Source organism: Nomascus leucogenys, chromosome 15 (genome assembly GCF_006542625.1).
Source record: "Nomascus leucogenys isolate Asia chromosome 15, Asia_NLE_v1, whole genome shotgun sequence".
NCBI lineage: Eukaryota > Metazoa > Chordata > Mammalia > Primates > Hylobatidae > Nomascus > Nomascus leucogenys.
This window is the reverse complement of record NC_044395.1, coordinates 20048474-20165860: the sequence shown is the minus strand read 5'-3', so window position 1 is coordinate 20165860 and position 117387 is coordinate 20048474. Positions and strand designations below refer to the sequence as shown.

At 40.7% G+C, this 117387-nt stretch overlaps 1 long non-coding RNA gene across 1 annotated transcript; it reads left to right on the top strand.

Annotated features, from left to right (window-relative positions):
* Positions 1 to 14112: 14112 nt before the first annotated feature.
* On the top strand, positions 14113 to 108386 carry LOC115838631. Its single transcript, XR_004033691.1, has 4 exons — positions 14113 to 14236; positions 16831 to 16944; positions 30224 to 30307; positions 108250 to 108386. It is a non-coding gene; the product is annotated as an uncharacterized LOC115838631 (long non-coding RNA).
* The last annotated feature ends 9001 nt before the right edge of the window (positions 108387 to 117387 follow it).

The following is a 117387-nucleotide window of genomic DNA, read 5'->3' as shown; positions in this document are numbered from 1 at the left end:
ATCTGCCCACCTTGGCCTCCCAAAGTGCGGGGATTACAGGTGTGAGCCACCATGCCTGGCATTATTTTATTTTATTTTTTGAGACAGTCTCACTCTGTCACCAAGACTGGAGTGCAGTGGCATGATCTCAGCTCATTGCAACCTCTGCCTCCTGGGTTCAAGTGATTCTCCTGACTCAGCCTCCTACGTAGCTGGGATCACCAGCGTGCAGCACCACACCCAGCTATAAACCATTTTTAAGCGTACAATTCCGTGATATTAAGTAATTTACAATGTTGTGAAACCCTCATCATGATCCATCTCTGGCACATTTTTAACATTCCAAAAAGAAACTTGGTACCTATTAAACAATAACTCCCCATTCGCTTCTGTCCTTGGCCCATGGCAACCACCGTTGTATTTTCTGTCCTTCTGAATTTGACTATTTTAGGTAGCTCATGTAAGTGGGAACATGCAGCATTTGTCCTTTTCTGTCTGGCTTATTTCACTTAGCATATATCTTTAATGTTCATCCATACTGTAGCATTTGTCAGAATTTTCCTTCATTTTTAAGACTGAATAATATTCCGTTGTACGTATGTACTACATTTTGTTTATCCATTCATTTGTTGATCGACATTTGGTTGTTTCCCCTTTTGGCTACTGTAAATAGTGCTACTAGGAAGAGAAAACCAAATTTAAAGGCATGTCTCCAGTGCTGAGCATGATGATTGAATAGCAAATGATCATCACCCATAATTTGAAGACATGTGCAGCACAGAAATGCATAGATTAGATGATTCAAGTTTAATGAAAATGTGATGTAAACAGGAAAACTTAGTGGGATCATAATAGCGGTCTTCTTGCTTAGGAAAATTATTTGGAACTTAGTAACCAGTAGTTCTCTAGATTCCAGTAAGAATCATGGATCACACTTCAAAACCCCCAGGCTCACTGAGAGAAAACAACTCAGTATTATGTTAACGTACAGACCCCAAAACCCTGATTCTTGGATATCCTAAAATATGATTTGGGATCCCCTCCAGAGGGCCTCAAATGACAAATTTTGTCTCTAAATCTTCCTCTCATTAGAAAGACATACACCCTTTCTACTAATATACTCTAGGTCTCAAGAGTGGGAATATTGTTATTAAGGATACTTCCCCTCTTAGGACTGTGTTTCTTAGTTAGAGGAAGTGAAGTTATAATGCTGTAACATCAGTACAAAGTTTGGGTCTTCGGGAGGTGGAGGTTGCAGTGAGCCAAGATTGCGCCACCACACTCCAGCCTGGGTGACAGAGCGAGACTCCATCTCAAAAAAAAAGGAAAGAAAGAAAAGAAAAGTCTAGGTCATAAGTCTAGGTCATACACCTTAGCACTAGACTTCTCTAAATACGGAACTCACGTTAGAAATTTCTTCCTTGTATCAAGCTACTTATTGGTTCTAATTCCTCCTTTAGGAAACTTTGAAAGTAAATTTATTCTTCCAACCATTGAAATGTTAATTGCTTAAGTGAGTTATCATTTTCCCACCAAGACCACCTCAAATTCCTTCAACCTAGTTCTAATATTATATAGTTTCTAGTTTTCTTACCTTCTCTTCACATGCACTGAAGTTTGTCTATATCACTCTACAACTCACTCTACAATGTGCCTTCTCCCTCATCTCTCACCTCAACAAATTGAATGTTTTAATTTAAATATGATCCATTAGCCCCTATAAAAGAGGGTCTATTATTTCTCTTGTTCTAGAATTGCACTGTACAACACAATAGCCATTAGTTGCATAGGGCTATTTAAATTTAAATTAAACTAAGTAAAAAATTATTTCCTCAGTTGCACTATTCACATTTCAAGTGTTCAATAGCCACATGGAGCTAGTGGTACTGTACAGATAGCACAACATGTGCTTGCATTCTTCTCTAGAAAGTATTTTTTAATGTTTTGTCATTGTAATTCGTTGTATTTTTAAAAGCAAATTCTATAATGCCTTATCATTTTTCGTGGTGAGTAAAAAACAAAAAAAATCACCAAATGTTGGTAAGTGTCAAGTCTCTGACTTTTAAGCCATTTACTTCTTGTTTATTTTTTAAAGAAATTCTGGTATCTAAATATTTCATAATGTTTTGGCTTAAAGTGATAGCTTCAGGTTATTGCAGGTAATGACTATATTGCTAATATACAAGACTTGAGCAAGCCATTTAAAATCATAGAAATGTTCTCTATGGCTATTATCAAACCTCTTTCAAAAACCCATTTATGGACAATGGAATGAAACAAAACTAGAAATCAATATCAGAGGCCGGGCGTGGTGGCTCGCGCCTGTAATTCCAGCACTTTGGGAGCCAAGGCAGGCAGATCATGAGGTCAGGAGTTTGAGACCAGCTTGGCCAACATGGTGAAACCCTGTCTCTACTAATAATACAAAATAGCTGGGCATGGTGGCACATGCCTGTAGTCCCAGCTACTCGGGAGGTTGAGGCAGGAGAATTGCTTGAACCCGGGAGGCGGAGGTTGCAGTGAGCCGAGATCACGCCACTTCACTCCAGCCTGGGTGACAGAGCAAGACTCCATCTCAAAAAAAGAAAACGAAAGAAAAAAAAGAAATCAATAGCAGAAAGAAAATAGGAAAATCCATAAATATTTAGAAATTAAACATTGCACTATTAAACAGCCTATGGGTCAAAGAAGAACACAGGAGGGGATTTAGGAAATATCTGGAGACGAGTGAAAACAAAAATACAACACATTAAAACTTATGGGATGCAGTAAAAGTGGCACTAACAGGGAAGTTCATAGCAATAAATGCTTACATGAAAAAAGAAAAATGTTTGCAAATCAACAGCCTAACTCTGCCCTTCAAGGAACTAGAAAAAGAAGAACAAACCAAGCCCAAAGTCAGCAGAAGGAAGGGAATAATAAAGATTAGAACAGAGATAAAGGAAATAAAGCATAAACCATAGAGAAGATCAACAAAACTAAGAGTTGGTTTTTCAAAAAGATAAAAAATTTAACAAATTCATAGCTAGACTAAGAAAAATAGAGAAGACTCAAATAGTTAAAATTATAAATGGTCGGGGGCGGTGGCTACGTGAATCCAGCATTGGAGGAGGGGGGATACAAGTCAGGAGATGAGACACGTGAAACCGTCTACTAAAATACAAAAATAGCGGGGTGGTGGGGCTGTAGAGTACTCGAGAGCTAGCAGAAATGGTAACCGGAGCAATTGAGTGACGAGATGCCATGATCAGCTGGCGACAGAGCGAGATCCGTTCAAAAAAAAAAAAAATAAATGGTCAATGAGACATTAAAATGGATGTCACAGAAATAAAAAAGATTTCGAGAGACTACTATGAACAATTGTACACTAACAAATTGTATAACCTAGAAGAAATTGATAAATTCATAGCAACTTACAACCTACGAAGACTGAATCATAAAGAAATAAGAAATTTGAACAGACCTATAACTGAGAGGACATTGAAACAGTAATCAAAAACCTTTCAGTAATAACAACAACAATAAAAAGCCTAGGCCCAGATGGCTTCAGTGGAGAATTCTACTAAACATTTAAAGAAGAATTAACACCAATCCTCAAACTCTCCCAAAGAATAAGAGGAAGGAATTCCCCAAACTCATTCTGTGAGACAAGTATTACCCTGACACCAAGACAAAGACAAGAAAAGAAAACTATAGACCAATATCCCTGATAAGCATAGATCCAAAAATCCTAAAAAGAACGAATACTAGCAAACCAAATTCAATAGCACATTAAAAGCATCATACACCATGACCAAATGGCAATTATACCTGGAATACATGGATGGCTCAACATATGAAAATCAGTAAGTATAATGTGCCACATTAACAAAATAAGGAACAAAAACTACATGATCATCTCAATTGATGCAGAAAAAGCATTTGACAAAATTTCACATCCTTTCATGATAAAAACATTCAATAAACTATGAATAGAGGGAAACTATCTCAACATAATAAAAGCCATATATGAAAAGCCCACAGTTAATACCATAAGCAACTAGGAACAACTGTTTTTCCTCTATGATCGGGAACAAAGCAAAGATGCCCATCCTTACCACTACTATTCAACATAATACTGAAATTTCCAGCCAGAGCAATTAAGACAAAACAAAACAAAAAAGAAATAAAAGACATACAATTGGAAAAGCAGAAGTAAATTCTCTCAGTTCACAGATAACATGATCTTATATTTAGAAAATCTTAATGATTCTGCACAGAACCTGTTAGAACTAGGAAATGGATTCAGCAAAGTTTCAGCACACAAAATCAACACTCAAAAATCAGTTGCATTTCTATACCAATGACCAATTCAAAAAGGAAATTAGGAAAACAATCCCATTTCTTATAGCACCAAAAAGGATAAAATAGCTAGCAATATACTTAATCAAGGGGATGAAAGACCAAAAAGTATAAAACATTGCTAAAAGAAATAGAATACAAATAAATGGAAAGATATACCATGCTTGTGGATTGAAAGACCTAATATTTTTTAAATGTCATACTATCCAAAGCTATCTACAGCTTCAGTGCAATCTCTGTCAAAACCCAATGGCATTTTTTGTAGAATTAGAAAATCATAAAATTCATGTGGAATCTCAAGGGATGTTGAGTAGCCTAAATAATATTGAAAGAGAAGAACAAAGTTGTAGGCCTCACACTCCTTGATTTTAAAACATACTTCAAAGCAACAATCGTTAAGATGGTGTGGTACTGATGATAGCTATGTAGACCAATGGAAGAGAACAAAAAGCCCAGAAATAAACCCTGGCATATCTGGCTACATGATTTTCAGGAAGTGTGCCAAAACTACACAGTAGGGAAAAAAAGAACAGTCTCTTTAACAAATGGTATTGGGAAAACTGAATATTCACATGCAAAAGAATGAAGCTGGACTCCTACTTTATAGCATATACAAAAATTAACTCAAAATGGATTAAAGACCTAAATGTATCACTTCTCGGCCTTTTGGCTAAGATCAAGTGAAGTCCTAAATGTAAGATCCAAAACTATTAAACTTCTAGAAGAAAATAGAAGGGAAAAGATTTAGGACAGTAATTTCTTGGCTATGACACCAAATGCAAGGCAACAAAATAAAAAAGAAACAAATGGGAGTACATCAAACTTAAAAACTTCTGCATAGCCATAGAAAACAATCAACAGAATGAAAAGGCAACCTAGAGTATGGGAAGAAATAATGGCAAATATTATATCTGATAAGGTGTTAATATCCAGAATATGTAAAAAAACAAATAGATTTAAAAATGGGCAAAGAAGTTGAATAGATATTTCTTCACAAAAGATATACAAGTGGCCAATAAACACATAAAAAGATGCTCAATATCACTAATCATTAGGGAACTGCAAATCAAAATCACAATGAGGTATCACCTCACATCCATCAGGATGGCCACTATCAAAAGAACACAAAACAACAAGTGTTTGTGAGGATGTGAAGAAGTTGGAACCTTTGTGCACTGTTAGTGGGAATGTAAAATAGTGCAACCATACATACTGGAAAACAGTATGGAGGTTCCTCACAAATTAAAAGTAGAATTGCCATACAATCCAACAATCCCACTGTGGATAGATATTCACAAAGCAAATTGAATTATTTCCACATAATTCAAGGAGATACTTGCACACCCATGTTCATCACAAGATTATTTCCAATAGCCAAGAGGTGAAGCAACTCAAATGTCCATCAACAGGTGAATAGATAATGAAAACGTGGCATATACATACAGTGAAAAACCATGCAACCTTAGTAAAGGAAGGAAATCATGTCACATGCACACATAGATGAACCTTGAGGATATTATGCTAAGTGGAAAAAGCCAGTGACAAAAGGATAAATAATGTAGGATTCCACTCCTATGATGTATTCATAGCAGTCAAAATCATAGAAACAGAAAGTAGAAAGGCAGTTATCAAGGGCTGGTAGGAAAGGGAGTTAGTGTTTAGTGGTACAGAGTTTTAGTGTTGCCAGGTAAAAATATTCTAGAGATCTGTTGCAACCATGTGAATATACTTAACACTACTGTACTGTACACTGAAAAAATGGTTAAGAGGATAAATTTAATGTTGTTTTGTTACCACAATAGTAATTTTTAAAAACCCTCATGTATGTTCTTTCCCTTTCATGGCAAATAAACTTAAATGCGGAAATCAAGAGTATGTCATTTCTTTGTCCAACTTGCTGAAATGAAATACAATTGTCCCTCTATGTATGTGGGGAATTGGTTTCAGGACACCTATGTAGATGAAAATTCACTCATGCTCAAGCCCCGAACCTGAGTATATGAAAAGTTGGCCCTCTGTGTACATGGGTTTAACATCCTGCAAATACTTATTTCAATATTTTGATCCACATTTGGTTGAAAAAAAGTCAGATATAGGTGGACCAGTGCAGTTCAAACCCCTGTTGTTCAAGGGTCGACTGTTGTCTCTGTTGTTCAGTATCCATTAATGACTTGAATTCTCTGTTTTCTTCGATACTCAATCAACGTTAGGAGGCATATGATTAAAAACAGTTCTCTGTTAATAAAGGAGCAGGTGAGTTGGCATTCAGGTACAAGTCTTGCTGCACACATAGCTGCTGCTCTCATAGGAGTAATCCCAATGTTCTTTTCCAGTCTACACCATGGATCGCAAAATAATTTATATAAAAATTCTTCCTGTACAGCATGAGTTTTCAATGACAACCAGATGCAAAAAGCCATCAAGTGCTTCAGGCTCTTATACATGCTGCACAGATGCCAGGAACGTATTCTTGCTCCGCATATAAATCATTTCCCTCTACTATAAAGCAAAATGTGTTCTAGTACATACTTTTTCGTTCACGTTATGTGCTATTGACAGTATGTTTGTATAACAGTATCATTTGATATAGGAATTTTGCTGACTTACTTCTGATTTAGCATCAACTATATGTATCATTAGCTTGTGGCTGGCTTTATAAGCTTCTTGCCAGTGCTTTGTGTTGTACATTTTTTCACTATCGGGGGTACAATGACAAATGATACCTTGGTAATTCTAGTCTTTTTTCTTTATTGACAAAACTCATCAAGTTGGTACTGGAAACCAATATCTTGTTCTTGTTCATTGTTGCTCTAGAGAAAAGTAGATTGCCTTAGCAGAGAGGTGAGTGTGCTTTGCTTGACAATTATATAAAAGTCTTTGATGGCTTTAGTCCTCTATAGGCTAGGACATTTATATAGGTGATAAAAATCTACCTCAAAGTAGCCTAAGGAGGAGTGGGAAGCACTGAATTAACTCATAACTGAGAAGGCAGAAAAAGTGCAAAATAATTGAGGGATGTTGTATCCAGATGTTTAAAGGACATGGCCAGGCCTCTGTTATCTCCCATGCCACCTCTCAGCCCTGCAGTTTTCTGTTGGCTTCGTTTTCAGGCAGGTTCTTTACATGTGGCAGCTGAAAAGTTGTATGATCCTTGTGATTTGTGACCCCACAGTAATAGAACACTTTCCTCGCACCTGTATATAGATAAAAATAATAGGGAAGCCTGGACGTAGTGACTCACGCCTATAATCCCAGCACTTTGGGAGGCCGAGGCAGGCGGATCATGAGGTCAGGAATTTGAGACCAGCCTGGCCAATATGGTGAAACCCCATGCCTACTAAAAATACAAAAATTAGCCAGGTATGGTGGCATGCACCTGTAATCCCATCTACTCAGGAGGCTGAGGCAGAATAATTGCTTAACCCGGGAGGCAGAGGTTGCAGTGAGCCGAGATCGTGCCACTGCACTCCAGCCTGGGTGACAGAGAGGGACTCTGTGTCAATAAATAAATAAACAAACAAACAAATAAATAAATAAGGAAGACTCTGGTTGTCCCAGTTTGGATCACAATTCCATGCTGAAATCAATAACACTGGTTGAGGATACATTATTTTGATTATCAAGCCTGTACAATATGCCCACTCCTGTGGACAGATTTTATTGCTAGAAGTGAAGGAAAGAATATACACATAAAATATTTTTCTTCTATTGCAGACACTACTTAAAGTTTCATCAAAAATAATACCCAAGAGGCAAATAGACTAATGATCCAATAAAATTCAATTTTCAGAGATTCATGCTTATATTTCTTTTTAGCACATTTCGTTCTATGTAATTGTGCAAAATCAACACATTCACAGATAATTTGAAAAGAAGCTCTTCTCTTTATGTTTAAAAAGTTATTTTGAGTTGAAGTATTTCTGTTACTAATGTTTTCAACCTCTTTTACACTCAATAATTCACTCTTAAGCCTTTGATTTATTTATTTTATGGTGAAGATATAAAATTACATAATACAAACCAATAAATTGTAAACAAAAACCCATAGTAATGTAAAATAAATACATGTTTATGAAGACCAAAGTGCTCCAGGTTAACTGAATATTAGTCAAGATTAACTGATCAGATAAACTTTATGATTCATGCACCATTTTTAAGAAAGCAATTTTTATGAAAAATATAGAGAAACTGTGGAAAAATCATAATTAAACTACAATTTAAATTTATGAAGTATAAATAAACAAAATGTTTAAATACTTTTCTTTGAGAACTACCAGAATACCTTCTGAGCCCTTCATAGATGCCTCAGACCGTACTCTGAGAACTGGCTCTTTTGCTTCTCAGAGCATTTTCAGAATCAGCTTTTCCACATGCCTGTGTACCACAACCACCTAAGTAGCTTTTTAAAAACATGTATTTCCACATCTAGCTTCTAACCGATCAAACCAGATTTTCTTGGGTGATGCCCAGGAATCTGTATGTTTTAGTCTTTTAATGTAATTATAATGCATCTATGTTGGCACCTGGCAATATGACCAATTTAGGAACCACAACCTAAAGTATCCTCTTTCCAGTCTATTTCCCCACTGTCAAACAACTTACACATGCCCATTCATCCTGTCCATGTACCCCCTCGGTTTTCATTTAAACCTATCACCTGGCTGGGTTTTTACCGAGGGGTGCTGTTGGAAGAACAGGGAAGCAGCTACAAAGATAGGCAACTCATAATCCTTATGGAAGTTTCATCAGCAGCCTGATTACCTGGCAGCTTGTTTCTCCCTTCACCTACTCTGGATCCAAAGAAACTAGGTCTTTCTGCCTCTTCTACATTTCATGAAAAAAGGGATTCTGGTGCTCAATGGAGATCACTCCATTTCCTGCACATTAATTACCCCAGGAAGAGGGGAGGAGGGATGAGGCATGAAATAAAAATGCTCGGGAATATAGGTGGGTATGTTTCCTGTATCCTCTTTTACTCATCTCTGTCTTAATTATCTGGATCTTAGAGATATTTATATGTCCTTCTTGCATGGTGGAACCTGGGCAGAGAAATTATTCTGTGCCAGTTTTCAAATATTTGGTCAGGGTATATGGAGAGGGCAAGATGAAGACTGTATGGTGGTACAGCAGAGAAAGCTCAGTGATACCCCTACTGTCTTGAGCAATCTAGCTGTGACCTCAATGTTGCACATTCCACTAAGCCAAATAAAAGCTCTGTGATTAGGCGACCTGCTTTCCTCAGAAGGCAGTTTGGTATCAGTCCATTGCCACTTGATTATGTTTCTTAAGGGGCAGGCAGGTGCTGTTTTAATGTTCCATACTGTAAGCAGTTTATCAATTTTTTTCCAATGACAAAGGACACTGTCTCTGAGAACAATTGTAATGAGTAGTTTCTGTCTTTCTATATATTTGGTGCTAGTTTATAGCAGGGGTCAGCAAACTAACAGCTGCCAGCAAAATCCAGCCTGCAGCCTGTGGGCTAAGAACAATTTTTTAAAAATCTTTTTAAAGATTTGTAAAAATAAAACAAAGATTAAAATGTGGCCTGTAATGCCTAAATTATTTACTATCTGACCCTTTACAGGAAAATTTGCTGATCCCTGAGTTAGAGGCCTTTTAGACTGACGTACCTGGTTACTACCTGGCTGACCCTCTTAATCTAACTCTTCTTGGCTCCACCATGAAGACCAGCTAAGAGTCATTTCTGACCTAGTTCTAATATCTGCGTTCCAGTTTACCAGATCCCAGTGGTGTTCGGATAAACAGTGGTGTGCAGAACCAGCTCTCTGGACATAAAAGTCCTAATTTGTAGCATCTGCCAATTTCTGTTGTGTAAATACTCCCTTCCATGGCTGATTTTAAGCTACCAAAATGATGTCCCTGAACATGGAATTGGGAATAGATGCATACAGTCAGATCTTGCTAGATGATACAAGTCATCTCCAGCACACCATAGCCCGATCCCAAATGTTTCGAAGTATCTGACATGGTAGAAAGAACATCATCTGCAACTGGTTAAATATTCCTAAATTCAAACCCAATCTTCACCACTTAATGAAATGCATAATCTTCGATAAGTCATTTAACTTCCGTGAGTGTGCTTTTACATTTGCAAACCTAAGATAATGCCACATACCTTTCAGGTAGAAGAGTTTGAGAATAGTAAGAGCAGGTACTGCTGAATACACTACACAGTTCCTGGTACACTTCCCACTTCCCCACACTGAGAGGAGGTATCTCATTCCCTCCTTCCTCATCTTCTCGACAGCTCTCTGTGTAAGCCACAACTGGATGTGAGCCCAGTAAATCTTCCTTCTAGGTCTGTTGGGGGAGAGTGAGGGTTATCAGAAGTGTTTGGGCCCTAGGAAAAGTTTGAGGTTTGAGAGAGTTGGCTGGGGCCTGCTACTAACCAGGACAAACTTGGAAGAATAAATTAGATAGCATGTCCTGAGGATGTCTATCGAGGGAGAATGTCCATTTGATTCCATTTTAAGGGCTGAGTTCTGCTGTTATTTTTCTCTGTGTCTACAATGCCGGGCTCAATTGTGTAGTCTATAGAGCAACTCAATATATAATTGCTGAATGAATGAATGAATGAATAATAAATATCAGCAATAAATTAATGCAATCATGATCATCCCAGCAATTAGGAAACTGAGCTCTGAACAGCCTGGATTCAAATCCCAACTTGGTTCCTTACTATCAGATCTGTATCTTTGGACAAGTTATTTAACTTCTCTGTATTTTGGTTGCATCAATTGTAAAATGAATACTATTAGCAACTATCTCATAGAGTGGAGTTAAAGTACTTAGTAAAATAAGCCTGGCACATTGCAGGTACCCAGTAATATAAGCTGTTATTATCATTACCATCAAAGGCAACATTAACAACAAACACTCATTGATATCCACTGTACATCATGTTCTTAGTTTAATCTATTAATCCAATCATCATTTCAAGGAGAGAAAACATGCAACAATATGAGTACCACTCTAATGTGTCACAATGCCTAATTTTAATAAACCAAATTCATTGCAACTAAATATTTACGTTCTTTTGATCTCTCATGCTCATCAAACTAAGGGCGCAAAGGCTACAATAATTGTGGGATAAAAGCTGAGATTCCCTTACGCTTGAGGGGTCTGAAAAGAAACTCCAGGGGGCTCCCAGTGGCCAAATATGGGACAATTTGAGCACCGAAAAGGAAAGAATGACTGTAAATGTTTAAAAACACATTGAATTATACTTGATGTGTGTATGTTTGAGGCAGAGAGAGGGAGGATACCTTATTTATCATCATTGGAGGTAGCTAGTGTAGACATACTGCTATGGTCTGAATGTTGGTGTCTCCCTAAAATTCAAATGGTGAAACTGAACCCCCAAAGTAATGGTATTAAGAAGTGGGGCTCGCTCTACTCTCCTTGCAAAGAGTTAATCATTTCTGTTCTAGTCCATCACAAACTTAAGTTTGTACTCCTACTTAATGATTATACTAACATTAGAAGAAATCCACTGAGTCATGGTTGGGAAGGATGAGGAATTTAGATCACTTCCAGCTTCTCTCCTCCACTGTAAGATCTGTTCCTTGTATTATTGGTTTCAGTTCTTCTGTTATTTTTTATTAGTTTCAATCATATCCTCAAACCTCTATTTCATGTTAGATGTCCTGTAGTCAGTATATCTTTACTGCCAACATGTGAGATAAACAATAATGCCCCTCCACTACTTCCTTCTTCCTTTTACCTCCCTCCTAATCCAAACCTAGGAAATGACAGAAATAATATGTTTAAAGAACAAATTAATAGCCATTCTAGGAAACAAGAGAAAGTAACAACACCAGATGAGAAATATAAGCAATCTGAAAGTCAGAAAACAGTGTTTGTCCTGGGGGATATGAGGAGGCAGCAGCCTAATGTGGCAGAGGACTGGGTGCTGCAGGCTCAGGAGGGCAAGGGAGCTGCTTGGTTGTGCCTTGGCTTCTCTTCACATTGTCCTTGGTGGACGTTTGCCCGGTCTGTTGTCATTGTGCGCACCTGATATGAATCAGAGGTGACCATTAGAGCCATTGAATGCATATGGGCAGAGAAAGTTTATAACAGTCACAGACTTTGCTTCTCCAGGCCTAATGGACAATCTGCAGAAGCAGCTGTTGCCAGCCTCGTGCACTCACCTGGACCAGGCACTCAGCCTGCTTCTAGAGGCTGTGGTGATGAGGGTCAGGCAACAGGGTGAGTGTTGTGCGGCTCCTCTGAAGCAGTTTCCTGGTCATGTTCAGAGGCTGGGAGCCTTGAGAGGTGAGTGGGCCCTGGGCGGGTATGGTACTTTGGCTAGTGTACAGGGCCCCTGAAGACCCTGTCCTGATTCTCCTCCATCAGCCTTTCTTAGGCCTACAGCCTCCTAACACTTGCTTGGTTCCCATTATCATGCTGTTATGCTTCTTTCAAACCCAGCTCAAGTGCCTGGACATTTATCCTTCAGTCTGCAGCTGAACATGGGCAGTGTTTGCTGCACTGGCTGGGGCACAGTTGGGGTTGTCTCTGACCTCTGCAATGATCAAGTCTTGGTTCTTTTCTTACCTATCGGCAGCATTTAATGATTTAATACTATCTCCCCCTTGAAACTGTTTCACTTGTTTCTAGGGAGGCTGCTTCTGTAGTGTTCTGTTTTTAAGAACCCCTTCAGGAAAATAAAGTCAGAGCAGTGCAAGTAGAATGAATGGTTTCTTATGAATATATTCACCAGTTGGCATGGAAGGCCCTGAGCTGTTGGATCTGAGCAGCACACTGCATATTAACAGAGGGGCAACTCAGCTAGGGGAAGACCCATTACAGGGGAGAGAGTCTCACCTGAGTCCAGCCCGAGCCTTCTGAATCCCTCGATGTATCTGAAGGCCTGCTTCTCTATAAAGCAAATGTTTCCTCTGAAGTTAACAACAAACATTTTGCTGTTTCTGCTCTTCATATGGGTCGGGGTAGCACAGGCCACATGTTCGGGTTCATACCTTAGAAAGCTTCTAGGTCAAAAGCTGCAGTGTCCAATTCAGTAGCCACTTGCCTTGTGTGGCTGCTAAACACTTGAAATGTAGCTGGTGCAAATGCAGATGCACTCTAAGTGTAAAGTGATCACCAGATTTCAAAGCAAAAACCACCAGAATATAAAATATCTCAATAATCTTTATGTTGATGTTGTGTTGAAATGATTATAGGTTGAATGTATTAAGTTAAATAAAATATGTTATCAAAATTAATTTAACTTATTTCCTTATACTTTTAAAATAGATTTACTAGGAAATTTCAAATTACTTGTCTGGGTTACATTTCTATTTTTAATGCATTCAGGTCCAGGCACAGTTGAGGTCATGATTTTGTACTGAGGCCACTCTCAGAGATGGTTTAGGAGGATCTGATAAAGGGCTTGTTATTCTCTAGAGAGCAGTTACCCCTTTTTTCCCTTGGGTGATGAGCAGAAGTGACACCTTGACCCAGATGAACTTGATGAGCTAGATCCCATTGTTAAGTTGGTTACCCTTACTCAATCAGCTGCCTGCAGTCCTAGCCTATAGGAAATCCCCTGCTCCTGCCCCCACATACACCTTTTCCTTTCCCCCAGGAGTTCTCTCACCTTCAGCAGGATGTTGAGATGACCCCTCTGAGGACCATCCTGGGGGTGGCGGGTTGTGAATGTACTGAGGTCTGATTGATGGCGATTAGTGTTCATGTGGGATCGTCTGGTTTGGCTTATTCAGGTTTTCTTTCTTCTGTTTTTTTTTTAATATTCAAATCAGCCTCTGCTGCTCTGTGTGCCTCAGGGAGCAATACATGATCCTTCAGAGCAGGACCATAATGGAATGACAAGGAGCATACTTTAGTGATGGAGCAAATCACAAAACCTGTCTCTGCCTGATCATCCATGTTGGTGAGTTTGTAACTATATGGATACAACCTGCTGCTGTTTCTTGTCAGGACTATGCCCCATTTCTGGATCCTCTCTGTTAGAGAAAGGGAGCCTGAACACACCTGCATTGAAATTAAAGGAGTCAGAGGAGGTGAGGTGAATAAAGGCATGTGGAGGATTAGCTGAGGAGAATTCAGAGAGAATGGAAAATACAGAGGAAAGAGACGGTGATGATTTTAACAGCTTTGGGGAATTGACTCTGGGTCAGGCACTGTGCCCAGTGTTTTAGTATTGATATTATTTTATTTACTTCTTATACTAATCCCTGAGGCAGGTAGTAAAATTATCCCATTTTATAGATGAAAAAACTGGAACAGAGAGAGGATAAATAATCTGTCAAAATCATAACAATGGCCAGTGGCAGGAGGAGGATTTGAGCATGGGTCTCAGTCTGGAGCATGTGTCTTTAGTTACTGTATTCTACTGCCCATAGATAGAAATAGAACAGGGGAATGTAAGTGGGAAGGAGAAAGGCACATCAAAAGGAAAAGCAAATAGAAAAAGAGTAAAACAAGGGTGCACTAGAAATGTGAGTTGTGATGTTTGACTTGAAAGAGATGAGTTTAAAAAGAGGAGGAAGTAAAAAGGAAATTGGAAAGAAAATGGAGTCTCAACCTTTTCTTCATACATCTAGAAGACTCTTATTCTCACATTTACCAGAAAATTCCTATTTGATATGGTTTGACTCTGTGTCCCCACCCAAATCTCATCTTGAATTGTAATCCCCACATATCGAGGGAGGGACCTGATGGGAGGTGATTGGATCATGGGAGCAGTTTCCCCCATGCTGTTCTCATGATAGTGAGGGAGCTCTCATGAGATCTAATGGTTTCATAAGCATCTGGCATTTCCCCTGCTCACTGTCTCTTAGCTGCCGCCATGTAATACATGCCTGCTTCCCCTTCCACCATGACGGTAAGTATCCTGAGGTCTTCCCAGCCATGTGGAACTGTGAGTCAATTAAACCAGTTTAAAAAAAAAAATTACCCGGTCTCAGGGAAGTTATAGCAACGTGAAAATGAACTAATACACTATTTAAATTTAACTTCCTCATAGAGTTGAGGGAGCTCTGTTTTTGGTACATGTGTACATGGTGACAAAATGTGGGCAGAGACAAAACGTACCTTTGATGTTAACTCCAAGCCAAGACCCTAAGATGTCCTGGTTTTCTTGCTAAGGATTCCTCACAGATCCCTGAAAGAATGCACAGACTCAGAGATGTCACTAAAGAGGTCAGCAGTGCTGCGTATGAGCATTGCTATCCTGTACACTGTTTTTGGCTTGGAATGGCATTTTCACCAAGTTTAGATAGAATAACAAAACCAAGGCAGTACCTCCTATAAACATACATGTGTACAGTTTAACAAACAAAGGATTGTTCTTTGTTGTGAGATTATTTCTAAGTTGGGGTATTGAAGTGCCACTTCTTATAAATGATAGAAGCACGTGCTAGCTTTTAAAATGTCATTTAGCAACAAAAAAAAAGAAAGCTCTTTCTCAAAAACAAAATGTTGAGAAAAAAGGAACTTGCAGGATTTAAATGGTACGAAACTATGCATATAAAGTTTGAAAAGCTTCAAAACATTACCATATTGTGCTGCTTACATACATATGTGGTAAAATTTTAATTTCATTCATAATAATGATTAACATCAAAATTCATGGTAGTGGATGCGTCTGGTAGGGAGGAGGAGAGGAACTGGATTGGAGACGGTAACCAGGGAGCTTATTTTTGTTTGTAAAATTGTATTTCTTAAACTGAGCAGTCAGCACATGGAAATTCAATTCATCTTTTCACAAACTATACTGAAAGTTTGCAATACACTGAAAAATTTACAAGGAAGGAGTGAAGGAAGTTAGAAGGGAAGGGGAAAGTAAAGAAGGAGAGAGGAAGGAAAGGATGAAGAGAAGGGAGGAATGATCACATTTTATTAATCCAAGGTGTGGAAAGTAGAGTTAGAAGCAATGTCAAAAACACCAAGATCCATTTTGGGCAGGAAGAGGGAGAAAAACTGAAGGTTAATATATGGCAAAATTTGAGAAAGAAAAAAGAATGAGATTTATATTTGTGTACAGCTACAAATTCCCTGAGCATGCTCTAGCTGTATCCCCAAATCTAAGTTACCTTCATACGGAGATAGATTTACCTTGGCCAGGTGGATTTTCAAATGAGACCACTCTTTTGACTAGTGCAGTGCATGAGAAAACACTTCTTAGCTTTACAAAGTCTCTGGTGGGGTGGGTGTCAAAAATGATCCTGGCAACTAGTACAAGCACTGATTCTGAAAATGATGTATGTTTTTCCTTCAAACACAAAAACCGTAATGTGAATTCTGTGATAGGTATGCATGCAAGAAGGAAGGACATATGGAATCACAAGCAATGTGGTAGTTTTGGTGCTCTTCACTAATCTTTTGTGTGCACAGAACTGAACCTTCTCCTATTTTGCTTCAAGTTCTTCTCAGCTGTCATCTCTGTGTACCTCAGAATTTATCAATAATGCCTTCTAGAGAAGAGGAAAATCATAAACTAAGAAACTTTCTATTTCCTTTTAGAAAATAAAATGTCAAACCGGTTGGAGAGAATAGCAGCAACAATCATGTCCTATCAGTTGAGACCATTATGGTCTCCATTAGACAGATGAGGAAACTGAAGGCCAAAGAGGACAAGTAAATTTCTCAGGGTCACCGGAAGGGTGAGCCAGTAATCTGAGACTTAATTCCAGGTCTGTACAATTCTTCCACTGGATCCTAACTGCCACCTGCTGCCATCAGAGTGACTCACGTTCCAGTGAGGTTCTCATCCCTCACCCCTGAGTGGACTGCAGAATGGAAATTTCTTTCCTTGTACTCCACAAGAATGAATAAAGCCATGGGGCTGCAACATATTGATGTTGAAACCATGATATTCACTTCTGTCCTATAATGAGCAATGTAATAGCCAGTAACCAGTGTGTCCACATCTGCTTTTTAAAGTAACATTGTCAGCCTTTATATATATTTTTTGCCATCTATTTTTCCCACCACTAGACCAGTCCTTTGCAGAGTTTTTAAGCCTCAATGGCAATAGGCTATGCTAAGTGAAGATACTCTTTGCCCTTATTGCCATATTTTAAGTCACTCCAAAGTCGTCTACTAGCTCAAGCAGAAACTTAATCCTCCTCCATTGCACACCCCCACCACCACCAAAAGGTCCTGTTGGTAATCATCCCCAAATGGATGCCTCAAGTATGCCTCTGAACCAGTCTGTTGACCTCACTGTGTCTACCTCTTCCACCCCTCTCTGCTTTGGTTGACAAGCAATTCTTGCAAAGCTACTTGAGGGAGTATTGCTGTGGCTTTCACGGCTTTTTTTTTTAACCCTCCACGTAATATTGCCTTCAGAAATGGTTACTGTTTTATGATAACAAACCTAATGATCCTTAGGGTGCCATAATAGTGCTAGGCTTTAGGTAGAGTCCGGGAATTTTTTGAGACTCTGTACTGTGTTTTTTCACTTGAACCCAGGAGCAGCAGCGTTTGTGTCCATGGTTCATAAAAATACATTGCCCACACTAACAACAGCTGAAGTCTAGCTCAGCCAGCCAAACTTCCTTACTGCATCTCATTAAATCATGCGGTTATAGAACTTTAAGTTAAAAAGGACAGCGAAGATATTCTATATTAACCTTATATATGGTACTGAATTTCCATTTATAGCAGTTGTTTCCTAACATTAGCACGTATCAGAATCACAAGAAAGGCTTGTTAACAAGTATGTTGTAAGTTTGTTTATATAGTTGCTGCCTTGACATCCATTTTTAGACCTGATATAAGTTGGAAGCAGTCATATTCCATTGCCTTTGACCTAGTTAAAGCTTCCTTTCCCTATGTGGTTGTTTATTATATAGCCTCCTTCTTCCTCAACTCACTGACCCCAAGCCCAACACACTCAATAGCTGCTGACCATGATAAAATCTATGGTCAACACCAGAGTCATATAAATAAGTTTCCCCCTTTGCTGAATGTTTTTCTTTAACTAGATGATCCATAGCCCCTTCAGGAAAGCATAAATGATAATGTCTATGGGTCTTAATAATGGCATAGCCCCACAGGTTCTCCCTCACCCTTTCTCTCTCACTCCCCACCCTCTGGTTGAGATCCTTGATATCTATAGCCTTCTTGTCAGTCTCTCATCAGCACCCCTAATCTCTCTGGGACCTCTGAATAATAAAGTTTACTTGATTGAGCTCAAACTGCAAACCCTGTTTCATGGGAAGTAGCTCAAATCTCAGTTCAGTTCTCTTCAGTTTCATGCATTTTTGTTTCACATCCTCATTGTGTCTCCCCTGACGCAGACAACTGAACCTAACTTTATTCTCCAATTAGGTTCTCCTAGAGAGTGGCTATCTTGGCTTATGGTCCCTCTGGACAGAGAGATCTCAAGACCAATGTACCCTAGAACTTAAAGTATAATATTATATATATATTATATACATATTAATAATATATAATATATAAATAAATAAATATATAAATAAATAAATATATAAATATAAAATATATAAATATATATTATATAATTTATATTATATTATTATATATATAATAATTTATATTATATTATTATATATATATATTATATATATTATATATAATATATAATATATATTTATATATAATATAATATATATTATATATTTATATATAATATAAATATATTCTTACTGTTGTGGTTTTATATATATATAATATATATATTATATATAATATTATACTTTAAGTATATATAATATATTATATAATATATACTTTAAGTATAATATTATATTATTTTATATATAATATACTTTATATATAATATATAATATATAAATATATGTATATTATATATTATATTATATATAAATATATATTATATATATTTATATATATAAATATATGAGAAAACACTTCTTAGCTTTACAAAGTCTCTGGTCGGGGTGGGTGTCACAAAAATGATCCTGGCAACTAGTACAAGCACTGATTCTGAAAATGATGTATGTTTTTCCTTCAAACACAAAAACCGTAATGTGAATTCTGTGATAGGTATGCATGCAAGAAGGAAGGACATATGGAATCACAAGCAATGTGATTTTGTGTGCACAGAACTGAACCTTCTCCTATTTTGCTTCAAGTTCTTCTCAGCTGTCATCTCTGTGTACCTCAGAATTTATCTGGCCCAGAATTGGCTCTGGCCCCGTCCTCCATGTTCAAAATCAGTAATGTAACGTCCGCAAATCTCTCTTTGGTTATTTGGCTTCTGTTTTAATTGCACATCTCTCACTATATGCCTTCTGTCTCTCTCTCTTAGAAGAGCCCTTGAAATTACATTAGCCTCAACTGGATAATCAAGAATAGTTTCTCATTTCAAGATTCTTAGTTATATCTGCAAATCCCCTTTGCTACAAAGGGTAGCATATTTACAGATTCTGGGGATTAGGGCATAGACATCTTTGGAGGAAGAGGAGCATCATTCTGCCTTCCACACTAGGATCATATAAATGTTTCTCACAGATGAATCACATGGTATATTATGATTTATTTTTCATTCCTAATAACATTTTTGTTGGTGTTAATAATTAACTTTTGTGGTTGCTTAATTTTTTATGTACTTGCACAAATTCTTCTAACCATGAAACTCTTCTTAATGTGACAAAACACATCAGTTAAACTGTTAGTCCATTTTCTTTCTGGAGATTTCCTTCCTAAAACCCTATGTCTTCTTGTTTCTATTTGGAGCAATTGTTCTTTAAACCAGAGGCCAATGGATATTCTGTAAAGGACATATTAAATACTTTAGGATTTATGGGACATACAATCTCTGTCTCAACTACTCAACTCTGCCTTTGTATATAAAAACAGACATGGACAATATGTAAATAAATAGGCTGGTTATATTCCAATAAAACTTTACTTACAAAAGCCAGTAAATTGAGAAAGACAGTTGGAAAGAGACACATGTAGATCAATGAGATACAATAAAGAACCTAGAAATAGGTTTACACAAATATGCCCAACTAATTTATTTTTAAATTTTTTGTAATTTTTAAATATTTTCAATTTTTATTTTAGATTCAGGGGGTACATGCACAGATTTGTTACATGGGTATACTGAGTGATGCTCAGGTTTGGGGTATGATTTATCCCATCACCCAGAGTGAGCATAGTACCCAATAGTTTTTCAACCCTTACTCCCTCCGTTCCTCCCTATTCTAGTAGTCCCCACTATTGTTGCCATTTTTATGTCCATGAGTACCCAAGGTTTAGCTCCCACTTATAAGTGAGAACATGTGGTATTTGGTTTTCTGTTCCTGTGTTCAGTTGCTTAGTGTAATAGCCTCCAGCTGCATTCATGTTGCTACAAAGGACATGATTTCATTCTTTTTTTATGGTTGCATAGTATTCCATAGTGTATATGTACCACATTTTCTTTGTCCAATCTATCATTGATGGGTTGATTCCATGTCTTTGCTATTGTGAATAGTACTGTGATGAACATACAAGTGCATGTGTCTTTTTGGTAGAATAATTTATTTTCTTTCAGATATATACCTAGTAATGGCATTGCTGGGTCAAATGGTTATTCTGTTTTAAGTTGTTTGAGAAATCTCCAAATTGCTTTCCACAGTGGCTAAACTAATTTACAATCCCACCAAAAGTGTATAAACATTCCCTTTTCTCCACAGCCTTGCCAGCATCGTTCGCTTTTTGACTTTTTAATAATAGTCACTCTGACTGGTGTGAGGTAATATCTCACTGTGGTTTTGATTTGCATTTCTTTGATTATTAGTGATGTTGAGCATTTTTTCATGTTTGTTGGCCACGTGTATGTCTTCTTTACAGAAGTGCATGTTCATGTTTTTTGCTGACTTTTAATGAGTTTATATATATATTTGCTTGTTAAATTGTTTAAGTTTCCTACAGATTCTTGATATTGGGCCTTTGCTAGATTATAGTGCAAAATATTTTCTACCATTCTGTAGGTTATCTGTATACTCTGTTGACAGTTTCTTTTGCTGTGCAGAAGCTATTTAGTTTAATTACATCCCACTTGTTGATTTTTATTTTTGTTGTAATTGCTTTTGAGACAGTCAAAAATTCTTTCCCAAGGCCAATATCCAGAATGGTGCTTCTTACACCATTTCTTCTAGGATTCTTACAGTTTGGAGTCTTACATTTAAATCCTTAATCCATGTTGATTTGATTCTTGTATATGGTGAAAGGTGTGGGTCAAGCTTCATTCTTCTGCATATGGCTAGCCAGTTATCCCAGCACCATTTATTAAATAGGGAGTCTTTTTCCTGTTCCTTTTTTTGTTGACTTTGTCAAAGATCAGATGACTGTAGGAGTAGGCCTTTATTTCTGGGTTCTCTATTTTATTCTATTGGCCTATGTGTTCATTTTTGTACCAGTACCATGTTGTTTTGGTTACTGTACCTTTTATGATAGTTGGAAGTTGGGTAATGTGATGCTCTGGCTGTGTTCTTTTTCTTTAGAATTGCTTTGGCTACTTCAGCTCTTTCTTGGTTACATGCAAAATTTAGAATAGTATTTTTCTAATTCTGTGAAAAATGATGTTGGTACTTTGATAAGAATAGCATTGAATCTGTAGATTGCTTTGGGCAGTATGGCCATTTTAACAATATTGATTCTTCCAATCCATGAGCATGGACTGTTTTTGTATTTGTTTGTGTCGTCTATGATTTCTTTCATCAGTGTTTTGTAGTTCTTCTTGTAGAGGTCTTTCACTTCCTTTGTTAGATGTATTCCTAGGTATTTCATTTTTTTGTGGCTATTATAAATAGAATTGCATTCTTTATTTGGCTCTCAGCTTGAATGTTATTGGTGTATAGAAATGTTACTGATTTTTTTTTTTTTTTTTTTTTGAGACAGGGTCTCGCTCTGTCGCCCAGGCTGGAGCGCAGTGGCGCAATCTCGGCTGGCTGCAAGCTCCGCCTCCCGGGTTCACGCCATTCTCCTGCCTCAGCCTCCTGAGTAGCTGGGACTACAGGCGCCAGCCACCACGCCTCGCTAATTTTTTGTATTTTTAGTAGAGACGGGGTTTCACCATGGTCTCGATCTCCTGACCTCGTGATCCACCTGCCTCAGCCTCCCAAAGTGCTGGGATTACAGGCGTGAGCTACCGCGCCCGGCCCCAGAAATGTTACTGATTCTTGTACATTGATTTTGTATCCTGAAACTTTACTGAAGTGGTTTATTAGTTCCAAGAGCCTTCTGGCAGAGTCTCTAGGGATTTCTACATATAGAATTATGTCATCAGCAAAGAGAGGTTGACTTCCTATTTTCCTATTTGGATAATTTTATATATTTCTCTTGCCTGGTTGCTCTGGCTAGGACTTCCAGTATCATGTTGATAGGAGTGGTAAGATTGGGCATCCTTGTCTTGTTCCAGTTCTTAAGAAGAATGCTTCCCTCAGCTTTTGCCTATTTAGTATGTTGTTGGCTGTGGGTTTGTCATAGATGGCTCTTATTACTTTGAGGTATGTTTCTTCAATTCCTAGTTTGATGAGTGCTTTTATCATGAAGCCATGTTGGATTTTATCAAAAGCTTTTTCTGCATCTATTGAGATGAACATAAGGTTTTTGTTTTAAATTCTGTCCAACATACCTATCAGAATATTTAAAAATTAAAAAATAGAAATAATACAATAGAAATAATACCAAATGCTGGTGAGGATGTAAAGAAACTGGGTTACTTATATATTGCTAATGGAAATATAAAAAGGTACCCTGTGGAAAACAGTTTGGCAGTTTCTTAGAAGACAAAACATGCAGTTAACCATATGAACCAGCAACTGTATTCTTGGGCAATTATCTCAGAAAAATGAAAACTTGTGTTTATACAAACACCTGTACATGAAAGTTTTCATGCAGCTTTATTGATAATAACCCAAGCAGGAAATAATGTAGATATTCTTAAGTGGGTGAAGGGTTAAACACTTCATGGTACATCCATACTATGGAATAGTACTCAACAATAAAAAGGAACAGGCTGCTGATACACAGGACTTGAATAAATCTCAAGATGATGATGCTGATTTTTAAAAAGCCTATCTTAAAAGTTTACATATTATATTGTTTAATTGATGTAACATTCATGAGATGACAAAATTATTAAAATGGAAAACAGATAAGTGATTGTGGTGGTAGATACATAAATCAGTGCATATAATACAATTTTATAGAACTAAATACACATGCACACACACATACACATAAGTAAGTACAAATAAAACTAAGATTGGTGGATTATGTCAATGTTAACATTCTAGTTGTAAAAGTGTACTATACTTTTGTATTATGTTATCATTGAGGGAAACTGGGTAAAGAATACACAGGATCTTTGTATATTTATCCACAACTGCATGTGAATCTTGGTGTAATCTGGTAACCCACTCTAAACCAAGTGCATAACTCTCATCTTGGGATTTCTGTGTCCTTCTGAAATGCCTGTTAATTGGATAATGAGTCTCCTAGATTGATCCTCCAATGTTCTTACATTTCTATTTTTCATAACTCATTTTTTTAGAATAAACTTTAGGTGCAATTTACATACAATAAAAGTTATTAAATTAATGTATATTATTAAATGCATTTTGACAAATGTATATAATTCTAATATAGGACAATTCCCATAATCCCTAAAATGTTCCCTTATCTCCCTTGTAGTCAGTTCCCTCCCTTGCAACAAATAATCTGCTTTCTGACATTACAGTTTTTGTCTTTCCAATAATTTTGTTAAAATGTAATTGTATTTCTGAAGGACCTTCTATTACCTTCAGAGCTCCCTGTGAGATCTGCTGAGGCCACTTCTGCAACTGCATTTCTGTTCAACTTCTCCCTCTGCTTAGTCCTGCTTCCTTTGCTTTCTCACAAGTGTCCCTGAGAGCAGTCTCCAGAAAACATCCTACTTGCACATCTCAGATTCTGAATTTGCTGCCTTGGAAACCCAACCTATGACACTGGTTTTTGACAATTTTATTTTTAGGTACCTAGGCATGGTATCTTTATTTATCTTGATCAGTGTTCACTATGCCTATTCAATCTGAAAAGACTTGTCATTTTTCAGTCCTTGGACTATTTAAATTTTTTTTAATTATCTATTTCCTTTAAATTTTTCTTAAAAAATTCTCTCTGTTTTCTCCTATTGGATTTCAAAATATCTGCATTAATTTTCCCTTTCTATTAATTCTCCTTTCATATTCTCTAATTATACCTTTGCACTGCATTCTGAGAGAAGTCCTCAGCTAGGTCTTCAGATTAATTTAGTCACTCTTCCAGTGATTCAAATTGATGGACTATCTGGCCTATCAATTGGGTCTTTATAGTAATTGCATAACCTACTTTCTTAGTTCTTCATTTTTAACCTGTTCTTATTTAATTCACATGATATTCCATTATAATACTCTGAGGCTATTTCTTTGATTTATTTTAATTAATTGTTCAGTTTGCTCTTTTAACTAGTTTTTTAGTATTCTGTTTGTTGAATTCAGTGTCTTTTTTTGTAATGAATTTCCAAAATATTTTTTTTTTTTTTTTGATGGAGTCTCACTCTGTCTGTTGCCCAGGCTGGAGTGCAGTGGCGCAATCTCGGCTTACTGCAAGCTCCACCTCCCGGATTCATGCCATTCTGTCTCAGCCTCCTGAGTAACTGGGACTACAGGCGCCCACCACCACGCCCGGCTAATTTTTTGTATTTTTAGTACAGACGGGGTTTCACCATGTTAGCCAGGATGGTCTCGATCTCCTGACCTCGTGATCTGCCCACCTCAGCCTCCCAAAGTGCTGGGATTACGGGCGTGAGCCACCGTGCCCGGCCTAATATTGGGTGTTTATTGCTTGTGCATTCATTTTTATATAAGACCCTCCCTATTCTGTTTTTGGTGGATGTGGTTTTCTTTGGGGAAACAATCCTGCTTCAGGTGATTTGGGGTATGGAAACCATAAATATACTTCAAGGAGGTATACCTATTTTGGAGGGTATGGGTTTCCTGTTTCTTCTTGGGTGCCGTAAGTTATCTAATACATTGCCCGTCCTTTCTTGCCCCAATACTTGTATTCATAATTTTAGCCTGAAGATTGATGTTCTGCTGGCTACTTCTTGACACAAATGAACATGGGATGTGATCATCTTGTGGGGTCAACCCATGCGGACAATTAAAATATATTTCTTTAACCACTCACCTAGATGTTTTGCCAGGGGTCTTTCTAACCCCCTACATCCTTACCTTTAACTTGAACTACCTCCAGAGCCATGGTACCTTTCCTCACAGTCCTCTCATGTGCTTTAGACAATGGTTTCTTCTGTTAACCCAATCCTATATGTATATTTTTTTCATGGACTCCTTCATGATCACTGGTGTACCTTTTGGTTTTACAGGCCTTTTGTGAATTTATTCCTTTAAACATTGTCTTTTCTAAGGAGTTGAATCAGTAAATGGCAGCAGGAATTTGTATTCAGTTCATTCTCCAACTCTTAAAAACGTGTTTGGAATAGTTTAGCACCAGAATTATTATTTTAAGTTTCAATAGAACTTATCTTTTAAAAAATCCTCTGGGCTTCAGTTAGGTGTAAATTTTGACTACTGATAGCATTTCTTCCATAAATATAGTCTTTCTAGGTGTTCTATGTCTTGGTAATTTTGATCAGTTGTATTTTGCTAAAAAAATGCATTGCTTTTATTTAGATACTTTAATCTGATATAAATTTGGCATAGTAAATTCTTATAACCTAAAAGCTCTGCTTTTTGCTATATGTCTTAGAAAATATATTTTACAAATACTTTTTTTGTGTGTAATGAGCAACTTTTAGGGTAAAGATTATTATTCTTATTTTCTCTACAGTGTGTGAGCACAGTGCTTTTTATAATACTGCTTTACTTTTCTTTGTAATCCATTTGAAAGTATTCATTGTACTGCTGTTGGTCATGGTTCAGAGAACCAAGACTTTTTGCCAACACCAGGTGTATGGCTAATAATTTACTTTATTATACACCGTTTATCTTGAAAGCTATGGCTATCAACAGAAAGTAATGAAAATTAGCATGACTTCTAATTTACTTAGTTTCACAATTATATATCTCCTGGATATGTTATTTGTACCATTGTGAATTAGCAGGTTTGGTAATTTTGGTAGACTCTCCAGCTTCTCTTAGATACATGCTCAAGGAAAAGTAAGTACATGTCCCCAGGCGACTCCATGGCCATTTCTGTGAATATAGTAGGGAGATATTAATAACTATTGCACGGCCAGGCGCGGTGGCTCACCCATGTAATCCCAGCACTTTGGGAGGCCGAGGTGGGCGGATCATGAGGTCAGGAGATCAAAACCATCCTGGCTCACACGGTGAAACCCCGTCTCCACTAAAAAATAAAAAAAAATTAGCCGGGCATGGTGGCAGGTACCTGTAGTCCAGGCTACTCGGGAGGCCGAGGCAGGAGAATGGCATGAACCTGGGAGGCGGAACTTGCAGTGAGCTGAGATCTCACCATGGCACTCCAGCCTGGGCAACAGAGCGAGACTCTGTCTCAAAAAAAAAATATTATAATAACCATTGCACATCTCTTATTCCTGTGGTGTTTGGAATTTTTCTTAGCATTTCTGAAAGCAGGGAATAGTTTTCTTTTCTCAGCCTTTTCAAAATAATCTACAAAAGAGCTTTAAATCAATCTATAATTCTGAGTATAAAGCTTTCTCTCTTTTTCTCTGTTGTTGGGACCTTTCAAAATCCACTTCTTATTAGTGGTTTCCTTCTGCCACTGTATTTTTACAGAATAATTTCTTATATCTTATCTAAGAATTTTTCTCCCTCTCAAATAAGCCAGGTTTAGATCTCAAATCTAGAAATCACTAGCTATGAGAATGTGGGCAAATCACTTAACTTCTCCGAGTATAGTTGTCTCATTTGCAAAATGGGGGAGTTAAAATTATATCCATGTCATAAGATTGTTATGAAGATAAAACAAGATATGGTATGTATATTGTTTAGCTTAGTACATAGGAATCAATAAATATTAGGTGGTATTGTCAGATATTATAATCATCGTCATCATTCATATGCACTAACTGCTTTTCCTCAACATCATATAAAAAACTTCCAGCTTAACCTTGCAGGAAATATTTGGGGTGATCATATATAGTAGGGAAGTAGCCATAGCACCCTATCCAACAGGTCTTTGTTACAAATATCTGTCTCTATCTACTAGATCTGTAGCCTAGCGTCCCTACATGGGCACCATCTGTACCTGTTTGTGGTGTTCCTGGAAAGCATACTTCTAAAGCCTGCTTATTCTCTCCTCTCTCTCTGGAAGTGATAACCTGCCAACCTCTGAGTGCTAGCAATTTGCAAGGTATTGATTTACCTGACTCTTGCACTCCCTCCTAGAACACACACACACACATTGTAAAACTTGTTTCTTCCTTTATACAATTGGATTTCTCTTATTTTCTATGTTCTGACAATAGTCCAATTTCGATCTTTGCCCTGGAATTTTAGTGCTGTGTTTTCCTTTTAAACCAGTTCTTTCAGCACTGATATCAGCTAATGCCCCTAACTCATCTCTACTGGTATCAGTAATACCCCAATCCCATTTCTACCGACATCAGCTAATACCCAAACCCATCTTCACCAATATCAGCTAATGCCTCAAATCCCTTTCCACAGAGATTGGGGTAGAGATGGGTTTGGGGCCTTAGCCGATGTCAGTGCTGAAAGAATGGGTTTATAAAAGAAACAGAGCAATAAATTTTTGCAGCAAAGATTAAAATTATAACAATAAAGTATAAAAATGAATTTAAAATATTTAGTTATAATAAGCAACTTTTCTTGAGTACTTACAGTGTGCCAGTCACTCAGCAAGAACGTTCCTTCGGCTATAACATCTTCCTGCGAAACAATTCTAGAGGTAGTTTGTGCTGTTATCCTCATTTTGTGAATGAGAAAACAGAGACTTGGATTGAATCGCTGACTCATGGTCACAGACATCTACTGAGCAGTGGACTGGGACACAAGTCTAGGGTTTGACGGGGTTCTCCTCTTGAATCTAAACCAACTGAGAGAAACAAAATAGTCAGAAGGTTCAGGATCAAAAGACTGGCTCTTTTGCTGACTGACATAAGTTAGATTGGAGAGGCTGGGCGCAGTGGCTCACACCTGTAATCCCAGCACTTTGGGAGGCCGAGGCGGGCTGATCACCTGAGCTCAGGAGTTTGATACCACCCTGGGCAACATGGTGAAACCCCATCTCTACTAAAAAATAAAATTAGCCAGGCGTGGTGGTGCTTGCTGGTGGTAGTTACTCGGGTGGCTGAGGCATGTGAATTGCTTGAGCCCGGGCGGCGGAGGTTGCAGTGAGCCGAGATCGTGCCACTGCACTTCAGCTGGGGCCACAGAGTGAGAATCCGTCTCAAAAACAAACCAATTAGATTGGAGAACATGGCTCCCCACTTCTCAGTGCCCCTGAATTCAGACCATGGGAAAGCTCGGCTCTGCTGGGCAGACACGCCTAATTGGCTCGCAACTTTATATTGCTCCAAGTTGTAGATGGGGGAAATAGAGAGTAAATCTTTGTGTATTGTTCTTATTACAAATGAAAACTGAATTGTAGGACATGGTTTAAGTATGTTATCCAAGTGATTTCCTATACTAAATCTCAGAACTACACAGACTCAGCCACCAGAGTCCTACCACTATGAGCCTTTATGGGTAGATTGGCAAGTTTCTGGAGTTGTCACCAAATTGCTCCCCACTCTCTTTGGCTCCCTTAATGCCATAATTCTTGTCCATTCTTTCCTTGGGACCTAAAGCAATTGGGATATACCTGAGCCAAGGCTTGGGGTTTTCCCTCTTTAGGCTAATTATGTAAAACTCAGGCCTGGAGCTTTCCCTTCTGTGATCCCAGACTGTTTGCTCCAGCCATGTTGGAGGAGCAAAAGGAAAGTAAAACAGTCTTTAACTCCTGAGAATGAGTCTAAGTGACCTCAGCCTTCAACTATAATGAACGTACCCATTCCTCTATGTCAGTGGGGGTTACGTTAACATCACTGTGCATATCACCTGATGTTGTCATAAAAGGATCAGAGTCTTAGGCCAGCCTCCCAGCACCTCATACCCCCCACCTTATGCTTATATTAGAAGAAGGCTTCAGGATCTTTTTGTCATGTTTGGGATAGTCCCTACACATACCCATTGTGGAGTGGAATATTTTATGATTTTTACTTTTTGGTCTCTTCATTCAAGTTGTGCTTTACTATTTTATTAAAAATTCTTGAATTTGTAAACATTAAGACATTACAACTTACTACTGACACGAGAATGACAATGCAGTAACAGGAAAATGAATGTAGAAGATAAACAACTTAGAAACAATAGCAACTCTATAATTCGAAGATAATTTAAGCAGGCAAGTTTAAAGTGTTTCATAAAGGTGCAAAGCAAGCTCTCAGCCTGCAGTGATGCACCACACCAGCAGATGGCACCGAATAGCTTCTCAGGTGCCACAGGACATTTACCAATGGTGGTTGCAACCTGTTAATTAGCTTGGGCTGAGCAGTTCATATTATAGTTTGTTTTATTAATTATTTTTACTGCTTATTCCCATTATTTTTCTTCCTTCCTTCCTTCCTTTTTTCCTTCCTTCCTCCTTCCCTCCTCCCTCCCTCATTCTTTTCTTCCTGCCTTCCTCCCTCCCTTCCTCCTTCTTCAGAAGGATGAAGACTAATTGACTAATAAAATTTGTATATATTTAAGGTATACAATGTGATGTTTTAATATATGTACACATTGTGAAATGATCATCCCAATCAAGCTAATAGTGTGTGTGGTGAGAATACTTAAGATTTACTCTGTTAGCAAATTTAGTATTTAATAACATTATTATTAACTGTAATCTCCATCCTGTACATTAGGTCTACAGAACTGACTCATCTCATAACTGGAGGTTTATACCCTTGGACCAGCATCCCCCTATTTCCTCTACTCCTTGACCACTGGTAGGTAACCACTCTTCTACTCTCTGTTTCTATTGTATTCTGTTTTTTAAGATTCCATATATGAGTGAGATCATTCAGTATTTGTCTCTTTGTGTCTGGATTATTTCACTTAGCCTAATGTTCTTCATATTCATTCACATTGTTGCAAATGGCAGGATTTCTTCTTTTGTTAAGGCTGAATAATATTCCATTATATATACAGTAGTCCTCTTTTATCCATGGGGATGTGTTCCAACATCCCCAGTGGGATGTCAGAAACCACAGATAGTACCAAACCCTATATATATATACTAGGTTTTTTCCTATACATAATTACCTATGATAAAGTTTAATATATAAATTAGACCCTGTAAGAAATCGAGAGTAACAACTAAGAATAAAATAGAACAATTATAACAATAGACTGTAATTAAAGTTAGGTATATGTGGTCTTTCTCTCTCTATATATATGTAAATATCTCATTGTACTTTACTCATCTATTTTTAGACCATGGATGACTAGGGGTAACTGAAACCCCAGAAAGTAAAGCTGTGAATAAGAGGGAGTAAGCAGAGACTATAGTGTGTGTATCACATTTTCTTTATATAGCCTTCCATTGGCAGACAAGTAGATTGTTTCTGTATCTTGGTTATTGTGAATAATAATGTGATGAACAGGCAAGTGCATGTTCTTCGACATGCAAGGGCAAGTTCTTTGACATAACTGTTTTCATTTCCTTTGTATATATACCCAGAAGTGGGATTGTTGGGTCGTATTTTATTTCTGTTTTTAATTTTTTGAGCACTCTCTATGCTTTTTAAAAAAATAATGACTATACCAATTTACATTCACACTAACAATGTATAAGGGTTTCCATTTTTCCATGTGTGATTAAAAGGAATGTGCATTCTGCTGCTGTTGAATCAAATGTTTTGCATATCCTGTTAGGTCCGTTTGGTCTAAAGAGTAGTTGAAGTGTGGTATTTCCTTATCAATTTTCTGTCTTGATGAGCTATCCGTTGTCAAAAGTAAGGTATTAAAGTCCACTTCTATAATTATATTGCTGTCTATTTCTCCCTTCAGAGCTGATAATATTTGCTTGATATATTTAGCCTTTCTGATATTGGATGCATATGTATTTAGAATTATAATATCCTTTTGATGGATGACTCTTTAATCATCAAATAATGATGTTGTCTCTTGTGATAGTTTTTAACTTAAAGTCTATTTTGTCTCATATAAATATATCTATTCCTTGTTTGTTCCTTCATTTCTTGAAGAAGAAATGAACTTCTTCAGCTTTTGTTTGGGAAAGTCCTTATCTCTTCCTCATTTTTCTGTAGGACAGATTTTCTGAGTACAGTATTATGGGTTGGCAGGTTTCTATTTTTTCTTTCAACACTTTAAATATGTCATCCTACTGTCTCCTGGCTTGCATTGTTTCTGCTGATGTATCTGCTGATACGGTTATGGGGAATTCTCATGTATTTGATGAGCTTCTCTTCTCTTGCTGCTTTCAAAATGCTTTGTCTTTGATTTTTGACAGTTTGATTACAATGTGTCCTTGTGAAGTCTTCTTTGGGTTGAAACTATTTGAAGACTTCAGGCTTCATATACCTGTATGTCCATATCCTCTCCAGATTTGTGGAGTTTTCAGCCATTATTACTTTAAATTAGCTTTCTTCTCCTTTTTCTCTTCTTTTGCTGAGAGCACTGTAACGCTAATGTGAGCTCTCTTGGTGTTGTCCTATAAATCCCATAGACTTTCTTCACTCCTTTTTATTTTTTTCTCCTGTAACTGGACCATTTCAAATGATTTGTCTTCAAATTCACAGATTTTTTCTTTTGCTTGACCAAGTCTACCATTGACTCCCTCTATTGCATTTTTCTATTTCATTCATTATATTCTTCAGCTCCAGAATTTCTATTTGGTTCTTTCTATGATTTCTAAGTCTATCAAACTTCTTGTTTTCCTCATGTGTTATGTTTCTAAATTCGTTGAGTTGTCTGTGTTCTCTTGTAGTTCACTGAGATGCTTAAAAAAATTATTTTTCATTCTTTGTCAGGCAATTAATAGATCATAATTTCTTTGGGGTCACTTACTAGAATATTTTGGGGTTCCATTGATGATGTCCTGTTTTCTTGAATTTTTGTGTACCCTGAAGTCCAGTGTTGCTGTCTTCACTTTTGCAGAAGCAGTCACCTCCTACAGTCTTTACTGACTGGCTTTGGAAAAGAAAGATCTTTACCAGTCAGCCCAACTAAGGATTTTGAGACTCTCTCAGATTTTTTCTGTGGACATGCCCACTTCATACCTTTTGTTCCCTCTTGGTGGGAATTCCAAGATTGTGTGCCTTCTCTCAATCCTGCAAAGCCAGGCTGGGTGATGAAAGCCTCTCATTTGTTTTCTCTAGGATGGCACTCTGAAACGGTGAAGTTTGAATACCTTCTCTCAATTCCACAGCACTTGTTGTCCATGAGGTTGTGCAGGAAGTCAGCATTTGGGGAGGGACTCAGTGCATTTGGAGTGCTCCTGGGCCAGTTGTTGTTGTTCTGCAGATAAAGCCTGGGTCCAAGCAGCTCACAGGCTCTCTGATGGAATCCATGGGGTGGTTAGCAAGGTCTGTGGCCTTTCTTCCTTGCTCCCAGCTTCTCCCAACCACTCAGCTATGCAGATCACATCAATATGCTGGGTGAAATGAGAAAGAAGTGGGCCTCTTGGGAGGCACCCCACATGGTTGGGAAAGCTGAGTGCTCACTCATGCCCCTCTCACTTTCCAACTTGGGTGACCCAACAGGGTCTCTTTTTGGCACTGAACTGTGCTTCCTTGGGGAGGGGTGACACGGGTAAAGTGAAATTGTTCTTACTTTCTTCAATGCCTTTATTCTTGGATTTTTTTTTCCCTACCACTGTACTAGAACTTCTTTACTGGACTCTCGTACTTCCATGATGGTATTTTTGTTTGTGGGTATTGGTCAGAATGGATGTTTCTGTAGGGGGATGATGGTAGAAAGCTCTTATTCTGCCATCTTGCTAATGTCACTCTGCAGTGAATTCTTGAATGTAACCATCCCAGTTGGTCCCAAGCATAGCTCTGGGGTAGTGAGTGTTATCTCTGATGTTTATGTGGGTTTGACCAATTCCAACAGGCTTCTTTTGTTGAGTCAAGTAAGTCAGCTCACTTTGAACCCAATGTGGCTGCTTTTATTTGGGGCTGTTAAGACTGAGTTTTGGCACCTTTTGAGGCATGCAAATGGATTAACTCTTTTGTCTTAGGGGTAGCCCTGGTTTTGCAATAAATATTCAAGCAACTTAAACAAAAATATTTTAGGCAACAGGCTTCATTTTCTACTATTTAACCAAACTGTTTTTTTTTTTTAAATCTTGGCAACTTATATTAATGGAATGAAAAGATTCAACAATGAGTTCAGGGAATTATCAGGCAAGGATTGATGTTTTTGCACCAGAGACATTAACTTAGCAAAGTAATTGTGCACCAAGGCCTAGATTCAGCTTTGTAAGTTCTCAGTAAATTATGCATGTTATGTTGCATGTAATCTTAGCTCTGTGTCTCAGTTTATTTAAATATAAAATGGAAATTATGATAGTACTTATTAATATCGGTTTTTATAATATGACACATAAGTATGAGCAAAACAGTATCAAGCAAACTGGATAGGTAAGGAAATGGTCAGAATAGAATAGGTTTTTAAAATAAAATTTACTTGAGAAAAATGCCTAAAATCTATTTTATGTACTGCTTTAGAATTTGCAAAACTTGCATGTACTTTTTGAGTTTAATAATGTAGGTGCCATTACCTACTTTTTATAGATGGGAAAACTCAGGCTTATATGGATTGTGTGTCTTGGTTAATGTGGAACAGTCAATAAATAGCGGAAGTGGGAAGAGATTCCAGTCCTTTGCCGCCTTATCTATTTTCCACTCCTTTCTATTCTGTTTTATGGTTAAATGTATTAAATAAACTTTCTGTAGTGAGTATATATATATATATTATGTATATGTGTGTGTATATATATAGATATATGTGTATATCTACATATGTGTGTATATATAAGTATATATATGTGTGTACGTGTATATATATACACACATATGTATATTTACACATATATGTATATATGTGTGTATTTATATATGCATATATATGTATATTTTTTACCAAAGCTAGGAAAAGGTGTGTTTCTCTATTCTTTCTTTATGTCTATGGATTCTGCTCTCTCATTGCTCTTGGGGTCCTTTGTTAACCCAGCTCAATCCCATATACATGAGCTGATTTACTCAAGGGAGTAGGATGTCTTTCCTTATTAAATTGTTCCTGGTGTGAATGTGGTCTTTGGTGTTCACTTTCTTCTCAATTCCAGGTATCAGAGACTTTTTCTTCAAAGTGTCTTTTGTACAAATTAGAGATACACCAAAGTATGGCTTCACCCTGAGAATTTGGCCAAAACGTCTGTTACTCAGATGTGAATTTTTCAGTCTTAGCCTTTGAAGGTCAGAGTGGCATAGATACATCCTTAAACATAACCTCTGACACCTTTGAACTCGTAGTCAGTAACAACATCATCCTATGGTTTACTATAATATCTAACCAGTTTAACAACATAAGGAATACAAACATTACATGCTATTCAGATTTATTGTTGATACTTTTAAAAATAAGTGAGCGTTCTGGATGTTACTTAGAGTGCAAAATCTCTTTATGTATTTTATATATGAAAATTCTTGGCTGGGCGTGGTGGCTCATGCCTTTCATTCCAGCACTTTGGGAGGCTGTGGCTGGTGGGTTACTTGAGCTCAGGAGTTTGAGACCAGCCTGGGCAGCATGGTGAAATCCAGTCTCTACAAAAAATACAAAAATTAGACAGGCATAGTGGCATGCACCTGTAATCCCTGCTACTCAGGAGCCTAAAGTGGGAAGATCTCTTGAGCCCAGGAGGTTGAGGCTGCAGTGTTTGTACCACTGCACTCCAGCTTGGGTGACAAAGCGAGATCCTATCTCAGGAAAAAAGAAATAAAAACAATTCTCACACTATTGTAAGTACGAAGGCACGTTTATCATTACAATTATAAAACAGAACAATTACTATGAAAGCTGTTCATTTTGTGTATAAAATAATTAACAATTTCAAAATAGTTAATAAATAAGAATATACATTAGCAGTTAATACAAACATTAACAGAAACTGTGTTAGTTGGATAACTTCGGGAAGTTATTCTTTCTCAGCAAATAAATATTCATGAGAATTTAAAAAATGCAAAGAATAATAATAAAAACATTATTATGCCATAGTTCTAATACTTGTAAAATTGTATATTAGAGAAAATAAGCTTTAAGATCTGTCTTAGTCTGTTTGTGTTGCTATAAAGGAATACCTGAGGCTGGGTAATTTATAAAGAAATGAGGTTTATTTGGCTCATAGTTCTGCAGGCTGTACAAGAAGCATGGCACCAGCGTCTATTTTGGGGGAGGGTTTCAGACTCCTTCCACTCAGGGTGGAAGGCAAAAGGGAGCTTGCTTATGCAGATCACATGGCTAGATTGAAAAGCAAGAAAGCAGAGGAGATGCCAGGTTCTTTTTCAACAAACAGTTCTTACAGGAACTGAGAGTGAGAACTTATTCGCTGCTGCAAAAATGTATCAAGCCATTAATGAAGAATCTGGCCTCATGATCCAAACACCTCCTGCCAGGCCCACCTCCAATACTGGGGATCAAATTTCAACATGAGTCTTGACAGAGCCAAGCAAACTGTATTCAAACCATAGCAAGAGCAATATTTAAATTTTATATTAAATGTAATTCCAGGTAAGCTATGGTTCTTTCAAGAAAAATTTCTTGGGGGAATTTTTTTACCTCTTGTAAGTATGAATTCAGAATGTCAACTGTGACTTCTAAATTCCATGAGAAGGGAAAACTCAAAAATAAGGTAGAAAAACTAGATATGAAAAAGTATACTAGAGTAGAAGAAGAAAACGAGAAAAATTAGGTGTCTCCAAATTTCTTACTCTTTTACCAATTTTAATGTTATATAATCTTACAAATGTAGTGTGTAGGGACCGTGGAACAGCTAGCTGACTCTCCTAAACATGTATTATGCCTGCATATTAATAAGTTTACAATTTTATTTATAAAAGTTTAGTGATAAAATTGTAATACTCATTTAAATATATTATGAAAACATAATACATTTTGTATAAATATAAATTTTATATACCTGTAAATAAAATAGTATATTTTATCTCTCAGAACTTCCTTTTATGATGGTTATTTTTAGCTTTGGCTTGGCTTTAGTTGAATGTTGACTTTAACACTTGGGCAGTTGATGTTTGACCAGAATCTATCTTTGGTGAACTTCTGGTACAAACTGTCTCATAATTTTTGGCAGTCATGTTGTACTGTCGGTAATGAGGTGTTGACCTTCATCAAGGGGCATCCCTACTATGCCGGGTAACTAGTTATGGTAATGGGTCTCATGGTACTATCTTTATTTCTGTCAGCTGAGCAAGGATTACTGTCAAGGATATCATATACACTGAAGAGAAAACAAAACAATGACTTTTAAAACACCTCGTAGGAGTCAAGTATTATAAGAAACCCAGTATGTCAAATCCAGAGAGATAAATCATTCAAGGATTGTTACAAAACCAGAGGTGCGTGAGAAAACATAAATTCGAAGAACCAAGAATTAGTAGGAGATCTACTTCAGGAGCTAAGAATTCAAGCATTTAAAGGACTAGGAATCAAAAGGGAACACCTGGGCTGGGCATGGTGGCTCATGCCTGTAATCCCAACACTTTGGGAGGCTGAGGTGGGCGGATCATGAGGTCAGGAGATCGAGACCATCCTGGCTAACACGGTGAAACCCTGTCTCTACTAAAAATACAAAAAAATTAGCCGGGCTTCGTGGCCCGCGCCTGTAGTCCCAGCTCCTCAGGAGCTTGAGGCAGGAGAATCACTTGAACCTGGAAGGTGGAGGTTGCAGTGAGCCAAGATTGAGCCACTGTACTCCAGCCTGGGCAATAGAGTAAGACTCCGTCTCAAAAACAAACAAACAAACCAAAACCAAAAAAAAAAAAAAAACCCACAAAGAACACCTTCCTTTTACATGGCCCTAAGCCTAAAGAAAGCAAAAATTTCTATGTCTTGTTGCCATGTTAGTGTGTTATTGACAGCAGAAATCCATGTCCCCTATCTCTTCGGCTAATTTGTAGTAATGTCTCACAAAATGTCACTCTTATACCTCTTCTTTGATGTCTAATCAGATACTCATGTCTTCTACCTTCCCTCTATCCAGTTTCCTTTCTTTGAGTTGAGTGTCTCTATAGGATAGATTATACTACAGTAATGAACAACCACAAACTTAATGGCTCAATTTAAAAAAGGGGTTTTAAAATCTGCTTACTTAATTTTTATGTTCGATTAGGTGTCTGACTCCCTGGTAACACTCACGACCCAGGCTGATAGAGAACCTGCCATCTCATAGCTATAGCACCTGGAATACATGACTTCTTCAATCACCACAGCAGGGAAACAGATATTGGAGAAGAGTATTTGGACTTTTCATTGCCTGCACAGAAGTGATACATGTCACTTGATTACATAACTGACATATGCATTACCTCATGTATTAGTCCATTTTTACATTGCTATAAAGAATGATCTGAGGGTGTGTAATTTATAAAGAAAAGAGGTTTAATTGACTCACAGTTTTGCATGGCTGGGGAAGCCTCAGGAAACTTACAATCATAGCTAAAGGTGAAGGGGAAGCAAGATACATCTTACACAGTGGCAGGAGAGAGACAGGGCAAGGGGGGGAACTGCCAAACACTTTAAAACCATCAGATCCCATGAAAACTCATTCACTATTATGAGAACCATGCGGAGAAACAAATCACCTGCCACCAGGTCCTTCCCTCAACACATGAGAATTACAATTTGAGATGAGAGTTGGGTGAGGACACAGCGCCAAACCATATCACCTCACATACTCATCATTTTTGTGGTGCGAAAAAATTTATAGCCACTCTCTTAGCATTTTTCAAGAATATAATATATTATTAAGTACAGTTGTCAGGCTGTACAATAGATTGCTTGCCTGTATTCCTCCTGTTTAACTGAATTTAGTGGCCTTTGACCAACATTGCCCCAATTCTCCCCAGCCCTGGGTCACCATCATTCTACTCTCTACTTTCGTGAGATCACCTTTATTAGATGCCACATGTGAGTGAGGTCATGTGGTATTTGTCTTTCTGTGCCTGGCTTATTTCACTAAGCATCTTTCTTTTTGATCAACTCATCTTTACGTGCCATACTTACAAATGGTTTTTCATTTTCTTTCTTTTTTATTAATATTTTGTTTTGAAACAATTTTAAACTTACAGAAAAGTTGCAGGTATGGTACAAAGCAGTTTATTTTTCCTGAGATGTTTGGGAGTAAATTGCCTATGTGTTGCTCCTTTGTCCCCTAGTACGTGCAGTTCCTACTAATAAGGACTTTATCCTATAAACCAAAACACAACCTGCAAAATCAAGAAATTAACATTGATGCATCTCTATCATTTAATCTTCAGACACACTCAAATTTTGCCAGATGTCTCAAAAGTGTTGTTTACAGCAAAAGAATCCAATTTGGAATCATGAGTTGCTTTTCACTGTCTTGTCTTCCCAGTGTCCCTCACTCTGGCCCAATTCTCAGTCTTTCCTTGATTTTAGTTAGCTTGACACTTTTGAAGACTACAGACCAGTTACTTTTTACTGTTTTTCAATTTGCATTTGTTTCATGTTTCCCCTTTATTAGATTCAAGTTGTACATTTTGGCAGGAATATCACATAAGCGATCCTGTGTTGTTCTTGTCACATGCCATTAGATGACACAGATTCCAATTTTTTCACTTTGGTTACTTGAATGAGATGGTATCTGCCATGCTTCTCCACAACAAAGTCATTCTTTTTCCATTTGTATTTAATTAAAGTGCTGTGGAAAGTTACTTTGGAACTACGTATATATCCATTATCAAACTTTCAATTTATTCATTGATTAATTTGTGTCGGGAATACATATGGTTTCCATTTTATGCAATGGATTATAGTTTGTTGCCATCGTTGTTTATTTTGATAATAAAATTGTGCTAGATTTCACCAGTGAGTGCCTCTTCAGGTAGGCTTCTATGTTCGTTTGACACATCTTTATCATTCTTTGAGCTATTCCTTGTTTTCTAGGACAAGACATTCCAAATTCATCTTGTACTTTTCTTGCTTCAGCACTGGAATCTACCATTTCTCCAAAGAGTCCTGGTTCCTTTTAGTAGAGCATATGTATTTAGAAGCCATGATCTAGGCACCTGGTATGTGCATTGCTATTTGTGTTATTGTTCCTAGGCTCTATCAGGGGAGAGTTAGGGGATATATGTATGTATGCATATATATTTACATCTAAATTCATTCACATATATCTAATCCATTATGCATATATACATACACACACATTTATTTATGTATATGTATATAATGTATACAGTTAGCCCTCTGTATCAGCAGGGAACTGATTCCAGGACCCACCACAGATACCAAAATCCATAGATGTTCAAATCCCTTATATAAAATGGGGTCAGCACTCTATCTGCAGGTTCTGCAGGTTCTGCACCTGCAGATTCAAGCAATTGTGGATGGAAAATTTGTACAGTTGGCCTCCCGTATCTACCTGCTGATGTGAAGCCCACAGAAAAGGAGGGCCAACTGTACCTATATAATCTCCAAAAGTTTGCAAAGATGCACCACAGGGCTCATTCTGGTGTTCTCCCTTTTCATTTTTGTAATGCCTTTCTCTGACCATGACAAAACTATCTCTCATTATCCTTATTTCATCAATCCCCAGTACATGACCAACCATTCATTGCTACCATTCCTTCTTCATGTGAACACCCTCTTTGTGTCTAACACTCACACTGACCATTACCTCTGTGGGAATGCCCTTTCCACTCTGCTCAGGCTTTGAAACTCACCATAAACCTCCTTCTACTTGGATGTCTTCTTCACCCTGCTCAAGCTTTGCCACCCTGTGCCTGATTCCCCACCCACCCCATCTGTGTCTCCCACATGAATGTCCTCTGATACCCATGCCTGGCCACCCTCCATGTAGACTCTCTCCTCTCCCTCCTCAGGCTCTGAGCACTCGTCAAGTTGCTCCCTGCCCTCCTCCAAGAGGACACTCTTCTCACCCACCCAGGCTCAGACCCAAGCGACACTCCTAGACAGGTGCTCTCTTAGCTCAGTTCAATGCCTTCCACTGCACTACTGAGGCTCCCTCCACCTCTGCATCAGGTACAGAGGTCCATCTTGCTCTGCCTACCTAAAGGCGTTAGAATCAAACTCTTCAATAAGGGAAGGAAAGAGAAGTGAAAGATCTCACAGTTTCTTTTGAGACAAATTTATCATATCTGGTCTGTTTCTTTCCATTTTTGCTCTCCCAGTTCTCTTCCTCCAGGCTATCACATGTCTGCGGACAAGTTTTACCCTTAATATCTGCCATGAGTAGTTTTATACAATTGAAAAAGATTTACTGAGCAATATATCCTTAATTTGATCCTTGCCTTTAGGTAATATAATTTGTTGAAAGATTTTATTGGCATCTATCCTAAAATTGCTTTTTGACTCTTAAGTTTTACTATTTGGTGTCCAGAAGCAATTGGCTTTTCAGTCCTGCAAAGTTCTAATTCTTAAATTTCCCCATTTCCTTTCATTTCTGCTTTCAAACTGGGAAATTCTTCCCTGGGCTTATTTCTGATAGTATCTAGCCAAACATGACAAACATCACGAAACAAACACTCCAACATTATGGTTTCCCCTTGAGTGCCAGCTTCACTTAAATATGATCTACTTCCCAAGTTACATAGGTGACAGTTTTACTAAATATTTGGTCACAATAAAACATGAATCACAACCTTTGTAGCCTCTGATATTAGTTGTCTTGCCAATGGCCATCTAACTGTGAAGTCAGTGCCACATATTGGGTTGCTTTTTACACAGACTCCCAACTTTCGGTATGGAAGTCTGTATTAATCAGAGTAAACTAGTTATGTTTTGTTAACAAATGATTCAATGTTTCAGTGCCTTAATACAACAAAAGTTGATTTCTTGATGGCGTTTTATGTCCTACTCTGGTTGTGGGGGCAGGTGTGGAGTGAAGGTCCTGTTTTGCTTAGTCACTCAGGGACGCAGGCTGTCAAAGGTCCTGCCATTCTATATTTACACTATCTGAAATGACCACTCCGTAGTTGCTTCAGCAGGGGATAGAGACTGAAGAAGCATGCGTGGGCTTTTTATTGCCTCATATCAAACTTGATAGACATTACTTATGGTCACAGTTCAATGGCCAGAATTAGTTATGTGGTCCCAGCCAACTGTAAAGGAGCATAACGTGCAGACTTCTATGTGCCAAAAAGGAGAGAACAAAATATTGGCAAACAGTTGTACTATCTTCTACAATACACCGTTTGTTGGTTGATTCCAGTGGTGAGTTTCATTCCACCATGTTATTGTTTATGAGATATCTTTTACACTAATTCAACAGACATTTATTGAGTTCCTAATGTGTCCTAGTATTCCTTTAGACACTGAATATATCTATACACAGATATATTAGTTCAGTGATGTATCAGTAAACAAAAGTGACAAAACCTACCTACCCTCATTTTTAATGGGCTGGACAGACAAATTTTTAGCTGCTAAGTGCCATTAGGGAAAATTAAAGCAGAAAAGGAGGCTAGGGCTTTCTGGTGGGGGGATGAGATGTAAAAGCTCAAATATTTCAGTTGGGAAAGTCTGCTACAACACTCACTGTGGTAAGCTGAATAATGGCCCCCCAAAATGTCCATGTCCTAATCCCTGGAACCTGCAAATATGTGACCTTACTTGGCAAAAGGGACTTTGAATCAGTGACCAAATCTTGGTCACATGATCATGAGATGGGGAGATCATCCTAAATTATCCAGGCAGACCGTACCTAACCGTGAGGGTCTTTACAAGATGGCAGGGGGGATAGAGTCAGAGAAGGCAATGTGAGGATGAAAGCAGAGAAAGAAAGAGATTTGAAGATGCCATGATGATGGCTTTGAAGATGGAGAATGGGGCCTGGAGCCAAGAAATATGGGCAGCTTCTAGAACATGGAAAAGACAAGGCAATAGCCCTGCTGACATTTTGACCTCTAGACTTCTGGCCTACAGAACTGTGAGATAATAAATTTGTGCTGTTTTAAGACACTATATATTTGTGTTAATTTGTTACAAGAACAATAACATTTGAAGGAAGCTCTGAGGGAAGTAAGGAAAAGAACCATGTGGCTATTTCAGGGAAGAACTTCCTAGGCAGATAGAACAAAGATGAAGCCCCTGAGACAGGAGTGTGTTTGTCACATACAAGGAACAGAAAGGAAGCCAGTATGGCTGAAGCCAAATGAGGGAGGAAGAGGCTTCCTGGAGATGAGTTAGAGGCAGTGCACTGTCAGTTCATGCAGCGGTCTGCAGGTCACTACCATGATTTGGTTTTCATTTTGAGTTAGATGGAAGCCATTGGAGGATTTTAAATTGCAAAGCCACCTAAATTGCCTTATATTTAAAAGTAATCACTACTTAGTGATTCCTTTATCACTATCAATAACAAAGAGTAGGAGAGCAAGGGTGGAATCAGGGAGATCATTGAGCAAATATAAATAGTCCATGTGAAAAATGATGATAGCTTGGTCCAGGGTAATAAAAGAGGAGGTGGTAAAGGGCAGTCAGGTTCAGGATCTATTCTGAAAATAGATCCTCGGAGACTGACAGATGGATTGGGCATGAGATGTGAATCAAGAATGACCGAGGTTTGGGGCTAGAACAACTAGATAAACAGAGCTGCCATTGACCAAGACAGGAAGGACTGTGGGAGTTTGGCAAAGTTTCAGAGTTATTAAATTTAAGATGCCTTTTAGACACCCAAGTAGAGATATCTAGTAACCAATTGGATATACTAGTCTGGTGTACAAGAAAGAGGCAAGCCTGGAGGTACACGTTTACGAGTATCCAGGATATTTAAAGCCATAATACTGGATAAGAAGACCAAGGAAGACAAAAGAGATAAGAGATCACAAGACTGAGCCTTGAACACACTAAGATTTGGAGATCAGGGAGATGTGGAATAATTAGCAAAGGAAACTGAGAATTTGCAATGGTGATCAAGAAAGAAAACAAGAGTATGTTGCATAAAAGCCAATTGAATACATGTTTTAAGGAGGAAGGAGTGTCAAATGCTAGTGAAAGGTGAAGTGGGCCAGGTGAAGTGGCTAGCACCTGTAGTCCCTGCACTTTCAGAGGCCCTTGGGTCTATGAGTTTGAGACCAGCCTAGGCAACATGGTGAAACTCCATCTCTACAAAAAATGCAAAAAGTTAGCTGAGTGTGATGGTATGCACCTGTAGACCCAGCTACTCAGAAGACTGACCAGGGAGGATCTCTTGAGCCCAGGAAGTCTAGGCTGCAGTGAGCCGTGATTGCTCCACTGTACTCCGGCCTGGGTGACAGAGCAAGACCCTGTCTTAGAAAAACAAATAAATAAAGTGATACTCAAAATATTTAATAATCAGCATAGTAAAATATTCATGTGAAAGTGTATATATAACAGCCTGAAAGAAATTCTCTTTTATCCTTTAAAAAAGTTAAGCTGAATATGTTATAATTCTGTCATGTGACATAGTTGTAGTGTAAATTATTCATCAAATCATTGTAACAAATTCCAAATCATTTATTAATTTTTAGAAATTGTTTATTTGAGGAGGCTCTCACTAGATAAATGACGCTGCTGTCTGAGCCATGCGTAGATAGAGAGAACAGACTGAAACACAGAAAAAGTTCCTGTTAATAGTCATTGGTGAATAGTGTGCCAAATTAAATCGTATTGATCATGGTGCCAAATCCTTTCAGCTTCTGTTGGAAAGCACTCACATTAAAGACATTCTATCCTCACCAAATCTTTTAGGCCAGATGTTACTGAGATTTTGCATATTAAAGTACCCTTATTATCAACTAAATCAAGAAAATCATTTTGGAATATCATACTTAATTGGGTGGAATATGATCCTTAGAACCAAACAAGATGCAAAGTACTGTAGCAGTGAAGGGCATTTGTCCATCTGCCAGATTGACTGGGTTTGAATGCTAATTCTGCCATTTAAGTTTTAAATCACTTCTTTGTGCCTCAGTTGTCTTATCTGTAGAAATGAAAATGATGATGATTATGGTACTGAAACAAATTAATATTTACCAAATAGAGAAAATACTATAATGATTGTTCTCATTTTTATTAATGAAATTATTGTTGCTAACTCTTGTGATGGGCAAGTGTTTGGTGGATTTGGGCGAGCTTTTGCAGTTAAATGGAGGTACAATTCAACAGTGACCCACACTCTGGGCATCCCTGACCTCAAACTGCCCCCAACGTCCCCATCCTTTTTTTCCTGACCACCTGTGTTCCCTGCTTCTCCCAGACCCTTTCAGAGGTAAAGTCTCATGGAGGCTACGGTACTGTGCAGCGATGTGAAAGTGACACCATATGGGTACCAGAAGCACCAGGTCACAATTTTAGAGGATAAATGAGCCCTAGACATCTGCTCACTTGAATACCAGTGTCATCAGGGGCACTTTCTACAAATGTCTGAGCCTACTAGAGCCAGGATCTAAGGTTGGGTCATGAGAGCCATGGCAGACTGGCTGGCATTCCAGGAGCACAGTGGACACCAGAGAAGCTTTCCAGAAGGCTCTGTCAGAGAAAGTCCCACTCAGAGGTCCTCAGGACTGTGTGTGGAGGGTGGGCAGGCCCTTGGGCTGGTGGTGGGTATGGCAATGCCAGGGAATGAGAGCTCCAGGGGGTATAACTGGCACATATGCTGTTGACCGATGGGAATAGAAACTGGCCTTAGTGTCGGAGCAAGGACCTGGAGGCCTTCTGCAATGCCTGTATTAACTCTTTGATTTCTGGATCCTGGGGTAGCAAGAAATGGGTCCCAGGGAATAGCAGTGGTTGGTGGAGGCACTCAGAGGTTTGGAAATGTGTCTGTTTGTCAGTGATGTGGAAATATTTTAATATTAAACAACCAGCATGGCTACAACAGTGCATATGGCTGGATATTTGCTCTACTGTTAGTTTAAGTAAGTTGCAATCTATGAGATTTTTGCAATGTGGAGGTCATTGATGTTTCAGTGAGCTGATGAAGGTATGAGCCTGACTGAAGGGTTCAGGGGAAAATGCAAGGACAACTGGTAACTCTATCATGCTGTTTTGCTATGAAGAGGAGCAGAAAAATGGGGTTGGAGATTGGAGGATCAAAAGATTTTCCTAAAATAGAATTAACAGCATGTTAGTAAGCTCCTGTGGAGAGATGATGCCTTCATTTATTACTCATAGGCTGTGTGGGGGATGTACTAAGGCTACTCTTATTATTTGCAAGTTTTCTTCCATTTCCACTATGAACTACTTCCTCTGTGAACTACCAGACATCCCTTCCACTGATATTTTTTCTTCTCTTGCTATAGATGCTATCCTGATTCATTTCTGGATGTTTTTCTTTTTCTGCCTCTTATTTTTAGTGTAAAGTCTGCTTGATAAATCAATAAGCATCCATGTAGCCTGCATATCCTGGATGTGTGCTCTTTTCTCTGCCAGGAGACCAACATATTAGTATCTTAAACCACAGCTGGGAAAACCACATACCATTCTGTAGTACCAGTTTTGCAGACAGCTTGCTTGCTTTATCTATCCACGTATCTGTTTTTCCATCTACCTACCTATCAACCCATCTATTAATCTCTCCATCCATTATCTGTCTGTCTGTCTGTCTATCTAATCTATCTGTCTATCCATCTATCTCTCTTCACCCATCTCTCTCTCTCTCTCTCTCCCTCTCTCTCTCTCTCCCTCTCTCCCTCTCCTATCTTATCTATCTTGTTCTAGAAAGAAATTAAATCACTCTGGCTGACTCTGGATTAGATTTTTCTCCTCAAATCCCAACCTTAGCTGAAATGAAGAATACTACCTACCTGAACCTCAAGTTTCATACTTTTATGACAAGGTATTCTTCTCTAGAGTACTTCTCCATTCCCCACTCCCCACTCTCCTACTCCTTCAGGAATAAGTTGAAATGGTGGGGATGAAAAGAGTGATAAGTCCTCTTAGTGTCCCTCACATTCTGGATTCCAGTGCATCAGAGACAGGCCCCTCTTGATATCTCATATCCACTGTATAACATTTCTTTCATTTTTTTTCCGATGATAGTTACCTCTTTCTTCCTGGGCCCATTAAGTGTTTTTCTCCTACTCTGTTATGCCTTTGAATTCACTTTATTATCGCATGGAGAATGAGATACTGCTTCTTTTCCAAAGGCCACAGAAGGAGACAATAGAACAGAGAGGTTAAGAGCCAAAACTATTGTATAAGCCAGGCCTGGGCACAGGTCCCAGCCTTGCCACTGATTAGCTCTGTGATACATGTTCCCTGAAAAATAGGGAAAAATTTGAACACATTTTATTAAGGTTGTTGTGAGGATCAAATGAAGAAAAAAAGTAAAATTATTAGCTTTTTAAAAAGTCCTTGTTTTCATTCTACAATAAAATATTTCTACTTTATTATGAATATCATAATTAATTTTGACATCCTAAAGTGTGATTTCTTCCTATATTTCTAAATCCTTAAGCATAGGTATAATTCCCTCGATGGCCAATAATTTTTCTCCATAAAGAAAGCTTTCTTTATTAATATGATTGATATCATTAGAAAGGTATAACATTCTGAAATGTTTATTTTATAGTGTCCCTCTCAGAATTCAGTTTTATACAGGGAGATAACCCTGTCTGCAAAAATGTACATTAAAAAAACCTATACCTTAAAGTAATAATAGGTAGATTACTTGTTTTGTTTCTAGTTTCTGTATTATAAAGTGAAGGGCTAGGTGCAGGGATCTGTAAGATCCTTTTTAAACATATACAACCAACAATGTCAGTTTCAAATTTCCATGAGGAAGGAGATGTAATGGTTGATGAAATGAAGCTGAGGCCTTGGTGGGTGTTCACCTCCTACATTCCTCTTGTTTTCATGGCAGCATTGGATGAATTAACCAATATGTCACTGCAGGATTAGTAGACTTGGCAGACATGACGTTTTTCTCTTCTGTCCACAATGGTCCTTGTTAATTTAGCACAGATCTCTTTCCAGCTGCACTTGATAAAGTCTCAGCATTCTTCTCAACACTGTATTGCAGCAAGCCATTACCAATCAATTGGTGATGGCATGCAAATATAAGTTGATTTTCTATTCTTGGAATAAAAATATTTGTTACAGAAAATGTATCTTCATGACATACAGGAGGCACTCAGTAGAATTTAGTTTTCTTTTATATTCCAAGACTATATCAACTAAAGTGAAAAACATCTCCCTCCAGAGCAGATTCTTTCTGTACTAATTATGTATTTGTCCATCCTTTCATACTTATCACTGTCTCCACTGAGAGAGGGCAAGACATTCGTTACCCTAGTCATGTGACATTTTGGTTTTAGTGACAGGAGCAAAAACTCTGTTTTGGTGACATTTCTATTGGTAACAGAAGCTCTTTCTTCCTGTTTCTTACCTCTTTTTCTCTCGATGTCCTCTCATTTCTGAAGTTTTCAGAACTTTCATACCGCTTTCTCCTCAGAATAAGGAATAATTAAAAATATGTACAGGATAAAATATTGTTACCCCCATTCGTGAGAGATTTGGAAAGGCCAGCCTTGATCTATAGCAATAACTTCCTATGATAAGATTTCAGTGAGTAAAACCAAAGGAGAAATATGCAGGAAAGAGCTGCTTTTCTGTTGCATCTCCAGTTGTATTGTTTGGTCTTCATGGGGAAGAGTGGTAAATGGGATACTCATTTTATCTTGAAAAATAGTTGGGGTTCTTAGACTAGAACTCTATGGAAGGTGTCAGAGATGAGATAAAAACAAATATTCACATTCAGGAGCAGTGGCATTTAATAAAGTGATTAAGCAGTGACATTAAATGAGTTCTCAGGCCATTTTTAAGTGATTAATGTGGGTAGTTGGAGGCCAGGATTCATTGGGGAAGAAATATAGGGCTGTTTTTATTTATTAAACATAGCAAGTAATGGTGGTAAAAATTTCATGGGAAGTTTTCTTTGACTATCTTTGGCATTAACTGGCATTGACTATTTTAATAGCCTTTTCCTCCCAGCCTCCACAGGAGTAGAAAGGGTAAATTCTGTGGAGAAATGGAAATATTTGTGAGCAGATTCTGGGTTGCTGCTGGAGTTGTTCACAGACACTATGACTTCTTCTGCGTCCACTAACCTGTCCCATTTCCTAGGTGAATTTCACTGACCCAAGACTATTGTTTCCTCACGCTAGAAGAGCATTGCCTCTAGATAGCGTGGAAAGGAGGGACAATGGAGTGGAATGACCCTTTTGGAGGGCAATATGGTATTATCTGGCCCAGCTTCCTACCTAAAGAAGGATTTGCAACTCAGCTTCTCTTCAAATGTTCATTCGCTTCTCCTCTAACATTGGGACTGGGAAATTGGAATGTTTACATTTTTCTCGAGCAAAAACCAGGATACATTCTTTGACAAATATGAGTGAACTCATTGAGATATGTTGATAGACTAGTTTGATCACAGGAGAAGACTGAGGTATATGGCGATTTTTCACAAAGAGCAGACAGCATTTGTCACACCTACGTTCTAGTCCTAATTCTCTCACTGATGAACGGTCAAGAGCTTGGGCTTTGGAGATCTGGGCTAGAATCAGAGGAGAAAACTTAATTCAGGGCCCTTCACTTGCATAGACTCCTTCTAAGGCTCAGAGAGGGACCCTAGCAGTGTGTGTACATAATCATACAGTTTAGTAAAATATGTATTATGTAATATATTTTCATTTGTATTTATATACATATTTATATTTTATATATAATTTATATTTTCTATATTTATATATATTATATATACATAAATATATAACACATATTTAATATTTTAAAATATAAATGTATATAAATTTATATATTTTTACTATATGTGTACATATAAAAACTGCAATTAGTAAGACTGAAGGCTCTTTCTACCCCCAGTTTTACCCCAATTTCTGTTTTAATCATCCAAAGAAACACATATGCATGTGCTCACATCCTACACCCACACTCCACAGCACACACACACATGCACAAACGCACATGTACATGCATATGCGTGCGTGCACACACACATACTCTCTCTCTCTCTCTCTCTGTCTCTTTCTCTCTCTCTCTCCTTTTTAATTGTCAGCTAGGATTCAAGCTGATTGCTCAGTTTCACCCACACAGAAGTCTCGGGCTGTTGCCACTCCAGCCAGTTAAACCATGGGGGTCCTCGGCGCCTCCTTTAGGGCTCAGGAGCACAGACTTCAGACCCAGGCCATCTAGGTTTGAAAACTGTCTCTACCACCTTCTACTGTGAGCCCGTGGGGAAGCTGTTTCATGTCTCTGTACCTCAGTCTCTTCTCTGTAAAATGGGGATAATAATAATATTCACCTCTAGGGTGTTGTGAAGATGAAATGAATTAACACATAAAATACACATAAAATAAACTATGGTAAGCTTTATTACATTCTTTTAACTAACACCTTGTAAATGCTCATTGAGTGTTAGCTATTATTCTCCTTATTGCGTCAGTTTCTGCTGGAGTGTCGGAGATTGTATTTACCTTAAACCTTCTCCCAGTTATATAGTATTTGTTTAATTAAACTATACGCTATAAAATGAGGAAAATTAGAATACAGAATAAGTTTTTCATAGAGTAAACTGTATTACATTTTAAAATCCTTTAGTCCTTTAGAGATTATGTTCTATTTTTATATTTTATGTAATTTTGTCAGTGGTAGATAGTAATTTATCTTTAATTGCTTTATTTGTCAATGTACAAAAAAGATCTTGCCTTAAGAAAATTGTTTTTATTAGTTCATGAAATCCAAAATCCTAGGAATCACTGGTCCAGAAGATTTTAATTCTCCTTTCAATTCTCAAGTTCTATGGACAAAAGTATTTTTCTAAGGGTCACTACTTCAACAAGGTACTTGGGGTCTGGGGTCTATGCTTAACAAAACCTTGCACCCATCTTCCTTTAACACCTTTGATTTTTTTTTCATGGAGCTTCTAAAGGCAGATAGAGAAAGACAACTCGGGCCTTTTTTCTCTGCACTCATTAGCATTGGGTGCTATGGTCTGAAAGTTTGTGTCTCCCTGCAAATTCACATGTTGAAACCAAATCGTCAATGTGATGGTGTTAGGAGGTGGCACTGTTGGGAGGTGATTTGGTCATGAGGGCAGAGCCCTCACAAATGGGATGAGCACCCTTATCAAAGAGACCCTAGAGACCTTGCTGGCCTCTTTCACCACCAGAGGACACAGCAAAAGGGCACCACTGTCTATGAGGAACAGGCCTTCACCAGGTATGAATATGCCGGTGCCCCAGTCCTAGACTTCCCAGCTTCCAGAACTGGGAGAAATAAATTTCTGTTGTTTGTAACCATCTAGCCTACGATATTTTGTTATAGCCACCTGAACGGACTAAAATATAGTGTTACAGGCAAAACAACCACAACAACAGCAACAACAAAAACTTATATATGAAGCTGCAGGGATTTTCCACACTGCTCTATCCACTGGTGTTAAGAGGGCAAATAAAGGAATTCAGAAGCTCCTTAAACATTTATCCAAGACAAAGGGAGAGTCTGCGGATAGGGAAGAGTCCAAAGTGCCTGTGAACAACAAGGTGTTCAGTTCCAACAAAGGACTGTTGGCACCAGCACCTTCCTCCCGTCCCTCATATGTGAAAAGAGAGACTTTTCCCACTCCTTCTCCAAATGTGAAAAGAGAGCTGTTTAATAATCAAGACCATTTTAAGGCCAAGGACAATCAATTAATAACAACACTTCCCTGAAATTTCAACCCCCCAAACACACATTTTAATCAAAAGAACAGCTTTCCACATCCCTCCTCTAATAGATGCTGGCCTCCATCCACCCACATTAATCACTCCAAGATGGCCTGAGAACTTATTTAATGTCACTGCCTAATCACTTTATTAAATGTCATTGCTTCTGATTGTGAAGATGTGTTTTGTTTCTCGTCCCCACCCATCTGTCTGAGGGTCTGATTCCGAGGACACCTATTTTCTTGTCAAGTACAGTTAGAGACTCCGACCGTGCACTGTGTTTGCATCCACACTAAGATCCCAGATGCTTTGAAATGGAATGCACTTCTGCAAATGTGCTTTATTATCACAGAAGTCCTCAGAAAGGAGGCAAATTCAGCTCCTGACACCTACTGCCTTTCCTGCCTTTCTAGGTAGAGGTTGAAAATATGAAAACTATTTGCAAACCAACATTTTGGGAAAGCAGGCAATTTTGTGGCCTTTATTAGGAGAGCACTACGTTCAGCTATGAAGTGAAAGAGAAAGCAATCAGTTATTTCCATAACTACCAGAACAAGAACCTACGATGGTGTTTTATTATTTGTCCACCGAGCCTGACATCTGGGGCATCCCGTGATTCAGTGTGACACAGGCTTCCCAGCATCACACCCACGACTTCACTAGTGAACCTTGAGTAAGTCAGAGGCAGGCCCTGCTTGTGATTTTCCAGCACGCCAAATGTCTTCATTTGTGTTTTTATCCTTGCCCTTTTCTTTGTCCCTAGCCAATCCTCTTTATGCTAAACCGTTCACTTATTTAGCTGAAAACTGATTTATTAAGTTTTTATGTGTGCTGAGCTTTGGGGAAAGGTAACACATAAGATGAGGCCCATGCCTTCAAGGTACTTAAGATCTCATGTGTAAAGACTGACGTGTAAACTAAGGAGTAAATGGACATTCCAGAGGGGGAAATACCTGCTCAGGGGCATGGTAGCCATAAAGGATGGAGTAGCCAGGTCTGTTTGGGGGCTCTGGAGGGAAAGGGCTCATAGAGGAGGTGACTCTTGAGGAAGATGAGCAGGTGCTTCCAGGTGGATGGGGAGGAGGTTGCATGGGATGGGCCTGGGTTGGGAAGCGGCATGGGGTACCTATGCCTACTTGTCCCAGAGCTTGTCAGCGTAATGTGTGGTGTGTGTGTGTGTGTGTGTGGGAATGTGCATGCGCAGGTTAGAGCATGGTGTGTCTTTCACAGCCTGATATTTAGGAACATCCGTGCACATATCCGAGGCAGTCTGTGAGGCAATGAGGCTTATTTAACATTCACTGTGGGACAAATCAGAGAAAATTAAAAGAGCAATTTTAGTAGGGAATAATTGTTTTCCATACACCATAATTACAACTGCTTGTAAATGCTGCTATCATAAACGAATCTGCTGTTTAGAGTTCTCCTAAATTCTCTTGGTAATGAACAGACGCTGAAGGAAAGGGACTTCAGCACTCCAGATGGGGAAGTTGGGCTTGCACTGACCCCTGGCGTCTGCCTTCCGCAGAGGCTTCTCCCTGCTGGCACACGACTAGAGAGCAGGCTGGGAAGACTCCCTGGACACCTTTGAAACAGAAGCCAGTGTTTAAATCTCAGCCTTCTCGGGCCTTCTGAGGTCATTTCCCAATATTTGTTTTCTGTGATATTTCTCCTCTGCCTCAACAAATGGCACATTCAGAAGGTGCCAGTCAGAAACCCCACTGTCATTTGAGGTGCTTCCTTCCCTTCCCCTCCATTCTCACACCCCCAAGCCAATGTCCTTCAGTCACTGAGGCCTATTGATCGTGACCCAACATCTACTGCTTGAGATTAGGACAACATCATGGCTCTGGGATGCCATACCAGCCTCCTGACCGGCTTTCCTGCTTCAAATTTATTGTCACTGGGGACATTCTACTTTTGGTTCACTACATTTATTCTTCAGCTAGCCCTTGATATGCTAGGATTGCTGTTAATCACTTCTATTAGTAGCTGCATAAACTTGGCTGTGTCATGTGGGCAATCTTCTATAAAATGAAGGTATGGGGCAAGAATAGTGCTTTTCTATGTTTTTACTAGAAAGACTTCTATTGGTTCCCTCAGCACCCTGTCCTTTCCCCTTGTTTTGAAAAAATCCCTCTTCTGACAAATAAACTCATGATTAAAGTAAAATTAATTTGTTGTTTTTTTTTCATAGAAGACACATTTAACTGCTAATTGGAGTATTTGGTTACAGGATAACTGCTGTTATCATAAGGAGTTAATACAATTCCCGCCAAAAGCAAAACAAAACACCCTGGTGTTTTATCTAGCCTGTGCAGCCTTATCATGAATAAATCTACATTTCCGTTAGCTATTTTGAAATACTGAGAATAGCACATGACTTCACATTATAACTGTCAGATCCCCATGATATAAAGGGATCAACTGAAATAAATGATCACAAAAGTCACATCTGGCCCTGAGATTCTAGGTGTCTCAAGCATTCATATCTTAAATTCCCCTTAGCATTTCTAGAGTGAACCTAGCCCATTCCTCTTTAATTGCACCTGGTCCATAAATAAATATTCTATCACCAATGCCAGCTCTAGTTAATTAAAGTTGGGAGGAGTTGACCATGCTATTTGCAAATTGAGCATGTATATGTAGAGAACTTAGAACAAATTAATTTCACATAGATTTAATGATTGATTATTTAATGCATGGTAATTAAACATTTTTGGTAGGGTATGAAGAGTCTAATTAGTATTAATTTTTACATTGCCAAATCATATTTCTAATTTTTCTTTTCTTTATTGGTCCATTAACATCTGAAAAGTGTCATTTTTTCCTTTGATGCTGTGCAACATTCATCTTGCTTTTCATCATCAACCTCATCATCACCATCATCACCATGTCGTATTTACCGGTAATCTCAGGTAAAGGTCCCTGCTCTCCAAGCAAGTAGGTCACTTTATACCTGGTAACTCCTGTTTCCTCATGGTGCAAATATAGCTCATTAGAGTCAGGCTACTTGAACTCTTTCCAGCCTACCTTACTGCTTTCCTTCTTTACATATATGTATCAAATGCATCATGTGACTCCTTGCTGAGATCATAAATGGGGGTTTGGGGATAGCTAGATGTAAATTTAAGGACAGTTGGGAATATTTTCATATAGAACTGCATGCTAAATAAAGTTATTGTGTTAATATTAAATTCTTTGGGCATGATAGTGGTATTATAGTTCTAAAGGAGAGAGTCTTTGTTCTTAAAGATATATGTTGAAATTCTCAGAGTGAATTGACATGATGTCTGTTACTTACTTTCAAATAGTTTTCTTTAAAAAAAAAGGAAAGAGAGGCTTCTGTGTGTGCGTGTCTACATACATTACATAAAGAAAGATAAAGCAAATGTGGCAAAATGTTACCAACTGGTGAATCTGGGTGAGGAGTCTATAGGTGGTCATTACACTAGTTTCTACACTTTTCTGTAGGTTTGAAAGTTTTCAGAACACATGTTGAGAAAAGCATTTTTTGAATCACTTGGATGTTACTCAGATTTTATTTCATACCTCTTCTTTCCTTAAAACCCCAATCCCTCCCTGCTGTACTAACCTCAGGAAGCAACTTTCTCCTTGTATTCAGTCAGGATGGGCTAAGTTATGATGCAATAACAATCTGAAAATCTCAGTAACTTAAACCATCAAAAGTTTCTGTCTCACTCATGCTATGTGGCCATTTCAGATCAGTGGGAGATTAAAGCCATCTTTGTGAACATCTCATGTACCTCGTTCTCACCTCATGAAAGCCTTGTGTCTGAGTGGACTTTTTTCCATTATTTTCAAAGAAAGAGCTTTCTTTTCTCTCATTTAAAGATAACTGCTTCACGTGAACTCTGGACCCCTGCTCCTTCTGGGATTTTGCTTCCACAAGGTGTACCTCATTCCTCCATCTTTTACAGCTTCAGCCTCCTTCTCTCTGTGTGTTCCAATCTCTGTATCTCGAAAGTCCTATCTTTGATCCTACTATAACTCCTAATTTCTTCTCTTCCTGTTTCCTGGTGAACTCTTTAAGCTGATGGCCTTTGCTAATGTCTCCACCTCTGACATCCTAATCTCATTTTTCATACAAGCTGACGTTTGTTTCCAACAAGTACAGACATACCTTTTTTAATGGCACTTCACTTCATTGCGCTTTGCAGATATTGTGTTTTTTACAAAGTAAAAGTTTGTGGCAATACTGTGTGTAGCAAGTATACAGGTGCCATTTTTCCAACAGCACCTGCCCACTCCAAGTCTCTGTTGATATTTTTCAGCAATAAAGTATTTTTCAACTAAGATATGTACATTTCTTAGACATAATGCTGTTGCACATTTAATAGACTACAGTATGGCGTAAACATAACTTTCGTATATACTGGGAAACCAAAAAAAAGTGTAAGTTGCTTTATTGTGATTTTTTGTTTTATTGGGATGGTCTGGAACAAAATTCACAATGTCTCTGAGGTATGCCTACAGCCATTTTAGCTCTCCACTCCATTATCCTTGATCTCTGCAGTATGGCACTATTGATCATTCCCTCATTCTTGATATTCATTCTTACTTTCATCTGTGTATACCCGATTTGGGGGGTTCTCCTCCTGTCCTCTGAGATTACGCTTTATCTGTCTTCCTTAACGCTTTGTTTCCCTCCTGCCTTCCTACTTGTGAGGATTTTCCAAGGACTTTTCTTTAGTGCTTCTCCTGTGCCTCTCTGCCCAATTCTTCTGAGAGCTTGTTGACTGTCACCTCCAGTACATCTCTCCAGCCCTGGCCTTGTCCTTGCTATTTCAACCTCATCATCACCACTGCTTATATGATTTTCCCATTTGAGTGACTTGCCATCACCTCCAATGAACTCATTCAAATTTAAAATCATCACACTTCCTTTTTCCAAACACTTTATGTTTCTCCCTCAGTACACCATTTTTCTTCCAGTTTCCTAGCCTGATAGAATCTTATCAGATCTTCTGATATTTTATTCTTCTTCATTCCCCATTTTCATTTCTAATATTCCAAGGCTCTATGATTTTCCCTCAAATGAACCCTCTCCTTGTTCATCTTGCAATGCAGGCTGTTATGAACATAGCTTAGATCACAGAGAGCTCTGACTCGGGCTTTGTACTTCCTGTTCTTGATTCCCTCCAAGCTGCCCTTCAAACTGCTGTAAATCAAAACTTCTTCCATGACAATCCCCTATTAGGAACCAGCTGATGGAAGCATCATAGCTAGACTCCCTAGCTTTGAATATAATTTTGCTTCATCCAACTACTCACTGACTCTACATCTATAGCCTTCTAGGTAAGCCATCCTAGTTTAATTCCAGCCTCTTTCTCTAGAAATGCTCTAATTCTTCTATTCTGGGCTTTTTCTTCCTCTTCACTCCTCTCCTTGCTTTATTCCCACACTTTCCCTTTTTCCTTCATTATTTTTCCCCAAGTTTTTCTCCCTTCTCCCTTCTCTGTTCCTTCTTTCCCCTTCTTCTTCTTATCCTCTTTTCCTCTTTTTTTTCTGCATTTCTTTAGCCTTTAAGACCTTATTCAGTTCCTACCTTCTCCATGAAGCTGTCTCTCAGTGTTCAGGTTTATGCTGAAGTTTGCCTCATCTCACTGTGACTAGAGTTAGTCTCGAACAGTCTGGTAGTGAATTATTTAATATATGTTATTCTTTTCTTTCCAATTAACTCATGATCTCTTTGAAGTACTACATGGAAACTACTACAGTGCAGGGCACATGACTTTGGTCAGCAGAAACTTAGGAGTTGATTAGTTGACTTCTCCAAGATCTAACGAAAATTATTAGTTGTGTTATTCATTCTCTTACCCTAGGAAGAATTACACCTTCAAATTTCTGAGAAAAAAAATATATATACTTTTTCCTCTTTAATTCCATATGGAGAAATTTGGTCCCAGAAAGAGCAGCTGGTGATATTAAAGTCCCAGGCCAACCCATTCCCTTGGAACATCCACATCTATATTATGATACAGTTAACTTAGCCTATATTATAGAAATTGTTACATTGTTTTTATGCCTTTTGATAGTTGCCATTCCTGTAATTTCCATCTTTGCCTTTATGCTTTATGAATAATAGCACTTTATAAATAATAGTGCTTTCATTTACATTAGCTCATTTAATCGCCCGCACAATTCTTTTAGGGCTGATGATATCACTAGATTGGTATTATTGTTATCCTGCAAAACTGTCAGTGGAGCTTAAAGAACTTCCACTGGCTCAAGATCATACAAATAGGAACTCAATCCAATTTTGTTTTTGTTAAATTGATTCAAAGCCCTTTGCTCCTTCCATCGCTTTAAGTCCATTGTGATCCACATGCCCTTCCCCTGGGCTTGCAGTTTCCATTCACCAAATAGTTTATTACATGGCAGTGTAATCCTTAATTTACAAATATGTCTATCCAATAGCAAAACTGTGAGTTTACTGAGAGTAGAGACCAGATTTTATTTTTTATTTTCAATGAATAGCAAATGACATGTTTAGTGAATGCCTGAATTAAGACATCAGTGAATAAATGAATGGGAGAGGATTATGACTTGTCCTGTCCACCTCATAGAGAACTTAGCACAGACTCCACACAGGTGGTATGCTCTCCATGGTACATTGCACATGATTGTAAGAAAATCTAAAACTTCCTTTCTCTTAAATCTCCTTACCTATCCCCTTCTCCAATGTCCTCAAAAACACACATTCCACTGATGTCTATGATCTAGTGTAGTGGTAACAGTAGACAGACTTGGGTTTACATCTTTCTTCTGCTGATTATTAGCTATCTGACTGGCTGTGAATAATCTCCTAAGCTTCAATGTTCTCTCTGTAAAGTGGACATAATAATAGTAAAAAATGATGGAGTGGTGAGAATTCAATGCCATAATTTATTTGAAGTCCCTAGCAAAGAACCTGGAACATTTAAGTCTTTAATCCAACTTGAGTTAATTTTTGTATAAGGTGTAAGGAAGGGGTCCAGTTTCAGTTTTCTGCATATGGCTAGCCAGTTTTCCTAACACCATTTATTAAATAGGGAATGCTTTCCCCATTTCTTGTTTTTGTCAGGTTTGTCAAAGATCAGATGGTTGTAGATGTGTGGCATTATTTCTGAGGGCTCTGTTCTGTTCCATTGGTCTATATCTCTGTTTTGGTACCAGTACCATGCTGTTTTGGTTACTGTGGCCTTGTAGTATAGTTTGAAGTCAGGTAGCAAGATGCCTCCAGCTTTGTTCTTTTTATTTAGGATTGTCTTGGCTATACAGCTCTTGTTTGGTTCCATATGAAATTTAAAGTAGTTTTTTTCTAATTCTGTGAAGAAAGTCAATGGTAACTTGATGGGGATAGCACTGAATCTATAAATTACTTTGGGCAACATGGCCATTTTCACAATATCAATTCTTCCTATCCATGAACATGGAATGTTTTTCCATTTGTTTGTGTCCTCTTTTATTTCCTTGAGCAGTGGTGTGTGGTTCTCCTTGAAGAGGTTCTTCACATCCCTTGTAAGTTGTATTCCTAGGTATTTTATTCTCTTTGTAGCAATTGTGAATGGAAGTTCACTCACAGTTTGGCTTTCTGTCTATTATTGGTGCACAGCAATGCTTGTGATTTTTGTAAGTTGATTTTGTATCCTGAGACTGTGCTGAAGTTGCTTATCAGCTTCAGGAGATTTTGGGCTGAGATGATGGGGTTTTCTAAATATACAATCTAAAACCATAAAAATCCTAGAAGAAAATCTAGGCAATACCATTCAGGACATAGGCGTGGGCAAAGACTTCATGACTAAAACACCGAAAGCAATGGCAGCAAAAGCCAAAACTGACAAATGGGATCCAATTAAACTATAGAGCTTCTGCACAGCAAAAGAAACTATCATCAGAGTGAACAGGCAACCTACAGAATGGGAGAAAATTTTTGCAATCTATCCAACTGACAAAAGGCTAATATTCAGAATCTACTAAGAACTTAAACAAATTTGCAAGAAAACAACCCCATCAAAAAGTGGATGAAGGATATGAACAGACACTTCTCAAAAGAAGAAGTTTATGTGGCCAACAAACATATGAAAAAAAAAAAAAGCTCATCACCATTGGTCATTAGAGAAATGCAAATCAAAACCACAATGAGATAACATCTCATGCCAGTTAGAATGGCGATCATTAAGAAGTCAGGAAACAACAGATGCTGGAGAGGATGTGGAGAAATAGGAATGCTTTTACACTGTTGGCGGGAATGTAAATTAGTTCAACCATTGTGTAAGACAGTGTGGTGATTCCTCAAGGATCTAGAACCAGAAATACCATTTGACCCAGCAATCCCATCACTGGGTATATACCCAAAGGATTATAAATCATTCTACTATAAAGACATATGCACACGTATGTTTATTGCAGCACTGTTCACGTTAGCAAAGTCTTGGAACCAACCCAAATGCCCATCAATGATAGACTGGATAAAGAAAATATGGCACAGATATACCATAGAATACTATGCAGCCATAAAAAAGGATGGGTTCCTATCCTTTGCAAGGACATGGATGAAGCTGGAAACCATCATTCTCAGCAAACTAACACAGGAACAGAAATCCAAACACTGCATGTTCTCAGTCATAAGTGAGAGTTGAACAATGAGAACACATGGACACAGGGAGGGGAACATCACACTCTGGGGCCTGTCGGGGAGTGGGGGGCTAGGGAAGGGATAGCATTAGTAGAAATACCTACAGTAGATGACAGGATGATAGGTGCAGTAAACCACCATGGCATGTGTATATCTATGTAACAAACCTGAACGTTCTGCACATGTACCCCAGAACTTAAAGTATAATTTTAAAAAGAAAGACAAAAAGAACCTGGAACATAATAATTTGTTCCATGAAAGTGGACAACTACTTTTCTATGGAAAGGTGATCAAGGTACTTCAGGACTCACTTGGGCTATAGCACAGGGCTCACTGAGTAGCATGTTTTCAGCTTCAAATCTGCAAAGATCTTTCCTTGGCCAAACTAAAGTAGAAGATGTAGACAGTGATCCAGGTCATGTTATCCCTAAACTCTTTCCCCTGAATAATTCTGAGAAATGGTGGGTTGAGGTCACTCTGGTGGTTTTCTTTGAATCTTACAGAGATTTGGAACAAGGGGTTTGTTGCCATTTATCTTTGGATAATGGGGCCTTCCTACCCCCTCCCCATTTATCTCTTACTGCACTGTCTTTCCAGAGTGGATGCAATGCATTATGTGTGTGGCTGTGTGTGTGTGCGCACACATGAGTGCGTGAGTGTGCATGATGCTTTCTTCCTTAATGGACTGAGCTGCTACCAGGTGTCCAGAGGCAGTAAAATAAAGCATCACTGTTGGGTACTGCTGAAACGCATTTAGCACATATGTAAATTCATCTCCTGGGGCAGAAAGCCGCATAAATAGAGGTAACATCATATTAATGCTGTTTATCACCAAATGCAGGGCTTTGGATTTAGGGGAAAGATGAGCCACATCTCCACACAAATTATCTCAGCTTTACCAGATCTCTGGCTAAAGACAGTGCCTGGTTCCTTCATCTCAAAGCACTGCTCCAACCAGTCCATTTTATAGGCAAGCAAACTGAGGTCTAATGAGGACAAACTACATACAAATCTAGTTTTGAGCAGAGATTGGAGGAGAGCTAGAAAGGGCTGTGGCCAATGTCTTGCACTCATGTTAAATTGGAAAGAGATTGATCGATCTTTGGCATCAGAAAAAAATGATGTAGGATCAAATTGTAACTCTATGGGTGTGTGAACTTGGACAAACTTTATTTTCTCTTCTGTACAATAAGGACCATGATACCTCTCAGGGTAATTTAATTATTCATCCATATTACGTATGTTTATTGCAGATATATTATGCACCCGGCTCTGATATTGTAAGAATTAGGTGATATTATAGATGATAATTTGACCAAATGCAGGACATATGGTGGATACTCAATAAATGTTCTCCTCTCCTATCAAGAATTGCAGCACTGACTGACTTTTCTCCAGGAAGAATTCACCTACCCACCTTTGGGAATGGGTCAAATGTGGAGTATTTGCAGATGACTTCATTCCCTGTATCCCCTCTCCCTCTCCACTCCCAGAAACTTTCCCCCAGGGCTCTTGGAACCAGAATACCATACTAACTCTGACAGATAATCTTTGAGGGGAAAGAAATGTCTGACACTCCAGGTCCTAAGTGACAGCACAAGGATATTCAAAGTGATCCTGCTCATACTAGATAAAGGCGACTTGTCAAGGGGGACAGGTTGTTTTCAGCATCAGCTCAGGGGAAGCCTGACAAGTGAATAGTTCTACTCATTCTTGGACCAGGCCTGTGGCCTTCCTTAAAGGTGAGAAAGATGCCAGGGTCACAGGGAGACAGAATGGCTTGGACACAGGTCAACTGGGAGGGAGGATCAGCTAAAGGGAAAGATACTTGGGCAGTGGACCCAATTCACTCAATCCTGGTGAGGGCTCACTCTCACTGCATCCTTTGCATGGACCTCACCCTTTGCTCTGAGTGCCTTCTCCACTATGGCCCCAAGGATGACCCTCTGTCCTCTCCTATCTCCCTCTCAATGGCATCCATTTCTGACTCTTGTTAGCGCTCTGCTTCTCTTTCCATGGTGGCCCTAGCCATGGCAACGAATGCAGGGAAATATAACAACATAATCCTCTTCACACCATTCAGTCCCCAAAGGTCCTTATTCAGAGTTCTCCATTTATCTGGTCATTAGATCTAATTAAATCCCTCCAACTTAAAGCACTGATGAGTGGCACCACTTTCTCTCACCAATTAAAGTAGAGGAGATTAAAGAATGCCCTTGACACTTGGTCCTTGTGAGGGTGGTAGCAGGGGAAGAGAGAGAAACACAGAAGACTGTCCTTTGTCTTCGAAGACAGTGTGATATAATGTGGGCTTCTGCCAGGAAAATGGACCCTTTGTGTGGCTTTTCCAGCTGTGGTCATGAAAGTCTATTAAGTAGTCTCTTGTCCCTCGTAGAAATATTTTTTTTTCCAAAGATAGCATGAACAGCTTAAACAAAGGATATCTAAGATAAGATAACTAAGTAGAAAACAAAAAGGGAAGTTGGGATTGGAGAAAGGGGGAGTTAACCAATATATTAATCCAAAAGATTAATTAACACATTTGTTGTAATTAGTACAGACTCTGATTGGAGCTTCCTAGTAGCTAAAGCAAAAAAGAAAACATGGCATGTTACCATAGTTTTCATCATTTAAAAGGGGGAATGTACTTTCCCAACTATGACCTATTCTTAGGGGATAAAAAAAAATGTTCTGATTCTAAATCCTGAAAAGAACTTCTCATGTGGCACTTCATTTAAGAGACATTGGGTGACAGGCAATGTTTTCAATAATACTACTTAATATTCAATATCTTACATGTAATATGTGATGTTCTGGGTGTCTAGGGTTTTGGAACAGTGCTTGCTTCTTTGAAGGGTTAATTTGCCCACGTAGGACTCAAACAGTGACCTCAGCTTTATTAGGACACTATTTGGGCCAACCCAGCTCACTGAATCAAGCAGAGAAGAGGGAAATACTATGGACACCAACACCACATCTGGCTCCCCAGCAAGGTCCTTTGGAAGAAGTACCCCTACATTTTGTCCCTCTGAAAACAGGCCCACCTTATCTACCCTGCCTCACTGATGTGCTTGGCTCATGGAGACAGTCATCAGACAGAAAGGAGGGGTTCAGCACTCTGAGGACAGAGGCAGGCTTCAGTCTCACCCCCTGGAAATCGTCTCAGCATAGTCTGTCTCTCTTCATCAGAACATTATTGAACCAGACCTTATTTTTATCCCTTTTCTCCTGGCATTCCAGGATCTTATTTTTGGAGGGCATGCATGGAAATATTCTTTTCAGCCTTCTCTACTACTCAAAGTGGAATACATCCTTGTGTGGTTGAGAGGATTTGAAGGCATTGGGGTATGAAGGTAGAGGAAGGGGTGAGATGATCTCAGTGCACTAACCCTGATGTCTGTTCCTTTCCAAGAAGCAATAAGGGGAGCCAGGCTTCCACTCAAACACAGGCCCACAGGTAATCATGCTCCTACCAAAGAGGATTCTTTAGTGTACAACTTCCTCTGTTCTCATCCTAGGCTCCTTCAATAGACTCCAAGACAGAGCCTTGGGTTCAGTCAGGGGCAAACCTATGCCCTACACAACCCACTCCCACCCCACCCCATTCTGGGCACTCATAGCTCTTCCTCTGGGTCTCTCCATCTCCAGACCAACTCAAACAGCTGTGTCTTTAAGATGCTTCCAGATAAGACCCCCCGCCCCTTTGCGCTTGACTCAACAAAGTTTGCATTCAAGATCCTTCTAAAGGATGACCTTCTTTCTTTTCTTGTGTTCCTGTCTGCAATACTTGCCCCCCACCTCTGGGCTTGGCTTCTCAGCCCAGGACCCTGGATTTCTCTCTGCACTTTGGACTAGTTCTCTGTTTCTCTTCGTGTCATCCTCTGGTATGATGGTTAATTTTATGTGTCAGCTTGACTAGGACACAGAGTACCCAGACATTTGACTAAACATTATTTCTGGGTGTGTCTGTGGGATTGTTTACAGATAAGATTAGCATTTGAATCAGGGGACTGAGTAAAGTAGATTGCCTTCCCCAGAAAGGATTATCCTATCTGTCGAGGACCTAAGTAGAACAAAAGGTGGAAGAAGGGAGAATTTGTTCTCTCTGCCTGACTGAGTTTAGACATCTTTTGTCTGCTCCTATCCTCAGAATGAAGTTTACACCATTCACTCTCCTGATTCTCAGGCCTTTGGGTTTCGTCTGGACTACATCATCAGCTTTCCTGGGTCTCCAGCTTAAGATGGCAGATCGCATGACTTCTCAGCCTCCATAATCATGAGAGCTAATTTCCCCACCCCTCTCTCTCTCTCTCTCTACGGCCCTCAATCAGCCTACCAAAGTGGGGCAGGTAATGCCTCTACTGCCCTTGAAACTGCTTCCCGGAAACTGATCAAAACGTGAGGCTCAGCAGTTTCTCTCCTTACTGACCAAACCCTGCAGAAGCCCCAGCACTATTGTACCAGAGCATGTTCCATGTTTCTGAGTTTCAGTCTGGGGCCGTTTGCACGCTGTGGCAGCTGCCACCTGTTCACTATCACTAAGGGCAGAGAGAAGGCACAACATGGAAATACAGAGAAAAAGAACATTTGTAAAACCTGCCCTTGACTATTGTTACTCCAGGTGTACTCTCCATTTCCATCTAAAGTCCTGGAAAACTTCTTGTTTAGTCCTTCGGACACAGTTGTTTCTTCTCATTGTGATTTCAGTGTAGAATTTGAAAAAGGCCATTGTGAAGCAATGTGAAGGAGGCAGCTGCTAGTCATGATTTTCCTGAACCAAATTGCATGCAGCGTATTTGGTTATCCGCTGGGACGCTAACCCTGGAGCCACTCCTTGTGTGTCCTTCGGAGGAGGGCTCCTTAAATTCTCCATGGCTTCATTAATAAACTGGCTGGAGGCTCATTTTGTGTGTGAGGACGTAATGAGATTGTGTATGCTGAGTGTTGTAGCGTGGTTCTTGTCCCACTGAAAGGTGCTCCCTGGAGGTCAGCCTCATTTCTCCCTCCCTCTTTCGCCCTTTGCCTTTTCCCTTCCCCATCTCTTGCTTTTTCCCTACTCCTTGAGCTCCTCCAAGGCGTGGAGAGAAGCCTGCGCTGCCAGTTGCAGTAGGAGCATAATCTCCAAAGGGGGCGCTCTAAGATCAGGAAACAGGTCTTCAGGGACCTTGACTGTGTGTCTATGAGGACTGTGCGCTGGTACCTATGGCTGGACATTTAAAAAATGGCTTTTCTGAAATCTTTGCCTTGATAGGCTATCAATTTTTCCAGATGCCTTTTCAATATCTGTCTACAGAACTGTATGAAATTATAGTAAGTCCTACAGCTGGGGGGATGACGATATGACAGACATCTCTGGCTTGGATGAAAGAAGCTAGCGACGTACTTCTGGCAGTGGGTCCGCTCCAGGGGGCTGCCAAGCTGCAAGCCTCCCAAATAGGGGACGCTGGGTGCACCTAAGTGGGAAGCTGCCTGCAGCTCTTGCCGCTGTCTTCCTTCCTCCAGTTCCGCCTTCCGGCAGGAGGCAGATCTAGGCTGCACGCTTTTAGGCAGCACAGGGTGAGAGGCTGGCCAGGGTTTGCCTCCCTCTGCTAGACAGACCCCAGGGCCTTCAGGATGGGACGAGGAGTGAATAAGGCCCTGAATAGCTTTTGTTAAGCCCTCGTGGATTGGAGAATGGAGACAGTTGTTAGGGGGGCAAGAGGACAACACCGTTTCTAGAAATTGGAAACCTCAACTCAGCCTGTTGAGTGGTAAGAGGGAGGACCTGGCATCTCCAAAGGGCTCCTGACCACTCATCTCATTCCATTTATTACCTTTCAGGGTGTGCAGGGCACAGGGAGCATATTCCACTGAGTTCTTGAGAAAAAGCATATGAGAAAGGTGAATAGTGCCTGGCATGTAGGTGTCCCCCACATGGGGAGGAGTGAGTGAGTGCAAGCATCTGAAACAAACTGAAAGCCTCCCTTTCTGTGGGTGTTTTTCCCCCTTTAATTTATACAGATAAAGGGCTTATTTAATGCAGGGCTCTGAAGGCTGGGAAGTCCAAGGTCATGGCCCTGCCTTCTGGCCAGGGCTTTTGCACTGCCTCATAACGTGGCAAAGAAGGTCAAAGGGTGGTAGATACTTGCTAAGAGGTAAAACTACAGAAGCCTTCTGGCCAGGGCTTTTGCACTGCCTCATAACATGACAGAGAAGGTCAAAGGGTGGTAGATACTTGCTAAGAGGTAAAACTCCAGAAGCCTTCTGGCAAAAAACAAAAACAAAAACAAAACAAACCAGCCACTCTCAGGGGAATGAATCCATTCCTGTGGGAACTAATCCAGTCTGGCCACAGTGAGAATGCAATTCATTACTGCAAGGACGGCACAGTGCCACTCACGAGGCATCGGCTGCTATGACCCAAACACCTCTCCTGTGGGTCTTTATCTCTCTCCATGGGAGGACCTGGGCATTAAAAGGGAGGATCTGCTAGGAGACAGCTTGGGAGGGCCAGAAGTGGTCCTGTGTCTGCAGAGGCCTGGGGAGGATGAGGGTGGCTGCACAGCAGCCTGAGGGATTATGGGGAGCGCTGCATCCTCTGATCCAGCTGCCCCCGTGCGCGGGCACAGGAGAGCCCACGAGGAGCAAGGTCCCAGGCATGTGTTACAACAACCTGCGGGTTGCTATTTAACAGCACTTGTCATCTTGTCCGTTTTGTCCACCTGCCAAGCCTGTTTCCACCGAGCTCTCCAGAGTGGGAGGCTGCTGAGGCTCCCATCTGCGGCTGATAACAGACGGCCTTGCCTTGCGTGAAGCGCAGGAAGTTAAGAAGCTTTTCTTTGCTGTTGTGGAGAGACCTCTGGCTCGAGGCAGTGCTCTCCGAGGGCAGCGGAGATACTGTCAATTACAAGCTTGTCCTTCAAGGCTCGGGGCTGGGCTGCAACAGGCTGTCTGCAGTTGAATGCGTGCATACATCTGGGAGAAGCCTTCGTGCTGGGAGCCCGGTGGGGTTTGGCACTGGGTGGGCCTGGGTGTTCCCTTTTTCCTTAACTCACTGTAAAATAATCTGTCAAGATGACATCACCTTAGGGGAAAATTACATCCTATCAAGGTGATCCTGTTTAAGTGGGAGCCTATCTAATATATCTATCATATTAGTATGTCGGCCCCGATTATGCATACCTCTGACACCCTACCCCAGAGATTCCCACACTTGTTTGGTTCAGAGCATTGTTAGTCTATCAGTAGTTTTTCATGGTACCCACATGACAAAAGAACTAACAGCTGCATTTTTTCAAATAGCTAGGGTCAAACAACTTTATAAGTATTAATGTCCCAATAACTTAATAGCCATTTGAAAACATGAACTGAAAGAAAAACATTTTTATTTTATTCCTAAACAATAATTATGTATGAATGGGCTGTGTGCACCTGTTGGGCACTGCACAACTTCTCAAATGTTGAACACCAACACTTTCTCTTGTTTCACAGTGATTTTTATGAAAGACTTGCTTCTTATCGCAGCAACCACAGAAAACACACCTTCAAAAAGATATGACCTAACAGACAGGAAATCGTGAGATCTAATGTTGAAACTGTAAACTACTTTGAGTTAGTAATTTGCTCAATGTTTAGTGGAAGTTGAGTCACTTTGTGTCCCTCTTCAAAAATTAACATATACTACAGGAATGTCAGTTCACTGTGTTGACCCAGGATACCTTGTTACATGATTTGGGGACTGTGGCCCTACTCTATGCATTTATTGTATATTCTCATGCTTAAGGAAATGGGGTGAACTAGAAGCCTGGTTGGGAGCAAAGAATGAGGAGATAAAAACTGCTGAGTTTAACCCATGTCTTAACATTCTCAGGGCACATTCTCAGGTTATGCTCTTTCCTAGTAAGAGTCATGAAGCTGGAGTCTTTCCTGGGAGTGTTGAAGACAGATTGTATGGGGCAGGATGAGGCATTTCCATGAGTTGGAGGGCTGGGTCCATAGAGTCATGCCTAGTATCTTCTGATCAGTTTTCCTCCAACTATTCGAGATCCATTTTCCTGGCTTCCTTCCTTCTTCAACAACTGTGTATTGTGGTTCTTCCCATGTGAGCATAGTACAGTGATGAAAAGCAGCACTCAGGAGCAAGACTGCCATCTGCTACCCGTGTGGCTTTGAGAGTATCTGACCTCTGTGCTTCAAATTCTGTATCTGTGAAATGGGTTTAATAAGATGGTGCACCTCATTGGCTTGTTATGTGATTGAAATGATCCAATGGAGATTAGAACACTGTTTCCCATGATTCTGAGTAGGCAGCTGAGCAAATAACTGTGACAAAACACATATGGTCTCTGCTTTTACCTGGCTTACAGTCCAGGGGCAAAGAAAAATATCAAACCAGTATTTGGCCACACAGTTAACTGATTACAATTCTGATGTGTGTTTCAAAGAAGTGTAGTATTCTACGGGAGTATGTAATATGAGGATTTAACTTAGATGGAGGCAGGGGAAATGGTGTCTCATAATCCTTCCCAGAGTAAACAATGTTTAAGTCAGGACTCAAAAAAGATAAATAGGAGTGATTTCAGCTGAGATCTAGTGGGTGAAGCAGGTCTAGAAGAGTGTCCCAAACAGAAGGAACACGATGACAAAGACCTTGACGCTCTGGCTAGTGGTGAAGAACAAGGATGAGAGAGTTAGACAGGGTCAAAATCATACAGGGTCTTCGTAGTCCTTGCTAAGGAATCTTTAAGTTTTCTTCCCAAGAATGACCAGACAGCATCAGAGGTTTTTGAGCAGAGGAATGGCATGATGTTATGTCTTGTAACAGGTCATTTTGCCTGTTGGCTGAAGACTAGGCTCCAGTGGGCAAGAAGGAAAATGAAAAGACCAGTGAGGAGCTTATTTGTAAATCCTGTGGGGGAGATGAGAAGTGACTCTATATGGTGGCAGCAGAGAAGAGGATAGATTTGAGAGATAATTTGGAGGTAGGAGAGATCTGATGGCTTGACTGTGAAGAGACAAGGGAAACCAGGCAAATGCCCAGGAGTCTCCCCCAGAGCAGTTGGGAGGGAGGAAGGTGACATGACAGGGACGGGGTCCCTGGAGGAAGGAGCATGTCCATCAAAGGCACTTGGAGCTGATGATCCCACTCTCCCAAACCACTTCCTGCAAATGCTTCCTAGATAATTGAAATAAAACAGGGTTTCTGTGTTCCCTTCTGAACTATAACAATCTCAGGCCTTCACTTTATTTTATATAAAGGCTAGCGCATCAGGGATGGAGGAGGAAGACCTCCATTGTGACAGAGAACCCGCCGTGGCTTTAGAGTTCTTAATTGAACCTAGGACATATTTGGGGTAATTAGAAACAAAGTTTATCATTATGCTGGCCACGAGCAGGCCTGTCCACACTCACTGTCAGTTCCTTTCCCCCTCTCTCTGTAGCCATCTTTCTTTCTTGAAGGAAAAAAATGTTTTTGATATTAATTAAGTTACATGGCAATTTCCTCCCCCTAATTAAAGTGGAACCTTTTCACAGGACACTTTGAAGTGTGGCTCTGTGGATATAAGAAACTTTTCATCCTTCGCCAGAGCTCTGTAGTGTCTCTTCATATTGTTCACTTCAGTCAGAATAAAACTCTTTCTGATAATGAAGGGAAGAGCATTTAACTTTTTCCAGCTATCACACAGTCAAGTCAGCCTGGAGTGGGGTGTGGGGAGAGCCTGCTGGGGCCCTGGCCTGGGGCGGTGTGGGGGGCTTGAGCCGATGCTACGACTCAGGTGCACCTGGGAAGGGGTTGACTGGGGTGGCTGGATGGTGGGTGAGGGAAGCCGAAATGGGAATGGGGTAGGGGGTGCCGGGAGCCACTTGGAGCGGGGAGATCAGAAGAGCCGCAGCATCCCATCCCCAGGTGCCAGCTCAGCTCTGTCAGCAAGTTCTTGCTGTGAGCTTTGATGTTGCGGGTCCTTCTGCTCTGATTTCCAAGGGACAGTTTCTGGCTTTGTTTGGGCTCAGAGGACCCCCTGAGATGCCCAGAGATGGGACAGTGACAATGACCTCCAGAGTAAACAGAGAAAGTGAGAAAATGGACTGAGGGTTACGGCAGAAGAAAAAATCAAGACAGGAAGGAGGGTTCAGTCCCTCACCCTGAAAGGACTCGCTCGCTCAGGGAGATATTTGTGACTTTTCACACCCTGGTGATTCCTCCGACTTACTTTCCCTCCCTTCACCTTTTCCTGTCTCGAACCCCTCCAAATACCCTCGAGGTGAGTGACGACAAAGAAGGAGTCTTGTCCCCTCCCTGCCCAGAAACCAATTTCTTGTGAAAACACTCCAGGGAGGAAGCAGAGGCAACTAGTTTTTATCTGCGAATCTCACCGTGTTTTCCCTGTAGATATCCACAGCCAGTAAAATTCATATCACAGACGAAACCAGCAACAGCCCCCGTGTGTCCACCACCTCCCCACCAAGATGCCACCAGTCCAGAGTGTCAGACACTTCTATTGGATTATTGCTGTTTCCCAAGCTATCTCAAGGTGTCTCCCAAATAGCTTCAAAGCCACTGACAAAAACAAATGGGAGAGGCCGAGTCTGTCTTCAGGAGGCACATGAGGGAGGTGGAGACAGACCACAGGCTTCCCTCTCATGGGTCCAGCTTCAGCAGCTGCTGGGCTCCAGTCTTGGGCCAAGGAGGCAGGAGCAGGTCCCTAACAGGAGGCCTTGGCTGCCTGTGTGGCCTGCAAACACCACGAGGATGAGGACAAAGAGGAGGAGCTCTGCCTGCAGGAAATGGGTGCTGATGCTGGGTTGAAGAGAGGCACAGGAAGGGGAGGATGTGATAGAAGACTTAGGAAGGTCGTGGGGTTTTCCTGATGTCCTGCAGCTTCCTTTAGTAACTTTAATTCCGCTCCATATTGATTCAGTGACTCCTGAATGCCAGGTGTTAAACAAGGTGGCAGGATGAAGGCAGAGTTGCAGCCCAGCAGGGAAGTGGCCCTCGGTACTGGTAACTCTAGTAGAAGGTGGTTGCATCCTGTAAATGTAAGAGAAGAAAAAAACAACACACTGTAAGAGGCTCAGGAAGGCAAACTTGATTCTGACTCAGGGTGATCTGATAAAAGCCTCATGGAGGTATGATTTCAGCTGCCTGGATTACATTTGGGCAGGTGGAAAGATGGCAAAAGAAGAAGTTCCAGACAGAGGGAGCCACAGATGAAAGGTGTTGAGGAGTGGCATTACTAGTGTGTTTGGGTACTTTAGGAAGGTATTTTTTTTTCTGATTTATTATTATTATACTTTAAGTTTTAGGGTACATGTGCACAATGTGCAGGTTTGTTACATATGTATCCATGTGCCATGTTGTTTTGCTGCACCCATTAACTCGTCATTTGGCATTAGGTGTATCTCCTAATGCTGTCCCTCCCCCCTCCCCCCAACCCCACAACAGTCCCCAGTGTGTGATGTTCCCCTTCCGGTGTCCATGTGTTCTCATTGTTCAATTCCCACCTATGAGCGAGAACATACGGTGTTTGGTTTTTTGGCCTTGCGATGGTTTACTGAGAATGATGGTTTCCAGTTTCATCCATGTCCCTACAAAGGACATGAACTCATCATTTTTTATGGCTGCATAGTATTCCATGGTGTATATGTGCCACATTTTCTTAATCCAGTCTATCGTTGTTAGACATTTGGGTTGGTTCCGAGTCTTTGCTATTGTGAATAATGCTGCAATAAACATACGTGTGCATGTGTCTTTATAGCAGCATGATTTATAGTCCTTTGGGTATATACCCAGTAATGGGATGGCTGGGTCAAATGGTATTTCTAGTTCTAGATCCCTGAGGAATCGCCACACTGACTGACTTCCACAATGGTTGAATTAGTTTACAGTCCCACCAACAGTGTAAAAGTGTTCCTATTTCTCCACAGCCTCTCCAGCACCTGTTGTTTCCTGACTTTTTAATGATGGCCATTCTAACTGGTGTGAGATGGCATCTCATTGTGGTTTTGATTTGCATTTCTCTGATGGCCAGTGATGATGAGCATTTTTTCATGTGTTTTTTGGCTGCGTAAATGGTATTGTTTGAGCCTAAGGGCGATCCAGGGGATGTGGTGTTAGGGGGGGGAGAGTGATGAGGGGTGAGGCATTGCAGTGAGGGAGTGCAGCTGCGTGAGGCTTGCCTATCAGGCTGAGGAGCGTGGCTTTTCTTTTTTGTATCATGGGAAGCCAGGGGAGACTTATGAGGTATGGAGTGATGGGATTAGTACTATATTTTAGAGAAATAATTCTGTTCCTTTTTGACACATACTCCCTTATCCTTCATCCCTGCCACATGGCTTGCCACTGAGAAGGCTAGGAACATGTAAACACACTTTAATGTGGGGCTTGGGAGAAATTCTGAGCCACCACACTAGCTTCCCCTACCTCCTGAACCTGGTCTCTACTCATCTGCAGCTTCCCTGTGGGTAAGTTCAGCTAGGCTCCAAGGGAGCAGGGCACAGAAGACAGAATTGCTTTTCCCAAGGACCCTTGGTTAAGTAAGCACCATCCTCATCCCTGGCCATGCTGAGTTTGATGAGGGATTATTATGATAAATCCATTAAATATACCAATGCCAAGGGATTTGCAGGAAAAGGGTGATGGGAGTTAGAGAGGGATGGGATTAATCTGGGAAGGCTTCCTGAAAGAGGTGGCCTTATGTTTGAGATCTCACAGGTAGTGGTAAAATGAGTTGCTGGGAGATAAAAGGCAAAGGCCATCCAGCAAGACGAATCATCAAAGCAGAGGATAGCAAATATGACCAGGGCCAAGGGCATAGTGCGTTGGGGAGGAAGGCGAGATGGGAGGATTGTAACAGGACTTGAAGGTGGAAATGCCAGTCTAGGGGGCCATGAATTCCGGGTAGTGGAAGTCTGTAGGGTGGTCTATAAATAATGGTCCATGTCAGCCCATTTTTTGGAGCCCTTCCTCCTTCACCTCCACCAGGAGTACAAGCAGACTCCCCTTATTTTGTTCCCATGGGGTACAGCTATGCGGGATGGATGACAGTGGACCCTCAGTTGGTTCATCTGGAGCAGTCATCAAATCCTCCTGTAATTAGCAAAGGTGGGAAAGGTGCTCTGACCAGGGCAAGTGGCCCTGCTGAACCGAACAGTAGAAATTACGTATGTGCAGTCATCCCTCGGTATCCGTGGTGGATTGGTTCCAGGACCTCCCACAGATATCAAAATCCATGGATGTTTATGTTCTTCTTGTACACTTTAAATCATCTCTAGATTACTTCTAATACCTAATACAATGTAAATGCTATGTAAATAGCTGTTATCCTCTAATGTTTTGGGAATAATGGCAAGAAAAAGTCTGTACAGGTTCAGTATAGACACATTTTAAAAAATATTTTTGATCTGCAATTGGTTGAATCCATGGATACTGAACCCACAGGTACAGAGAGCTGACTGTATATCTATTCTGCAAGGCAGCTAGGCCCAAGGCCTGAGTGATAACCTGTGCTCTTTCTATCTTGGCAATGAATCTGTGCTGCCCAGCTGAGAGTTAGGATTGGGTTTTAGATGTGCTCTGAATACTGGGAACTTACTCCAAGGCATGGCTTCATCAGAAAATCTTCTTTGAAAAGGCACCAAACTCCACCTGGAAGAAAAGGCAAGTAAATAAGTTGTTTAACAACTATTTGTGCCTTGTGCTTTTATAAAAGCCATCCACATACCATTTAATATTCACAGAACACTTATGAAGACTCCGGCAGAGATTTTATTATGCCCACTTTACAGACGAAGAAACCGAAGCTCAGATAAATAGTTTTTCCCAAATCCCACAGTTCCTAGTTGTAGAGCAAAGACCCAGTTCCTTTTCTTCTGAGGATAAGTCACGTGTATTTTCTGCCACAGACAGGGTCCTAAGGAAGATAAATTTCTCTTCATCAGGACGAGGTATGGTTCTTGAATCCAACACCTGATTCTTATTGCAGAGATTCCTAAGGGCTGGGTCTTTAGCGCTGATGAAAGCCAGATTCCAGCCGCCAGCCATAGGAGATAACTGCAGGCATTCCAGCCAACCCAGAGACCTAGAAAGAAAACCCAAGCATTCTTAACCTTTAAAAAGATCTTAGCCTGTGGACAGATAAATTAACTCCAGGGCTCTGGGGAGATTAAACCTTATTTTATGGTTTGCTTGTTAAAAACGCATAACTCCAAATCTCACCAGAGATTGCAATTAAGATAGCATGGGGCTAAAGCTATATGAGAAGTATTATTTACTCCCGGCTCCCTGCAAAGTCCAAAACGACAATGGGCTTTTCCATTTCGTAACCTGCAGTCGATCTGAAGCCACCTGCCTTTGTACCTAAACTGCTTTAGGACACATGCTTCTCTCCCAGCATAGCTGCTACCACAGTTCTGTTATCCTTTGTGGTTGCCCAAAGTAACCATAAAAACCTAAAGTTAAAACAAAGTTTCCAGGGCGTTAATATTCAAGAGACACCAAGAACATTTTCTACCATCTGCTTCTCTACTGTTCCCACCTGAGGGGCCCTTTTTCTATGTTCTCCTTTGAATGCCTGACATGTACGAGCCCCGAATAGCTCCCTAATTTCTAGCAAAGACCCAGGAAAAGCCAGATCACCCCAGAGCCGACTGATCTCTCTCAAATATGACCGAAAGAGCCATGACAACCCTTCTCAACCATTGCTATTAGAGATCACACATAGTGACTCAAACAAATTTTTTTCCTCCTCTGGAAGTTCTGTGAAAAGTTGATTACTTTGTGTGCTCAAAGACAATTAGCAAGAACTGTTTAGATTGTCTTTCTGGGGTCCTCTTTACTCCTTGAGATTAATGGTTTGTTCTTCCATCTTCTGTGTGTATAGAGGAGATGCGTGATGAATTTATGAGCTCCTTTCTGTGAGAAATTTCATCTTAGGCACTGTGGTATAGTGAGGGTCTTTCTCAAATTCCTCTTTTGCACACGGAGCATTTGATTAGTATTCAGATTCCTGACTCCAAGAGTTCCTCAACCAAGTGATTCTTATAATCAGGTGAATTTGGAGATGCTGGTGTAGTGGAAAGAAATGCTCTGCTGGGAGGTAGGAGAACTGGGTTTTAGACTAACCTTTATTAGCTACTAACTCTTTGATCTTTATCTAGTTGCCGTGCCTTGCTAGTTGTTAAATGCCTCCTTGTAAAAGGAGAGGCAGCTATGATTAAGTGTGCCAGGCATGTTCTAATTGCTTTATAAGCATAAACCCTACAAAGTAGCCTCAAGGTCACACAGCTAGTCAGAGGCAGGGCCAAGATTCAAACAGATTGGCTAGACTCGTGAGCCCAGGATTCTAACTACTATGCTATGCTACCTCTGTAGATAGGTTCTCTCAGCTCCACTGTCCCACAAGTTTCTTGTAGCCAAAGAAAAGACCTCACACATTCTATGAGAAGGAGACCTTCCACTGCAACTTGCTCCATCTCTGTCCTGGGCTAATCCCCCAGCTCCCAAATAACATAAAGACTCTGGACCAGCCCTGCATTTTTTTTTTTTTTCCTTTCCTGGTCATTATCTGGGGCTGATTTGGCCAAACTTCTAAGTCTGTTGCCTAGCAAGTCCCAGCACATCTGGAGTCCTGCTGTTGTCTCAATTGCACAGCTGTCTACAGCAAAGATGCAGTCATCAGAAAGCTGCTGCCCAATGGAAATCCAGGGAGCAATCTTTATATGGATCAGCTCTTTATACCTTTGTGTGGATTTCGCGTCTCACTCACAAAGACAACGGAGCAAGCTAGCAGAGTTCATACTGAGATGTGAGTGGCTTTATAACCAGCATGAGGAAGATTTCCACAGAAAAACCTCTTCTTTCCTGGTGACAGACCTGAATTTTTGCTAAGGGGGGAAAAAAAGCTCTCTCTTCGAGAGCATTTGTGTGGACCCAGGTGCTTTGAAATGGAGAAAAGCCAGAAGATTCCTCTGAGGCAAAGAGATACCGCCAAATAGTGCAGGCCCCAAATTTAGGTTTTTGTAGACCTGCACATTAAAAAGTTTCCAAAAGCTTAAGGAGGCAGAGCCAATTTGAAGCTTTTCTTTTATTTCGTGCAACAGGGTAGAGGATATTGTTTTGGGGGTGGGGAAGATTGAAACCTGCAGTGAAAGTAAATGAAAAACCAAAATCTCTGCTGGAGGTATAGATAAAAACCAGAAAATAAAAAAAGGAAGCAAAACTGACCAGTCTTATTTAGCTCCCCAAGGAGAGATGTGCTGCAGAAAAGAAGAAAGTGACAACAGTCTGCCCTGTGATCTCGTATTCTATTAATCAGGCCTCTCCATAGCTGACACTCTCCCAGACAAAGGCCATTGATGTTCAAAATGGCGACACATGCACTGTAGGGTCCTGAAGTGGCTTCTGCATCAACAAAGCCCAGTGAAATTACACTCAATGCTGAACTTCAGAATGTCAAACCTGGATGAGACCTTAGAAGTCTTCTGGTCCAACCCCCTCATTTTGCAGTTGAGGAAACTGAGGCCCAGAGGCCATGAGGCTGTTCAATGTAAAACTGGGAATGAGACCCCAAGCTTCTAGATTCTACCCGCTCTTTCCTTGACACCATGTTGACAACTCAAACTCAATTGTTATCATTATCTGAACATGAGTAATCTGTGAATAATAATAATGGGGTTACTTTTATTTGCCCTATTATTTGATGGAGTGTAGCTCATCAATGGCTCAGTTAATTAATATATTAATTCTATTAGCCGTTTCCTTCCTCTGTGTATGGTGTGTGTCTTTAGCAACACTGTGCTTCCCATGTGCTGCTCTCTTTCTATGAAGGCCAAAAAGTGATCCAATGAATTGGGAGGATAATTCCTTCCCTCTCCGGGTATTGTCACTGGCCTAATTTATTAATTTTACCTCCCTCCCAGTTTAGAAACCTGGACACAACCAGAGCTCTTCACATTAAGCTGTCGGTATTGTCATTCACATTCGTATCAATAATACTGAGCTCGGACAACTTCCTTTAGGTTTAGGCCTAAATCCTCTTTTATAATATAAATATCACACTCTAGGCAGGGCACCATAAAGCAATTATTGCACTTCCCAGGTGAGGTGAATTTCTTGGCCTCGACTCTTCAAGGCAGCACCTGAGATATGCTCTAATCACTCAGAGACACTGGGACAGAAGATTATTATACTATTAGATAGTATAGAAAAAAGAAGACACCTGTTCAACCGGCAGAGCAGCAAGTCCTTCCCTCCAGAGAGAATAATGAAGGTGGGCCTTGTTGTGAGTGTATGTTGTGGTGCTGTAGGAACCTGTAATAAGAGAACCTATGCTAGTTGAGAAGCCCAGGATGGTCCTCCTGAATTTGTACTGAGCTTTGCAATGTTCAAACACCCTTTCCCTGCATTGCAGTACTGAACCCCACAGCAGCAGTTTGCATTTTTATCTGGAAGTTAGATTATTCGATGATGTCCTCAGTAATGCATTTTCAAATCTCTCATCGTACAGATGAGGAAACTGAGGATTAGAGAGGAGAAGTAATTTGGTATTCAAAGAGCTGGTATTCAAATTCAGATCTTTCTACCCCCTCCACCCCACATGACTTAATAGGGATTATCCTCACACCCCAGCAAATTAGGTCTGGCAAAAATGAGATTCTGAGTTTCACTCACTGACTGGACATTTGTTTGCTGACCTGACATTTGTTTGATTAATATCAGTAGAATGCCAGTGACATACAATGCACCGTGTCAGGCTGAGGAATACAGGTTGCTAAATTACCCTTTAAACTCAAAGAATACTTTTTGTGTAATTTTTAAACTCCCATGGTTAGGAATTATTGTGGATTCCAGGTGGGCATCCGAAAAATATCTTTTAGGGAGAAAGTGGTAGAAGGGTTCAGAAGAAACACCCATATCAGTGTTTCTAGTTTGCCTCATCCTGAGAGGGCTAATGCACTCTGCCCTTCAACCCACACCTAGCCCTCACATCCAGCTGCCCCACACAGACAGCCACAGGTGGTCTGTCTTGGGAAGAGCCCCCCATGCAAAGGCCCCGCGCATGGTTCACAGTACCGTACAGTGGTGCACACATACAGCCTCACACACTGCTTGGCTGGTGCCATTCACCCACATTGCACTCTGGTCCATGAATTCCCTCCTCCAGGGCCCTGGTCTGGTGAGACTGCACTGTGGGAGTGGTGCACGTTGCCCGAGAGGCACAAACACCCCAGAACATCTGCCTGCCCCCAGGCTAACGTCCTGCTGCTGCCCGCAGTTCCCCAGCCTCTTCTCCCTGCATACTCAGCAATCACTCCAACCTCTGCGCCACACTTTCCCGGAGCTCCCTCTGACAAGTTTATCAAGTTGAGAGATGACACTGTCAACAGGCCTACCAAAAAAAAAAAAAAAAAAAAAAAGTGAAAAGAAAGGGAAAGTGGGGAGAAAAGCTCCGGAGCCTCCCTTCGTGCTGCAAGGACACCTTCCCACACTCCCAAGGTCATGCAGGCAGGCTGGGAGGGGCATCCTCATTCTTCCCCATCACTTGATTCTTAAGTGAGCCTCCTCCGTGGGTGCCTGGTGCAGCTCCCTCTGTGGCATGAGGTGGGAACGGGGGAGCATCACATTTCAGTAGGAGATTGCTTGGTAAGACAATGGCTGAGCTGATAATGCCAGCAAAGTCATGACACAAGGGACCTCTTACAATTCTAAGATCCAATCATCTTTAAAATATTACCGTCTAAGACGGATTTGAGCAGGGGCTATAGCAAACAATTGATCCCAGTATATTTACTGAGAGTGCAGGCACCCTGCTGAAATATTCATCTGGGCTGGGGAGTTGGAGAGAGGAGGGACTGAAAAGCATTAGACTGACCAATTTCTTTCTAAAAATCCTTTGAAAAATAAGTTTAATTAGGGAAATACAGATGCTACTATCTATCTATCTATCTATCTGAATCCTACTCTTTATAAAAATTCCAAGAGTCAGCAAAATAGAAGACCTGCCTCCTTTCTCAAGCCTCTCCTCAACTCTGCCCATCCCTCTGCCCGTGTCCATCCCCCATTCGACTACTGAATATTGTTCATTGGTTGCCTGGGACCTCTTTTCCTTGGGACTTGACTCCTTCCCACTTTCTGCATTTCCTCTTGCATCAGTGACTTTCCTGTCACCCCCTGGAGGATCTGCAGCCTCGATCCAGTCTGGAGGGATGTGGTCCAGCCCCCAGGACCTTCAGAATAAGGGGCTAGGCTCTTGTATAATAATAAAGACCTTGGAAGTGGGAGGTGAGCTGGAGTATCGAGCAATTTATCCCGCACACATGTCTAACAGAACAACATCAGTCCCCTACCTCCCCCACCCATGGAAGCATCAATAACATCAATATAGCTGCTGCCCCCAGCATCAGCCTTTCAACATGGCCATGAGAAGAAGGACAAAGAAACAGCCTCTTTGGTGGCAGAGCTGAGCTTATTGCTTGCAGTTAATGGGAGGGTAGAGAAGAGGACCAGCCCTGTGGAAGGCTGAGAAATTCCAGTCACTGACAAGCAGGGCCATGGTCAGAGGAGCCAAGCGGAGCCTCAGGCTGGACATGGGCCTGGGACCATTGCAGACACTGCTGGAGGAAGGGCACATGCCTGTGGCCCAAAGGAGCAGCTGAACATCATCTCTGGGGAGACGGCCCCCAGAGAAAATCCTGTTCATATTCCCAGCAAGAAGGACCACCAGTATCCCTCCAGTTAGAGGCATGGGTTTCTTCCTAAAGATATGGATGAGGATACTTACATTCCCAATTTCATACTTGTTTTGGAGACACTGGCCCACTCGTCCCTGGAAACTGCCATGTGCTGTCTCTCGCGTCTCTCTGACTTTGTTCTACCCTTTGCCTGGAATGCCTGGCTTTGGGAAAGACGCCTTTGCAGGCTTCTGGTTCAGGTCCATTGTCTGTGAAGCTTTGCCTGACCTTCTTTAGGGTGAGCTCTTTATCACCCCTTCTTGTGTTTCCTTAGTACCTTGTGTGGATTTCTGCATCACGAATCATCGTATTAAATTAGAACTTTTCTTGCCTGTCATTTCCTTCGATTGTCATCTCCTTGAGGGCAGGGACCTTCTATTTTTACACCACTGGTTCGTTGTAAAGTGCCTAGCAAGTAGGTGGTGTTCAAAATCATGCCAAATAGACAGAGCAAGGCCTCTCATTTTCCCTCAGTCTTTGCCAGTAAGAAATGTTTTCTTCTATGCTAAATCAATTAAGCCATGAATCAACTCTGGGTCAATGAACAAAATATTAACTTGACAGACAGGAAAAATAAGTTCAAAAGATCTATTGTACATCATGGTGACTATGGTTAACAACAATGCATTGTATACTTGAAGATTGCTAAGAGAGTAGATTTAAAGTTTTCTTACCACAAAAAATAGCTATGTGAGGTAATGCGTATGTTAATTAGCTTGGTTTAGCCATTCCATTTAGTACTCCCTTGGTATACATATATTGAAATATCATGTTTATACCATAACTATATATAACTTTTTATAGGTAAAGCACATGTATAAAAATATGAACTCGAACCATATGAAATTAGTAATATTCAACTATTTTACACCTACAAAAATGGTTATTTCCTATGATTCAACCCACTCTCTAGCATAGACACTACCCTTACAGAGGAAAGGAATAAAAGAAAACCAGCATTTATTGAACACAGCTTTGTACCAGGCACTTTATAAACATCATCTCATTCAGTTTAATCCTCATTTACTGATGGTCCAGGAGAGAAAAAATAAACATCAGAGAACAAAATATTTAAATGCTGAGATGGGTGGTACAATGGGGCAGTGGGATGGGAAAAGAGGGTTAGCTGGCTCAGAAAGGCTTCACATCTGGGGGGCTTCAGTGAACCCTGAAGGGCCAGCCTCTTGAGGCAGCCTTGGTAGAGCCAGGCATCCATCTCCTTTTTTCCCATGACACACTCGCTCCACTTATCTCCATTATTACACTCCTCACATGACATCCTTGCTATTAATTTCCTCATCTGTTTCAATACTCCCTTCTGGGTCAAGCCCTCAAAAGCAGGGGTTGCATCTTGTTCATCTTTGTATTCCTCTGCCCAGAGCCACCTGGCAGGCATGCTGCTGTACTCAAATGTTTGCTGATGGATGAATTCAGAGAAGGCCATGCAGGGAATTCCCTACAATGAACTCAAGGACTTCTCTGAGTCAGATATGCACAAGCTCCTCAACTTTCCCACCAGGGGACTTATGCACTTACAATAAGCCCTGCTGCTCCCTGTGTCATGATATCTTGCCCCTCGCTGTCTCTGAAGAGCCCACTCTAGCATTAAAGCTCATCTTGACTCAGGAGTATAGGGCCTAATAGGGCTGAGCTAAGTAGTAAGGAGGACAAGACCCCAGAAAGGATTACAATTCCAAACAAGCGTCAATAGACACATTCTCTTTCCATTTCCTGTTTCTCTCTCTGGTTAGCATAGTTCCTAAATAAACCCTCATGTCAGACCCTATAGTTGTCCTTTTGTAAGGAGCCAAAGGTGCATTTGGGAAGATGCACACTATACTCTTAATAATAGCTATCATTTACTTAGCACTCTAAGGTAGGTATTTCATCCCCATTTTATAGAAGGAGAAGTTATACACCTTGCCGAAGATTACAAGCTACAATTCCAGGTGCCTCTGATTCTAAAACTCATACTCCCAATCACGAGGTTTTATCAGCACAAAATCCAGATTTTGGCTAGCCCCAATTTCCCAGAATGTCTGGAATTTGACATGTCTGTCCATAGTCTCTGGTGACCTGAGCAGCAGTCAGGGCCAGAAGTGCACCCAGGAGTCCTCCCTGCTCCTCAACCATGGGGACAAGTCAGGCAGATATTTTAGCAATCTTGGTCCTGCACCAAGCCCAGCTTTGTGCCAGGTCTCGAAGCCTTTCATTCATCATCCTCTATGAGGAATTAAATCATTGGGGTTGATTTATGAAAAAAGGAAGGAGCCTTTGCCAACAGAGCCCATGCTGCTCCCTATGTCATGATATCTTCCCCCTCCCTGTCCCTGAAGAGTCCCCCCGGGATTAAAACTCATCTTGAATCTTAGACACTAACCAACTCATTGTAGATTTAAGCACATGCCCTCCTGACCTCTAGGATTGGGTGTTTTTTTTCTTCTTAATCTTTAAGGAGGCGTATCTCCAAGGGGAAGGCAGAGAGAGTTTCACAAAGAGGAGATGGAGGTGGCAGAGAGAACAAACCATGCATATGCTAAGAGCTCTATTCCACAATTTGAGTGACAGTGAAGACACCTCTTGTCAAATTACTGCTTCAGTCAAACACAGCTAACTCTCACCAAAGTTGACAACAGAATGATTCTGTTTAAAAAAAAAAAAAGGGTGAGAGAAGGGTGGAATTGAACCTTGGGCTATTAACAGGGTTCCCATGTGTTCTTATGGACTCTTTAAAATGCTTTGCTGTTGGTGTGGAAGAGAAAGGTCCACGTTGTGTATATACCCAAACTATTCTTTTAGTTGAAATAAGACCCCTCTGGGGAAGCTGCCATGAGGAAGCCGGGCCACCCAGGAGTTATGGAAAGCCAGTAGAAGTGGTACTCCACCACAGTTGTCTCCTGGCCCCTTACCTAGTCACAGGGTGGGTACAGAGATCTCTGTGCCTCTGGACTGGTAGTTCTAATTCAGGCAGAATAGCAGGTCATGCCCTTTCAAGATATCAGTGCTGATATGGCAGTGGAGAAACAAAAGCAGAGGTTGAGGCAAGATTAGACCCTGGGGAGAGGAAGCACGTTACCAAAGCTAGTATGAATGAAAGAATGGATAAGGTAGCGTGAAAGTAAAACTGAAACAAAGACGGGAACAGCAGATGAGTTGCCACCAAGGGTGAACTGGAGAAACAGCAGTGGGAGAAGAAATGCACACTTGGTGCCAGCAGCCTGGGATGAAGAAGTAAAGATGCCGGGCACGGTGGCTCACACCTGTAATCCCAGCACTTTGGGAGGCCGAGGCGGGTGGATAACGAGGTCAGGAGATCGAGACCATCCTGGCTAACACAGTGAAACCCCATCTCTACTAAACAAAATACAAAAAATTAGCCGGGTGTGGTGGCGGGCACCTGTAGTCACAGCTACACGGGAGGCTGAGGCAGGAGAATGCCGGGAACCCGGGAGGCGGAGCTTGCAGTGAGCCGAGATTGCACCACTGCCCTCCAGCCTGGGCAACAGAGCGAGACTCCATCTCAAAAAAAAAAAAAAAAAAAAAAAGGAAGAAAAAGAAATAACTAAGATACGTGCTGAGCAGCGCCGTATGCAGGTACAGGATTGGAATATAATGGCTTTGTAAAGTTCCATGGGCCCCCTTACCATAGGTGTGCCTTTGGCAGATTTAAAAAGGGGGTACTCAGAGCCCCGTTCCACCAGGGAATGTGTCGTTCAGCCGTTGAAGCGGTTCTTGCCCTGTATTAAAATTTTTATCATAATGATTGCTGATGACTCCATCAGAGCTGTCTGCCTGGGTTTTACATTTGGCCTCCTGCAAACTCTTATTTCTATATGCCCTTTAATCAGTGTCTTACTAGTCTGGACTCTGACCCCCCCATCTATTCCTGACTTTACATTTTTGACTTGGTAACCTTAATTTCTAATTTCCTGCCTGTATTTATCTTTTAATAACTCTCTGCTCCCAGCTACATATCAGCTCTTCTAGATCTAGTGTCTTTCTGGTGATTCTTCTCTTACTGCTGCTCTGGGGCCAAAATGATCACTGTAATTCTCAAGGGAAGTAGAAGCCATGTGATACCAGCCATCCACAGATGATATACCATTTCTATAAATCCAAGTTCACCAGTAAGTACTCATTATCTTACAATTATAGACACTTGGATTTGGGAGAGACTTCAAAAATATCTAAATTGATGCTTCCCCCATTTGGTGTGCAAATCCTCTTATTATATCAATTATTTCAAAATAACAAGAGCTGCCATTAATTGATTCTGCTAAACACTTTACATATGTTATCTCATTTAGTCCTGACATCAGTTCTGTGAGGTAGATATTATTATTCTCATTTTATAGCTTAGAAAACAAAGTCTATGCTCTAACCACTACCCAGCATTGACACTACTTACTATTGGTTCTAAAGCTTCTGCTTGAATGTCTGCAGTAAAAAGGAACTTAAAACCTCTTAGCATATCCTGCTTCACCTTTGCACAGCTGTGACTTTAAAAAGCACTTCTTTATGTTGAGCTGAAAACCCTCTTCTTATCATTTTTATCCATTGCCCTGGTTTGACACACTAGTGATACAGAACAGGTCCACATCCCTCCATCACATGACAGTTCTCTAAATACCACGTCGTGCATGTTTCTCTTGAAATTTGCAAAACATCTCCAAGTTCAATTTTTCCTCCTATGTCTGCTTTAGATGATAGCTGATTGCTTCAATTTTCCTTCAGTTGTGGTACCTTGGATAAGGCCCCAATCATTGTATTGTAAATGCAAATTATATATTCTACTTTATTTTCTGTGTTACTACCACTTTTTTTCCTCTCCCGTGCTAAATTTCACAGACTAAACAAAAGACATAGAAGACAAGGCCCTTGCCCACCAGTTAAAAATCTGTCATTTTCTTGGGTAAGAAACAGTAAGGCAGTATATTTAGTAAGCTATTTATTGTTTGGAACTGACTGTAGATATGATAGAAAACCAGCTAGAGGGAGGGTTGTCTGGAGCCATCAGGGAAGGCTTTGTGAAAGGCTTGTGGCTTAACCTGGCCTTTTGTGGTGGGAAGCTTTGGGAAGAGCAGAGCAGAGAGGATTGGATAGTAAACTGCAGGGATAAATTGCAGGTTGCATGTTGAAGGTAAAGCACAGAATGCCTTTGTATGGGTTGGGGAAACGAGGAGCGAAAGGCCAGATGGGGATGAGCATGGAGATGGTGAAATTTTGAAGAGAGAACTAACTGAAGGATATATACATATGTGAACACAGAATCACTGAAAGAGAAGGATGTTATTTTAAGAGAATTTCGTTCAGCTCAGCCTTTCATATATCTCACCTTCGCAGACCCAGTATTTCTCTGCAGGGCACCTATGCTAATTTCTATCACCATTCCAATTTACTGTCTATTTCACTCAGAGTCGGTTTCTTTGGCTTTACCTTTGCCTGAATCCCACCTTACCTGGCAAGTGCTATAGTCCTACACATAGTCTCATCATTTCCTCCTGGGATTATTGCTCTGAGATACCTGCCTGCCTCCTTCCTCAGCTCCTTCCCGTGATCCCCCCATACATGTGCCAGACAAAGCACAAATCTAATTTAGCACTTCCTGCGGAGTCTCTCCCGTCGGCTCTCCATCATCATCAGAACAAAGTTCACACTTCCTGTCCACTTCCCCAGCCTCATTTCCAGCCACTTCTCCTATGAACTCTATGCTCAGCAGTTACCAAAAACTTTTCAGTTGCTTCATCAGACCATATTCTCTTTCACTTCTTGGCTCTCATTCTACATGTAGCACCCTTCCCCCTGCTGGTTGATATTTCTATAATATTTTTCAAGATTCAGCTTAGTGTGGCCTCTGGGGACATTTAATTGGCCCAACCATGATGAATTAGGTGCCCCTTCACTTCCAGATCATCTTGTGGCCTGTCCTGAGTACTCAGTATACTGGGTGTGAATGTGTACCTACCACACCAGGCAAGAAGCAATAGAAACCAACTAGACTATCTTATCTTTATTGCAAAGCTATCAGAGGCTTGCCGAATCCAAGCTGGAGAACCAGGCTTGAAAAATAAACAGGTATCAGATGAAACATCGAAGTTTGGCTGCAGGGACCACAGTAAAGGCTATGCTGTAGGTGCAATCTGTCTGTTCTGTGCGCAGCTACTACTGCAGGGAGGAATTTGACCTCCAAATGTTCCTACTGTAGAATAGGAAATTCCCATTTATGGGGAATCTTTAAATTAGGGGATCTTTGTGTTCTATTCTTCCCAAGTCTTCTGCCTTCTTAGTTTACATAATTAAAGTCTTCCTTCAGGCAGGGTGATGGATGAATTGCACTCCCCCCTACCCCCACCCCATCCTGAGGAATAACTCATTCTTGGCTGTGAACCATGAAAGCTCAGGAAGCAAATTAACTGCTTTGGAACTATCCTTCCAACTCACAGAGTAGTTGAGAGAAAGCTCAATGGGAACCTGTCAGAGTAAACAACAAGATGATGCCTAAAAAACAATTTCCAGCATTTTGTGACTAGTAATAATTGCTCACTTAAGTGTTCTGAAGCTTTAATTGGGTAGGTCTGTAATCAATGGTAGTTTTTGCCCTAAGGTAGGAGAAGGCTGAGTGACAGAGATAAATAGCACGCCTCTGTACACTGACAATCCTGGGAGGTGAAGGAAGCAAGAGGAAGCCTTCCTGGTTTGCAAGTGGATGGAGAAGGGACGTGAAGGAAGGCTGGATCTAGACTTTGCAGGTGAGCACAGGGAACGACTCTAGGAATTTCAGAGATGGGATTCATTTATCAGTGGGGATTGGCTACCCTCCTGCGTTCAGCTTCGCTATTCCTCAGCTGGTTTCCCAGTCAGCTCTCCAAGGCTTGGCTCATAGCAGATCTCTTTCCAGGGTTATAGGGTTTCGACTTTCCAAAATAATCCTGACACAATAGGATCCTGCCTGTACAACTTCATTTGGTCCTTGAATGCATGATACCCAGTTTCCAACTTTGGATTAACTCTTTATTCATCTCTCCCCATCTGTTTAGTCCCTGTTGCCCATCCTTGCTTTGGTATTCTGATAATAGCATTCACATCCTGGAGAGACTCCACCCTGCCAGGACATGAATTCATGTCTAGTCATCAGGTGGCATTCAACACAACCCCTGAGGGAAACCACTCTTTTCCAGTTAGGATGGTGCCCTTGCTGGCAAATTGTTCTATCTCTGGCCACCACGAGCCTGTGCATGTCTTACATTCAACTGAGGGTGTAAGACTGCAATGATAGCACCTAAATCTGCTGAGCCAGCTTAGGACCAAACCCTGGAATTCACTAATGAGTTTTCAAAAGGGGCTAGGGCAATATCTTCTCCCCAGGGATAGGTTCACCATGCGTAGAGGAGGAAGTTGCTTATATGGTATGATTTGCCTGGTACCAGGTAGATCCACCCTATCCCAAAACAGCTCTCTCACACTCCTATTCAGTACCTAGAATTCCTCCATCAGCCATAGGAATCTGTGGTGTTGTAGGAGAAAGGACATATTTGGATTTGGATTTAAAAGATACACCATCTTTGATGCCTTGTTTTGTCCAATCTGTTTGCTGGGCAGATTCTCAAGCTTTCTGAGCCCCAGTTTATTGTAGGAAGCAAATAAAAATAACATAAAAGACTTTTGCATTTAAAAAAAATTATTTTAGATTCAGGGTGTACATGTAGAGATTTGTTACACTGATATATTGCATAATGGTGGGATCTGGGCTTGTAGTATAAATCTTAAAGCTCTGTTCACATATTAATTATTGTTGCTCTTTATTCAGTCCTTGAAGACTTTTTTATCTTCCAAAACCAAGTTTTAATTTCAAATATCCATGGGAGGAGTAAACTTTTATGTATATTATTATAGCTAAAACCTTGGAGCTTAGAAACTGAAAATAAGTCTCAGAGAAAGACCTAGAGTGATAGCCTTAGACACATTTAGAAGCTACTGAGATAAAGTGGTTAACTGTTTCCTCTGAAATCCAAAAAAGTCTCTTGCAACCCCCTTTCTGTGTCCAATATGTAACAATAGTAAACCAAATGCATAGCGAATCACCCACTTGAATACAATTTCTGTTGATTTACTTACCTAGCAAATATCCCACAAGAACCTAATGAGTGCCAGGCTTTCTGCTGCCTTCTGGGAATGCAAAGATGAACACCTTCCTGGTCCCTGCCTTCACAGACCAAACAGTCTATAGGCAGAAACAGACATGTAACAAGCCAATCCCAACACAGAGTGATGAGTGCTCAGATGAGCAAAGTGCTGTGTGAGATGTGTACCACTGGAATTGCTGGAGGAAGGCTAAGAGCTGGTGAGCAGGTTAGGCAGAGCACTGGTGGGAAAGGAGTTAAAGTTTTCCAGGCAGATGGAAGAGTATGGTGAGTCTGCAGGGGACTGAAATATGACTTGTTTGGAAAATTTTAAAAAGTTCAGTATAGATGAAGCACAGAAAGCTGGAGATGTAAATGGAATCTGTGTTAATAGGGATCCATGTGCCACAATAAGAAAGTTGGCCTTTAGGCAGGAAGCAATGGGTCATGGAAAGGTTTCCTGTAGGAGACTGGTATTCAGTATCGCATGACTCACGGTGTATTAAAATAAATCTTGATGTGACTGATCTCCCTCCTCACCCAACTAGGCTATGGGTTCCATGGGAGCTGGATAATGTCACATTAATCACTATATCCCAAGTGCCTAGCATACAGCAGACAGTGTCCCTCCTCTTAACTTCCTGGAATTGCTCTTGAAATAAACTGACATGAAATTAGAAAGGTGAAATGAGAGTTTAGTGGAAACCAGGAGGTGGCCTACCTTGTCTCTTTTAGCTGACAGCCCACCTTCTTCTATTTTCTCTCCTTCTGGGCCCACAGCCCAGGAGAACAGCCTCAGACTTCTCAAGGAGATGCTTAAATAAGGGTTAGCAAGGTAGCTTCCGCCAGGTCACGAGGTCCTCAGTTCACAGCAGGCATTTTGGCACCCCTCCCTCCTGTATTTATGGCACGTGGAGCTCCTCAGGCTCAGCACCCTTTCCCTCCAAGCACACACTCATTCTCAACACATCTTGTCTCAGCAGAGCTTCCCTGGCAGCTACCATCTATTAACCAGAGTTTGCTCTCGAGATGAAATTTGCCATGCCAGAGCTAAATGAATTCCACGAACCTTTCAAGTGAGCCATGAGACAGGGAAGACATTTCATTCCAGCAACTTTATTAGATGGTGTCCGTGAACTTTGGGATGAATAATGCTTATATTATAATACTGTGGTTGAAGATTTTCATACTAAAACAATCTTCATGTGAAGTTCTGAGGCCCACATCCTTGAGCAGCTAGTGTCAGAACTAGACAAGTCACTTAAAGTAATTGCTTCTGGGCCGAGTCTCAGATCTCCTCTTTGATGTCTGAAACAGTCAGTATTTTGTCTGTCTGTGTAGAAACCATGGTTAAACTGAGAAACAATCTAATCTGAAGTTAAATTGGCTATCAGACTGCAATTGTGCCCAGATCCTTCTATTTCTTTAGCTCTTGCTTCTGCTTATATTTCCCTTATTTATATATATCTAAAAGAGATTACTGTTCTTTTTTTTTTTTTAATTATACTTTAGGTTTTAGGGTACATGTGCACAATGTGCAGGTTTGTTACATATGTATCCATGTGCCATGTTGATTTCCTGCACCCATTAACTCCTCATTTAGCATTAGGTATATCTCCTAATGCTGTCCCTCCCCCCTCCCCCAACCCCACAACAGTCCCCAGAGTGTGATGTTCCCCTTCCTGTGTCCATGAGTTCTCATTGTTCAATTCCCACCTATGAGTGAGAACATGCGGTGTTTGGTTTTTTGTCCTTGAGATAGTTTACTGAGAATGATGTTTTCCAGTTTCATCCATTCCCTACAAAGGACACGAACTCATCATTTTTTATGGCTGCATAGTATTCCATGGTGTATATGTGCCACATTTCCTTAATCCAGTCTATCGTTGTTGGACATTTGGGTTGGTTCCAACTCTTTGCTATTGTGAATAGTGCCGCAGTAAACATACGTGTGCATGTGTCTTTATAGCAGCATGATTTATAGTCCTTTGGGTATATACCCAGTAATGGGATGGCTGGGTCAAATGGTATTTCTAGTTCTAGATCCCTGAGGAATCGCCACACTGACTTCCACAATGGTTGAACTAGTTTACAGTCCCACCAACAGTGTAAAAGTGTTCCTATTTCTCCACATCCTCTCCAGCACCTGTTGTTTCCTGTTTTTTTAATGATGGCCATTCTAACTGGTGTGAGATGGTATCTCACTGTGGTTTTGATTTGCGTTTCTCTGATGGCCAGTGATGATGAGCATTTCTTCATGTGTTTTTTGGCTGCATACATGTCTTCTTTTGAGAAGTGTCTGTTCATGTCCTTTGCCCACTTTTTGATGGGGTTGTTTGTTTTTTTCTTGTAAATTTGTTTGAGTTCATTGTAGAATCTGGATATTAGCCCTTTGTCAGATGAGTAGGTTGCAAAAATTTTCTCCCATTCTGTAGGTTGCCTGTTCACTCTGATGGTAGTTTCTTTTGCTGTGCAGAAGCTCTTTAGTTTAATGAGATCCCATTTGTCAATTTTGGCTTTTGTTGCCATTGCTTTTGGTGTTTTAGACATGAAGTCCTTGCCCATGCCTATGTCCTGAATGGTATTGCCTAGGTTTTCTTCTAGGGTTTTTATGGTTTTAGATCTAACATGTAAGTCTTTAATCCATCTTGAATTAATTTTTGTATAAGGTGTAAGGAAGGGATCCAGTTTCAGCTTTCTACATATGGCTAGCCAGTTTTCCCAGCACCATTTATTAAATAGGGAATCCTTTCCCCATTTCTTGTTTTTGTCAGGTTTGTCAAAGATCAGATAGTTGTAGATATGCGGCATCATTTCTGAGGGCTCTGTTCTGTTCCATTGATCTATGTCTCTGTTGTGGTACCAGTACCATGCTGTTTTGGTTACTGTAGCCTTGTAGTATAGTTTGAAGTCAGGTAGCGTGATGCCTCCAGCTTTGTTCTTTCGGCTTAGGATTGACTTGGCGATGCAGGCTCTTTTTTGGTTCCATATGAACTTTAAAGTAGTTTTTTCCAATTCTGTGAAGAAAGTCATTGGTAGCTTGATGGGAATGGCATTGAATCTATAAATTACTTTGGGCAGTATGGCCATTTTCACGATATTGATTCTTCCAACCCATGAGCATGGAATGTTTTCCATTTGTTTGTATCCTCGTTGATTTCATTGAGCAGTGGTTTGTAGTTCTCCTTGAAGAGGTCCTTCACATGCCTTGTAAGTTGGATTCCTAGGTATTTTATTCTCTTTGAAGCAATTGTGAATGGGAGTTCACTCATGATTTGGCTCTCTGTTTGTCTGTGATTGGTGTACAAGAATGCTTCTGATTTTTGTCCATTGATTTTGTATCCTGAGACTTTGCTGAAGTTGCTAATCAGCTTAAGGAGATTTTGGGCTGAGACAATGGGATTTTCTAGATATACAATCATGTCATCTGCAAACAGGGACCGTTTGACTTCCTCTTTTCCTAATTGAATACCCTTTATTTCCTTCTCCTGCCTGATTGCTCTGGCCAGAACTTCCAGCACTATGTTGAATAGGAGTGGTGAGAGAGGGCATCCCTGTCTTGTGCCAGTTTTCAGAGGGAATGCTTCCAGTTTTTGCCCATTCAGTATGATATTGGCTGGGGGTTTGTCATAGATAGCTCTTATTATTTTGAAATACATCCCATCAATACCTAATTTATTGAGAGTTTTTAGCATGAAGGATTGTTGAATTTTGTCAAAGGCCTTTTTTGCATCTATTGAGATAATCATGTGGTTTTTGTCTTTGGTTCTGTTTATATGCTGGATTACATTTATTGATTTGCGTATGTTGAACCAGCCTTGCATCCCAGGGATGAAGCCCACTTGATCATGGTGTATAAGCTTTTTGATGTGCTGCTGGATTCGGTTTGCCAGTATTTTATTGAGGATTTTTGCATCAATGTTCATCAAGGATAATGGTCTGAAATTCTCTTTTTTGGTTGTGTCTCTGCCTGGCTTTGGTATCAGGACGATGCTGGCTTCATAAAATGTGTTAGGGAGGATTCCCTCTTTTTCTATCAATTGGAATAGTTTCAGAAGGAAGGGTACCAGTTCCTCCTTGTACCTCTGATAGAATTCAGCTGTGAATCCATCAGGTCCTGGACTCTTTTTGGTTGGTAAGCTATTGATTATTGCCACAATTTCAGAACCTGTTATTGGTCTATTCAGAGATTGTACTTCTTCCTGATTTAGTCTTGGGAAGGTGTATTTGTCAAGGAATTTATCCATTTCTTCTAGATTTTCTAGTTTATTTGCATAGAGGTGTTTGTAGTATTCTCTGATGGTAGATTGTATTTCTGTGGGATCAGTGGTGATATCCCCTTTTTCATTTTTTATTGCATCTATTTGATTCTTCTCTCTTTTCTTCTTTATTAGTCTTGCTAGTGGTCTATCAATTTTGTTGATCTTCTCAAAAAACCAGCTCCTGGATTCATTAATTTTTTGAAGGGTTTTTTGTGTCTCTATTTCCTTCAGTTCTGCTCTGATTTTAGTTATTTCTAGCCTTCTGCTAGCTTTTGAATGTGTTTGCTCTTGCTTTTCAAGTTCTTTTAATTGTGATGTTAGGGTGTCAATTTTGGATCTTTCCTGCTTTCTCTTGTGGGCAATTTAGTGCTATAAATTTCCCTCTACACACTGCTTTGAATGTGTCCCAGAGATTCTGGTATGTTGTGTCTTTGTTCTCGTTGGTTTCAAAGAACATCTTTATTTCTGCCTTCATTTCATTATGTACCCAATAGTCATTCAGGAGTAGGTTGTTCAGTTTCCATGTAGTTGAGCGGTTTTGAGTGAGTTTCTTAATCCTGAGTTCTAGTTTGATTGCACTGTGGTCTGAGAGACAGTTTGTCATAATTTCTGTTCTTTTACATTTGCTGAGGAGAGCTTTACTTCCAACTATGTGGTCAATTTTGGAATAGGTGTGATGTGGTGCTGAAAAAAATGTATATTCTGTTGATTTGGGGTGGAGAGTTCTGTAGATGTCTATTAGGTCCACTTTGTTTAGAGCTGAGTTCAATTCCTGGATATCCTTGTTAACTTTCTGTCTCATTGATCTGTCTAATGTTGACAGTGGGGTGTTAAAATCTCCCATTATTATTGTGTGGGAGTTTAAGTCCCTTTGTAGGTCACTCAGGACTTGCTTTATGAATCTGGGTGCTCCTGTGTTGGGTGCATATATATTTAGGATAGTTAGCTCTTCTTGTTGAATTGATCCCTTTACCATTATGTAATGGCCTTCTTTGTCTCTTTTGATCTTTGTTGGTTTAAAGTCTATTTTATCAGAGACTAGGATTGCAACCCCTGCCTTTTTTTGTTTTCCATTTGCTTGATAGATCTTCCTCCATCCCTTTATTTTGAGTCTATGTGTGTCTCTGCACGTGAGATGGGTTTCCTGAATACAGCACACTGATGGGTCCTGACTCCTTATCCAGTTTGCCAGTCTGTGTCTTTTAATTGGAGCATTTAGCCCATTTACATTTAATGTTAATATTGTTATGTGTGAATCTGATCCTGTCATTATGATGTTAGTTGGTTATTTTGCTCATTAGTTGATGCAGTTTCTTCCTAGCCTGGATGGTCTTTACAATTTGGCATGTTTTTGCAGTGTCTGGTACCAGTTGTTCCTTTCCATGTTTAGTGCTTCCTTCAGGAGCTCTTTTAGGGCAGGCCTGGTGGTGACAAAATCACTCAGCATTTGCTTGTCTGTAAAGTATTTTATCTCTCCTTCACTTATGAAGCTTAGTTTGGCCGGATAGGAAATTCTGGGTTGAAAATTCTTTTCTTTAAGAATGTTGAATATTGGCCCCCACTCTCTCCTGGCTTGTAGAGTTTCTGCCAAGAGATCAGCTATTAGGCTGATGGGCTTCTCTTTGTGGGTAACCCGACCTTTCTCTCTGGCTGCCCTTAACATTTTTTCCTTCATTTCAACTTTGGTGAATCTGACAATTATGTGTCTTGGAGTTGCTCTTCTTGAGGAGTATCTTTGTGGCATTCTCTGTATTTCCTGAATATGAATGTTGGCCTGCCTTGCTAGATTGGGGAAGTTCTCCTGGATAATATCTTGCAGAGTGTTTTCCAACTTGATTCCATTCTCCCCGTCATTTTCAAGTACACCAATCAGACATAGGTTTGGTCTTTTCACATAGTCCCAAATTTCTTGGAGGCTTTGTTCGTTTCTTTTTATTCTTTTTTCTCTAGACTTCCCTTCTTGCTTCATTTCATTCGTTTCATCTTCCATCAGCGATACCCTTTCTTCCAGTTGATCGCATCTGCTACTGAGGCTTCTGCAATCTTCACGTAGTTCTCGAAACTTGGCTTTCAGCTCCATCATCTCCTTTAAGCCCTTCTCTCCATTGGTTATTCTAGTTATCCATTCTTCTAATTTATTTTCAAAGTTTTTAACTTCTTTGCTATTGTTTTGGATTTCCTCCCGTAGCTCAGAGTAGTTTGATCGTCTGAAGCCTTCTTTTCTCACCTCATCAAAGTCATCCTCCATCCAGCTTTGTTCCGTTGCTGGTGAGGAACTGCATTCCTTTGGAGGAGGAGAGGTGCTCTGCTTTTTAGAGTTTCCAGTTTTTCTGCTCTGTTTTTTCCCCATCTTTGTGGTTTTATCTACTTTTGGTCTTTGATGATGGTGATGTACAGATGGGTTTTTGGTGTGGATGTCCTTTCTGTTTGTTAGTTTTCCTTCTACCAGACAGGACCCTCAGCTGCAGGTCTGTTGGAGTTTACTAGAGGTCCACTCCAGACCCTGTTTGGCTGGGTGTCAGCAGCAGTGGCTGCAGAACAGCAGATTTTCATGAGACCACAAATTCAGCTGTCTGATAGTTCCTCTGGAAGTTTTGTCTTCTCAGAGGAATACCCGGCCGAGTGAAGTGTCAGTCTGTCCCTACTGGGGGGTGCCTCCCAGTTAGGCTGCTCAGGGGTGAGGGACCCACTTTAGGAGGCAGACTGTCTGTTCTCAGATCTCCAGCTGCGTGGTGGGAGAACCACTACTCTCTTCAAAGCTGTCAGTCAGACAGGGTCATTTAAGTCTGTGGAGGTTCCTGCTGACTTTTTGTTTGTCTGTGCCCTGCCCCCAGAGGTGGAGCTTACAGAGGCAGGCAGGCCTCCTTGAGCTGTGGAGGGCTCCACCCAGTTCGAGCTTCCTGGCTGCTTTGTTTACCTAAGCAAGCCTGGGGAATGGCGGGCACCCCTCCCCAAGCCTGGCTGCCACCTTGCAGCTTGATCTCAGACTGCTGTGCTAGCAATCAGGGAGACTCCGTGGGCATAGGACCCTCCGAGCCAGGTGCAGGACACAATGTCCTAGTGTGCCGTTTTCCAGGCGTGTTGGAAAAGCGCAGTATTAGGGTGGGACTGACCCGATATTCCAGGTGCCCTCTGTTACCCCTTTCTTTGACTAGGAAAGGGAACTCCCTGACCCCTTGCACTTCCCGAGTGAGGCAATGCCTTGCCCTGCTTCGGCTCGTGTACAGTGCGCTTCACCAACTGTCCTGCACCCACTGTTTGGCACTCCCTAGTGAGATGAAACCAGTACCTCAAGCAGAAATGCAGAAATCACCCGTCTTCTGTGTCGCCCAGGCTGGGAGCTGGAGACCGGAGCTGTTCCTATTCGGCCATCTTGGCTCCACCCCCAGGAGAATACTGTTCTAACATACATTTGTGTTTTAATAAAAACCTATGTCACTAGGAAAATGTCAAGCAATATGTGAATCTTGTGTATTTAGCTCTGAGATTTTTAATGATAAATGGCAGCACAATAACCCCAAAATTTCTGTCACCAACAGGTAACAGTTACCTGAATTGCAGCTACTGTCCCCAGGAAAATTGGACCAACTTTTAATGACCTGCCTTGTAATCTTCATCTCTTTCTCTCTTTGGGCTCTCCCTCCCTCTCTTTCTTTCTTCATCCCCTCCCCTTCCCTTCTTCCCTTTTCTTCTTTCCAGAGTCTTGCTCTGCCACCCAGGCTGGTGTGCCGTGATCTTAGCTCACTGCAACCTCTGCCTTCAGGGTTCAAGTGATTCTCCTGCCTCAGCCTCCTAAGTAGGTGGGATTACAGGCACATGCCACCACGCCTGGCTAATTTTTGTATTTTTAGTACAGACGGGGTTTCACCATGTTTGTCAGGCTGGTCTTGAACTCCTGACCTCGTGTTCCTCCCGCCTTGGCCTCCCAAAGTGCTGGGATTACAGGCGTGAGCCACTGCACCCGGCCGGGACTCTTTGTGCCTTTCGCTACTTTTCATAGTTAATAAACTATATCTCTTTCATGGCTCTCCAGTTTGCCCCTGTCTCTGCATATAAGTTTCTTTGTGTTGCTCTAGCCTTTGTTAACATTTCATCTAGTCCCTTGATCTTCCTGTCTTGACTGTGTCCATCTCTTTAAATCCGTACCTTCCCAGGCACCGGTTCTGTCTGCATCTCCTGGCTGCCCCTCCCTCAAAGGTGGAGAGCCATGAAAGCTGCCCCACGCGCTTTCTCCACACTGTTGTATCACAGGCCTGGACTCCTTGCCGCTCTCACTAGAAGTAGCTTTTGCCTTTTGTTGCCAAATCAGAACGTTCTCAGCAGTGAAAATATGGCTTATGAAAGCAAGTGCCTTGCAATTAAATAAATGGGTAATTTCAGTGTTTTTATTTTTATTTTTCTACCCAAGGATTTCCTTAGTAACAGGAGGGAACAGATAATAGTTCTTTAATTCCTATTGATAGAGAAGAGAAAATAAGTTCGTCTATCTTTAGGTTTTATTTGGGTATTTGTGATAATAAGAAGAAAAGGAAACATCTGTCCTACAAATGGAGAAGATGAGAGGGAATGAAGCAAAAAAAAAAAAAAGGTGGCATCAGTTAAGACTGCTGGGAAAAGATAAGGTTGGCAAAAATGCTGGCTGAGTTATCGTTTGGAGAAGAGTTAAGGAAAATAAGAGTTTCATCAAATATATCAGAGAATGGAGTGGTCCTGAGGAGGCAGGCCCACAGATAAATGAGATGGCGATGAAGGGTGACCATTATAAACCAGTGGACACTTTGAGGGGAGAGGGAGCCAAGGAGGAAACAGAGAGATTCCAAATCAAGACAAAGCAGCAGTCAGCCCGACAAGGAGACCCCCTGGGTAGGAAGGAGACTCACTGATGTGTTCTGTGCACTGCTTACAATCATTCTTCCAGGCCTGTGAGGCAGAAGAGGGAGAGCAGAGGCTGCACCCATGTAAACAGCAACAAGGAAGTGTGAGGCAAGCCTCAGTGCCAGAGCTTCAACAGAGAAATCTGAAGCCAGAGGGAGCATCTATACACATTGAGAGGACAAAGGGATTTGGAATGACAAGCCCAGAGAGTTCATCTCATGACAGGCAATGTTGACAGCTCCCCTCCCTCCCTCCCTCCCTCTCACCATCTCACCCTCCCTCCCTTTCTTCCTTCCTTTCCTCTTCCTCTTTATCTTTCCTTCTCTCTTCCTTCCCTCTCTCCCATCTTCATCCGTTTTCTCTCCTCCTTCCTCTGTCTTTCTCCTCCTTTCCTCCCTCTTTTTCTCCCTCTCCCTCTTTCTTTCTAGGTAGTGTTTCTAAGGAAATATAACACAAGCTTCTTGGTCTGTGACTTCTGGCTATTTCGATCCAATGCAGTTGTGCCTAGATCCTTTTATTTCTTTCCAACATTCTTCCAAATGTTCATAGATTTAAAATTATTTTTATTGGTCCTACTTATGGGAACAATTATTCTTATTAGTTCACAGCAGTACAGAACAAACAGCATCTTTACCCCCAAAATTGCAAGCTTCTTGGATGAGCTGACATTTGTCTCTGGGAATAAGGGGTTAACCAATCTAAAAATAATTAAACCTCACATGCACATGATTTAATTTTTCTTACTCAAAATGCCTTCACAATGTCTCAACATCACTGTGAGATGCTTGAGCAGATATTTTTGTTTCTTCTAAAGCTACACTACAATAAAATGTGAGGTAGATAGCGAAGGTTAGACTTTTGACATTCTTTGATTATTCAAACTTTTTGTTGAACTGATTTTTTTTTTTGGCTTTTCCTGTAAAGTGCCTTTTGAGTCCTATTTTTTGCTGTTGTTGTTAGCAGTGAAGTTTCTATCTAGCAAGATATCTGCAAACCTCATACCTAGTAAGAAGTAGAGTGTTGAATTTGTTAAATATTTATCTTTCATATTCTAGCATTATATTTACTTTCCAGAGATAGTGTGATGTCATGAATAAATACTGACATTGGAATCAGAACTCCCAAGTTCAAGTTCAAAGACCACCAATTTTATTTACTGTGTAATCTTGGACAAATTGTGTAATCTCTCTGGATCTGTTTATAATATGGTTTAAAAGAAGATTAAGATACCCACCTCACAGGATTTCTGTGGGGATTAAATTTGACTAATGTAAAATCCTGTGTCCAGAATGTAGTAAATGCTCAATAAACAAGTATCATTGTTGCTACTGTTACAGCATTCAACACAGCTTTATAACCTATTAAGTTCTAAACTATGAAAATTACTGATTTGCATGTGAAATTATAAGAAACTATTTTGTATCTCTTAGGATCTCCTTATTTTTTTCTAAGGTTCAATACCCCCAAATATTTTATTTTATTATTATTATACTTTAAGTTTTAGGGTATATGTGCACAACGTGCAGGTTTGTTACATATGTATACATGTGCCATGTTGGTGTGCTGCACCCATTAAATGGTCATTTAGCATTAGGTATATCTCCTAATGCTATCCCTCCCCCTCCCACCACCCCACAACAGTCCCCAGTGTGTGATGTTCCCCTTCCGGTGTCCATGTGTTCTCATTGTTCAATTCCCACCTATGAGCGAGAACATGAGGTGTTTGGTTTTTTGTCCTTGAAATAGTTTGCTGAGAATGATGGTTTCCAGTTTCATCCTGTCCCTACAAAAGACATGAACTCATCATTTTTTATGGCTGCATAGTATTCCATGGTGTATATGTGCCACATTTCTTAATCCAGTCTATCATTGTTGGACATTTAGGTTGGTTCCAAGTCTTTGCTATTGTGAATAGTGCCACTATAAACATACGTGTGCATGTGTCTTTATAGCAGCATGATTTATAATTCTTTGGCTATATACCCAGTAATGGGATGGCTAGGTCAAATGGTATTTCTAGTTCTAGATCACTGAGGAATCGCCACACTGACTTCCACAATGGTTGAGCTAGTTTACAGTCCCACCAACAGTGTAAAAGTATTCCTATTTCTCCACATCCTCTCCAACACCTGTTGTTTCCTGACTTTTTAATGATGGCCATTCTAACTGGTGTGAGATGGTGTCTCATTGTGGTTTTGATTTGCATTTCTCTGATGGCCAGTGATGATGAGCATTTTTTCATGTGTTTTTTGGCTGCATAAATGTCTTCTTTTGAGAAGTGTCTGTTCATATCCTTTGCCCACTTTTTGATGATGAGGTGGTTTGTTTTTCTCTTGTAAATTTGTTTGAGTTCATTGTAGATTCTGGATATTAGCCCTTTGTCAGATAAGTAGGTTGCAAAAATTTTCTCCCATTCTGTAGGTTGCCTGTTCACTCTGATGGTAGTTTCTTTTGCTGTGCAGAAGCTCTTTAGTTTAATGAGATCCCATTTGTCAATTTTGGCTTTTGTTGCCATTGCTTTTGGTGTTTTAGACATGAAGTCCTTGCCCACACCTATGTCCTGAATGGTATTGCCTAGGTTTTCCTGTAGGATTTTAATGGTTTTAGGTCTAACATGTAAGTCTTTAATCCATCTTGAATTAATTTTTGTATAAGGTGTAAGGAAGGGATCTAGTTTCAGATTTCTACATATGTCTAGCCAGTTTTCCCAGCACCACTTATCAAATAGGGAATCCTTTCCCCATTGCTTGTTTTTGTCAGGTTTGTCATGGATCAGATAGTTGTAGATGTGTGGCATTATTTCTGAGGGCTCTGTTCTGTTCCATTGGTCTATATCTCTGTTTTGGTAGCAGTACCATGCTGTTTTGGTTACTGCAGCCTTGTAGTATAGTTTGAAGTCAGATAGCGTGATGCCTCCAGCTTTGTTCTTTTGGCTTAGGATTGACTTGGTGATGTGGGCGCTTTTTTGATTCCATGTGAACTTTAAAGTAGTTTTTTCCAATTCTGTGAAGAAAGTCATTGGTAGCTTGATGGGAATGGCACTGAATCTATAAGTTACCTTGGGCAGTATGGCCATTTTCACAATATTGATTCTTCCAACCCATGAGCATGGAATGTTCTTCCATTAGTTTGTATCCTCTTTGATTTCATTGAGCAGTGGTTTGTAGTTCTCCTTGAAGAGGTCCTTCACATCCCTTGAAAGTTGGATTCCTAGGTATTTTATTCTCTTTGAAGCAATTGTGAATGGGAGTTCACTCATGATTTGGCTCTCTGTTTGTCTGTTATTGGTGTATAAGAATGCTTGTGATTTTTGTACATTGATTTTGTATCCTGAGACTTTGCTGAAGTTGCTTATCAGCTTGGGGAGATTTTAGGCTGAGACAATGGGGTTTTCTAGATATACAATCATGTCATCTGCAAACAGGGACAATTTGACTTCCTCTTTTCCTAATTGAATACCCTTTTTTTCTTTCTCCTGCCTGATTGCCCTGGCCAGAACGTCCAACATTATGTTGAATAGGAGTGGTGAGAGAGGGCATCCCTGTCTTGTGCCAGTTTTCAAAGGGAATGCTTCCAGTTTTTGCTCATTCAGTATGATATTGGCTGTGGGTTTGTCATAGATAGCTCTTACTATTTTGAAATACGTCCCATCAATACCTAATTATTGAGAGTTTTTAGCATGAAGGATTGTTGAATTTTGTCAAAGGCCTTTTCTGCATCTATTGAGATAATCGTGTGGTTTTTTGTTCTGTTTATATGCTGGATTACATTTATTGATTTGTGTATGTTGAACCAGCCTTTCATCCCAGGGATGAAGTCCACTTGATCGTGGTGGATAAGCTTTTTTATGTGCTTCTGGATTCAGTTTGCCAGTATTTTATTGAGGATTTTTGCATCAATGTTTATCAAGGTTATTGGTCTGAAGTTCTTTGTGGTTGTGTCTCTGCCAGGCTTTGGTATCAGGATGATGCTGGCCTCATAAAATGAGTTAGGCAGGATTCCCTCTTTTTCTATTGATTGGAATAGTTTCAGAAGGAATGGTACCAGCTCCTCTTTGTACCTCTGGTAGAATTCGGCTGTGAATCCATCTGGTCCTGGACTTTTTTTGCTTAGTGAGCTATTGATTATTGCCTCAATTTCAGAGCCTGTTATTGGTCTATTCAGAGATTCAACTTCTTCCAGGTTTAGTCTTGGGAGGATGCATGTGTCGAGGAATTTATCCATTTCTTCTAGATTTTCCAGTTTATTTGCATAGAGGTGTTTGTAGTATTCTCTGATGGTAGTTTGTATTTCTGTGGGATTGGTAGTGATATCCCCTTTATCATTTTCTACTGCATCTATTTGATTCTTCTCTCTTTTCTTCTTTATTAGTCTTGCTAGTGGTCTATCAATTTTCTTGATCTTTTCAAAAAACCAGCTCCTGGATTCATTAATTTTTTGAAGGGTTTTTTGTGTCTCTATTTCCTTCAGTTCTGCTCTGATCTTAGTTATTTCTTGCCTTCTGCTAGCTTTTGAATATGTTTGCTCTTGCTTTTCTAGTTCTTTTAATTGTGATGTTAGGGTGTCAATTTTGGATCTTTCCTGCTTTCTCTTGTGGGCATTTAGTGCTATAAATTTCCCTCTACACACTGCTTTGAATGTGTCCCAGAGATTCTGGTATGTTGTGTCTTTGTTCTCGTTGGTTTCAAAGAACATCTTTATTTCTGCCTTCAGTTCATTATGTACCCAATAGTCATTCAGGAGCAGGTTGTTCAGTTTCCATGTAGTTGAGCGGTTTTGAGTGAGTTTCTTAATCCTGAGTTCTAGTTTGATTGCACTGTGGTCTGAGAGACAGTTTGTCATAATTTCTGTTCTTTTACATTTGCTGAGGAGAGCTTTACTTCCAACTATGTGGTCAATTTTGGAATAGGTGTGATGTGGTGCTGAAAACAATGTATATTCTGTTGATTTGGGGTGGAGAGTTCTGTAGGTGTCTATTAGGTCCACTTGGTGCAGAGCTGAGTTCAATTCCTGTGTATCCTTGTTAACTTTCTGTCTCATTTGATCTGTCTAATGTTGACAGTGTGGTGTTAAAGTCTCTCATTATTGTGTGGGAGTCTAAGTCTCTTTGGAGGTCACTAAGGACTTGCTTTATGAATCTAGGTGCTCCTGTATTGGGTGCATGTATATGTAGGATAGTTAGCTCTTCTTGTTGAATTGATCCCTTTACCAGTATATAATGGCCTTCTTTGTCTCTTTTGATCTTTGTTAGTTTAAAGTCTATTTTATCAGAGACTAGGATTGCAACCCCTGCCTTTTTTTGTTTTCCATTTGCTTGGTAGATCTTCCTCCATCCCTTTATTTTGAGCCTATGTGTGTCTCTGCACATGAGATGGGTTTCCTGAATACAGCACACTGATGGGTCTTGACTCTTTATCCAATTTCCAGTCTGTGTCTTTTAATTGGAGCATTTAGCCCATTTACATTTAAGGTTAATATTGTTATGTGTGAATTTGATCCTGTAATTTTGATGTTAGCTGGTTAGTTTGCTCATTAGTTGATACAGTTTCTTCCTAGCCTTGATGGTCTTTACAGTTTGGCATGTTTTTGCAGTGGCTGGTACCAGTTGTTCCTTTCCATGTTCAGTGCTTCCTTCAGGAGCTCTTTTAGGGCAGGCCTGGTGGTGACAAAATGTCTCAGTATTTGCTTGTCTGTAAAGTGTTTTATTTCTCCTTCCCTTATGAAGCTTAGTTTGGCTGGATATGAAATTCTGGGTTGAAAATTCTTTCCTTTAAGAATGTTGAATATTGGCCCCCACTCTCTCCTGGCTTGTAGAGTTTCTGCCAAGAGATCAGCTATTAGGCTGATGGGCTTCTCTTTGTGGGTAACCCGACCTTTCTCTCTGGCTGCCCTTAACATTTTTTCCTTCATTTCAACTTTGGCGAATCTGACAATTATGTGTCTTGGAGTTGCTCTTCTCGAGGAATATCTTTATGGTGTTCTCTGTATTTCCTGAGTTTGAATGTTGGCCTGCCTTGCTAGACTGGGGGAGTTTTCCTGGATAATATCCTTCAGAGTGTTTTCCAACTTGGTTCCATTCTCCCCGTCACTTTCAGGTACACCAATCAGACGTAGATTTGATTCTTGGAGGCTTTGTTTCTTTTTATTCTTTTTTCTCTAAACTTCTCACTTCATTTCATTCATTTCATCTTCCATCACTGATACCCTTCCTTCCAGTTGATCACATCGGTTACTGAGGGTTCTGCATTCTTCACGTAGCTCTCATGCCTTGGTTTTCAGCTCCATCAGGTCCTTTAAGGACTTCTCTGCATTGGTTGTTCTAGTTATCCATTCATCTAATTTTTTTTCAAAGCTTTTAACTTCTTTGCCATTGGTTTGAATTTCCTCCTGTAGCTCAGAGTAGGTTGAGCCTTCTTCTCTCAACTCCTCAAAGTCATTCTCCATCCATTTTGTCCCATTGCTGGTTAGGAGCTATATTCCTTTGGAGGAGGAGAGGCACTCTGATTTTTAGAGTTTCCAGTTTTTCTGCTGTTTTTTTCCACCTTTGGTCTTTCATGATGGTGACATACAGATGGATTTTTGGTGTGGCTGTCCTTTCTGTTTGTTAGTTTTCCTTCTAACAGACAGGACCCTCAGCTGCAGGTCTGTTGCAGTTTGCTAGAGGTCCTCTCCAGACCCTGTTTGTCTGGGTATCAGCAGTTGGTGGCTGCAGAACAGCAGATATTGGTGAACCGCAAATGCTGCTGCCTGATCGTTCCTCTGGAAGTTTTATCTCAGAGGAGTACCCAGCTGTGTGAGGTGTCAGTCCACCCCTACTGGGTGGTGCCTCCCAGTTAGGCTACTCGGGGTCAGGGACCCACTTGAGGAGGCAGTCTACCCATTCTCAGATCTCAAGCTGCGTGCTGGGAGAACCACTACTCTCTTCAAAGCTGTCAGAGAGGGACATTTAAGTCTGCAGAGGTTACTGCTGTCTTTTTGTTTGTCTGTGCCCTGCCCCCAGAGGTGAAGCCTACAGAGGCAGGCAGGCCTCCTTGAGCTGTGGTGGGCTCCACCCAGTTAGAGCTTCCTGGCTGCTTTGTTTACCTAATCAAACAGCTAACTGGGCAGTGGTGAGCACCCCTCCCCCAGCCTCGCTGCCGCCGTGCAGTTTGATCTCAGACTGCTGTGCTCGCAATGAGCGAGACTCCGTGGGCGTAGGACCCTCTGAGCCAGGTGCGGGATATAATCTCCTGGTGTGCCGTTTTTTAAGCCCATTGGAAACGGGCAGTATTAGGGTGGGAGTGACCCGATTTTCCAGGTGCCATCTGTCACCTCTTTGACTAGGAAAGGGAATTCCCTGACCCCTTGCGCTTCCCAGGTGAGGCTATGCCTTGCCCTGCTTCGGCTAGTGCATGGTGTGCTGCACCCACTGTCCTGCACCTACTCTCTGGCACTCCCCAGTGAGATGAACTCGGTACCTCAGTTGGAAATGCAGAAATCACCTGTCTTCTGCGTCCCTCATGCTGTGAGCTGTAGACTGGAGCTGTTCCTATTCGGCCATCTTGGCTCCTCCCCAGGGGATCTCCTTTATTTGCAAATGAGAGAAACCCAGCTAAATGACTTTTATTCATTCAACAAACACTGAGCACTTCTCTTTGCCAGAAGCTATTCTAGGTGCTGACGTTAACAGTAGTGAAAACACAAAGTTGCTTGTTTTATGGTGCTTACCTTCTAGTAGAAAGAGACAAAATATAAAGAAAAAAGAAAAACAGAATATCAGATTGTGATAAGATGCTTAACCTAGTATATAGAGTATTACTAAAGAATCAGAGATAACTTAGATTTAGGGGAGAGAGAAGTCTTCTCTGAGGCATTGGAATGATGAAAAGAAACCAGTCATGCAAACATTCTGGGCAGAGATGAGCAAATGCAAGGCCTTAAGGCAGAGAGCAGATTTGACAGTTTCAAAGAAAGAAGACTTAATTAAGGAAGAAGATGAGTTGGAGAGATGGACGGGGGCCAGATCATAGAGTCTTGTAGGCCATGATAAGAAGCCTGGATTTTATTAATTATTGTAAAAGTCATTGTAGAAAGTTAAGCATAGGAATGGCATTATCTCATTCGGATTCTAAAAAGAGTGCCCTATGTGCTGTGTGGAGTTGGAGTATATGTTATAGGTTGTCAAGAGTAAAAGCAAAGAGACCAGTTAGGAAGCTGTTGTGATAGACCAGAATGTGAAAAAAAGAAGAAAAGAAGTAGGCAGATGGGAGATTTATTTTAGAGGTAGAACCAGCAGGATTTGGTGATAGATTGGATGTTGGAGGTGCAAAATAGGGACGAGTCAGGTTTCTGGACTGAACCATTGAAATATGCAACTGGTGGTACTATTTACTGAGATGCGAAAGACCTGGTAGGGGGTGGGGGCAGAGAGGAGAGGAGAGGGATGAGTGTTGTGTTGGACAAGTCAGATCAAAATGACTACCAGACAGCAGAGAGGCATTGTTGATCAGGCAGCCAGATCTATGGGTGTAGCAGTAAGGGCTATACTTATAAATTTACAAGCCATCAACATAAGTGGTATTTAAAACCATGAGACTAGATGAGATCACCAAGAGGGTGAATAGATAAAGACAAGAAAATGGTTTGGGACTGAACCTTGGGGATGCCAAGATTCAGAAGTCATTTAGAAGAGGATGATCCTGGAATAAAAGGCAATTCATTAGCCCAATAAACAACCCAGTTTTGGCAAGAGTGGGTCTGACCTCAGGGACAACAACACTCAGGGTCTACAGTGCCGTTGGAGTGCTGCTGTCTTTCTTTGCCACTCTGGGTTCTCCCTTACTCTCTCTCCCCCTCAATCTTTCAACTCAGTCTAATTCCATCTGTAGTCTTCATTACAGAATTTTTCTATTTGAAGGAAACATAGCCACAGGCAGCTCTGAATTTCATCTTAGAAAAAGTCTTCCTCCCAACTTAAGTGTGAAATATCCTACAGAAGATCACTGATTTGTCCGGGTTTGGGTCACAAGCCCATCCTTGGAACCAGTCACAGGCCAGGAGAACAGAATAACACAGCTGATTGGCCCAGCCTGGTTATGTGCTTCCTGCGGTCTAGCATGGACTTTCTTATTAGAGGAAAGTAGAACACTTGCAGTTGCTGATGGAATCACTGAGCTAGACAGTCTTTTAGTTTTTTTAATAATTATTTTTTCTTTGTTCGCCACATATCAACACCTGTGCTAGGCAGCCTTTTGAAATTTGAGTCTAATTCCTAATTGTAAACTTGATATGCCTGTCTGTATCTCCAAATACAGTATGACATGACATGATGCCATGGGTTTTAGTTCTTCCTCTTGTTTGATATCTTTAATCAAGTTTAAATAAATACACTTTCTCTTATCTAAAGTTGAGATTGATGTACTCAACAATTATACTGGAAAGTAAAATGAGTCATGGAAACAAAAAAGGTAATTTTTAAAAACCCAGAGAATTAGGAACCTTCTGCAGACATGAAACCATCTGATTCCAGGGGTGATGTGTTTACAGAGAGGCCATGGTGAAGCAGGTCCTGCAGGTCCCCAGGGTCTTAGATCAGCATCTCTCAAGGAAGATCAGATGACTGCTTCTCCACCAACCTGTCTACTCAGCGCTTTCCTGCCTGTAACAGGCTCAGCCAAGGCCAGAGGCAGGGGCCACACGGCCTTTGTCAATTGTTCTGTACACTCAGTAATTGCCTTTTTGATTCCGGCCTGGGCCTGTTCCCATTTGTTTTTCCCCTGTGCAGAAAAAATAATGAGAGAATTTATTTCTAAACCTACACACTTCAGGGGACTAAGAAAAACTGACAACCCAAATTTACTAACTAAAAAATGAGGATGTGGATAGCACATTTTATAATAGTGACAGTTGGCCTATTTAAGATGCACACTTCAGTCACTGTATTAGTCTGTTCTGGTGGCTATAACAAGATACCTTAGACTGGGTAACTTATAAACAGCAGAAATTTATTTCTCACGGTTCTGGAGGCTGAGAAGCCTGAGACCAAGGCACCGGTGGTATCTGGGGAGGGTTCTTTTCCTCATAGATGGTGCCTTATAGCTGGGTCATTAAAAGGCAGAAAAGGCAAACAAACTTCCTCAGGTCTCTCTCTCTCTTTTTTTTTTTTTTTTTTTTTGTTTTTGAGATGCAGTCCCACTCTGTCACCAGGCTGGAGTGCAGTGGCACAATCTGGGTTCACTGCAACCTCCACCTCCTGGGTTCAAGCAATTGTCCTGCCTCAGCCTCCCGAGTAGCTGGGACTACAGGTGCGTGCCACCACGCCTGACTCATTTTTTGTATTTTTTCAGTAGAGATGGAGTTTCACCATGTTGGCCAGGATGGTCTCAAACTCCAGACCTCGTGATCCACCCACCTCCGCCTCCCAAAGTGCTGTGATTACAGGTGTGAGCCACCATGCCTGCCCCCCTCAGGTCTCTTGTATAAGGGCACTGGTCTCATTCATGAGGGCTCCATCCTCATGATCTAATCACCCCCCAAAGGTCCTCCCTTTAAAACTGTAACATTGGGAATTAGGTTTCAAAATATGAGTTATGGGGGAACAAAACATTCAGACCATAGCAGTCCTCCTTCATAGCTACTCTACAAAAGGGCAATTTCAAAGGTATTCAACAGGCTGTCCCTGCAATGCACCTGACTGCAGTCTCTAAGACTGCTCAGTCAGGTTGTTGTTTAAAGGTACTCCCTTTTAACTTTCCCAAAGGAAGCTCATCAAGTATCAGGGAAGCTTTCTAACCACTCCATTTCCCTCTGCTCCCTATTCCCATAGTCTGTACCAGAGAGTGTGGCCTCAAGGTTAAGAGATTTTCTCTGGGATTTGCCAAGGTCTATGGTTTTGTCCCTTTACAGCCTTCACTCAGGAAACTGTGTTATCATCTCCAGTGAGATTCTATGGTCTGCAGTCTTATCTTTAAGGAACATGAGATGATCAAATCCTTGCCTACCAAGAGGCTGAAGAGGACAACATCAATAGACAATTAACTTGCCATTCCTTGTGGACTGTCTGTTCACCATAAAGCAATCACGTTTTATGAGTGTAGAGGCTGGTTTTTGGTTTCTGTTCATTTTGGGTTTGGGTGTTATTTCTTTTGTTTTTTTTTTGTTTTTTTTTTGTGAGTGTATTTGCATTGTCACTTTTTATTTGCCCCTTAAAATGATTGGTCTTAGAAAGAAGTCTTCATTTTTGTCTACATAGTAGAATCAAGATAAGGAATAAGAACAAGCTTAGATTGGGGTCAGCAAGAAAATTACCGAGTGAGTTGCTTTGTAGCTCTTCTTCCTTCCTTAACAAAGTTTAATACTGTTGTGTCCTTGTAGGAAAATGCCCCAGACCTGAGATGTGGCTGGAGGAGGAAGACCAGGGCTTCCTGAACAAAGGCTTCATATGGAAAGAACCACAGATCTTGGCAAACTCCACACTCTGTAGACTACTATCCAGATCCTATGGATTAGATTCATGGATGCTGAAGGAATTTGAAAATGTAATTTCCCTGATGAAACTCCCAGGAGATGTTTTCTCTTTAGAGTATATTTCTATCTTCTTCTTCTTTGGAGTGGGGGTCTAGGGAAGATTTCTCTCTTGTAGCTGCTAATGAGGTAGTCAGATTAGGTACAATCAGAGCTCACTCCTTAAATGTAAGACAAAATGAGGCTTTCTCAGTGATTCCCAGGATCTCTCCCACAGGCTAAACAAATAACCTTGGGTTATTTTTTGGGACCACAATGAGTTTTTTTTTTTTTTAAAGGTAGGGAGGGGAGCAGCCAAGATGGCCAAATAGGAACAGCTCCAGTCTACAGCTCCCAGTGTGAGCGACACAGAAGACGGGTGATTTCTGCATTTCCAACTGAGGTACCGGGTTCATCTCACTGGGGAGTGCCAGACAGTAGGTGCAGGAGAGTGGGTGCAGTGCACCATGCATGAGCTGAAGCAGGGCGAGGCATCACCTCACCTGGGAAGTGCAAGGGGTCAGGGAATTCCCTTTCCTAGTCAAAGAAAGGGGTGACAGACGGCACCTGGAAAATCGGGTCATTCCCACCCTAATACTGTGCTTTTCCAATGGGCTTAAAAAATGGCATACCAGGAGATTACATCCCGCACCTGGCTCAGAGGGTCCTACGCCCACGGAGTCTCACTCACTGCTAGCACAGCAGTCTGAGATCAAACTACAAGGTGGCAGCGAGGCTGGGGGTGGGGCGCCCTCCATGGCCCAGTTAGTTGTTCGATTAGGTAAACAAAGCCACTGGGAAGCTTCAACTGGGTGGAGCCCACCACAGCTCAAGGAGGCCTGCCTGCCTCTGCAGGCTCCACCTCTGGGGGCAGGGCACAGACAAACAAAAAGACAGCAGTAACCTCTGCAGACTTAAATGTCCCTCTCTGACAGCTTTGAAGAGAGTAGTGGTTCTCCCAGCACACAGCTTGAGATCTGAGAATGGGCAGACTGCCTCCTCAAGTGGGTCCCTGACCCCGAGTAGTCTAACTGGGAGGCACCACCCAGTAGGGGTGGACTGACACCTCACACAGCTGGGTACTCCTCTGAGATAAAACTTCCAGAGGAACGATCAGGCAGCAGCATTTGCGGTTCACCAATATCTGCTGTTCTGCAGCCACCAACTGCTGATACCCAGACAAACAGGGTCTGGAGTGGACCTCTTGCAAACTCCAACAGACCTGCAGCTGAGGGTCCTGTCTGTCTGTTAGAAGGAAAACTAACAAACAGAAAGGACAGCCACACCAAAAATCCATCTGTACGTCACCATCATCAAAGACCAAAGGTAGATAAAATCACAAAAATGGGAAAAAAACAGAGCTGAAAAACGGGAAGCTCTAAAAATCAGAGTGCCTCTCCTCCTCCAAAGGAACATAGCTCCTCACCAGCAATGGAACAAAGCTGGCTGGAGAATGACTTTGAGGAGTTGAGAGAAGAAGGCTTCAGATGATCAAACTACTCTGAGCTACAGGAGGAAATTCAAACCAATGGCAAAGAAGTTAAAAACTTTGAAAAAAAAATTAGATGAATGGATAACTAGAACAACCAATGCAGAGAAGTCCTTAAAGGACCTGATGGAGCTGAAAACCAAGGCATGAGAGCTACGGGACAAATGCAGAACCCTCAGTAACCGATGTGATCAACTGCAAGGAAGGGTATCAGTGATGGAAGATGAAATGAATGAAATGAAGCAAGAAGAGAAGTTTAGAGAAAAAAGAATAAAAAGAAATGAACAAAAACCTCCAAGAAATATGGGACTATGTGAAAAGATCAAATCTACGTCTGACTGGTGTACCTGAAAGTGACGGGGAGAATGGAACCAAGTTGGAAAACACTCTGCAGGATATTATCCAGGAGAACTTCCCCAGTCTAGCAAGGCAGGCCAACATTCAAACTCAGGAAATACAGAGAACACCATAAAGATACTCCTCGAGAAGAGCAACTCCAAGACACATAATTGTCAGATTCGCCAAAGTTGAAATGAAGGAAAAAATGTTAAGGGCAGCCAGAGAGAAAGGTCAGGTTACCCATAAAGGGAAGCCCATCAGCCTAATAGCTGATCTCTTGGCAGAAACTCTACAAGCCAGGAGAGAGTGGGGGCCGATATTCAACATTCTTAAAGAAAAGAATTTTCAACCCAGAATTTCATATCCAGCCAAACTAAGCTTCATAAGTGAAGGAGAAATAAAATACTTTACAGACAAGCAAATGCTGAGAGATTTTGTCACCACCAGGCCTGCCCTAAAAGTGCTCCTGAAGGAAGCACTAGACATGGAAAGGAACAACTGGTACCAGCCACTGCAAAAACATGCCAAAATGTAAAGACCATCAAGGGTAGGAAGAAACTGCATCAACTAACAAGCAAAATAACCAACTAACATCATAATGACAGGATCAAATTTACACATAACAATATTAACATTAAATGTAAATGGGCTAAATGCTCCAATTAAAAGACACAGACTGGAAATTGGATAAAGAGTCAAGACCCATCAGTGTGCTGTATTCAGGAAACCCATCTCATGTGCAGAGACACACATAGGCTCAAAATAAAGGGATGTAGGAAGATCTACCAAGCAAATGGAAAAAAAAATGCCCCTGCCTTTTTGCAAACCTAGTCTCTGATAAAACAGACTTTAAACCAACAAAGATGAAAAGAGACAAAGAAGGCCATTACATAATGGTAAAGGGATCAATTCAACAAGAAGAGCTAACTATCCTAAATATACATGCACCCAATACAGGAGGACCCAAATTCATAAAGCAAGTCCTTAGTGACCTACAAAGAGACTTAGACTCCCAAACAATAATGAGAGACTTTAACACCACACTGTTAACAAGGATACCCAGGAATTGAACTCAGCTCTGTACCAAGTGGACCTAATAGACATCTACAGAACTCTCCACCCCAAATCAACAGAATATACATTGTTTTCAGCACCACACCACACCTACTCCAAAATTAACCACATAGTTGGATGTAAAGCACTCCTCAGCAAATGTAAAAGAACAGAAATTATAACAAACTGTCTCTCAGACCACAGTGCAATCAAACTGACACCCAGGATTAAGAAACTCACTCAAAACCACTCAACTACATGGAAACAGAACAACCTGCTCCTGAATGACTGCTGGGTAAATAATGAAATGAAGGCAGAAATAAAGATGTTCTTTGAAGCCAATGAGAACAAAGACACAACATACCAGAATCTCTGGGACACATTCAAGGCAGTGTGTAGAGGGAAATTTATAGCACTAAATGCCCACAAGAGAAAGCAGGAAAGATCTAAAATTGACACCCTAACATCACAATTAAAAGAACTAGAAAAGCAAGAGCAAACACATTCAAAAGCTAGCAGAAGGCAAGAAATAACTAAGATCAGAGCAGAACTGAAGGAGATAGAGACACAAAAAACCCTTCAAAAAATTAATGAATCCAGGAGCTGGTTTTTTGAAAAGATCAAGAAAATTGATAGACCACTAGCAAGACTAATAAAGAAGAAAAGAGAGAAGAATGAAATAGATGCAGTATGAAATGATAAAGGGGATATCACCACCAATCCCACAGAAATGCAAACTACCATCAGAGAATACTACAAACACCTCTATGCAAATAAACTAGAAAATCTACAAGAAATGGATAAATTCCTCGACACATACATCCTCCCAAGACTAAACCTGGAAGAAGTTGAATCTCTGAATAGACCAATAACAGGCTTTGAAATTGAGGCAATAATCAATAGCTCACTAAGCAAAAAAAGTCCAGGACCAGATGGATTCACAGCCGAATTCTACCAGAGGTACAAAGAGGAGCTGGTACCATTCCTTCTGAAACTATTCCAATCAATAGTAAAAGAGGGAATCCTCCCTAACTCATTTTATGAGGCCAGCATCATCCTGATACCAAAGCCTGGCAGAGACACAACCAAAAAAGAGAATTTCAGACCAATATCCTTGATGAACATTGATGCAAAAATCCTCAATAAAATACTGGCAAACCGAATCCAGCAGCACATCAAAAAGCTTATCCACCATGATCAAGTGGGCTTCATCCCTGGGATGCAAGGCTGGTTCAACAAATGTAATCCAGCATATAAACAGAACCAAAGACCAAAACCACATGATTATCTCAATAGATGCAGAAAAGGCCTTTGACAAAATTCAACAACCCTTCATGCTAAAAACTCTCAATAAATTAGGTATTGATGGGACGTATCTCAAAATAATAGGAGCTATCTATGACAAACCCACAGCCAATATCATACTGAATGGGCAATAACTGGAAGCATTCCCTTTGAAAACTGGTACAAGACAGGGATACCCTCTCTCACCACTCCTATTCAACATAGTGTTGGAAGTTCTGGCCAGGGCAATTAGGCAGGAGAAGGAAATAAAGGGTATTCAATTAGGAAAAGAGGAAGTCAAATTGTCCCTGTTTCCAGATGACATGATTGTATATCTAGAAAACCCCATTTTCTCAGCCTAAAGTCTCCTCAAGCTGATAAGCAACTTCAGCAAAGTCTCAGGATACAAAATCAATGTACAGAATCACAAGCATTCTTATACTCCAATAACAGACAGAGAGCCAAATCATGAGTGAACTCCCATTCACAATTGCTTCAAAGAGAATAAAATACCTAGGAATCCAACTTTCAAGGGATGTGAAGGACCTCTTCAAGGAGAACTACAAACCACTGCTCAATGAAATAATAGAGGATACAAACAAATGGAAGAACATTCCATGCTCATGGGTAGGAAGAATCAATATTGTGAAAATGGCCATACTGCCCAAGGTAATTTATAGACTCAATGCCATGCCCATCAAGCTACCAATGCCTTTCTTCACAGAATTGGAAAAAACTACTTTAAAGTTCATATGGAACCAAAACAGGGCCCACATCACCAAGTCAATCCTAAGCCAAAAGAACAAAGCTGGGGGCATCACGCTACCTGACTTCAGACTATACTACAAGGCTACAGTAACGAAAACAGCATGGTACTGGTACCAAAACAGAGATGTAGACCAATGGAACAGAACAGAGCCCTCAGAAATAATGCTGCATATCTACAACTATCCGATTTTTGACAAACCTGACAAAAACAAGAAATGGGGAAAGGATTCCCTATTTGATAAGTGGTGCTGGGAAAACTGGCTAGACATATGTAGAAAGCTGAAACTAGATCCCTTCCTTATACGTTCTACAATAATTAATTCAAGATGGATTAAAGACTTAAATGTTAGACCTAAAACCATAAAAACCCTAGAAGAAAACCTAGGCAATACCATTCAGGACATAGGCATGGGCAAGGACTTCATGTCTAAAACACCAAAAGTAATGGCAACAAAAGTCAAAATTGAGAAATGGGATCTAATTAAACTCAAGAGCTTCTACACAGCAAAAGAAACTACTATCAGAGTGAACAGGCAACCTACAGAATGGGAGAAAATTTTTGCAACCTCCTCATTTGACAAAGGGCTAATATCCAGAATCTACAATGAACTCAAACAAATTTACAAGAAAAAACAACCCCATCAAAAAGTGGGCAAAGGATATGAACAGACATTTCTCAAAAGAAGACATTTATGCAGCCAAAAAACACATGAAAAAATGCTCATCATCACTGGCCATCAGAGAAATGCAAATCAAAACCACAATGAGATACCACCTCACACCAGTTAGAATGGCTATCATTAAAAAGTCAGGAAACAACAGGTGCTGGAGAGGATGTGGAGAAATAGGAACACTTTTACACTGTTGGTGGGACTGTAAACTAGTTCAACCATTGTGGGAGACAGTGTGGTGATTCCTCAGGGATCTAGAACTAGAAATACCATTTGACCCAGCCATCCCATTACTGGGTATACAGCCAAAGGATTATATATCATGCTGCTATAAAGACACATGCACACGTATGTTTATTGCGGCACTATTCACAATAGCAAAGACTTGGAACCAACCTAAATGTCCATCAAAGATAGACTGGATTAAGAAAATGTGGCACATATACACCATGGAATACTATGCAGCCATAAAAAAGGACGAGTTCATGTCCTTTGTAGGGACATGGATGAAACTGGAAACCATCATTCTCAGCAAACTATCGCAAGGACAAAAAACCAAACACCTCATGTTCTCACTCCTAGGTGGGAATTGAACAATGAGAACACATGGACACAGGAAGGGGAACATCACACACTGGGGCCTGTTGTGGGGAGGGGGGAGGGATAGCATTAGGAGATATACCTAATGCTAAATGACGAGTTAATGGGTGCAGCACACCAACATGGCACATGTATACATATGTAACAAACCTGCACCTTGTGCACATGTACCCTAAAACTTAAACTATAATAATAATAAAATAAAATGCAAAAAAAAAAAGAAATGGCTTTAAAGACCACACACACACACAAAAAAGGGATAGGGGGTGTCTGTTCTTCAATAGCCTCATCGTTGTGATCATGAAGAAGAGAAAATATGCAGATTTCAACTATCACAACCAGGCTAGGGGAAAAGAATGGTGAGAAAAATCCAAGCATGCAAAATAGATGGAACGAGGCAAACAAACAGCTAGGCAGTGCTAGGAAGTCTTCAGGCAGATGGCTGGGGCTTACCCCCTGGGTTGGGATTAAAAGGGCAAACCCCTCACTCAAGGGTGCTGAGAGGGACACAAGGGTATCAGCAAGGACAGGATCCAGGCACCAATACTGAGGGCACAAGGAAGGGCTGGGCTAGATGGTATTGCATTGTGGTCACCAGTCGTAAGGCCAGAGAATGAAGTTAGTATGGGTTGCATCCTTAGCTCTGTCACTTATTACCTCCACGACCTTGGGAAAGCCACTGCACTTCTCTAGGCTTCAGTTTTCTCATCTGTAAACTGAGGCTAGTAATGTGTACCTTAGAGAACTGCTGGGAGAATTAAATTAACTATCACATGCTTAGCACAGTGCCTGGCACATAGCAGACACTGAAAAAAATGATAGCCATTATTATCACAAAAATCAGGAGAAGCCAGTTTAATCAGAAAAAGACACAACGGAAGAAGCATGCTATCCAGCTTAGCATTGAGAGCAAATTGATTTTTAATCACACACAGTGGAGTTTGAGCTCTTTAAATTCCTCCTGCCCCAGGCCAAGATTAATCCTAGCACCTGGGAGCAGACCTAAGTCCAGAGGTGATCAAGTGGCCCCAGCTAAGGACAAAGGGGGATAGCAAAGGCTGAGAGCTAGACAGGGCCTGACGGTAGCTTAGCCATCTTTGGGTAGGTTATAGGATAGCATCTGGAAAAGGGATATCACTTGTTCTCACTTTTGTCCCAGAGCATATCTAAAGAGACAAATTACAGTTTAAAATAAGAACTTTCTAATCATTAGAATTATTTTAAATGTAGAGCAGGTGGCACTGGCAAGGGGCAAGCTCAGTTTTATAGAAATGTTCCAGCAAGGAGGGATATGTGGAAGTTCTAAGAGGAGAAATCTGAGTTAGAAGTTGCACTGGTTGACTTCTAAGGTGCTGTGGAGATGCTAAGGTACCATGCTCTGTTGGAATCACACCAGCTTTTGAGCAAAAACCTAAGAAATTTCCAGCAAAGTTTCGGGGCTTAAACCTGGTCTGGTAGGTTTTGGTACCCTTGAGACAATCACCTTTTCCAGGGGTTAATAGAGATGGTGGCCCTTCTGCAGGGCTGTCAGCTTCCCAATCACATTGTGCTGCTTCTGATCTTTGCAAAAAAATGAGATAGTGGTGGTGCTGGGAATGGAGTGAGGGTGAGGGTGAGGGTGGGGGAGAAGGTGGCAAGAGAAGAGGAAGTGGGAAAAAAATAGATGCACTTTGAAGCCTGCAATTAGTTTGTACCGTGTTATTTCCATAAAGTAGACCTCACACTTGAGATCTGAAAGGTAATCATCGGAGTTATCAGAGCCTGACTATAAATAGCCAAGCTCCTGAGCTTATGGCTGCACCCTGGGGAGAGGGGCCGGCAGGGAGGTGCCCTGCTGGGGCTCTGGGGGTCAGGGCCACACTCCCTCAACTCGTCCTTATTAAGGCCAACTCCCAGGACAACACAGCATCTTGATAGCTATTTATGCCCCGATCAGCTGTAATTGCTGCACTCATCACAGGAAAGCATGCTGCAGGAAGAATAACTTCAATAGACAAAGCTGCTGTATCCACCCAGTGGTTATAATCAAAAAGGTGTAATCACAGGTTCCTCCCAGGAGCTGCCATGAGATCCTCCCTCTGGCTTCTCCCTCATTCTAGGATCTGTTTGTCTGGGCTGATCTTCAAGTAGCTGCTCCCAGCTTCCTCCTTGTAAATCAGACCATTCATCTCTCTGCCATGTCCACAGAAGGCCTGAGGAGGGACCGGGCCAGGCTGGCTTGCAAACAGAAGCTTGGGAATCACCAAACACACGCCCCTTGGAACAGGCTCATAATCTGATGGCATCTGCGAGCTGCAGCTCAAGCCAAGACTCCATACTGTGGACTTCCTTGCATCAGCTCAGTGGCTTTCTCAACTGTGCATGTTCATTTATGTGCATACATGCATGTGGGATGGGGCATGTCTGGGTGAGTTCATTTTCAGGTGCACCTAGCACAGTCTCCGGGCTCCACTGATGATGTATCTCATACATACTATGTGCAATTATCTGTCAAATGCTACAAATGTTGCAATGAATAAAACACATTTTAAAGTCTGGTTTTTTGTCATTACATGGTTTCTTGATGAATCGATACTTAGAGAAAAACTACTTTGATGTGGGAGATTTCAAACTATTTTTAGCATTAGAAAGAAGAAAAACATTGGGAGCCATTGCTTTACTAAGAAAAAATCCACATGAAGCCATTACGATGGGGCTGTTTTTATGCTGTGCATATTTCAGAAATTTAATATAAAGATTAAACTTGCAGCTTGCACAATTAACAAAATGTGCAAAGAGAACCTTGCGCTGTTCCTGAGTCTCACT